Here is a 144,179-nt window from a genome sequence, read left to right as displayed (position 1 = left end):
ATTCATTATATAAACCAAGTGAATCAAATACCTCACAAAACTCTAGAAAACACCACATACACACACAGTCCCCAAACAAAGGACTGACTGGCGCATTGTGTGTCTGGGGTCTGGAAATCTCACTTCCACCTTCTGGGAAGACAATGCTGCAAGAGACTGATTTGGGGCTTGATGCCTGCAAAGCATGGACTCACTCTCTCAACTGCTGCCCTTCCACACAAACCTGGGCTGAAACATTTAAACAAAGGTCATCTTTCAGCTCCAGGAATAAAAGCCTACCTTCAGTACAAAGACACTGACTTCTTCAGCCCCAGAAAGGCCTCTTCTGCAGTCCTTTATGGCCGGAGCTTCCAGGGTCTGAGGCCGTCTCCTCAGCCGTAGAGAAGGGTTGCTGTGAGTGCGAAGGAGGAGGAGGTCCACAGGGCTGAGGGAGGGAAGGCAATGGGAAAAGGTCAGTGCCAATGGCCATGGAGGGCAGAAGGTGACAATGCCTAGGAAACTCCTCTGAGTCCCAGCCATTCTAGGAATGAGTGGCAGGAGTGAGTCCAGGGGGCTGAGGGCGTCTCCTTTCCCAAAGGGGGAGGCAAGGACGGAAGGACCCTCCCCAGCTAGGGCCCAAAGGGAGGGTCTCTTTCCCAACTCTCTCTCCCAGCCCTCAAATCCCAGCCTCCCCACTGGCCCTGAGTCCCTGCCTCTTCTTCCTCAGAGCCCCCCACAGGCCCCTTCCTTCCTTCCTTCCCCCCAAAATGGAGGGGCAGAGGCACAAAGGAACACACTTCTTTCCTTTTGGCCCAAGGAGCCTGGCCACTCTGAAACCACTAAAGTCTCCAATGTTTTTTATAGCCTTCTTAAGCTTATCTGCATTATCTAAGGGCTCCTCTAGATCTATAAACAAATCATCCGCATAGGCTTTTATTTCATATGTATGTTTGTTAATTGTTACTCCCTTCAAATCAATATCCAATTTTACCTTCCTAATTAAGATCTCAATCACAACTAAGAAGAGAAGGGGAGATAAGGGGCATCCTTGACGCGTTCCCTTTTTAATTGGAAAGGAGGGGGTTTTCTCTCCGTTTCTTAAAATATTAGCCTTTTGATCCGAATACAGTCTCTCTATCCGTCTACGAAAACTATCTCCTATATTCATCGCCTCTAAGATTTTAAACATTGTGTTCCAATTTACAGAATCGGATGCTTTTTGTAGGTCTAAAAGAAATAAACCCGGCTGCTTGCCATTATGTCTATGATAGTCCTCCAAAATATCCAAGGCATGCCATATGTCCTCTTTTAGTTGTCTTCCAGGGAGAAAACCTTTCTGATCCACATCAATAATTTGACTTAAGATCTTTTTAAATCTTTTAGCCAAAACTGCTGTGTATATTTTGTAGTCGGAGTTTAATAATGAGCGAGGCCTATAATTAGCGGGATCATCGTCTGCTTTGCTTTCTTTCACAATTAAGGTAACATTTGCTTCTTTCCATGTATCTGGTATTTTGCTAGTAAGAGCTTCTTTGGAAACTTGGTCTAAGGGGTGGCATAACTCTTCTTTAAATGCTTTATACAAATCTAAGGGAAAGCCATCTGGGGTTTTATGGGCTTTCCCTTCCTCTATTGCTTCCAAAATTTCATCCATAGTTATATCTGGCTCTAAGAAATTTCTCTGTCCTTCGTCTACTTTCACTCTTTCTTCTATGTTACGCCAATCGAGTAAGTTTTCCACCTTGAGATTTTCACTTCCGTATAAGTTTTTGAAGTTTTCAAAGAAGGTCTGTTTAATATCCTCTTGTCTTGATAATATTTTCCCGTCTTTCTTGATTTTTAAAATTTGGTTTCTATTTCTCTTCTCTTTTAATTTAAGGGCTAACCATCTCTCTACCTTCTTGGCATGATCAAAATAGTCTAATTGGGGGCTCCTTCCGTGGGGCTTCCGCAGTGATTCCAAAGTGACCCCTCATTTGGTGAAATTGGTAACAAGTGAATTCACAGAAACCACTTCCAAGCTCACTCCGAATTGGTCTGGTGTGGAATGCAGCTTTGCTTCTGCTCTGTTTCACCACCGCAAACCCCCCTGGTTGCAAATTTCCCATGATGCAGCGCTGCAATTCGCCCCATTTCCTTCCTGTGGTCCTTTCGCTTTCAGGGCAACTGAGGGGGGGAATAGGCAGCCAATGGGAGTGGAGGAAGGTCCAGGTAATGGGAAGGAGGCCACGCCCCCTCAGGAATGGGGAGCCAATGGAAAATCACATTAGTCCCCATAGATTTCGTTTTTAATCAATCAAAAACATTCCTAATAAAATCGCGCCCTCTTGTGGATACTCAGGGCACTGCAGCCTTCTTGGGCTTCTCACCAAGTTCTATCCTGGAGCGCCATCTGGTGGCCACTCTTGGCAATTCACTAATAGCAGTAAACCAAATTAAACAGGATATAAAACAAAAACATGAAACAATCTAGACAAGGAAACTGTTACATGGATTTGTAATTGGTTGACTGGCTGAACTGAAAGGGTACTCAACAATGGCTCTTTTCATCCTGGAGAGAAGTGACCAGTGGGGTGTCCAGTGGGGTTCTGTTCAACATCCTTATCAATGACTTGGATGACAGAATTGGAGGCATAATTATCAAATGTGCAGATGAGACCAAACTAGGAGGAATAGCTAACACCCAAGAGGACAGGATCAAAATTCAAAAATGACCTGAATAGACTAGAAAGCTGGGCCAAAGCTAACAAAATGAAATTCAATATGGAGAAATGTAAGGTACTGCATTAAGGGAGGAAAAATGAAATGCACAGATATAGGATGGGGACACCTGGATGAATGAAACTTTGTGTGAAAGGGATCCGGGAGTTCCAGGTAGACCACAAGTTGAACATGAGTTAACAGTGCCATGTGGCAGCTAACAAAGACAATGCGATTTTAGGCTGCATCAACAGAAGTACAGTGTCTAGATCAAGGGAATAATAATAGTGCCACTCTATTCTGCTTTGGTCATCTGGAATATTGTGGGCACCACAATTCAAAAAGGACGGTGAGAAACTGGAGCACGTCCAAAAGAGGGCGACTAAAATGATGAAGAGTTTGGAAACCAATGATCACAATGGGACAGTCTCAATGCTTCAGGCAAGGAGCATCAGCTGCCCTCGGTTCGTCTCTGACATCTTCCTCCACCGCATTTTTAACTTCGACGCCATCCACTTCATATGGTCCTTTAATTCCTTTATGTCTTCCTCCATTCAATAAACGTCTACCTGGGGTTCTTCTGTCCTGGGGCGGCTATCAAGCGACTCCCCCACTGCCAGGTCCCAGGCTGTCACTCTGCCCCCCGACGGCCTTCTTTTCCCCAGTCTGGGGCCAGAAACCCAAATCCTCCAGTGGTGGCCTGGATGGTGTGAGCTTCAGGAGGTTTCCCAGTCTTGGGCTTGGCCCCTTGTTCCTCTGAAGAAGGCACCTGCTCCTCCACCACCGGGATCTCCAGAACCAATCTTCTTGTTCCTGGGTCTCCATTGGAGTTAAAACTGTGAGACTTTGCAAACGGTGAGATCTGGAGTCAGTCCTGTGCTCAAAACATAAAACTCATTTGAAACAAAAGAAGCTTTATTGATGAATCCAGGCAGAAACATCCATTAACACCTTTTTGCAAAGTCTGAAGTCCAAAGGAACTTGCTCCCTTCTTAACCCACTCAACCTCTCCCTAAGCCAGCCCCCAATTCCCAAGCTAAAGCAACACAAGCGGAGGTTGCATAGATACCAAGGTTGTGTATACTCCCCCTTCCCTTCTCCCAGACAGCCTCACCTTGAAGAGCGGTGTCCCCAAGCCAGCTTCCCTCCTCCTTGATAACCATCTCCAGCTGCAACCCCATCGATCTCTCCAAACGCCCTCCTTCATCTAAAAGCCACTCGATCTGTCCTTCTAATTTCCCACTACATGCTTTCTATAACCCATCACTCTACACTACCTACTATGAACTACAACTATAACTCCTCTTTAATAACCAAATCCTAATATTTTTACTCTTTATGACAGAACCCTTATATACTGTTTCTGACACACAATGGACCTGTCCCAATCCTTCAGGTATACATCACCAGTCTGAAGTGACAATTCTCCCATCTCAGTCTTTCAGGCAAGGAGCATCAGCGTGAAGTCATAATGAGCCTGAGTTCAAATTGGGCCAGTTTGAATCCTTCAGGTCAAGTCACAATAGTACCATCTCAATTCTTCAGGCAAGGAACCTCAGGCTGAGATCACAATGGTTCAGTTTCAATCCTTCAGGAAAGAAGCATCAGCATGAGGTTGCAATGGGCCAGTCTCAATCCTTTGGGTAAAGAGGACCACCCTGAAGTCACAATTGTACCATCTCAATCCTTCATCCAAGGAGCATCAGACTGAAGTCACCATGGGACCGTCTCAATGTTTCAGGAAAGAAGGATCAGCCTGAGGTCGCAATGGGCCAGTCTCATTCAGGGAAGGAGCACCAGCCTGAAATCACAATATGTCATGAATACTTTTATTCATGCATTTATTCATTTGGGATTCTAGGTTTACGTTTAGATTAGAGTTAAGATAGATGGGATTTATGGTGGGTTAAAATAATATGTTTTAATATGTGCCTTAATAGAAGATACAGCGCGCCCGCGCCATACGCGGGTGCGCTTTACGCGGCTTGAGCATACGCTATCAAGCCGCGGGGCGCGCGCAGGGCAAAAGGGGTGGCACGTCCCATTCAATTGCATGGGCGCACGCGCCTGTTGCACCCCGCGCGCCACCACGCCACCATGCACGAGCCCCATTGTTTACAATGGGGCTTGAGCATAGGTGGAATTTGCCTTACGCGGAGGGATCTGGAACGGATCCCCGCGTAAGGCGAGGGCCCACTGTACTAGAAAAAGGTAGAGAGATCATGGCTAAAGAATGTGATTGTTTGCTAGGATTGGAATGTGTGGGAATCATCCTTCTAACAGAGGCTTGAGTTTAAAAGACTGGTCTCTGTAAAAGGAGGGGGAACATAGAGAGTTACTGGTATTGTTATATTGTATTGTGTTGTTATGTGTTTATGCTTACTATATTTTTATACGGTATCATATTAGATTAGGATTGATGGGGTTTCATTATATATATATATATATATATATAGTTAAGCCATAATGTTAATTAAAACTGTTGTGTGGCTGAGTTCTGTGGTCCAAGGAGATAGGTGCAGTGGTTGGGATAAGGCACATGAGAGCTTAATAGTTTTTAGAAAGGCTGCCACAATCCCAGATGGGAGGACACTGCGCAGGGAAGGGCTATCCAATTAATTAGCTTTATTGGTTAATGGGGTGGCGTTAATTTATGGTTATAAAAGTGATATAACTATACTTTCTTTCATTCCTGACAAAAAGTCACTTCTATTGCATGTATCTTCTTCTTCAATAAAAGCTGTTCCTTTTTCAAAGTAGTGCCTTTTGTGTTGCAAGAAGGGCTGCAATTAGGCCCCTGACAGATATCTCTCTCCTCTTCCATTCCCCCTGCTATCCCAAAAGGGCTGGAGAGCATACCAAACCAACCACAGAACCTTCCCCTGCTCTTGTTTAATGCCAGGTCAGTCAAAAATAAAAGGCACATAGTCCATGATCTCCTACTGGATGAAGAGGCTGACCTGGCTTGTTTCACAGAGACCTGGATGGGTGAAGATAGCTCAGCCACCTGGGATCAGGCCTTACCAGCTGGGTTCTCCGTCAGTGAGCAGGTAAAGGGAGTGACTTTGGTCCATGAAGACAATCTTGCTTTGGCCAGGATACCTATCCGTAAAATGGACCACATCGAATTTATTTACCTCAGCTTAAAGACTAGGGAAAGTCTAGGGATTGTGTTGGTTTACTGTCCGCCCCGTTCCTTAACAGACTCTCTAGCGGAGCTGACACAACTGGTCTTTGAGCTGTTGCTGGATTCACCTAGGCTTTTAGTCCTGGGCGACCTCAACATCCCCCTCGATGCCCCTCCTCAGCATGCGCAGGGATTGCCAGGGCCTAGATGCTGCTGCTTATTCCACTGGGGGCCTTTGCGGGAAAGGAAGGTATGCTCTGGGGGTTCAGTAGCCTCCCCTTCCTTCCTTCCTTCCTTCCTTCCTTCCTTCTTTTGAGGAGACCGCAATGGAGCCCAAGGTGCAGAGCTGGACTCAGGAGAGAAAGGCAGGAAAGGAAGGCTCTAGTTTGGAAATATAGCTCTCTGTATCCTGTATGTTTGTGTGTTTCTGTGCGTGTTTGCCTCTGTTGTTCTTATGGCTGGGAATGGAGCTGAGGACTAAGGAGAGAAGAAAGAGTCAGTTTTGTGCAAATGCAGAACTTCTGCGCATCAAAGAGTCCAGTGTGTTGAAATAGCAAAGAACTTTATTGAGAACACATAGAAATTCAGTGTTTAAGCAAGAACTTCCCACTCCAATCCAAACAATACATTAAAACCCCCAAACCTAAAACTCCTCCCTTTTCCAAACCTAGCCCCCACCTCCAATTCCCACAGGTAACAAGCCCCCCTTTGCCATTCCCAGAAACTAACCCTTTCTGTCAATACCTGCCCCCAACTTTCTTCAGCCAACACCCCACACATTGCAAAAGCTATCATTCCCATAACTATTCTAGACATCTATAACAAATCCCAGCCCCCGAACTACCGAACCTATACCATGACCCACAATCTCCAGCCAAATTTACAACCCAAAGTAATTATGTATACTATTAGCTATTAAAACCTTAAAATAACAAAATACAACTTTAGAACACAAACAGACATATCGACACACAAAGCTTACAAACAAAATCACAAGGGCCTTTTCTTAGCACCACTGGATTGAAAATATATTTTTTGTATTCATTATTGAGAAAATAATGTTAATTCATTACTGGGATTTGTATGGCTTCTCTCCAGTGTGGACTCTCTGATGCTTGACAAGGACTGACTTGTAGGCAAATCTTTTTCCACAATGCTGACATTTATGTGACTTCTTTCCTGTGTGGACTCTCCCATGACTGACAAGTTCTTCTGTAAACAAGGACAATGACAGACAAGACAATCTCAGCATTAAGAGAAGATGTTACCCCACGATTTAGCCCCACGTTCACCCCTCCCTATTTCAGATTAGATTAATAAAGTTGGTGTGAGAGACCTGAGCATGACCCTGTTCTGGATGCCCCCAAATCTATATAATGATTGTATCCTTACTCATAGGAGCTAGCAAAGAAGAGACTGAGGGAACTTTGATGAGGGAATCAGTGGAAGCAGATAGTCAAAGGACTGCTGAAAAACATATTCCATTAAACATGGTATGCAGTAAACTCCTGCGGCTGTGAGAGTGTCTCTCTGGTCCTTTTTCCAGGCAAAGCATTCTCTGAAGATGCCAGCCACAGATGCTGGCGAAACGTCAGAAAGAAACTCTGCCAGAACATGGCCACAGAGCCCAAAAACCCCACAAAAAACTGTGTATGCCGGCCATGAAAGCCTTCGACTTTACATATCATAAAAACATCACAAAGTATAAACATTCCAGTTACAGTAATCGCAGGGCAGTTATGCTGTTATGACTGGAAGTAAACATATATGCAATTATAATTATATATACACACTGATGTTGAACAAAACGTGGGCGGTGTATACATGTGCAGGTGCGTCCATGTGCATGCTTATGTACCCGCATATTTCTCCATGCGTTTGCTTAAGTTTAAATTGTACGCAAGTAGAAGAGTATATATAAATGTGTGTGTGTGTGTGTGTATACGTGTGTGTGTGTGTGTGTGTTTAAATACGTGCGCATACACATGCACATGTTCAGACAGGTATCTATGGATATGTATAGGTGTATCTATGGATGTTGTATGCAAGATCTATAGACTTGAAACATTATATGGGCATGGACAGGGGGAGCGTGTCCCTGTTAGTGCTCTTGGACATCTCAGCGGCCTTCGATACCATCGACCATGGTATCATTCTGGGACGCCTGAGGGAGTTGGGAATTGGGGGCACTGCTTTGCAGTGGTTCCATTCCTACCTCTCGGGTAGGTCCCAGATGGTGGAGCTGGGGGACTGTCGCTCCGATTGGAGGGCCCTGGCATCTGGTGTCCCTCAGGGAGCGATTCTGTCCCCTATGCTATTCAACATTTACATGAAGCCGCTGGGAGAGATCATCCGGAGACATGGGGCGCGGTGTTATCAGTACGCTGATGACACCCAGATAATTTTCTCTATGTCTCCGACTGATGCAGTAACTAAGGATGGCATCTCTCTGTAACAGAAATTTCAGGAAACTTAAATTTCTAGGATTTGCAGAGCAATAGGATTGGCAAGGATTGGCAAGAGGACCTAGTAATTGAAAATCCATAAGTTTATTTCCAATTGTCGACAAAGGAAAACAATGAACTCAGTGGAATTCAAGTTCCAAAAGCTGAGACCCCGAACAAGACAAAATGGCTCTTTTTATATTATTCAAGACAAAGAAGCTTCTTCAATACACCTGATTGGCTAATTACAATTTAAACATACAGAATTCTTACAATCAGAACAGAAATACATGCATATATTAAAACTGCATCATCACTCCTTACCCCCTCCTGTAGCCTTCCTCCTAACCTTGCTTCTGAATGTCCTTATCTCAGTACATTATGTTATGTCTTTCTACTGGTGCCAGCTTCCATCCAGGTCAAGATGCACTCATTATTCCTTTGCTCTAGTTTCTCTAAACTCCAAGCCTTTATTTCAAAAACCATCTCTCTGGCTGACAAAGGTGACTCCATCTTTCTATAGTTTTTTATTTCAACAAGGAATATTTCCACCACATTCCCCCCTTTTGATGTTTCATCAATATTCATATTGCATGATACTATCAACTATTAACTATGTTTATATGACACTCTAAACTCAGAAAAAAACAAACTTGTCTAGCAGTTACCAAAATATTAATATTCTTACCATCACCAGGCAATAACATCTTCCAGTCGGTCCAATTTCAGAAAGACAGTGTATAGCATTAGTTAAACACACATATTCTCATTGCTTTTAACCCTTTGACACTTTTGTTGGATCTTGTTGGAGTTTACTCTTGCCACCAAGCTAATCTTCTAATAGTGATGTATTGTGTATTTGTTTCATGATTCAATAGGAAAACTCCACTATAAAGAATATTGTATCTGCTGTCAGAATCACATCTCATTGAGAAACTATAATTTTTAGCCTGGTTACAGACTCTTGCCAAGCAACTGTTACTATGCTTCTCTGGACTACTCTCATAACAGAATAGGAATGCCCAGGGTGCCACCATGTTTCAGATGTTCCTCCACTCCAGGGGCATCTTCCATCTCACGTTTCCTCAGGGAGATCACTATGGAATAGCTCTTGTTGTGTAATGCCATTTAATCAGAATAGATCTGGCCTTCACACTTTAAGACTATCTCCAGATGTATAAAGGTCTCCCTCCTTTCAAAGAGCGTCCTGAGAAAAAACTTACCATGCTTGACTTGAATTTCATGCCAATTCCACAGTTAACAATAGGAATCCTGACGACAAACACAATTATGTCTTTGATCATGGAGCTTGATGAGCTTATTTCTTCTTTTCAATAGGATTGCTTTATTAACTTTATTGTGAAAATCATATGTTATTGCTTATGTCAGGAACATATGTGCATGTATATGTAGGCTTATGTCTTGGGATGTGATTTGATTTGAGAATATGTATGATTGAACTTTATCACTTTTAGCATTAATTACTTATAAAAACCTCAGACAACAAACAGAAACATAAATAAAGAACACAAACAAGGAATATAGACAAGAAAAAGAGGCAATGTCTCTGAAAAAAATAATATTTTGATGGAGCTTCAGCTCAAACTTGATTGAAGTCCAAGGTGGTGCCCATTTCAGCTTCCGGGGTGTGAAAATGGGACATGCACCTGTATGTGTATTCTTTTTATTATTTTTGTGCATCACTTATAACAGACATATAGGAAATCATAAAAGAGAAAAGGGGTGATAGAGAGCATTTGAAATCTCTCTTTCAGAGGAGCTGGCGTAGAGCACCTGAAGTCCTGGAAAGGTGCAGCCTAGCTTTTCTTGATTGATGGCGAAGTAGAGCCCACTCAGCTTCCGGTTGTAAGTGGGGCTTAAACTTCGTTCCTCTTGTCTGTGCCCCCCCTTTTCCCAGGCAAAGGAAAAGCAAAAACACTGAAAAATACTAATTGACAAGTTATTAGAATGTTATGAATACATTAAAGGTATACTTTAGCCACATTTCATTAACTCCCCTCTTATAGGCTTTGCTAAGATATTTCTCTTCTAGAATTTATGTCTCACTGCTAACTCTAACTAACAACAGATCCCTTGGATCATTCTTGGGTCATCCTGAGCTCTTTATGCTTTAGGTTTTTATCTATGCCTGCATCTTTGGACCTTTTGAATGCTTTTTTTTAAATACATATGTAACCTTAATTTTACAGACTGCATTTACATGTACATACTGAATATGAAACTTTAACTCTGACCCAATGTACTCACAGCTTTATCTCATTTGAATCCACAACAGTTTGAAAACAGAACAGGGAACAGGAAAAAACAAAACTATTATAGAATGACTTCTTTGCTTTTTACTCAGGACTCAAAAAATCAGTTCATACTCTTTTTAGTCACTCCTCTCAGGCCAAAATGATATATTCTAGCTTGGAATTAGGATACAATTTCACACATGCTGGCTTGAGTTTAACTTGATTAATTTTGATTACGTCTGGCAGTGGAAACCAGAATTTAAATTTGTAAAGTGTTTCCAAATTTTCTCTTGCTACAATATAGTAGAATACCAATCTCTTTAATACTTTCATATCATTCCTTATTCCATTCCAGAACCACATAATAATTCAACATAGGATCAACTGGCTCGCCATGTTCTTTTTTCAAAAGAACAAAAATTATAAATTTCAATGAGTGTAAATCAAATTGACAATCACTAATTAACCAGAATATAACAATTATATTCTGGATCTCTGGGTTCCAAAATCACAAAAAGAAACTTCGGGTGCTTTCAAAAATACATTTAGATATTATAAAAAATAAAAATAAAAATTCAAGCTAAAACAATATACAAAAACCTCTTGGATGGGCCATTCTCAAAACTTAAAAATATAAAAATAGTTCTCAGCGTCTGTTATAACAAAAAATCATTTCAAAAACTTTAGGCCAGGCATTTAAAACAAAAAAACAATTATTGCAGTCAATAAGCAAGAATCAAAACAAATCAAAATATTCAAGAGCAAAATTAAAAATTAAAACCAGGAACAAAAAATGATTTAAAACAAGCCAATTTAACATGACATTGGCAAGACTTTGCAGGCATCTTTGAGCTCAAAAATACAAAAGCTATGGCCTCAAAAATTAGCAGTTGAAATAAGTACAAAACAAGCACACAATATTCAGAAAAAGCGAAAATTCAATAGGCCAAGGAATAGGCCAGGAAACTCATGGATCACAACTTAAAACTCAAAAAATAAAAAAATAAACCAATTCTAACCAAAACTTTGCATGACCTCAGGCGAACGCTCATGATGCAACAGCTGTTTCAGCCTAGCACAGCTATAGCCTTACAAAACCAAAACATCCTAACTTTTCCCCAGGCTTCAAAAGAATTCAGGCCTAACACACTCATCTTATCAACTTTAATTGGAAAAATAATTTAGCTGGATTGCCAATCAGAAGATTGCAGGTTTATAATTTAAAACCCAAAAAGGACAATGGAAAGACTTCTGCAGAATTCAAAAACAGAAAGTCTCTTTGGTCTTCACTTAAAAACAATTGCATTTAAAAAACATATACAAATTTCCAAAGGCACAACTTAAACTTTATTTTAAAAACCCATGAGAGCATCTTGATCTTCTAAGCCTCCCTCCTCCTCTTCCTCCTCCTCCTCCTCTGGCCCTTCCTCTAAGCCTTCCTTCTCGTTTTTCTCCCAGACTTTGGGGGAGTGTTGTGTGCCTTCAATTCCTTTCTGGTGACCCCAAGGCAACACTGTCACAGGAGTTTCTTTGTAGGTTTTGTTGAAGGGGCTTTGCCATTGCCATCCTTTGAGGCTGAGAGAGTGTGCCTTGGGGGCTGGGGGTGTGCTGTGTGCCTTGAACTCTTGCCTAGTGACCCTATTCCCAGGGTTTCCTTGCCTTCAAGTTTGCCTTCCACTTTGCCCTTTGTCTTCCTCTGAGGCTGAGAGAGTGTCTGTTGCCCAAGGTTCCCCCGCAGTGGGTTTCATGGCCCAGAATGGATTGCATTTCCATCATGTAGGTGTGTGTGTGTGTGTGTGTGTGTGTTGTGTGCCTTCCAGCTGGCCACTGGTCTTCCTATGAGGCTGAGAGAGTGTGACTTACCCAAGGTCACCCATTTTATATAATGGGTCTTGAGCACCCATGGATTTTGCTATCCAAACCAAATCCTAAAGGATACCAAGGGCCTATTGTTTTTCCATCTTTTTTTGCAAACAGCAAAGCAGATCTTGCTTGCCTGATCTTTGCATGTTCAAGAGCAGTGTTGGGCAAATGCTAAGAGATGCCTTGTGAGGTTAGGAAGAGGGTCCTGGAAAACAGTTCCTCTGGACCCACAGACTCAGAAAGACATGGGCCCCCCATTCAATGGGACCCCTTTCTTTGAGGCTGCCCTAGGCCCAGGAGGGTCTCTCAGGAGAGATTGGGAAAGTCAGCCTTTGAGACGTTCTGGTCCTTAAAGGTTAATATCTCCAGGCTTTGCTGAGAGGGCAATATTTGGGATTTGGGCTGATCCAGGCCGCAGGGCTCTCTCAGACATGGTTCAAAAACACTGCAGAAATTATGATGATGATGATGATGATGATGAATCTTCCCTTCAAACCCACAGAGCCTTGTGGACGCTCAAATAGTAACAGTGGTCAAAAACACATTGCAGAAATAATCCAGTTTGTAGAAATAAACCACTTTAACTGCCCTAGTTCAGTACTTGGGAATCCTAGGAATTTCAGTTTATTATGGCATCTGAGTTGTCTGACAGAGAAGACTAAATATCTCACAAAACTACAGTTCCCAGAATTCCCTAGCATTCAGCCAGACAGTTAAAGCAGCCCTGAACTTGGACCATTGTTAGTGGTTGGCTTGGAGCCTGAATAGGGTTCTAGAAGGCTGGTGGCTTTGGTCGTTGGCTGCTTAGGAAGAAGGGCTCCTTCTGGGTTTCCTTGCCAGGAAAGGAAAGGTGGGTGCCTCAAGATGCCGATGGGAGACCCCTAAATCTGGTTCCTTTGTGAGAATGCTGACTGAGGGGGAAGAGAAGGGTGATGGATTTGGTCCCCAGGGAGGCCCCAGGGCAGGCAAGGCAGGCCACACAACATTCGCTAACTCCCAAGTCAAATCCTGGTTTCACTTCTTTTGAACAGGACCTAAACCTTGACCAGAAAGGATCAGGTTTTATTTGCTTTCTTCTCCTGTAACAGGTGTTTTTCCTTGCCCTTTTTACACATGGCAGTAAAGATACGATACAGCAGGGCCTGGCATTGAGCTTCCAGTTTTCATGCATGATCTTCAGACAGGAGATGAGGCTGCCTCTTCTCCATTTTGGAAGGAGCCCAATTCCAGGAAAGGGGAAAGGGCTCTGTGCAAACATCCAGATCAGATGTGAGAGCAGTAGCTTATTATAATTTGCGAGGCTTAGTTCATTGGTTTCTTCAACTAGAAAAATTGCAGGGGTCTATGGATTGGTTTAGTTTCTTGCTTTCTCTCAGTTGTGGTGGTACAAGGGCTCACTACTATACTCTGCATTCGCCATCTGGCTAGAAAGAAGGAGGCTAAATTAAATGCTTTTTATCCTTAGTTGTTTGTGGATTTTTTGGGCTATGTGGCCATGTTCTAGAAGAGTTTCTTCCTGACGTTTCGTCAGCATCTGTGGCTGGAATCTCTGAAGATGCTAGACTCAGATGCTGGCCAAACATTAGAAGAAACTCTTCTAGAATGGGGCCACATAGGCTGAAAAACCCACAAAAAGCTATGGAAGCAGGCCATGAAAGCCTTCGACTTCACGCTTTTTATCCTGTCTCTCAAAGCAAGTGAGAAAGAATAGTTGTCTCATTTCCCCTTGATCTGGGAACAGACCTTTAAAAATTTCTCTCTTCATTTCTACACAGGAAAGTATATTGAGTAGATTTGAATGACAAACTGTGAGCGACTGTGTTTTGTAATTTATGTATTGGGCTGAATGAAATCGCTAGAGGTCCACAAACCTCAGAACCTGGCACAATCCTGAATTCACAACCCTACAAGAGAGATGGAGGGACACCAGAAAGGATGCAACCAAAGTCCTATACATATTACCCAACTGTAGCAGTTTGGTGCCATCTTAACAGCTGTGGATCCATCCTACAGAAACCTGGGAATGGGCTGCTTAGAATTGGCTGCTAGAAGAGCCCCAGTGCAATCATTCATGAAAGTTGCTATATAATTCTAAGTACCTGAAAGATGAAATGCCAGGATTCTGTTGGACAGAGTCCTAGAAGTTTCATGGTATCAAAGTGCTAGGTATGGGCAATGGAGACACAACCCAGGTGCCAAAAATGACCCATAGCAATTCTGGACAGACTTGTTCAGTCTCTGTCTCTATGGGTGGAGGGGTATTTACACCAAGAAACCCATGGATCCTCAAGGGATCTCCAGTTAATTTATTTTATTTATATACATCCATCCTTTCTCCCAATATAGGGACTCAGGGTGGCTAACAGCAAATTTAATACAGTACAAATTCAAAACAATGCAAAGGCATTAAAATTATAAGTTGGACCTTGAAAATAGTAAATTGCATCAGAAACCACATACAAACCTTGACCTCTGAATTGCAGTTCAAACCGCATCTCTATTTTGCTTAGGATCCAGCCCTTGAGGCATCAACATTTCCAAAAAGGAGAGAAAGTGGAAGTGCGAAATACTTTTTGTTTGGAGGAAGTGTCTTTCCAGATTCTGTCCTGTAAAACTATTAGAGCCTCTTTGATGCTGTCTTTGATTCGGATCATATGATTTTAAGGCATCTTACACTTCTATCTCCATCCAATAAACCTTTGAATTCTTGGAAGCATTCTGTTTTCCTGGCTGCCCATCATAAGAGTATGAAACTTAGCACAAGTCATGGAGATTCAGTCTTTTTCTTAATGGGATACAGAGCGAGAGCCCCAGGATCCCCACTCCTGACGCAAGACCTGGCCCAGTTCATTGCAGATATTTGACATACTTAATGCTAGAACCAGACTAGGAGGATTTGGGAGTCCCTGTATCTCCAAAATTAACTTTCCCAAGAGAAGTCTAGGTCTCCCTTCCAAAGACCAGAGGTGGATGGAGAAGGAGGCCTTGGGGAAGCAGAGGAGAGCTTGGCTTGACCCCCAAGGACTCTCCCTTGAAGGTTTCCATCTCTTTAGGAAACGGTGGAGCCTGGGAGGGAGACTGAGGACTAGGGCATGCTGGGAAAAGCTTCAGGGGGAGCTTATGGGAGCAAATGTGGGACTTTGCTTTCTCCCCCCGATTACTTTCTTGCTCTATTTTGACAAAGTAAGCTCAATGGTGGAAAAGACTGCAAAAGCCACCTTCCCTGTACGTTCCATGCTCACCTCCATGGCACCTTAGGAGTAAGCAAGTCTCCACTGAGGGCAACACAGTCAAAAGACAAAATCCAAAATGGGGAGTGGTCTTTGAGGTCTTGATGGTCCTCTGAGAGGAAAATGCCAGCCCCTGAAACCAATCCTGGCCAGCTTTTAGGAAAGTGCCCTCAAGGTTTGGTCCAAGCGGCTCTCAGCCCATTACAGACTGTCCCTTCCCTGAGTCTTGCTCTCCTGGAGGCTCAGAGGAGATTCTGGGGGGCCTGGGCACCTCCCCTTCTTAGGGACCTTGAGCCTCAAGTTCAACTGACAAACGGCCATTTGCCCATGAGGAGCCCCCCGTTCCCCGCTCTGTCCTGGCACATGCCTTAGGAAACCTCTTCATGGGAATTTGGGAGTTCCTAATCTTAGTGGAAATGGGAACCTCTGGAATCCTCCTATTCTTCCCAGCAGGGAAACAAGGTATAGTTGTGAATCTCTTCCAAGGAAAAGAGGGGTTGTTGTTGTTGTTGTAATAACAGGGCTCCAGTCAATGGAGGTTTTCTTCAGGCAGTAAAGGGAGGTTTATGCAAATGCAGAATGACATCACTGCGGAAGGCTCTCTTGACCAATCAGAGACCAGGATAAAGGCCCTTCTGGAAGCTTCCGTGAGAAGGAGATATAAAGCCTGAGAGACCAAGAGACAGTTGGGGGAATTGTGTCGGTTGGAGATCGAGAGAGAGAGAGTTAAAGAGCGGATCTTGGAAGTTACTCTCAGAACTGGACGTTTAGGTCTATATATTTTTTTAATAGCTTTTATATATTGAATATTATATACTTACAAATATTGTACCTGCAAGATTCTTAATATCTTGCATGACTTATATTTTAGTTATATTTTGTTAGCTGTAATAAATACCTCCTTAGAGTATCTACTACTTGACACTCCTTTTACACGTGTTTTGGCTCGGTTGATGATTGTCAGAAACAAGTCTAACAAAGTCTTCATCAACAAAGTCAAATTTCAGAACAGGAATCTAAACTAAAAATTTTATTGAAAGTAAGAGATTGCATAAAAGGCACAGTTCATGGCGTTATAGTCAGATCTAACTAACAATAAAGATTTGACCATTTTATATCCCCAATTAACATCCCACCCCACAACAAGACCTATTGGGTATTTTATTCCTGCTAAAAATATAATTGACAAGTTAATTACCTCATCATCCAAAATCTCCCCCCAAATATGTTGTTTTGAGAACCACTGAATGGCCAGCAAGTTCCCACCAAACCTCCCCATAACAGTGAGATAATTCCCATCTGCTCCCACCATTTTGAAACCTTAAATTAAACAAAACAAGGTCCCAATAAGCCCAGTCAAGCAATCTCACCAAGTTAACATACATTAAACATATCTCCAACCAACCCTTTCACCTTCTCAGCTTTCGCATCGGGGGGTGGGGGGTGAGGAGGGGGCATGTGGGCGAGTGAGGCTTGGGTGCTTGCTATGGTTCCCATTCCTTTCCCTCCACATTATGTTCACTCCAGGAATTAACCCTTCCGTTAGCCAGCTCCACAAACTCAATGAATTAACCTTCCCACCATCCAGTTGCACTAACTTCACTCAACCCTTTTTTCCAAATATATAAGACCACTACCACTTTCTATAAACTATATAATTACATTCAGTTTGGATTCTTCCATATCTCTCCAACAACAAATATGGAAGAATCCAATTATACATCAACATGTATGGAAGAATCCAAATTTTACTGGTTCAACTGGTTCAAGTAATTGGTGTGAACCAGCTCAAGTCCTTGTTTTCCAACTTTTTAAGGAGTTCCATTTAGCAACTGTGACTAATATGAAGGAAAGGGGACACAGAAACTACTTTATCTCTCCAGTTGTTTTGCCTAGATGACCTTTGCTTAGCTCCATAGTAGATCCCAGGCGTCTCTCCTCTCTTAATGCTGATATGACTCTTCTCTGTCTTTGCCCTTCTTTATAGAAGAACTTGAAACTCGTCAGAGAATCGAAACTGAGGAGAAATCAAACAAATGCCAGCAGTGTGCGAAATGCTTTGCTTTTAAGTCAAAGCTTTTCAGGCATCAGAAAGTCCACAGTGGAGAAAAACACACAAATGTCAGCAGTGTGGGAAATGCTTTGTTCAGAAGTCAACCCTTTTGAGGCATCAGAGAGTCCACACAGGGGAGAAGCCATACAAATGCCAGGAGTATGGCAAGCCTTTTACTTTAGGTACCAACCTTACTCGCCACCATAGCATTCACACAGGAGAGAAGCATAGTAATGTAAGGCTTTGGAAAGCATTTTTTTCTCAGAATTTATACCTTTAGAGGTATCCACTAGAGAGAAAGTGTAGAAAAATGAGCAGTTGAAAGTACGTTTTTGATGGTTTATAAGTTTATTATTTGATAAGACTTAATTAACAAAAACTAAATAGGATTTTTTTTTTTTGGAGAAGCAGCCTTCACACATTTTGTTGTACAGTTGTCACTCCCTTTTTGAGGACTTGGTATCCGCAACCTCACTCCTCGTGGGAGGACAGGTGACCATTAATAAAACGGCATGCTCCTGCATACGCCTCCCCTCCCGGTGCCATGGGTGTGCAGCCCATTATTTTCTATGGGACTCGAGTATGTGAGAGTCATCATTTTCATGAGGGGTCCGGAATGGATCCCCCGTGAATTGGGAGGGGCTACTGTATTTTGTAAAGCTCTATTATAATCATCATTTATGCTACTTCTGCTACAAAGTTCTTGGTCTGAAAGTATCTTGTCCTTACAGAAACATTCAAATAAACCTCTGCCCTATTTTGAGCATCCTGTATTCTTCACTGAGAATCTGAAGGACAGTGTCAATTACGGAAGCATCACTTTTAGCATAAATGAGGTGCTGCTAGAATTCAGCTGGTTGTGACTATGAGAAAGGATGCTGAAGATGAATTTCTGTCTCCTATCTAGCCCTATATCGACACACACAACATGCACTGACTCCCGAGTCAAACTCAGATTTCCCTCTCTGTCCCCAGGATCTAAACCTGGGCTAGAAAGGATCAGGTTTTATTTGGGATCTTCTACTGTAACATGTGTTTTTCCTTGTCCTTTTTACATGGAGCAGTAGGGGTGTAGCCAAGGGTCCGTTAGGGGAATTTTATTATTGTTGTTATTAGCTCAAATATTGCAAGAGGGGACCTGCTACGACGGTCCCTCCCAGGATCGCCCTCCCGATATTTATACCAAGAGACCAGGGTATCCTAATAACTGAAGCTGAGACAGATTGCAATAACTAAATGTTTACTCTATTGAAAACAAGGGGGAACACACTCAATGCACACACTCACACACACACATTCAAGGCTCAGGAAGGTAGGTTGGAAATATGGAAAAGATGTTTTAGGCTTTGCTAATGGTATACTCACCAAGATGTAGTCTTCCTCCGAGAAGCGAATGGGATGTGGGACAGTGGGACAAGTCTGCTCCGCAACCTGGGTTTGAGCAGAAATGCCGGCTACCAGAACAGAGGTCTAACTGACGTGGAGTAAGTAGACCTTTGGGATGGCGCGCTGAGCAGCAAAAGTTGGGACTTTTTATAGGCGAAATCTCGCCTGAGGCAAAGAGGCTGGCTTGGCCGAAACAAAGGTGTTTAATTGTTTTCTTTTCACCTGGATGTCTGAATCTGATAGTATCAATGACTTAAGTTGTTCTGACAACAGACTTGAGGAGGGGGTGATAGCTTCAGGGAAGGCAAACCTTTTTACTCTTCCTTGCTTAAGATAATCCCTTCATGCGACTTCCCAGACCTTCTAAGATGTTAATGTGGCTGCTCTCCTCAGGGGAGGTGTACATGTCCTCTCGCTTTGCCAGTAATGGCGGACAGGCTTGGAGTCTGGCCAGGGGTCATCCAAGGGTTATCATTGATTCCAAAATTTATATAAAGCAGCATGGGTAACAGGGGGGCTGTACATCAGGGCTTGGCATTGAACTTCCAGTTTTCTGGGATCATTTTCAGGAAGGTGACGATTGTGCCTCTTTTCCATTTTGGGGGGGGGGGGGGGGAGGGGCAACTCAAGAGGAAAGGACTCTGCACTAATATCCAGCTCATATGGAAGAGCAGTAGCTTATTGGAATAGGGAAGGCTTAATTCATTGGTTGCTTCAACTGGCAAAGATTCTACACTACCTACTATGAACTACAACTATAACTCCTACTTTAATAACCAAACCCAAATATTTTTACTCGTTATGACAGAACCCTTATACACTGTTTCTGACACGCAATGGGCCAGTCCCAATACTTCAGGTATACAGCACCAGTCTGAAGTCACAATTCTCCCAACTCAATCTTTCAGGCAAGGAGCATCAGCCTGAGGTTGCAATGGGCCAGTCTCAGTTTTTGAGGCAAGGAGCATCAGCGTGAAGTCATAATGAGCCTGAGTTCAAATTGGACCAGTCTGAATCTTTCAGGTAAAGAGCTCCATCCTGAAGTCACAATAGTACCATCTCAATTCTTCAGGCAAGGAACCTCAGGCTGAGATCACAATGGTCCAGTTTCAATCCTTCAGGAAAGGAGCATCACCCTGAGGTTGCAATGGGCCAGTCTCAATCCTTCAGGTAAAGAGCACCACCCTGAAGTCACAATCCTTCATCCAAGGAGCATCAGACTGAAGTCACAATGGGCCAGTCTCAATCTCTCAGGCAACGAGAATCAGCCTGAGGTTGCAATGGGCCAGACTCAATTTTCAGGCAAGAAGCATCAGCCTGAGGTTGCAATGGGCCAGTCTCATTCAGGTAAGGAGCACCAGCCTGAAGTCACAATATGTCATGAATACCTTTATTCATGCATTTATTCATTTAGGGATTCATGCCATAAGAATTATAGGTTTAGGTTTAGAATAGAGTTAAGATAGATAGGATTTATGGTGGGTTAAAATAATATGTTTTAATATGTGCTTTAATAGAAGATACTAGAAAGAGGTAGGGAGATCATGGCTAAAGAATGTGATTGTTTGCTAGCATTGGAATGTGTGGGAATTATCCTTCTAACAGAGGCTTGAGTTTAAAAGACTGCTCTGTAAAAGGAGGAGGAACATAGAGAGTTATTGGTATTTTTATATTGTATTATGTGGTTATGGGTCTATTATATTTTCATATGGTATCATATTAGATTGGGATTGATGGGGTTTCAATATATATATATATATATACACACACACACACACACACACACACACACACACATATACATATATATAGTTAAGCCATAATGTTAATGAAAATTGTTGTGTGGCTGAGTTCTGTGGTCCAAGGCCACAGGTGCAGTGATTGTGAGAAGGCACATGAGAGCTTAATTGTTTTTAGAAACGCTGCCACAATCCCAGATGGGAGGACACTGCGCAGGAAAGGGCTATCCAATTAATTATCTTTATAGCCTAATTGGGTGGGGTAAATTGATATGGTTATAAAAATGATATGTTTATACTTTCTTTCATTCCTGACATTAAAAAGTCACTTCTATTACATGTATCTTCTTCAATACAAGCTGTTCCTTTTTCAAAGTACTGTCTTTTGTGTTGCAAGAGGGGCTGCAATTAGGAGCCTGACAAATATTGATCTCCCCTTCCATTCACCCTGCTATCCCAAAAGGGCTGGAGAGCATACCAAACCAACCACAGAACCTTCCCTTGCTCTTGTGTAACTCCAGGTCAGTCCAAAATAAAACGCACATAGTCTATGATCTGCTACTGGATGAAGAGGCTGACCTGGGATGTTTCACGGAGACCTGGCTGGGTGATGATAGCTCAGCCACCTGGGATCAGGCCTTCCCAGCCGGGTTCTCTGTCAGTGAGCAGGTAAGAGGACGTCGCTTTGGTCCATGAAGACAATCTTGCTTTGGCCAGGATACCTATCCGTAAGATGGACCACATCTTGGAGCCCAAGATGCAGAGCTGGACTCATGAGGGAAAGGCAGGAAAGGAAGGCTCTAGTTAGTCTCTGTGTGTATGTATTTTCCTCTGCTGTTCTTATGGCTGGGAATGGAGCTTAGGACTAAGGAGAGAAGAAAGGGTCAATTTTGGGCAAATTCAGAACTTCTGTGCATCAAAGAGTCCAGTGTGTTGAAATAGCAAAGAACTTTATTGAAAATACATAGAAGGAATTCAGTGTTTAAACTAGAACTACCCTCCCGAATCCAAAGAATATATTAAAACCCCAACACCTAAAACTCCCCCCTCTTCCAAACCGAGCCCCCACCTCCAATTCCCACAGTCTATGCCCCACAGGAAACAAGGCCCCCTTTGCCATTCCCACAAACTAGTCCTTTCTGTCAATACCTGCCCCCAACTTTCTTCAGCCAACATCCAACACATTGCAAAGCTATAATTCCATAACTATTCTAGACAGCTCTAACAAATCCCAGCCCCCCCCCCATCTACCTAACCTATACTTCGACCCACAATCCCCACCCAAATTTACAAACTAAAGAAATTAACTATACTATTAGCAATTAAAACCTAAAAATAACAAAATACAACTTTAAAACACAAACAGACATATCGACAGACAAAGCTTACAAACAAAATCACAAGGGCCTTTTCTTAGCACCACTGGATTGAAAATATATTTTTTGTATTCATTATTGACAATAATAATATTAGTTCACTATTGGGATTTCTTTGGCTTCTCTCCTGTATGGCCTCTCTGATGTGACACTAGGATTGACTTCAAATAAAAACCTTTCCCACAACGCTGTCATTTGTATGGCTTCTCTCTTGTGTGGACTCTCTGATGCCTCACTAGGTTTGACTTCTGAGAGAAACATTTCCCACAATGCTGGCATTTGTATGGCTTCGCTCCTGTGTGGATTCTCTGATGTGACACTAGGATTGACCTCAAATAAAAACATTTCCCACAATGCTGGCATTTGTATGGCTTCTCTCCTGTGTGGACTCTCTGATGTCTCACTAGGTGTGACTTTGTAGAAAAACATTTCCCACAATGCTGGCATTTGTATGGCTTCTCTCCTGTGTGGACTCTCTGATGCCTCACTAGGTGTGACTTCTGAGAAAAACCTTGCCCACAATGCTGGCATTTGTATGGCTTCTCTCCTGTGTGGATTCTCTGATGTGTCAATAGGTATGACTTCAGAGAAAAACATTTGCCACAATGCTGGCATTTGTATGGCTTCTCTCCTGTGTGGACTCTCTGATGCATCTCTAGGACTGACCTCCGAGAAAAAAATTTCCCACAATGCTGGCATCTGTATGGCTTCTCTCCTGTGTGGACTCTCTGATGCCTCACTAGGTGTGACTTTGTAGAAAAACATTTCCCACAATGCTGGCATTTGTATGGCTTCTCTCCTGTGTGGATTCTCTGATGGATCACTAGGTCTGACTTCGAAGAAAAACCTTTCCCACAATGCTGGCATTTGGATGGCTTCTCTCTTGTGTGGACTCTCTGATGCCTCACTAGGTTTGACTTCTGAGAGAAACATTTCCCACAATGCTGGCATTTGTATGGCTTCGCTCCTGTGTGGACTCTCTGATGTGTCAGAAGGCTTGACTTCTGAAAAAAACATTTCCCACAATGCTGGCATTTGTATGGCTTCTCTCCTGTGTGGACTCTTTGATGTGACCCTAGGATTGACTTCAAATAAAAAGATTTCCCACAATGCTGGCATTTGTATGGCTTCTCTCCTGTGTGGATTCTTTGATGTGACACTAGGATTGACTTCAAATAAAAACATTTCCCACAATGCTGGCATTTGTATGGCTTCTCTCCTGTGTGGACTCTTTGATGTGACCCTAGGATTGACTTCAAATAAAAAGATTTCGCACAATGGTGGCATTTGTATGGCTTCTCTCCTGTGTGGACTCTCTGATGCGTCACGAGGTTTGACTTCCGACAAAAACCTTTCCCACAATGCTGGCATTTGTATGGCTTCTCTCCTGTGTGGACTCTTTGATGTGACCCTAGGATTGACTTCAAATAAAAAGATTTCGCACAATGCTGGCATGTGTGTGGCTTCTCTCCAGTGTGGACTCTCTGACGTCTCACTAGGTGTGACTTTGTAGAAAAACATTTCCCACAATGCTGGCATTTGTATGGCTTCTCTCCTGTGTGGAGTCTCTGATGCATGACTAACATTGACTTGTAAGCAAATTTTCCCCCACAATGCTGACATTTATGTGACTTCTTTCTTGTGTGGATTCTCTCATGACTGACAAGTGATTCTGTAAACAAGGAAAATGACAGACAAGACTAATCTCAGCATTAAGAGAAGAAGATGTTACCCCAAGATTTAGCCCCACGTTCACCCCTGCCTATTTGAAATTAGATTAATAAAGTTGGTGTGAGTGACCTGGGCATGACCCTGTTCTGGATGCCCCCAAATCCATATAATGATTGTATCCTTACTCATCGGAGCTACCAAAGAAGAGACTGTATGGGGACTGCCTTGAGGGAATCAGTGGAAGCAGATAGTCAAAGGACTGTTGGAAAAAATATTCCATTAAAAACGTGCAAAAATACTTTGATTGACAGGTGGCATGATATCCTGTGAGAGTGCCATAGAGTCCTGAGTCAAAAGCTAACTGCAGGGGTCCCTCCATGGTGTTTGGCACTAGGAGATAACTCACAAACAATACAGTATACAGCTGATTGGTGTGGATTAGATTGGAGTTGTGTGTACAAGAGATGGTGAAGTTGATGGAAGTCAGAGAGGAGAGCTTGCAAATATTTGTATTATTATTTGTATGAAACCAATTGTGTTTCTGATTTATTTTTAATTGAAAAGTGGTCAGTGAATTGCCAATATCTATATCTGGATATTTGTTTCCATACTCTGCTATGTTATTCTTGAGCTGCATCTGGAAGTGTCACCCTCAGATTGCGCTGTATATTGGCTTTTGAACGCAATAGGAATTCAGAGCCAAGAAGGACCAAGAGCCAGTGTGCTAATCCTTTTTGTCTGAGATATTTCCACCAAGCACCCATTGAATTTAATTTGGATTCAAACCATTCTCTCCCCCAGGAATCTTTCTAAATTGATATAAAGGAGCCCTGGTGGCGCAGTGGTTAAATGCCTGTACTGCAGCCATTCACTCAAAACCACAAGGTTGCGAGTTCAAGACCAGCAAAAGGGCCCAAGCTCGACTCAGGCTTGCATCCTTCCGAGGTCGCTAAAATGAGTACCCAGACTGTTGGGGGCAAATTAGCTTACTTGCTAATTAGCTTACTTGCTGTTCACCGCTATGATCTTTGGAATAGCGGTATATAAATAAAACAAATTATTAATTATTATTATAAACCTTTTTGAACACTCGGTTTCTGACCCCAAGAAACAATTACAGTATAAATATCTGCCCTGACTGGCCGTTCTTCGACATCAGTCCAATTACAGACAGAGAGTCTGTCGGTTTACATGGCTAAGCACCTCAATGCACTCACCAACCCCACTTGCCATGGAACTTACTGACTTCTCTCACCATTCTGGACCCTGAACAATTCCAATCAAAATCCACCTAGGTCAAGTTTTACCATTAGCAAAGGTTCACACTGTTCACCACTCCCACCTTTGTTACTAGTCTTTGCGTGTGTGTGTGAACACCTATATCTTTATATGCGTGTATATGTGTATATATTGCTTTTCCCCTAAATAAAACATAAAAACCTATTTCAAAAGCCTTTGGAGTTCTCTGTGCTTCCGGGCCTGGTATAGTTGAACTGAATCCCAAGGTTGCTTTTGCCCCAACCAAACTATATGTCTACTTTCAGCTGAGTACCCCATTCCCCTAAAAGCGTAGCACTTGGGAGTATCCTTCCCGGACTCCAGCATTTTGGGTAACAAAGGGCCTCTGGAATCAACCAAGGAACTAAGCAAGCTCAGGTAGGAAAAGAAACATTAGAAGACAAGCAGGTTTGTGTCCCCCTTTCCTCCCTTCATAGATTTTACTCATAATTGGTAAATGGAACCCCTAAAAATATCTACAAACAAGGATTTGATCCAATTCTCAGAAGTTCTCTCAAACCAGTTCTTAAAATCTGTCAAGTTCATGGCTGCCTCCCAATCCCGAAGGCTCCTCTCCTTTGTTGTCTCTCCAATAGTGCTTCACTAAACTACAAATTCAGATATTCTACAGGATGTTGCTATCACAATTAAACTGCGCTTGAGAGGGATCTAGGACTCCTTAAGGCCAATGTGATTCTAGGCTGCATTAATACGAGTATAGTTTCTAGATCAAGGGAAGTAATAGTGCCACTCTATTCTGCTTTGGTCAGGCCTCACTTGGAATAATCCTCACTTGGAATAATTCTGAGCTCCACAATTCAGTTAGAACATGCCCAGATGAGGGCAACCAAAATGGTGAAGGATCTGGAAACCATCAAGCCCTATGAGGAGCAGCTTAGAGAGCTGGGTATGTTTACCCTGGAGAAAAGAAATTTAAGAGTGGATATAATATCCATGTTTAAATATTGGAAAGGGTTGTATTGAAGACGGAGCAAGCTTGCTTTCTGCTGCTACAGAGAAAAGGAGACATCACAATGGATGCAAGCCACAGGAAAAGAGGTTCCACCTGAACATTAGGAGGAACTTTGGGACAGTAAGAGCTCTTCCACAGTGGAATATACTCCCTTAGAGTTTGGTGCAGTCCTCTTCTTTGGAGGCCTTTAAACAGAGGCTGGATGGTGCTTGGAATGTGTATTCCTGCATGGCAGAAGGGGGTTGAACTGTATGGCCCTTGTGGTCTATTCCAACTCTATGATTCTATAATGCTAGTGGATTCTGGTTCCTTACCCACTGAGGCCACATTCTCATAAGTCTCCATCATTATATAATTGTACATAAGCCGCTGCTTCTTCGTCAAGAGTTTCCATTCGTCCTCGGTAAAATATACAGCCACATCCGCAAAGGTCACCTGCAACAGAAAATAGCCCTCATCCAGAGAGTGACTAAGCAAAAGGGGAGGAAAACACATGGTGCGTCCAAATATTATTTCATCACTTCACAATTCAGTACAGGAAATAAACTTTAAATTCTGTCAGCAAGAAAAACAAACTCCTGCCTTCGAGATCCAGTTTGTCTTGAATCCTTTCAATATAATATACAATATAATAAACAATATAATTTAGGCCATGGGTGGGATATAGACGATGGATTATGATACTCACTATCCCAACACACACAGTAAATTTGGCCACCAAAGAATTATAGTGCATTTAGACATTTCTTGCCACATTTTAGAACCAAATGTCATTATTAAAAAACATTTCTGGGGAGCACTGTGGGCTTGAGGGCCACTGGACCCACCCCATATTTAGATCCAGAGATGTTCTCCCATAGCGCCCAATATTTGACAGATTGGAAAAGCAGGGCACATGTGGACAAGGAACCCAGAAGGCGGTGAAGATGGGCAAAGTTGATTATGAGAAAGATCACACAAGCTAGGAAGGGCACAGCAGTTTACTTTTGCCTCACTCTCCTGGGAAGGGCCATATCCTGTCTCCTTCTTTCATCTCCTCTCCCCACTTTTGAGTTGATGGGGTGCAAACTGAATGACACTCAGGAATTGAAGTGAGCTGAGAAGGGGGAAAGTGGGAAGAGGAGAGAGCAACCGGGACATTTTTAAAAGCCCCTGAAAAAGTGACAGTCCTGATAGAGGATTAACCAGGACTGTCTCTGCTAAATAGGGAGAGTATGTTCTCCGCTTGCTTTCATGAACTGGCCCAGCAGTGACACAGATGGAACTAATAGTCAAGAACCTCGACTCACCAAGGAGTTCTTGTAGGTTTGCATCCTCTTTGTCTTGGAGCCCAACTCCCTCCGTTTGGCCTCTGTGTCGGCCATCAGTTGCGCAGGGGTCCTGGTGGTCTTGCACTTGGGTCACTTCCAGCAAAAGGTGCCCCAAAACTGTGTCCAAGGGGGCCGAGATGAAGTTCCTGAGAAAAGAGACCAGAGATTCATAAAAGGACGCAAATTGGATCTCCTATAAAGAATTAATCCAAATAAATAGAACTGGTTATAGAATAAAGACATGAGAAGATCCTAATGATCAGGGTTATGATCTTTCATGGTTCTTTGACAGACAATTAAGAAAGCTCTTTCTAATGGATAAAAACAATATGGTATTTGCAAATCAGACTCTGATCTAGAACAGGAAATAATGTGGAATAAAGATAACAGCATCCTCCTGGTGACACACGCAAGTGACATATGCCTCCTTTGGGCCAATGCAGAGGTGGGCATCCCCTTCCTCCCTCTGCTTCAAACAAAGCCCCCTGGACCTAGCATAGATTCACTGCAGATCCCCTACACAACAGATACTCCATGCCTTATTAGAGTGGTGAAGGATGAGGGGATGGGGAATTGGAGAGGGCCCTGGTTATGTCCCTGTAGCTAGATGTGAAATGAGGGCATCATAAATACATAAATAAATCATCTGCTGAAACCTCCAGAGTTCCCCAGTGCTTTCCCCCATCATCTGCCCCTTTCCCAAGAAGGCTGCGTCCACACTGCAGAAATAAGACACTTTGACACGACTTTAACTGCTCAGTGTTATGGAATCCTGGGCTTTTTCCTTTGGGACACTTAGCCTTCTCTGCCAGAGAGCTCTGGTGCCACAACAGACTACAAATCCCAGGATTCCACAGGATGGAGCCAGGAGAGTTAAAGTGGTTTCGAACTGGATTATTTCTGCAGTGCAGATACAGCCTGAGTCGGTTGTAAAAGGGCAGAAGCACCCAAGTCTTGTTTTCACCTTCTTAATAACGGTTTTCCTTTAAAAGAAATAAGTAGTGTGCTTTTCTGTCTAATCCTTATTTTTGTTGTTCTTGTTTGTTTCTATGTTTATTTGGTAATAATATGAGATGGTCTGGTCTGCCTCCTTCCTTCTTCCCTGAAAGTCTCTTAATAAGGAAACTGGGGAGACTTTGAAAACCTCCCAAAGGAGCCACTTTTGGCCTTTTTTGGAGGACTAGCCTCCTGTTAGAAGCCAAAGCCCAATGTTTGTGAAGAAGAAGAATAAGGCTTGTATTAAAACTATCTCCCCATTTCTGATCCCTTTTAAAACCCATGTTTCCCAGAAGGAGCAGAGCTGTGTAATAAGAAAACCCTCTCAGAAAAGACACACAAAGAGACACACTTCCTTCCTTTTGGCCCAAGGAACCTGGCCTCCTTCTCTCTCTGGAGCCTCAGGAGAGAAAGAGAAGCCTCTGTTCAACTGAGGCCTCAGAGAAGGTTCCGGAACATTATTCCCCACAGTCACAAGCAGCACAAAATGGCCGCCAGAACACAAAATGGCCGCCAGAACACAAAATGGCCACCACCTCAGCGCTTGGCAGTTAGAGGCCTCAGCACAGCAGTGAAGCCTACCTCTTCCAGGCCTTGTCCCTCCCCTTTCCTTTCCTTTCCTTTCCTCTCCTCTCCTCTCCCCTCCTTCCTTCCCTCCTTGTCTTTATCTCTCTCCTTCCTTTCCTCTCTCTGTCCCCTTCTCACTCTCTGCTCCTCACTCTCTCTTCCGCGCACAGAGCTAAATAGAGAGGCAGAAGCTCCTCCCCTTCTTCAGTCTGGCCAATGAGGGCAAAGGAGCTGGAAGACCCCGCCCTCTGCCCCACCCTCACAGGCTCCTCCTGCAGTTAATATGGAACAAGGCAGGAAGGGACTGAGGGACCCTGGAGCCCCAGCCACACGGACACTGGCCAAAGGCACACATTCCCAGAGCCTAAGATCCATGAGATGGCAACATTGTGCAGGGCAGGGCCCTCCTCTCTCTGGCCCTGTGGATGCTGGGAGATCCAGTCCAGGGAATACACTCTAAATCCCATTGGCAAGAGAAAAGGCTACTACTACTCTCTGATGTCTCACTAAGGTGTCAGAACCTGTTATTAAGATCAGTTTTAAGGTTATATCTTTTCAGTTCATGTACATTCACTTCATTTTAAAACCTCCCAAAGGATCTACTTTTGGCGTAGTTTGGGGGACAATCGTCGTCTCAGTGGCCCTCCTATTAGAGACCCCTCCTCTTTTGACTCAAATCCTTATGAGGCCAAAAACCCCTTTGTTAGGAAGCGAACACCGAATATCTCAGGAAGGCTCTATATCTGTGAGGTTTGGAATCCTCTGATCAATGGTCCACAACCAAACGTATACCAAAAGTAGAAAGTCTATTGTAAGAGCATTGCAGTAGTGATCTGTAACCCTTTTTTGCGGAGTCTGAGGCTTCAGAGAAAAATGTACACTTTTAAAATTATTATTATTCTTATGATTAACCTTTATTTATAAGGCACTGTAAATTTACACAGCGTTGTACATACAAAAATGCCCCCTCTGCTAGTTCCCCACCCCACACACACTTAGCCAGGTCCCCATCACAACCCAGCCTCACTCAAGACATTTGCAACATTGCCAGCTAGTTGTCTAAGACAACACTCCAAAGCAGTTAATGGGACCCTACTTAGAAACTAACACCAACTTTAATATTCTACCCATATACTCTCCACCCCCCCCACCCCCCAACATCTTAACTAACAGAACAATATAGATCAGATATCTCAAGACATACATGAAGTGATTATATAGGAACTGAATATATACAGCATTATAACTGATCTCAATAACAGGTTCTGACAATATCTCCCAAGGCCTCCTCCCTCCAGGACCCCCTTCCACTCTTCTCTCAGTCTCTCTCTCTCCTCTGAAGGCCTCCAACTGCCAAGCACTCAGACAGAGGCAGCCATTTTGTGTTCTGGGGGCCATTTTGTGTTCTGGGGGCCATTTTGTGCTGTTTGTGACTATGGAGAATGTTCCAGAACCTTCTCTGAGGCCCCAGTTGAACAGAGGTATCGCTTTCTCTCCCTGAGGCTCCAGAAAGAGAAGGAGGCCTGGCTCCTTGGGCCAAAAAGAAGGAAGTGTGTCTCTTCGTGTGTCTAGTCCTCTCCTTTCTTGGGAGACTCTGTGGGGCCATGAGATTTTTTTTGGGGGGGGGGGATCCCAGAGAATCAAAGGGACGCTGGGACCATGGAACCTCAGAGTATGATCAAGATTACAAGGTTATTTCTGAGGAAGGAGAGGCAAACTAGGAGAGGCTGCAGCTGTTTGCTTTTGCCTGAGCCTCTGGGAAGGGCCCCTCTTCTCCTTTCTCCTCTGCTGTCTTCATGGAGGGCAGACTCCTTTTGCCCTTTGGACTCAGTTTGCAGCAATGGCAGTGAGCTCAAGAGAAGGGGAGAAATGGCAGGAGGAGGAGGAAACTGTGGCATTTGAAGAGCATCTGAAAAGGTGGGAGGGCAGAGGATGAACCAGGGGAGGGTCCCTGCCAAACTGGGAGAGTTGGGGGGCATTCAGAAGGAGCTGGGCCTGGAAATGGAGGAGGAGAAGGGGGGTTGCAAAATGATTTCCATGGATGAGAAAGCTGGGCCTAGTCCATGAAATGAAATGGCCCAGTGAAATGGTGTCCATAATATAGGAGCCAGTGTGTGGTTTGAGCATAGCTGAACTATGACTCTGCAGATCAGATTGGGAATCCCATGGAAGCCCATTGGAGGACACTCTCTCAGCCTCAGGGAAAGGCAATGGGAAAGCTATTCTGAAGACATTTGCCAAGGAAACCCTGTGATAGGTCTGCCTTAGGGTCACCATAAATTCAAAATGACTTGTAGACACGCAATAACAACAACAACAACAAAAGCAACGTCTGTTATATAAAATGGCAAAAACAAGAGTTGCTCTTGGAATTTACATTGTGTTTCTATGTTTTCAAGCTTTGGATGGTTCAATCCATGGGTAAAGAAATCTGTAGATAGAGAGGTCCATCATCATCATCATGAAAAAATAGAGGGTCTTCTTTATCAGATTTTTATCAGGAGGGCGACTAAAATGGTGAAGGGTCTGGAAACCATGAAACCCTATGAGGAAGGCCTTAGGGAGCTTGGGATGTTTAGCCTGGGGAAGAGAAAGTTAAGAGGTGATATGATAGCCCTGTTTAAATACTTGAAGGGATGTCATATTGAGGAGGGAGCAAGCTTGTTTTCTGCTGCTCCAGAGACTAGGACCCGGAGCAATGGATGAATGCAAAAGAAAAGAGATTCCAGTTCAACATTAGGAGGGACTTTCTGACAGTAAGGGCTGTTTGACAGTGGAGCAAACTCCCTCAGAGATTTTGGTGGAGTCTTCCTCCTTGGAGGTCTTTAAACAGAGGTTGGATGGCCATCTGTCAGGGATGCTTTGATTGAAAGTTCCTGCATGGCAGAATGGGGTTGGACTGGATGGCCCCTGCGGTCTCTTCCAACTCTACAATTCTATGATCAAAAGTGTTAAAAATCAAACAGGAGAAAGGCACCACTGTTTTGTGCATTTTGGATGTTATTGTTTACAGTGTGGCCAAAACACCTTCTCCTGGATATGCTTTCTAGATTCTAGGATACTACATTTTTTTTAACTTTGGTGCTAAAAGGAAAAAAACCATATAGGACCAACAACAATAACACAGATACAATTAAGAGACCTGACAAAATACAAATATTCACAAGCAACAAAATTTGTGAAACATACTAAGGCAGGGTACAGGCCACCAGAAAGAGGCGCGTCCCTGGCCCTACTCTTTTCTCCGCAGAAGCGCCGCAACAAACAAATTGAGCAGTGCTGTTGCGGAGCAAAAAAGGAGCACGTGGAAGTGGCTCCTTTTTGCGTTGCACTTCTGCCGCCCCGAAGCGCCAGCGATGGCGAGGGTACATTGCAGTTGCGCCTCCCTGTTTGGAGGTGGCACATCTGCAATGTCACCATTATGCACCACGTATGGTGGGTGTGCTGCAGCTGCGGCGCCCTCGTCACTTGCGAGGGTTGCCAGCTGTGTGGGCACTCCGCCTACCAGGCAACTCTCACACGTGACGAGGGTGCCTCAAAGGCTTCTAAAGGCTTCTAAAAACAGATCAAAGCGACTAAGAGTAAAAGCACTGGTAAAACACAATAACAACTTGTCATTGTTGTGTCCCAAACCCTCCCAATTCCTCCCATCCACAATAAAATATAATTAAATTCTTAAACAATTATTAAAACAATTATTAAAAATAAAGCAGAAGCAGTTAGAGCAGTTGCTGAGCAATTCAATTAATAAGAGATTGCTGGAATGCTAATCTGGAAAGAGATATGTCTTAAAGGCCTTTTTAAAGCCTTAAAGACTGGTGATATATCGGTACTCTTCTGGATGTTGTTCCATAACTTGGGAGAAGGTCCTCTGTGTAACTGCAGAGAGCCTTGTTATTGATGACTGCAGTAAGTTTTTACTAGAGGACCTCAATGTGTGGAGCAGATTACATGGGAGAAGGAGATCCCGTAAGTAAGCTAGACCCAATCCATGAAAGGCTTTAAATGTTATAACCAACACCTTGTACTGTCCCCGGAAATTAATGGGCAGCCATTATAGGTGTGATATGGACACCTCTAGATATTCCATTGACCACTCTGGCTGCTATATTTTGGATTAGTTGAAGTTTCCGGACTAAGTGCAAGGGTAGCCCTATGTAGAGCTCATTGCAGAAGTCAAGACATGAGGTTACCAGCACATGCATCATAGTTTTCATGTCCTCAGGTTCCAGGAAGAGGCGCAGTTGGCGTATCAACCAAAGCTAACAACAGGCACTCCTTGCTGTCACATCTATCTGAGCTGACATCTGGAGTGACAGATTCAGGAGCACCCCCAAACTGCAAACATAGTACTTTAGGGGAAGTGCGACCGCTTCCAGGACCGGTTGTCAAACCTCCATACCTGGATTAGAACCTCCAACAATCAGCACCTCCGTTTTATCTGGATTCAGTTTCAGTCTGTTTTTCCTCATCCAGCCCATTACTGCCCCAAGACATTCATTCAGAGGGGAGATGCCTTCCTTAGTTGACGCTGAGATATATCTTAGTGTCATGAGGATACTGATAGCATCCCGCCCCATGCCTCTGGATGATCTCTCACAGCGGTTTCATGTAGATATTAAACAGCATTGAAAGAAAGCATCCTTAAAGTTGTGCATAGATGGTACCTGACACCATGACAACTTGCAGGCCTTACTAAGAGCCCCATCTGATGCTGTTGGAGAGGATGTAATAATAGAGGTACCTTCCTGCACAGGTGGTACGATTGTCTAAGTGTATTTGCATTTTGGCATTCAGTAGTTAACTTAGTTTCAGAAATCAATGATCAAAAGATTGTCCCTTCTCCAGAACTTTTATTGCTTTCAGTGTTTATTAATGAAAACAAGACATTACACAATAAAGATATTGTGGCACTTTTGTTGGCATTGGCCAGGATTGAAATTGCCAGGGCTTGGAAAACTGGAAAGGTCAATATGACTGATTGGTGGTCTCGATTTTGGGATTTTTGGTTTATGGAAAAGTTCACTGATCAATCTAGAAGGTTGCGGGGTGACTCTTCCTCTGCCTTTTGAAGAACGATGGTCCCCATTTATATCTGATCTCAACAACGTTGGAGCAGAAGTGGGCCTTCCTTTGTAATAGGATTCCCTTTCGATGACTGAACTGCTGCAAAGAAGGTATCTCTGTCTTCTGAGTCCATCCCTGTTTTTATGTCATGTTGCCCTTTTATATCCCATGTGACCTTGAATTTTTGAAGTTGGTTTTTAAGGCTTAAGAAAAAACAGCATTAGTGACAGGACGAAGCCCTGAGGAACGCCAGATTTAAGCTCCCTTTTAGAGGAGCAACTGTCCCCAAGCATCTCCATCTGGAATCTGCCTGAGAGATAGGACCAGAACCACCGCAACGCATTGCCCTTGATCCCCAATTCCCTCAGGCTTTCCATAAGGATGCCATGGTCGATGGTATCGAAGGCCTCTGTGAGATCCAAAAGCATCAACAGGGTCACAATTCACATGTCGATGCTCAAGCAAAGATCATCTACTAAGGCGGCCATAACAGTTTCGACTCCATATCCCACCCTGAAGATAATCCATTTCATCAGAAGCCTCAGCCAATCACCATCCACATGCAAATTTCCTTCCTACCTCAGTAGTCTACAGTCAATCTGAATAGACTTACAGAGCCCTACAAAGGCTCCTCCTTCCTCTTTGTCTCTCAGCCAATCACCATCCACATGCAAATTTCCTTCCTACCTCATAATGCCCTCCCTGACAGCTTGGCCAATGATCTGAGATTCTGGGAGCTGAAGTCCAAAACATCTGGAGGGCCGGAGTTTGAGGACCCCTGCTTTAAATGATAAGACCTGACTTGGATGCCAGCATTATTGCAGAGGCCATAGGTCAGGTGTCCAGTGACTCTGTGAATGAAATCATACTGGATCAGTTTGAATCTGTGAGTACTAAGGATGTGGTCAAGCTCCTTGGAAATGAGAAGAAGACAACTTGCCCTCTGGACCTTTGCCCTTCATGGCTGGTCATCCAAAGAGAAGATGCACTTAGGACTCACCTGAGATATATCATAGATGCATCTCTTAGGGAGGGCTATTTTCCATCTTGCTTCAAAGAAGCGGTGTTACTGCTGTTTATGGAAAAGCCCTTCTTAGATCCCTTGGAGATGAACAATTACAGACCGGTCTCCCATCTTCCATTTCTACCCAACATAATTTTGAGGGCAGTTGCTCTTCATCTCCAAGCGGTCTTTTTCAAACTGGTCTCAGGATGGGATACGGAGTTGAAACTGTTATGGTTGCCTTAGTAAATGATCTTTGCTTCAAGGGGGGATGTAACTTACCAAAATTTAAGCTGTATTATTATGCAGCTTGTCTCAAATGACTACAAGAATGATTCAAATTAGAAAACAAGAATTTATTGAATATAGAAAAAGCTAACCTGAATCTTGGTATACATGCATATATGTGGTATACAAAACCAAAATATAATAATGCTTTTAACCATCATGTTATAAGAAGATCATTGCTTAAAGTATGGTATAAAATAAGACATCAATTTTGGGTGTCATTGCAAGAAGCCTATTACAATAGAACAAAGGACAAAGATACTTCATGGCTAAGATACGGAGATTTAATAAAGAAAACACCAGAAGGAAAATACAAAATGAAATCTATGGAAGAACTTAATGAAAAAGGAAACATGAAGGATTGGTTTTTATACAACCAATTAAACAATCGTTTTAAGGCAGACAATAAAGCTCCTGGGTTAAGGATGGATAACAATGAAATAGATAAAATTATGATGGACAAAAAAGGTAAACACATATCCAAATGTTATAAACTATTAAAAGAAAGAGATCTAGAAGATAAAATTATTAAACACAGAATGGTAAGATGGGCACGTGATATAAATAAAACTATAACTATAGAGGAATGGGGAAAATCGTGGAAAGGAACAAATAAATTCACTCTGTGCCAAAATTATAAAGAAAATGATATCAAAATGTTATACAGGTGGTATCTAACATCCCAAAAAACCCACCAGATACACAAAACTGGCAATACTAAGTGCTGGAAATGCGGGGAACCCGAGGGAAGCTCCTTTCATATTGGTGGACATGCATTAAAGCTAAAGGATTCTGGCAAAGGATTCATGGAACCATCCAAAACATTCTTGATATAAATATTCCCTTTGAACCACATTTATTTTTACTAAACATGACACACAACATAAAGTCAGTAAAATACAATAGAATTGTTTTATATATGGTCTCATGTGCAAGGATCTTATTTGCTCAAATTTGGAAATCTACAATTAATCCTTCCATCGAAGATTGGTTGATTAAGATACATAAAGCTATAAATATGGGTATAGTATCTGCCTTACTAAGAGGGAAATCAAAATAATATTTAGAAATGGAATGGAGTTGTCTTAAAACATTTGAAGAAAAGGGTGATAACATTCCATTAAATCAATAGGTAATATTTGGTCGATATTTGGTAATTTAAATACTATCATGGGAATATCTCAGTGTAATAAAAATTTTTGAAAATAGAAAAAAGGAAGACCCACATCATTGTTGTTGGAAACGCCACACACGGAGTTGTATAGCCACATTCTTTGCTGCTCCTGGCCTTGCTGCAGGTGAGCCATTGACAGTTCGAGGGTGGCGACACGCTCCAACGCTGCAATGGTCAAAGGAAGTGTTTAGACTTTGCTTGTTGTTTCTTGCTCCCTTCACCCTTAAATATAGGGGCCATTCAGACTACATTTTACCCTGGTTCCCAAACCGGTTTAAAAGTTCGAAGTTCACACTCGCAGCGATTTTAACACAACTCGATCAGGGGCTTGCGCAAGAGATCCAGGGCAAATCCCCTTCGTGTGGTTTTCTGGACGCGGACTATTGACCCTTTCCTTTTGAAAACAACCGGCTCTTCCCTGCTGCCGGCAAATATGAACTCAGCCCCGGTCATGATCAGATCAAGTTCAGGGGGTAGATGACCCCGATTGAGGTAAAGGGTAGTAGGAACTTGTTTCCGGGGAGATTCGATATGGGGCACCTGGATCTGCCCAGTTCTATCCAGGGCAAATGAGGGAGTGGGAATGGGGCCTTTGTGAAGGTGTGGGGACTGACCTTCCTGTGCTGGCCCTCCAGGTGAGCCATGCATTGGGCAAGGAGTCCCTCTCCTCATCGCCTGCAGCCTCTGCTTCCGCTGGAGGCAGGGCGTCTTCTCCAGCATCACCTGGAACAACGGACCAGAACAATGGACAGCAACAGATGGATGTGTGCATGTGTGTTTCTGCATATACATCTGTACGTGTGTGTGTGTGCAGGCATCTCTATCTAAGTGCATTCATACCTTTATGAGCCTATATATGTGTGTGTATGGAATGTTTCAAGTCTATAGATCTTGCATACAATGCCCATAGATACATCTATACATACCCATAGATATCTGTCTGAACGTCTGCATGGGTACGCAAACGTATTTATATATATATATATATATATATATATATATATATATAAAGAGAGAGAGAGAGAGACAGACAGACAGACAGACAGAGACAAAGAGAGAGAGACAGAGAGATATGCCAGCACATGTTGGATCATATATATATATATATATATATATATAAACACATTTATATATACTCTTCTACTTGCATACAATGTAAACATAAGCAAATGCATGGAGAAATATGTGCATGTATATATCCCCCAGGTTCTGGTCAATATCAGCATGTGTATATAATTATAATTGCGTATATGTTTACTTCCGGTCATAAAAGCATAACTGCCCTGCAATTACTGTAATTGGAATGTTTATACTTTGTGATGTTTTTATGATGTGTATTTTACACATGATTGCCTCCTCAGGGCTGCCATTGGCTGGAATCCCAGTCCCTCCCACCATCCCTGGCCCTGATTGGCTGGAATCCCAGTCCCTCCCACCATCCCAGGCCCTGATTGGCTGGAATCCCAGTCCCTCCCACCATCCCTGGCCCTGATTGGCTGGAATCCCAGTTCCCGGCCTCCTTGTGTTCCAGCAGCCATTTTGTGTTCTTCCAGCCATTTTGTGTTCCAGTGGCCATTCTGTGTTTTGGCACAGAGCGGTTAAAGCCTTATTTCTATAGTGCGGATGCAGCCTTCTTTGGAAAGGGGATGGTGCTGGGGATAAGCACTGGGGACCTCTGGAGGTTTCAGCAGATGATTTATTTATGATGTAGTCATTTCACATCTAGCTGCAGGGACATAACCCGGCCCTCTCCAATTCCCCATCCCCTCATCCTTCACCACTCTAATAGGGCATGGAGTAACTGTTGTGTAGGGGAGCTGCAGTGAATCTAGGCTAGGTCCAGGGGGCTTTGTTTGATGCAGAGAGAGGAAGGGATGCCCTCCTCTGCATTGACCCAAAGGAGGCATGTGTCACCTGCGTATGTCACCAGCAGGATGCTGTTCTCTGTGTCTTGGAGTGCTGCAAGGTTTCTTGCCAAGTTAATCCTAACCCTGCTCCCTTTTCTCAGGACTTTCATCTCTGCTTCCTTGTACACGGCTTTGGGGCCTCTCTTGCTGGAAGTGACTCAAGTGCAAGACCACCAGGACCCCTGCCCACCTGATGGCCGACACAGAGGCCAAGCGGAGGGAGTTGGGCTCCAAAAGAAACAGTCTGCGGAGGTACAAGAATTCTTTGGTGAGCTGAAGTTCTTGACTATTAATTTTCATCTGTGTCACTGCTGGGCCAGTTCATGAAAGCAAGCGGAGAACATATTCTCCCAATATGGCAGAGACAGTCCTGGTTAACCCTCTGTCACCCCACTTTTTCAGAGGCTTTTAAAAATGTCCTGGTTGCTCTCTCATCCTCCCATTTTCCCCCTTCTCAGCTCACTTCAGTTCCTGAGTGCCATTCAGTTTGCACCCCATCAACTCAAAAGTGGGGAGAGGAGAGGAAAGAATGAAGCAGGTTATTGCCCTTCCCAGGAGACTGAAGCTAAAGCAAAGTGCTGTGCCCTTCCCCATACGTGTGACCTTCCTCATAAACAACTTTGGCCATCCTCACCGCCTTCTGGATTGCTTGTCCACATGTGTCTTGCTTTTCCCATCTCTGCAATGTTGGAGGATATGGGGGAACATCTCTGGATCTAAATATGGGGCAGCCCCAGTAGCCCTCAATCCCAGCGTGCTCCCCGAAATTGTTATTAAAAATGACATTTGCCTCTGAAATGTGGCAAGAAATTTCTAAATGCACTATAATTCTTTGGTGGCTAAATGTTCTGTATGTGTTGGGATAGTGAGTATCCTAATACATCTTCAATATCCCAGCCATGGCCTAAATTATATTGTTTATTATATTAGAATCATAGAGTCATAGAGTTGGAAGAGACCACAAGGGCCATCCAGTCCAACCCCCTGCCATGCAGGAACTCTCAATCAAAGCATACACGTCAGATGACCATCCAGCCTCATCTTAAAGACCTCCAAGGAAGGAGACGCCACTGCATTCCGAGGAAGGAGTGTGTTCCACTGTCAAACAGCCCTTACTGTCAGGACGTTCCTCCTAATGTTCAGGTGGAATCTCTTTTCCTGGAGCTTACATCCATTGTTCTGGAACCTGTTTTCTGGAGAAGCAGAAAACAAGCTTGCTCCCTCCTCAATATGACATCCCTTCAAATATTTAAACAGGGCTATCATATCACCTCTTAACCTTGCCTTCTCCAGGCTAAACATGTCCAGCTCCCTAAGTATATTATATTGAAAGGATCTGAGACAAACTAGATTTAAAGGCATCAGGTTTTTGCTTGCTAACATAATTTAAACTTTATTTCCTGCACTGAATTCTGAAGTGATGAAATAATATTTGGATGCATTATGTGATTTCCTCCCCTTTTCCTTAGTCACTCTCTGGATGAGGGCTGTTTTCTGTTGCAGATGACCTTTGCAGATGTGGCAGTCTATTTCACCGAGGACGAATGGAAACTGTTGACGAAGAAACAGAGACTTTTGTACAATTATGTCATGATGGAGAATTATGAAAATGTGGCTTCTGTGGGTAAGGAACCTGAATCCATTGTCCTTTCTATGAAGGCTGAGGTCCCTTTTGTACTAAATTATCATGGTGCTGATTCCACTAGAATTATAGAATCATAGAGTTGGAATAGACCACAAGGGCCATCCACTTCAACCCCCTTCTGCCATGCAGGAATACATTTCCAAACACCATCCATCCTCTGTTTAAAGACCTCCAAGGAAGTGGACTCCACGAAACTAAGGGAGTTTCACTTTCAAAGAGCTCTTACTGTTGCTTCTCAAAGGGCTTGATGGTTTCAAGATCCTTCACCACTTTGGCTGCCTTCCTCTGCGCATGTTCCAACTTGACAACATCCTTTTTAAATTGTGGGGCCCTGAACTGGACACAGGATTATTCTGACTAAAGCAGAATAGAGTAGCACTATTACATCCCTTGATCTAGAAACTTTACTTGTATTGATGCAACCTAGAATGACATTGGCCCTTTTAGCTGTCTACTGTGTTGGTTGTGAGTCATTTAGTGCCACACAGCATTAAGCATCCTCTGCAGTTAGCTTGCATCATGCCATGTGCTCTGACTCAAGACTCTATGGCAGTCTCACAGGAAATGATGCCACTTTTCAATCAAAATATTTTTACACATATTTAATTGAATATTGTTCAACCGCCTGATTATCTGCTTCCACTGATTTCCTCATGGCAGTTCCCCTACAATCTCTTCTTTGCTAGCTCCTATGAGTAAGGATACAATCGTTATATGGATTTGGGGGCATCCAGAACAGTTTCATGCTCGGGTCACTCACACCAACTTTATTAATTTAACCTGAAGTAGGAAGGGGTGAACGTAGGGCTAAATCTTGGAGTAACACCTTCCTCTCTTAACGCTGAGATTCAGTCTTCTCTGTCATTGTCCTTGTTTACAGAAGAACTTGTCAGTCATGAAAGTGTCCACAGAGGAAAGAAGTCACATAAATGTCAGCATTGTGGGAAAAGATTTGCCTACAAGTCAGATCTTGTCAAGCATCAGAGAGTCCACACAGGAGAGAAGCCATTCAAATGCCAGCATTGTGAGAAATGTTTTTCGTCAAAGTCATACCTAGTGATACATCAGAGATCTCACACAGGAGCAAAGCCCTACAAATGCCAGCATTGTGGGAAATGTTTTTCTTTGAAGGTACACTTAGTGAGACATCAGAGAGTCCACACTGGAGAGAAGCCATACAAATGTCAGCATTGTGGGAAGTGTTTTTCTTCTAAGTCAGACCTAGTGAAACATCAGAGAATCAGGGCTAGTTTGTGGGAATGGCAAAGGGGGCCTTGTTACCTGTGGGGCATAGACTGTGGGAATTGGGGGTGAGGCTAGGTTTGGAAGAGGGTGATGTTGAACGTTTGGGGTTTTAGTGTATTGTTTGGATTGGAGTGGGCAGTTCTGGCTTAAACACTGGGTTTCTGTGTGTTCTCAATAAAGTTCTTTGCTATTTCAACACCCTGGACTCTTTGATGCACAGAAGTTCTGAATTTTCCCAAAACTGACCCTTTCTTCTATCCTCAGTCCTCAGCTGCATTCCCAGCCATAAGAACAGAAGGGGCACACACACACATATGTGCACAGAAACACACAAACATACAGGATACACAGAGAGAGCTATATTTCAAAACTAGAGCCTTCCTTTACTGGCTTTCCCTCCTGAGTCCAGCTCTGCACCTTGGCCTCCATTGCGGTCTCCTTAAAGGAAGAAAAGAGGGAAGGAAGAAAGGGGAGGCTGCTGAGCTCCCGGCGCATACCTTCCTTTCCTGTAAAGGCCGCCAGCGGAATAAGCAGCAGCATCTAGGCTCTGGCAATTCCTGCGCATGCTGAAGAGGGCCCTTTGGGGGCATCTGTGAATGCACAGTCTCAGCCCCTGAAGCCATGACTGCCCTCACAGGGAAGGAGGGAGGGAAGTGGGGAGAGCCCTGGTCCTTTCCATTATACAAGCTATACAAATGCCAGCATTGTGGGAAATGTTTTTCTTGGAAGTTAAGCCTAGTTACACATCAGGGAGTCCACACAGGAGAAAAGCCACACAAATGCCAGCATTGTGGGAAATGTTTTTCTTTGAGGTCAAATCTAGTGAGACATCAGAGAGACCACACAGGAGAGAAGCCACACAAATCCCAGAAGTGAACTAACATTATTTTTGTCAAGAATGAATACAGAAAATATATTTTCAATCCAGCAGTGAAAAGACCCTTATGCTTATGTTTGTAAGGGTTGTCTATCCATATGTCTGTGGTTTGTCTGTGGCTAAGTCTGTTTATGTTTAAAGTTATATTTTGTTAAGTTTAGGTTTTCATTGCTGTTAGTATAGATCATAGTTTATAAATTTTACTGGAGACTGTAGTATAGGTTAGCGAAATAGAGGGGTGGGATTTGTTGCATCTGGCTCAAATAGTTATGGGAATGTTAGTTTTTGCAATGGGTGAGATGTTGGCTGAAGAAAGTTGGGGGCCGATATTAACAGAAAGGGGGTTAGTTTCTGGGGGTGGCAAAGGGGGCCTTGTTACCTGTGGAGCATAGATTGTAGGAATTGGAGATGGGGGCTAGGTTGGGAAGAGGGTGGTGTTTTAGGTTTTGGGGTTTTAATGTATAGTTTGGCTTGGAGTGGGCAGTTCTGGCTTAAACACTGAATTCCTTCTATGTGTTCTCAATAAAGTTTTTTGCTATTTCAACACACTGGACTCTTTGATGCACAGAAGTTCTGCATTTGCACAAAATTGACACGTTCTTCTTTCCTCAGCCCTCAGCTCCATTCCCAGCCATAAGAACTGAGGCAAACACACACGCACTGAGAGAGAAAGAGATATATGTACAAAGCAGAGTCTTCCCAGCCTTTCTCTCCTGAGTCCAGCTCTGCAGCCTGGGCTCCATTCCGGAAGGAAGGAAGGAAGGAAGGAAGGAAGGAAGGAAGGGCGTACTCCTTCCCTTCTTCCAGAGGCCGACATTATTATAGAGGCTATAGGTGAGGTGTCCAGTAACTCAGTGAATAAGATCATACTGGATCAATTTGAACCTGTGAGTACTGAGGACATGGAGAAGCTCCTTGGAAGTGTGAAGAAGACAACTTGCCCTCTCAACCCTTGCCCTTCGTGTCTAGTCCTCCAAGGAGGAGATGCACTTAGGACTCATCTGAGATGTATCATAGATGCATCTCTTAGGGAGGGCTATTTTCCATCTTGCTTAAAAGAAGCAGTGCTTCAGCATCTTCTGAAAAAGCCCTCCCTAGATCCCTTGGACATGAACAATTACAGCTCCATCTTCCATTTCTAAGCAAGGTAATTGAGAAGGAAGTTGCTCTTCAACTCCAAGCATTCTTGGAAGAATCAGATTATCTAGATCCATTTCAAACTGGCTTCAAGACGGGAATATGGAGTTGAGAATGCTATAGTCGCCTTAGTAGATAATCTTTACTTGAGCACCGACAGATGAAGTGTGACCCTGTTGAAACTTTTGGATCTCTCAGTGGCTTTCAATACCATCAACCATGGTATCGTTCTGGAAAGCCTGAGGGAATTGGGGATTGGGGGCAATGCATTGCAATGGGTCCGGTCCTATCTCTCAAGCAGATTCCAGACAGAGATGCTTGGGGACAGTTGTTCCTTTAAAAGGGGGTTTAAATTTGGCGTTCCTCAGGGCATCATCCTGTCACTAATGCTGTTTAACATGAAACCACTGGGAGAGATCATCTGGAGACATGGAGTGCTATCAGTACGCTGATGACACCCAACTATATCTCTTCATGCCCCAGACCTCTGCATCAACTAAGGATGCCCTCTGAATGAATGTCTTGGGGCAGTAATGTGCTGAATGAGGAGAAACAGATTACAACTGAATCCAGATAAGACCGAGGTACTTGATGGAGATCCTAATCCAGGTATGGAGGTTTGTCAACCGGTCCTGGATGGGGTCACACTCCCCCTAAAGGACTGTGTTTGCAGTTTTGGGGGTGCTCCTGAATCCGTTGCTCTAGATGTCAGTTCAGATAAATGTGATGGCCAGGAGTGCCTGTTATCAGCTTTGGTTGATATGCCAACTGCGCCCCTTCCTGGAACCTGTAGCCCCGAAAACTATCATGCATGCTCTGGTAACCTCACGTCTTGACTTCTGTAATGCGCTTTACCTAAGCTACCCTTGTACCAAGTCTGGAAAATTCATCTAATCCAAAATATGGCTGTCAGAGTGGCCACTGGAAGATCTAGAGGTAACCATATCACACCTATATTAAAATCTCTTAATTGGCTGCCTATTAATTTCAGGGCACAGTACAAGGTCTTGGTTATAACCTTACTTACGGGATCACCTTCTCCCATACAATCCACCCCACACATTGAGGTCCTCTGGTAAAAGCCTTGCTACCACTGCCTTCTTCTGAGACTGAGAAAGTGTAACTTGCCCAAGGGCAGCCAGTGAGTTTCTTTCTTTCTTTTTATAATTTTATTGGTAGAATGAAATTAATACATGTTATTATAATAAATTGATAAAATATTGATTAAATTCACCTTACAATAATATATAAAAAAGACTTTTACCTTATATTCCCCATACATATAATATATCCCTTTATATTCCATTCTTTACTACTTTATCTAACTTTAATTCATATTTCTTTTCATCGTATATGTTTCATAATTCCCCCCTTCCCCCAAGTGCTCCCCATCCCCTGAGCCTAATGTCTTCTTATTACTCTATCTCCAGAATTGTAACTCTTCCTCTGCTGGTAAAACACCTCCTTCTTTTCCTAAAACCTTTTGTACAAATGTTTTCCATATTGCTTCAAAATCATTTCTCTTGATTATTCCTCTTCTAAACTTAATTTCACTAGTTAACTTATCATTAATTGCTATTTGCCAAATCTCTCTATACCAATCTTGTATTTGTAAATCTCCCTGGTCTTTCCACTTTTTTGCTATCATTAATCTCGCCGCTGTTAATAAATTTGTAATTAGATCCTTTATAACTTGGGTGCAGTTAATTTTATCATATAAAGATAATAACGCTATCTTTGGACTAAATTCTAAATCAATTTTTGTTATTTCTTTTATCTCCTCAAATACCATTTGCCAGAATTCCCTTACGGTTCTGCAACCCCACCACATATGCATATAAGTGCCTATCTCTTGACACCCTCTCCAACATAACCTTGAATAATTCTTATTTATATGACTTAACCTTACAGGCGTTAAATACCATTTCCAAATTATTTTGTAATAGTTCTCTTTTATTCGTATAGAATAAAATTTTAAATGGCGTTGATTCCAAATTTTCCCCCATTCGTGGTCATTTATTTTTTGTACTAAATCATCCTCCCATGTTGTCTTTAGATAATCTTCTTTCTCATTATATTTTAATGATAATTTATATATTTCACTTGTGACCCCTTTCAAAGTTTCATTCGCCTCTATACTTTCTCTTTGCCTAATCAACTGTTCAAATTTGGTGTATTCTCTAATCTCTCCTATATTTTTCTCGTACTTCTTTGTCCATTGTTCCAATTGAATACAATTACACCAAGTTAATTTTGATCCTTGCAATTTCTCCTTTATTTTCCCTTTCTCCCTCATAGTCTTCATCCATTCTTTTATCCTATATATTTCTTGACCTTTTACTAATTTCCCTACTTCTTCCTTTAAATTTACTGGAAAATTTTTTAGCATTATAACTGGTGTTAAAGGTGAAATAGCTGGCATTAGTTTTTCTTTATTTTTTTTCCAAATTTCTAATATATTCTTCAAAAAGGGGTTTTCTATTTCCTTCATTTCTTTCATAGTAAGTTCTTTAAAAAATATATTTTCCAATTTTTCCTCTATTCCTGTTGTTTCCATCTCTAACCAATCTAATTCCCCTTTCTCTATGATTCCATCTATAATATATCTTGTTTGGTTTGCATTATAGTACAATTTTAAATTTGGGAGACCCAAACCTCCTTCTTTTTGGGGTTTATACCAATATCTTTTATTAATCCTTGCTTTTTTATTCCCATTACAATAATTATTCACTAATACTTGCCAATTTTTAATTTCAACCTCTGATATTTGTATTGGCAACATCCTAAACAAAAAATTAATCTTAGGCAGAATTTTCATTTTTATTAATGCGATTCTACCGAACCATGATAATTTAATATTTTTATATTCTTCTAATTTCCTTTTAATTTCTATTCTTAATTTTTTATAGTTCTGATCCTCTAATTTGTGTAGATTTTTTGTAATTTTTATTCCTAGATATTTAATTGTATCTTTTACCTTTATATCTATCTTTCCATCCTTTACAAATTCCTGTTCTTCCGTTTTTGGATAATTGAACAACATTAGCTCTGATTTATTCCAATTGACTCTTAGTCCTGTCATTTGTCCAAACTCCTTTAAATGGTTTTTCACATTATTCATTTTTTCCAAGGGGTCTCTAATTGTTAATAGAGTATCATCTGCAAATAAACTTATCTTATTCAATTTTCTCATCCCAATTCCTTCCAAATTTTTATCCTCCCTAATAATATTTGCTAATATTTCAATAATTATTGCAAATAAAACCGGGGAAAGAGGGCATCCTTGCCTTGTTCCTCTAGAAATTGAAATTTGTTCTGTTATTCCATCATTTATTGTTACTACTGCTGTATTATTTAAATATAACTGATCTATCAATCCTCTAAACTTTTCTCCCATACCTAATTTCTTTAACGTTATTTTTAATGCTGGCCATTCCACACAATCAAAAGCTTTATAAATATCTAATGCCATTATTCCTGCTTTCTGCTTTCTTTTCTCTATTATGTTTATTTTATTCAGTACTCTTCCTATTAAATTTGACATTTGTTTTCCTTGCACAAATCCACATTGATCATTTTGAATATATTTATATATAAACTTATTCATTCTTTTTGCCATTATGGCTGTTAATATTTTAGCATCCTGATTGATAAGGGATATAGGTCTGTATGAGCCTGGATCTGACAAATCTTTATCCGGTTTTGGAATCAATATTATCATTGAGTGGTCCCATGATGGTGGGATCCTTTCTCCATTTAAAAGTTTATTGTATAACACTTCTAATTTAGGTATTAAAACCTTTTTAAAAGTTTTATAATATTCTGGTCCTAATCCATCCATTCCTGGTGATTTCCCTCCTTTTAATTTATTTATCACTTCTTCAATTTCTTTTTTCGAAACTGGTTGTTCCATTATTTCTTTATCCTCTTCTTCTATCTTTGTTCTCCAATTTTTCTCTATATATTTCTCAGTTTTGTCAATTGAACTATCCCCTGCTGTATATAAATCTTTGTAGTATTCTTCAAATATCTTTATCTTTTCTTTCATCAGCATACATTTTCCCTGTTTTGTCCTTTATAACCCCTATCAGATTTTTCTCTTTCTTTTTTTGTGTTAATCTTGCTAACATTTTTGAATTTTTGTTACTATATTCAAAAAACTCCCTCCGTAAATATATCAAATTTTTCTGGATCTGATCTATTTCTATCTTCTCTAATTCCTTTCTTTTCGCTTGCAGCTATATATATATATATATATATATATATATACTTCTATTCTTTATATAATCCTTATTTAATTTTTCAATTTCAATTTCCGTTTCCAATTTGATTTTTCTCTCTTCCTTTTGTCTCCTTACCTTGCATGTTTCCCTAATACAAATCCCTCTTGCCACTGCTTTCATAGTATCCCATAATAAAGCTTGAGAAATCTCTTTGTTATTAATATCCCATATAACCTGCCATTCTTCCTCTATTTTATTCACTATTTCTTTATTATTAAGTATGCTAGTGTCTAACCTCCATCTTTTTGCTTCTCTATAATCTTTTTTAATTATGAAATCCATGTTTGCTATTCCATGATCTGTAACTTTTATTCCTTCTATTTCACTATTTAATACCCTTGACATCATATTTTTGGATACAAAAATGAAATCTATTCTAGAATAATTTTTATGAACCGCTGAATAGTAAGTATAGTTCTTTTCATCTCCTTTAATCAATCTCCATACATCTTTTAATTCTTTCCTATTCATTATCTTGTTCAAAGGTGTAATCTTATTAAGTCTGTCCCTTATTGTTGGGTGTGATTTATCTTTAACCTTATCCATGACCATATTGAAATCTCCTGTCATAATTGTATAATCTCCCGGCATATCCTCCATTTCCTTAAATACTTTTTCATAAAATTCCATTTGATTTTCATTTGGAGCATACACATTTACCAACAAGTATTTTTCTCCCCCCATCGTTCCTTGCACCAATACAAATCTTCCTTTTTCATCTGACTTAACTTTTAGTATATCAAACCCACATTTCTTAGATATTAAGGTTGCTACTCCTCTTGCTTTAGAAGTACCATATGCTTTTTCATATGTGGCAACCCAGTTCATCTTCAATTCCGACGATCCTGATTTCGCTTGGTGCGTTTCCTGAATAAAAAAAATATCCGCTTTCTGTTTTTTCATTAATGATTCAATCCTTTTCCTTTTAATTACAGACCCCAGTCCTTTCACATTTAATGTTGCTATCCTTATTTTGTTATCCATGTTGATATTCTACATCTTCTATCTAGGCTCTTCAATGCACTACCCCTACAAACATTTCCCCCCACCCTCCCTCCCTCCCTCCCTCCCTCCCGTCCCTCCCCCCTTCCCCATTTAACCCACCTATCCCTTCTTCCCCTCCTCCATCCCCAAGGTCTTAGACCTCGCCCATGGCTTCTATTAGCCCTCCAGGAAGGGGGAGAGAAAGAAGCCATCTCTCCGATGTGTGGTCCATTTCTTCCTCCTGGTTGTTTATTATTAATCTCTCCTGTCATGTCCTTTAAAAAAAAAGAAGAAAGTGAAGAAAAAGAAGAAAAAGAGAAGATTATAGAATAGCAAAAAAGTCAACGTCCTTGTCCTTGTTTTCTATCATTCCTTGGCTCCTCCAGCTGCACCCTTGTCGCTCTCTCCTCCTTGCTTGGCCAGATCCAATTGCTCCAACAGCTGCAATCCTTGCTCCATGGAGAAAATCTTGTGCTGCTTTCCTTTCCATTGAAATTTCAAAAATACAGGATAGCCCCAACTGTATCTTATTCCACTTTTTTGCAGAACTGCAATACAAGGCTTAATGCTTCTTCTCCAAGTAATAGTCTCTGGACATAAATCATTGTAAATTTCAATTGTGGTGGTTCCATATTTCAGTCCTCCTGAGAGTTTCCTGATTTCTTTCATTAACTGATCTTTCTTGTAAAAACTTGTTATTTTCATGATTACATCTCTAGGGGTCAAGCCCCTTTTAACTGTTGATGCTCTGTGTAGTCGTTCCACTTCCTCCTCTGCCCAAGTCATCTGAGGGACAATGCTTTGTAGCCATTTAAGGATTTCTGTTTTTAATGATCTGGATGTTTCATTTGGCAACTCAGGAAAGCCTCGGATGCGGATATTATTCCTTCTGTTACGATCCTGCAAGTCAATAATTTTCCTTTCCAGCTGGTCCAATCTGGTTGAATGTTCCAAAGTTATTTTTTGTTGATCTTTCTGTTGACTTTGTATTAATTGGACTTTTTTATCCACTTGTTCAATTTCTTTTGTAATCATCTGAAAAGCTTTGTTCATTTCACCCATAATTGTCTTAGTTATAGTTTCTGTTAAAATAGCATTATTTTTAATTATCAACTCGTTCATGGTCTCAAAACCTGTATTTTGGTTTTCAGTGAGAGTTTTTTCTAACCATATCTTTATTTCTTCTTGTTTTGGCTCTGTTCCCGGAACTTCGCCATGTTCTTTAGGTCTAGCTCCATTTTTTCCCACCTCCTCCTTAGACGTTGTCTTTTTCATTTCTTTATTACAAGTTCCAAGCTTCTCTTGTGAACTTATTCTTTGCAAACGACTATAAGCCTTATCAGAAGGGTGTTGTTTAGACTCTCTTCCCCAGTTTATCACTGTTTGTTTGAGTTCCTTATTTTTCTTTTGGCTTTTAGACATCTACCAGCAATCCAAGCGTCCGCTCGGCTGACAAACCTCTAGCCGGCAATGCCGTATGTAAGATTGCTGTTTATTTCTCTTCCTTCCCTTTAAACTTTAATTAAACAGTTCCAATCTGCTCTCTTCCCTTTCCAATATATTTATTTGCAGTTACTCACAGTTTTTTTTCTCATTAGGAGAGATTTTTTTAGCTTTTTAGGCTTTGCTTTCAGGAGCGGTCGATCTTAGCTGCTCACACCATCGCTCGTGGCTCCTCCCCCTTGCTAATCTCATATACAGCCCTTAAAAAGGAAAAAAACCAAAAGAAACAATTTGTGTTGCATCGTCTTTTATATATTCTCCCATCATATTTAACTATCTGTAGCCTTGTTAAAAAAAGCAAAAAAAGCTTTAATTTTCCCTGGTCATAGATATTTCATTTTACACTTCACATACAAATATTTCTTTAAAAGTGGTCTACATTCATTTATATTAACCATTCGACCAGTCTTTCCTCCAAACCCCATCTTTTTTGTAAAAATAACATTAATTTTTCCCATTCCAGTTGCATTTTCTCTTTTTTATCCTCGTCAAGTCTATATGAGATCAAATCTAACTGCTTAATATTATTTAATTTTGCCAACCATTCCTCTATTTGTAGCTCTTCAGAGTCTTTCCAATGTTTAGTTATGATTAATCTTGCTGACCATGGTATCCTTCTGGGTCGCCTGAGGGAGTTGGGTATCGGGGGCTCTGCTTTGCAGTGGTTCAGTTCCTACCTCTCGGGCAGATTCCAGATGGTGGAGCTGGGGGACTGTCGCTCCGATAGGAAGGCCCTGACATCTGGGGTCCCTCAGGGAGCGATTTTGTCCCCTATGCTTTTTAACATTTACATGAAGCCGCTGGGAGAGATCATCCGGAGACACGGGGTGCGGTGTTATCAGTACGCTGATGACACCCAAATAGTTTTCTCTATGTCTCCGTCTGATGCAGTAACTAAGGATGGCATCTCTCCTCTTAATGCTTGCTTGGAGTCGGTAATGGGTTGGATGAGGGAAAACAGACTCAGCCTGAATCCAGAGAAAACGGAAGTACTGGTGATTGGCTCTCCTGGTCTGGGTAAGGAAATTTTTCCACCTGTCCTAAATGGGGTCACGCTTCCTGTGAAGGACTCTGTTCGCAGTTTGGGGGTGCTTCTGGACTCATCGCTTCACCTTACTGCTCAGGTGGATGCGGCGGTCAGGAGCACCTGTTATCAGCTTCGGCTGATACGCCAACTGCGACCCTTCCTTGGCCGGGGGGACCTTGAAACCATTATACATGCTCTGGTAACCTCTCGATTAGATTTCTGTAATGCGCTTTACATGGGGCAACCCTTGTACCAAACCCGGAAGCTTCAATTAGTGCAGAATATGGCTGCTCGGCTGGTTACTGGATGTTCCAGGGCCAACCATATAACATCAGTCCTAAAAGATCTCCACTGGCTGCCTATTCGCTTCCGGGCCGAATACAAGGTGTTGGTTATCACCTATAAAGCCCTAAATGGCTTGGGCCCAGGGTACTTGGAGGACCGCCTCTCCCCATACAATCCGCCCCGCACTCTCAGGTCGGGTGAAAGACATCTTTTAAGAGTTCCAGACGCTCGATATGTATCAGCTCAGAGGACTTTCTCTATTTCAGCCCCTCAGCTCTGGAACTCCCTCCCCAATGAGCTCCGTACTTCCACCTCCCTCGATGCTTTCAAGAAGAACTTGAAGACTTTTTTGTTCCGCCAGGCTTTCCCCCCGTGAGCCTTGTGGTCATTCTTTTCCCCGTGGCAATGTTTTTGTGTATTCCATTCTACACAGCCACTTGTATAGGGTGTTGTTAGGGTTTTTTTTTTAACTTTTTTTTTAACTGTTCTTAATTATTAACTTTGTATTATTTCATGCTAATGTTTCAATTGTCTTACTCTTTGATGTACACCGCTGTGATCGCTGGAATAGCGGTATAGAAATAAATTATTATTATTATTATTATTATTATTATTATTATTATTATATATAAAATTATTTTCCAATACCTTCTTTCATCTTCTCTTTTCACAAAATAGGTCATATTTAGTAAATATATCTCTGATTTCTTTTTATAACTAATATTGAATGCCTGTTGGATTATATCATGTACATTGTTCCAAAACGGTTTTATCTTTTCACATCCCCACCACATGTGCACCATTGATCCCTTTTCCTTTTGACATCGCCAACATTTATCATTCTCTAATTTAAACATTTTTTTTCAATCTTGCCGGGGTATAATACCATCTGTGGCTAATCTTAATGAAATTCTCCTTATAATCCAAACATTTTGTGAAACCATTTGTCCTTTTCCACGCCATTTTCCACTCCTCCAAAGGGATTTCTCTTCCAAAGTCCCTAGCCCAATCCAACATGTATTGCTTAATCGGTTCTGTCTCTGAGTCTCTTTGCCTTAAAATATTATAATATTTAGTTATCTTTTTTCCCCTCATTTTCCAAAAGAAGTTTATCTAATTCTGATAATTTTGTCTCAATTCCAATTACTTTCTTATCATTATCAAATCTCATTTTTATTTGGTAATAACTAAATCAATTTAGATATTTCCCTTCTGAAAGCACATCCCTAGTTTTAATACATATTTCCTTACCATCCTTTACATCAAACAGGTCCTTATATGTTATCCATTCATTTTGCTTATCCCATCTGTTAGCGAAGGCTTCCTGAGTTGAAACCCATGCCGGCATTTTTATATAAAACTTATTTTGGATTAGTTTCCATGTATTCATGAGAGCCCTCCTTATCGGGGTATTATAGAAGTCTTTATTAATACCATCCTTACCATACCAAAGATATCCGTGCCAGCCATACCTAAGATCCACACCTTCCCAGTTTAATATATCTTTATCTTTTAGTCTAATCCACTCCTCTAACCAACTCAGATTACAAGCTTGTTTATATAGTTTAAGATCAGGGAGCGCACATCCTCCATTTTCTTTGCTTTCCTTCAAACAGTTCCATTAAATTCTAGCTTTATCACCCTTCCAGATGAAGTTCTTTAAATCTTTATTCCATTGATCTAATGTTTTATTATTAATATTAATTGGTAAATTTGAAAAGAGATACAGAATCTTAGGTAAGACTGACATTTTAATAGCGTTAATTCTTCCCAGTAACGATAGATTTAGATATTTCCATTTATTTAGTTTTTCCTTGATGTTACTCCACACTTCTTTATAATTATTATCATATAGATTCATATTATTATCCGAAATATATATTCCCAAATATCTGACCTTTTTAGTTACTTCCCATCCCGTTTTTTATGCAATATTTCTTCCTCAATGTTAGTCATATTTTTAACGATTATTTTAGACTTTTCTCTATTTATATTAATGCCAGATAACCTGCCAAACACATTTATTTCCTTCATCAATCTTTCTACATGCTGGAGGGGTTCCTCCACTATAACCAACAGGTCTTCTAATCTCTATAGCTCCCTCTTTTCTGCCCTCGCTTCTCCATATCTTCAATCTCTCTGTCTCTACAGGCTCCTTCCCGTCGGACTTCAAACATGCTCTCATTTCCCCAATTCTGAAAAAACCTTCCCTTGACCCCTCCTCTTTGTCTAGCTATCGAACGATTTCTCTTCTCCCCTTTCTTTCTAAGGTTTTGGAACGGGTTGTTTATTCGCGCTGTCTTGCGTTTCTTGAAGCCAACTCCATCCTCGATCCCTTTCAGTCTGGTTTCCGCCAAGGCATTCTACAGAGACAGCTCTCACTAAGATCTCGAATGACCTTTTACAGGCCAAGGCTAATGGCCTTTACTCTGTTCTCATCCTTCTCGATTTGTCTGCAGCCTTCGACACTGTTGATCACTGTCTCCTAATTGACATACTCTCTGACCTTGGGTTCTCAGACTCTGTTCTCGACTGGTTTAGATCTTACTGGTCTGGCAGATCTTTTGCAGTAGTTGCAGGGGGTCAGACTTCTTCTCCTGTTCCCTTATCTGTTGGAGTTCCCCAGGGCTCTGTTCTGGGTCCCCTCCTGTTTTCTCTCTACACACTGTCCTTAGGAAAACTCATCAGCTCTTTTGGCTTTTCCTACCATCTGTATGCCGATGACACCCAGTTGTATCTTTCCACCCCTGACCTTTCTCTAAGGCTTGAACAGCAAGTCTCGTCCTGCCTCACAGCTGTCTTGCAGTGGATGCGCCATCGACGTTTGAAGCTCAACATGTCCAAGACGGAGCTTCTTGTCTTTCCCCCTAAGCCCACCCTTCATCACTCTTTTTCTGTCTCTGTGGACAACATTTCTATTCAACCAGTCCAGCAAGCCCGCAGTCTTGGCTTTATCTTTGACTCTTCTCTGTCGTGTATCCCTCAGATCCAGACCACAGCCAAGGCTTGTAGATTCTTTTTGTACAATATTGGCAAAATACGACCATATCTCTCCGCCTCTACTGCCAAGATCCTGGTCCATGCCCTAGTGATCTCACAACTTGATTACTGTAACATCCTCCTGGCTGGGCTTCCTCTTTCTCACCTCCGTCCTTTAATCTCTGTCCAGCATTCAGCTGCATGCACTATCACTTCCACCCACAGCTCCGACCACATCTCTCCTGTGTTGGCATCCCTTCACTGGCTCCCTCTCCCTTTCCGCATTCAGTATAACCTCCTGCTGTCGACATTCAAAGCCCTCCATGGCTGCCCCCCCTTACTTATCAGACCTTCTTTCTCCTCACCTTCCCACTAGGGCCCTCCATTCTGGTAGTCAAGGTCTGCTGTCCCAGCCCAGGATTTCCTCTGCCCCATCCCGGATTCACCCCTTTTCACTTGCTGCCCCTCACTCCTGGAACCTTCTTCCTCCACAAGCAAGAGCCATCACTTCTTTAACTAGCTTCAAAATGGAGCTGAAAACCATCCTGTTCAGAGAAGCCTTCACAGGCATTGCATAAGATTACCTTCCATTTTGAAGCCAAGCCCTCCCTCCAGTCCATCTGCCTTGGTCCAAGCCTCGGAGGTAGAGAGGAACTGCTGGACCTCTTACCCTCTCCCTCCACCACTCCCTTCTCCTTCTGTGTCATGTCTTTTTAGATTGTAAGCCCGAGGGCAGGGAACCATCTAATTAAAAAGATTCCATGTACAGTGCTGTGTAAATTTACAGCGCTTCATAAATAAAGGTTAATAATAATAATAATAATAATAAGGTTGTCTGCAAACGCTTGTATTTTAAGTTCTCTTCCTTTTACTCTAATTCCCCTGATTTCTCTATTTCTCCTAATATTGTTTAACAAATATTACAATATTATAATAAACAGGAGGGGGGAGAGGGGGCAGCCTTGCCTTGTTCCTCTCTTAATATCAAACTGTTCTGATTGTTCCCCATTTATTATTAATCTTGCCGTTTGTTTACAATATATTTCCTCCACATTCCTAACAAAGTCATTTCCCATATTCATAGTTTTTAGTAAGCAAAACATAAAATCCCATCTAACAGAATCAAACGCTTTTTCCACATCCACAAACATAAAAGCCGCTTTCCTCTCATTATGTGTGTTATAGTAGTCCAATACATTAATAGTATTCCTTATATTATTTCTGATCTTCCTTCCTGGCAAAAAACCATTTTGGTCTTTATTAATTAACTCATTTAAGGGTTCCTTCAGCCTTTCGGCTAAAATAAAAGCAAATATTTTATAATCGTTATTCATAAGTGCTATTGGTCTATAATTACTAATCAACATTTCATCTTTACCCTCCTTTGGTATAAGGGTTATCATTGTTTTCCCCCATGAGTCCGGTTTCCCTTCTATTTTAACTAAGTTACATACCTCTTTCAACGGGTTTTCTAGTTCGGATTCAAATATTTTATAATATTTGGCGGTTAGTCCATCCATTCCCAGTGCTTTAGCATTTTTTTAACCTGGCTATAGCCTTTTTTATTTCCTCCAAAGTAATTTCCATATTTAATTTTTCTCTCTGCTGTTCCTTTAATATTATCTGATTATTTTCGAGCACTTCTTTTATCTGATATTTATCAAGCTTTTTTCCTTTTTCCGCAAAGAGGTTTTCAAAAAAGGAAACAAATGCTTTTCTAATTTTTTCTCTGTTATTTCTATCTTATTTTGTTTAATTTTGGTTATTATTTTCTTTTCTTTTTCTCTCCTTAATCTATAAGCCATCCACTTACTTATTTTATTTGCATTTTCAAAATAATTTTGTCTTAATTTGTTAAGTTTAAATATAAGTTTAATTGTAATTTCTTTGGTTATTTTATTTTCCAGCTGCTCCTTTAGAATTCAGGTTCACTCAACCTGAGCCAAAGGTGGCTTTAGGCCATCCCTCTCTGTCTGCATCATCCTCCGCCTGAAGCCTCACAGGAGTCATATTTATTTTAAAGAAGAAATGCAAACTCTAATACAGTGGTACCCCGGGATACGAATGCGCCGCCTTACGAAATTCCCGGGTTACGAAAAAAATTTATTTAAAAAAACTGTTCCGCGTTACGAAAGTTTTTTCGGGTTACGAAAAAACTTTTGGTGCTTTTCGGCGCTATTTCGCACGAAATCGCGGCTTTTCCCCATTAGCGCCTATGGCAATTCGGCTTGCGAAAGCCTTCCGGGTTACGAAAGCGGCAGCGGAACGAATTAATTTCGTAACCCGGGGGACCACTGTAGATGGGAAATACCATGATTAGTGAAATGCCAAGAGTGGCCACCAGATGGCGCTCCAGGATAGAAGTTGGTGAGAACTTCTATCCAAAGAGGCTGCAGTGCCCTGAGTATCCACCAGATACTTAGCAATCTTATTTATTGATAAAACCGAAGTCTATGGGGACTAATGTGACTTTTCCATTGGCTCCCCATTCCTCAGGGGGCGTGGCCTCCTTCCCTTTACCTGGAGCTTCCTCTGCTCCTATTGGTTGCCTGTTCCTGAGGGGTGTGGCCTCCCTCTTTGTACGTGGCACATCATCATAATCATTTAAACGGTGAATGATTTATTATTATTATTATTATTATTATTAGGAAAACATTAAAGAGCAAGGCTACCCAAAACTGGTGGACTTCTGCCTCTGGGTTCCCAGGAGAAATAAAAAGCAGTGGTCAGTGGGCTTTACAAAAGGAGGCTCCTAGAAGGTCCATTGCTTTGGACAGTGACTCTTTCCCAGTGTCCCTCCATCCTCCATCGATGCCTCTGCTGCTGGAAGGCCTTGCAGCTGGATGGAGGGCGAGGAGGGAATGGTCCTTGGCTTTGCCAGGCGGGGAATGCCTCTACGCTTGGACCTCAGCTCCCAGGAGCCTCGGCTATATTAGCCAAGAGCCTAGGATTCTGGAAGGTGAAGTCCAGGATCCCTTCTTAAAGAGCACCGTTTGGGGACCTAAATGCCCTCAATGCTCCCTGCATTTCCCAAATCCCAAAGCAATTGCCAAAAGTGGCCACTAGAGGGCGCCAGGATAGAAGTTGGGACGAAGCCCAAAGAACCCAAAGAAAGTTGTTGTGAATCCCAAAGGGGCTGCTGTGCTCTAGAGTCGCCACAAGTGGGCGCCCTTGTATCAGGAATATAGTTTATTAGCCACTTCTTGTTACACTGAAGTCTATTGGTAAAGCCTTTGAGCCTCACTACAGAGAGAAGTTGGCAGCAGGAGCTGTAGTAGGGACCCAATCTACTCCTGTCAGTCCCATAGATATTGATCTGTTCATTTTATTTTGATTCTGTGCTGCCTAGGTGTTGAAGGGAGTGTTTTGAATGGGAGAAAACATCAATATTTTCCACTATTGATTGTGTCTACTTTCAATAGAAGCATCAGGAAAACCTTTCTGTGTTGTTAAGGTTTGGAAATGCTGTTTGGGGTCCCTTCTGACTTTGGAGCCCTTTGATCCTCCATTTTGGGTTACCTGAAGGCCTCAAACTGCCAACTGCCAAATGCTGAGGCAGAGGCGGCCATTTTATGTTCTGGCGGCCATTTTGTGGTGCTTGTGATTGTGGGGAATAATGTTCCAGAACCTTCTCTGAGTCTCAGTTGAACAGAGATACCTCTTTCTCTCCTGAGGCTCCAGAGAGAGAAGGAGGCCAGGCTCCATGGGCCAAAAGGAAGGAAGTGTGTGTCTCTTTGTGTGTCTTTTGTGTGTCTTTTCTGAGAGGGTTTTCTTATTACACAGCTCTGCTCCTTCTGGGGAACGTGGGTTTTAAAAGGGATCAGAAATGGGGAGGAGAATTTTAATACAAGCCTTATTATTCTTCTTCACAAACATTGAACTTTGGCTTCTAAGAGGAGGCTTCTCCCCCGAAAAAGGCCAAAAGTGGCTCCTTTGGGAGGTTTTAAAAGTCTCCCCAGTTTCCTTATTAAAAGATTTTCAGGCAAGAAGGAAGGAGACAGACCAGAATAACTCATATTACCAAGAATGAAACAAACAAACATAAAAACAAACAACAACAAGAAGAAAAATAATGATTAGACAGAAAAACAAACTGCTTATATTTTAAAAAAGCAAAACCATTTTTTACAGGATAAAAATTTGACTTGGGTGCCTCTATTTTTTTACAACCAACTTAGGCTCTATCTGCACTGCAGAAATAATCTGTTTCGAAACTGCTTTAACTCTCCTGGTTCCATCCTATAGAATCCTGGGATTTGTAGTTTGTTGTGGCATGAGAGCTCTCTGGCAGAGAAGCTAAGTGTCCAAAGGTAAAATTCCAGGATTCCATAACACTGAGCGGTTAAAGCGGTGTCAAAGTGCCTTATTTCTAAGTGCGGATGCAGCCTTCTTGGGAAAGGGGCTGATGCTGGGGAAAAGAGGAGGAATGCAGAAGGAAAGGAGGACGGACAGATGGACGGACGGAGGGCCACCTGCAGCTGGACTGGCCTCCCTGAGCGGTCAAGACCTGAGCTGGGTTGTGGATGATGGGAACTCTTAATATCAATATTAATATCTTTCACTATTGATTGTAGTTAAGGAGATTCCTTAACAGATTCCTCCTTTCAATAGCATCAGGAAAATGTTTAGGTGTTGTTAAGTTTGCAAATCCTGTTTGGGGTCACTTTCGACTTTGGGGACCTTTCATCCTCCATTTTGGGTTCCCTGAAGGCCTCAAACTGCCAACTGCCAAGCACTGAGGCAGAGGGAGCCATTTTGTGTCCTGGTGGCCATTTTGTGTCCCGGTGGACTTTTTCGTTTCTGTCAGCCATTTTGTGTTCTGGTGGACATTTTGTGCTGCTTGTGACTGTCGGGAAAAATGTTCCGGAACATTCTCTGAAGCCTCAGTTGAACATGTCAGGAAATGACATGGATGTGGCCACTAGGTGGAGCTGTTTTGCAAGTTATATATATACAGCTCTAGTGGCAGTTATATGTGTCAGCATTCGAACAGTGCATCATCACAATGTTGATGCAACTGTCAACTGTCCTTCCTAACTGTCACTGAGAGACAGAGTGAGACAGTTGGTGTGTGAGAGCAACTGCCTCTCTGTGGAGGGTGTTACTGTGGCTGCATCACAGGTTGTGTTATTGTTGTTGGTTGGTGTAAATAGTGTGTATTAGAGACAGTTGTCCAATACACTGTGTATATATATTTTGTAAATATTGCAAACGAAGATTAAAGTGAAGACTGAAGGCTTGTTCTGTAGTTATTTCTGAAGCCTGGAGCTCAAGGCCGTTTGCAGTGGTGAAGGAATATTTCCTTCTTGACCAGAATACCTTTGCAGACATCTCCACAGATTCCTTCTCCCTGGCGTCCTGTCAACGTGGTTCAACTCTGCAGGTGGTCGTGGTGGACACAGTGCGTCTTTCCACATGCCCCAACAGAACAGAGGTTCCTCTTTCTCTCTCTGAGGCTCCAGAGCGAGAAGGAGGCCAGGCTCCTTGGGGCCAAAAAGAGGACTGTGTGTTCCTTTGTGCCTCTGAGCCTCCATTTTGGGGGGAGGGAGGGAGGGAGGGGCCTGTGGGAGTCTGAGGAAGGGAGGCAGGGACTCTGGGCTTTGGGGGCTGGGAGAGAGAGGTGGGAAAGAGACCCTCCCTTTGGGCCCTAGCTGGGGAGGGTCCACCGGTGCTTGCCTCCCCCTTTGGGAAAGGAGACCCCCTCAGCCCCTGGACTCACTCCTGCCACTCATTTCTAAGGCTGAGACTCAGAGGAGTTTCCTAGGCATTGTCACCTTCTGCCCTCCATGGCCATTGGCACTGACCTTTTCCCATTGCCTTCCCTCCCTCAGCCCTGTGGACCTCCTCCTTCTTCGCACTCAGAGCAACCCTTCTCTACGGCTGAGGAGACGGACTCTGACCCGGGGAAGCTCCAGCCATAAAGGACTGCAGAAGGGCCCTTTAAGGGGCTGTAGGAATCAGGGCCTTTGTACTGAAGGTAGGCCTTTATTCCTGGAGCTGATAAAGGACCTTTGTTTAAATATTTCAGTCCAGGATTGTGTGGAAGGGTTGCAGCTGAGAGCCCCAAATTCATTCTCTGGCAGAATTGTCTTCCCAGAAAGTGAAAGTGAGATTTCCAGCCCCAGACACACAGTGCACCAGTGAGTTCTTTGTGTGGGGACCGTGTGTGTACGTGTTGTTTACTAGAGCTTTGTGAGATATTTGTTTCATTGGGTTTATAAAATGAATGTACATAGGTATTCACTTCCCAAAAATGAGCATAATCCAGGTTGCAATCTTCACTATACATTTATAGATTTTTTTTTGTATAAGTGCAAAATATTCAGCAGTGTGCATCTTTTTAAAAAATGTACAAGGAAAAGTGAAGAAATTGTGATTTTGACAATAGATCCATTCAGAAATAATGCACACAAATGTACATGCCTCAATTTCTGTATGGCTTTAGCAAGCAGGGGGAGGAGGTGCACACCTCTTGCTCCTGCTATGACTGACATAGACAAACACAGCAGTTAAGCTTAGATAAATAGTCTCATTTGGAAAAATGAAACAATTATTTTGTCCAGCGTCTAAACGGGGAGGGGATGCTTTGATTGAGATTTCCTGCATAGCAGAGGGTTGGACTGGGTGGCCCTTGTGGTCTCTTCCAACTCTACGATTCTATGATTCTATGTGGAGAGTGCCTATTTTCCACACTGTTACCTGTCCATCTTTGCTTGGAAATTTCTTGTTCTAATAATAATAATAATAATATGTTTTATTTACATACCGCTATTCCGCGATGATCATAGCGGTGTACAGTAAAATCATAATACAATAAAAAACACAGTTAAAGGAGGGAGAAGTCTCATCCTTCAGGCAGTGCAAGATGTTGCTGGTCTGCCTGATGGCTCCCTCTGAGGCCGAGATGACAGTTGAGGAGGGAGGGGCCTCTTCCTTCAGGCAGTCCCTGATGTTGCTGGGTCTGCCTGATGGCTCCCTCTGAGGCCGAGATGACAGTTGAGGAGGGAGGGGCCTCTTCCTTCAGGCAGTCCCTGATGTTGCTGGGTCTGCCTGATGGCTCCCTCTGAGGCCGAGATGACAGTTGAGGAGGGAGGGGCCTCTTCCTTCAGGCAGTCCCTGATGTTGCTGGGTCTGCCTGATGGCTCCCTCTGAGGCCGAGATGACAGTTGAGGAGGGAGGGGCCTCTTCCTTCAGGCAGTCCAAGATGTTGCTGGGTCTGCCTGATGGCTCCCTCTGAGGCCGAGATGACAGTTGAGGAGGGAGGGGCCTCTTCCTTCAGGCAGTGCAAGATGTTGCTGGTCTGCCTGATGGCTCCCTCTGAGGCCGAGATGACAGTTGAGGAGGGAGGGGCCTCTTCCTTCAGGCAGTCCCTGATGTTGCTGGGTCTGCCTGATGGCTCCCTCTGAGGCCGAGATGACAGTTGAGGAGGGAGGGGCCTCTTCCTTCAGGCAGTCCCTGATGTTGCTGGGTCTGCCTGATGGCTCCCTCTGAGGCCGAGATGACAGTTGAGGAGGGAGGGGCCTCTTCCTTCAGGCAGTCCCTGATGTTGCTGGGTCTGCCTGATGGCTCCCTCTGAGGCCGAGATGACAGTTGAGGAGGGAGGGGCCTCTTCCTTCAGGCAGTCCCTGATGTTGCTGGGTCTGCCTGATGGCTCCCTCTGAGGCCGAGATGACAGTTGAGGAGGGAGGGGCCTCTTCCTTCAGGCAGTCCCTGATGTTGCTGGGTCTGCCTGATGGCTCCCTCTGAGGCCGAGATGACAGTTGAGGAGGGAGGGGCCTCTTCCTTCAGGCAGTCCGAGATGTTGCTGGGTCTGCCTGATGGCTCCCTCTGAGGCCGAGATGACAGTTGAGGAGGGAGGGGCCTCTTCCTTCAGGCAGTCCGAGATGTTGCTGGGTCTGCCTGATGGCTCCCTCTGAGGCCGAGATGACAGTTGAGGAGGGAGGGGCCTCTTCCTTCAGGCAGTCCAAGATGTTGCTGGGTCTGCCTGATGGCTCCCTCTGAGGCCGAGATGACAGTTGAGGAGGGAGGGGCCTCTTCCTTCAGGCAGTCCAAGATGTTGCTGGGTCTGCCTGATGGCTCCCTCTGAGGCCGAGATGACAGTTGCGGAGGGAGGGGCCTCTTCCTTCAGGCAGTCCCTGATGTTGCTGGGTCTGCCTGATGGCTCCCTCTGAGGCCGAGATGACAGTTGAGGAGGGAGGGGCCTCTTCCTTCAGGCAGTCCCTGGTGTTGCTGGGTCTGCCTGATGGCTCCCTCTGAGGCCGAGATGACAGTTGAGGACGGAGGGGCCTCTTCCTTCAGGCAGTCCAAGATGTTGCTGGGTCTGCCTGATGGCTCCCTCTGAGGCCGAGATGACAGTTGAGGAGGGAGGGGCCTCTTCCTTCAGGCAGTCCCTGATGTTGCTGGGTCTGCCTGATGGCTCCCTCTGAGGCCGAGATGACAGTTCTAGCCACATGCAGTCTATATCCTATCCTATTCTTAGTCCTGATCAGAAGAGAATCACTGAATCAGTTGGATGTACCTATAGATTCACTTACCAATCACTTATGGTCACATGGACAGAGGCACTCTCAGAATAATGACTTCTCTGCATGCAGAAGGCTGCCATAGCAATTGGGTGCTCTCTTCCCATCAGCTCAATCCTCTGGTGCTCCCTGATCCTGGGAGGAGGGCTGGATCCCATGGAAGGGGGGCAAACAGAGAAGAGAATGCTCCTTTCCTGCTCCCTGGCAGATAGAGGGCAACTGGTTTGGCCACTGGAAGAATGAGAGGCCACCAGGCCAGAAAGCCTGACTCAACAGAACGTTCTATGCTTCACTGTTGCTCCAGGTGGAATATGGACTACAACTGGCCATTCACTAACACAAGCCCTTCCATAGAGTTGTGGAAGCTATCCCACATGGCCATTCCATGTCTGGTGAGAGTATTGGGTGCAAGGTATTGGAGAAGCATCCAGCTGTGTTTATGTAGCCCGAATCAAAATAAATTCATCTTCCTCTGAGGGCCACTGTGGAGGTCAGGAAGTTTCAGCCAATGATGCACTCATTTCACATCTAGCTACGGGGACATAACCAGGACCCTCTCCAATTCCCCATCCCCTAATCCCCCACCACTCTAAGAAGGCATGGAGTATCTGTTGTGTAGGGGAGCTGCAGTGAATCTATGCTAGGTCTGGGGAGCTTTGTTTAGTGCAGAGGGGTGAAGGGGATATCCACCTCTGAATTGGCCCAAAGGAGGCAAATGTCACCTGCGTATGTCACCAGCAGGATGCTGTTCTCTGTGTCTTTGAGTGCTGCAGGGTTTCTTGCCAAACCAATCCTAACTCTGATCCCTTTTCTCAGGAACTTCATCTCCGCCTCCTTGTAAACGGCTTTGGGCCTCTCTTTCTGGAAGTGACCCAAGTGCAGGGCCACCAGGACCTCCCCGCCCACCTGATGGCCAACACAGAGGCCAAGCTGAGGGAGTTGGGCTCCCACAGAAAGAGGATGCAGAGGTACAACAACTCTTTGGTGAGTCACTATTCTATTAGCTTCATCTGTGTCACTGCTGGGCCAGTTTATGAAAGGAAGCAAATAAAATAGTTTTTTGTGGGTTTTTCAGGCTATGTGGCCATGTTCCAGAAAAGTTTCTTCCTGACGTTTCGCCAGCATCTGTGGCTGACATCTTTAGAGAATGCTTTGCCTAGAAAAAATTGGGTGTATATATACTGTGTGAGCCTGGGAATCAAGAAGTGATTTGCATGTGTATTGTTCTGTGCTGATTGCATGCCTCAGGCTGGGAGGCTAATGCAAACTAGGATTAATGTCTGAGTTTGGCAGAGACAGTCCTGGTTAATCCTCTGTCACCCCATTATTTCAGGGGCTTTTAAAAATGTCCCGGTTGCTCTCTCCTCCTCCCACTTTCCCCCCTTCTCAGCTCTCTTCAGTTCCTGAGGGCAATTGAGTTTGGTGCACATCAACTCAAAAGTTTGGAGAGGAGAGGAAAGAAGGAGAATATGGCCCTTCCCAGGAGGCTGAAGCAAAAGCAAACTGCTGTGCCCTTCCTAGCTTGTGTGATCTTCCTCATAAACAACTTTAGCCATCTTCACTGCCTTTTGGGTTGTTTATCCACATGTGTCTTGCTTTTTCCACCTATGAAATGTTGGGGGCTATGGGAGAACATCTCTGGATCTAAATATGGGGTGGGCCCAGTGGCCCTCAAGCCCACAGTGCTCCCCAGAACTGTTATTAATAATGACATTTGCCTCCGAAATGTGGCAAGAAATGTCTAAATACACCATAATTCTTTGGTGGCTGAATGTACTGTTTGTGTTGGGATAGTCAGTATCCTAATCCATCATCAATATCCCAGCCATGGCTTCAATTATATTGTGTATTATATTGTATATTATATTTAAAAGATTCGGGACAGGCAGTAGCTTTTATCTTGTTTACAGCATTTAAAGTTTATTTCCTGGATTGAATTTTAAAGTGATCAGATAATATTTGGATGCACCGTGTGCTTTCCTCCCCTTTTGCTTAGTCACTCTGTGGATCAGGGCTATTTTCTGTTGCAGGTGACCTTTGCGGATGTGGCGATATATTTCACTGAGGACGAATGGAAACTGTTGACGAAGAAACAGAGACTTATGTACAATTATATAATGATGGAGAATTATGAGAATGTAGCCTCTGTGGGTAAGGAACCGGAATCCACTAGCATTATAGAATCACAGAGTTCGAATAGACCACAAGGGCCATCCAGTTCAACCCTCTCCTGCCATGCAGGAATACACATTCCAAGCACCATCCAGCCTCTGTTTAAAGACCTCCAAAGAAGAGGGCTCCACAAAACTCTAAGGTAGTATATTTCACTGTGGAAGAGCTCTTACTGTCCCAAAATTCCTCCTAATGTTTATATGGAACCTGTTTCTCTCTGGCTTGCATCCACTGCGGTGTCTTTTTTTCTCTGTAGCAGCAGAAAGTAAGCTTGCTCCATCCTCAATACGATCCTTTCTAAGATTTAAACATGGATATCATATCCGCTGTTAATTTTCTTTTCTCCAGGGTAAACATACTCAGCTCCCTAAACCACTCCTCATAGGGCTTGATGGTTTCCAGATTCTTCACCATTCTGGTTGCCCTCCTCTGGGCATGTTCAAACTTGTCAACATCCTTTTTGAATTGTGGGGCCCAGAACTGGACATAGGATTATTCCAAGTGAGGCCTGACCAAAGCTGAATAAAGTGGCACTATTACTTCCCTTGATCTAGATACTCGTATTGATGCAGCCTAGAATCACATTGGCCTTTTTAGCTGCCGCATCACACTGTTGGCCCATGTTCAGCTTGTAGTCTACTAAGAGTCCTAGATCCCTTTCAAGCGTAGTTTAATTGTGATAGCAACATCCTGTAGACTATTTGAATTTGTAGTTTAGTGAGGCACTATTGCTTTCCACTTTATAAGGATTCTAAATACCCCATTGTAAACTGCCAGTTGTCAGAAGCAGCTTCTGTGGTTCATCCAGAATGGTATTGCGGTTTAGGAGGGGATTGTTAGTAGTTTAAATGCTAGTAGTTTTAAGTAGTTGGTAAGGATAGTGGGGCCTAGAATGGCTTGGGGAAAGGAAGCAGTTGTGGAAGCTCTTAACTGACTGGTTTGTGAGATTTGGGTGGCATACATGCCCCGGGGGAGAATGGCATATGGGAACAGTGGAAGAAGAAGGCAAGAGGTACCTTGGCAGCCGGGCTGGTTAGGGACTGAAGGGGAAGCAAAAGAGAGGAGTGTGAAGGTAGTTAATGATGGAGGGAAAAGGTTTAGATGTTTCAGACTGCTTAGACGTGTTAATGGACACTTCTGCCCGAGTTTCTCAATAAACCTTTTGGTGCAAACAAAGGACCTTTTGGCGGGATACATACCGCCATTTAGTACGTATAGGATACGTACTAGGGTTAGGAAGGGGAGGTGCTTCCGCACCCCCCTAACCCTAGTACGTATTCAATACGTACAAGATGGCGGCGCCCCTTCTACATGGGCGCCGCCATCTTGATGTATCGGACGCTGAGCGTCCGTACGCGTCGCGGGCATTGTGACGTAGCGAGTGCGCCCCTGGCGCCTCGCTACGTCGCAAACGCGACTCAAGAAGAAGCTCCATTTTGGAGCTTCTTTTTCAGTCTGCACGGGAGCCGCGCCGTGTGGAGGCTCCGGCTCCCCCGCAGACTAACCGGCGGCGGCGGCAGACCGCCGCAAAGCGGCGGTTTGTATCCCGCCTTTAATTCTGAAACTTCGTTCCGTCACCAGATATCATACCAGTTCTAGGATCTTGTGGGAAGACAGCATGGAGATTAATGCATTTCTCCCTGAAATGGTACTCAGGACATCTCTGAGTATGTTTCCTACCTTTTTTGGCCCTCTTCCAGCCTTTTGAGGCTCTAGAGAGGCTTCTTGGGGAAAAGACCTCCCTTGGCCCTTCAATGGCTCAGAGAGGGCCCAACAGTTTCAAAATGGCATCCATTTCCCCAAAGGGATGCAATGGGATATGGAGGGGCAAAACATTATTCCTATTTTAAGGCAATACAATGTGCGGTTGCCCCTGAGATCCCCTGGGGGCCGATGTGATGCGTCCCAATCCCCAACAGTAGCCCATCCCTGTCTTAGAGATGTCTTAAGGCTGTTTTAAGGCTGCTCCCTGGTGCTTGATCCTCACCAGAATTTGAGTCCAGGTCTCAGGTCCCTTGCTCTGCCTTTCCCAATGAGTTATTTCTATATTGATTATCCTGCCTTTCTCAACAAATGAGCCTCAAAGTGTCCCTTTTATGCATCACATAAATGGGTTTTTGTCTGTGATAGAGAGATGGAGGAAATGTGAAAAACAGAAAGGTAGGAAAGAGATGGTGAAGTTGAAATGCTGAAGCAGTGCAGATGGGCAAGAGGAAAGATTGGAGAGTGGAGGGAGAAACGGAAGGGGATCAGGCTTGCGGGGGGATGAAAGGCACAGATATAGGATGGGGGACACCTGGCTGAATGAAAATATGTGTCAGAGGGTTCTAGGAGTCCAAGTAGACCACAAGTTGAACATGAGTCAACAGTGCAATGCAGCAGCTAACAAGGCTAATGCATCAATAGAAATATAGTGTTCAGATCAGGGGAAGTAATAATGCCACTCTATTCTGCTTTGGTCAGACCTCACCTGGAATACTGGGCACCACAATTCAAAAAGGATGTGGAGAAACTGGAGCGTGTCCAAAGGAGGGCAACTAAAATGGGGAACAGTCTGGAAACCATACCCTATGAGGAGCACCTAAACGAGCTGGGTATGTTTAGCCTGGAGAAGAGAAGGTTAAGAGGTGATATGATAGCCCTGTTTAAATACTTGAAGGGATGTCATATTGAGGATGGAACAAGCTTGTTTTCTGCTGCTCCAGAGACTAGAAAATGGAACAATGGATGCAAACTGCAGGAAAAGAGATCCCACCTCAACAATAGGAGGAATGTCCTGACAGTAAGGGCTGTTTGATAATGGAATATGCTGCTTCAGATTGTTATGGAGTCTCCGTCCTTAGAGGTCTTCAAACAGAGGCTGGATGGCCATCTGTTGGGGATGCTTTGATTCCTGCGTGGCAGAATGGGGTTGGACTGGATGGCCCTTGCGGTCTCTTCCAACTCTATGATTCTAGGCCTCTGGGAGCCAGGAAGGGAAGACAGGAGCAAAGCCAGGATCGCCTAGCTCTGTGAGGAGAGGAAGGGACCTCTGGGAAGGGTCAGGAGAGGGGGCTTGGAGATTGGGAGGCAGCCACCAACCTAACAGATTTTAACAATAACAATAATAATATTAATAAGTTTTATTTGTATTTTCCCCCTTCTCCCAATGGATCGAGGTGGTATTACAACCACAAAATAGCCACAAAACAACAATAGCATTCATTTTACACATAGTAAAACAACAAGTTGCTTAAACTCAATTCGGAAAAAATAAAAACATTGTTTAAAATGTACAATTGCGATCAGAAGTAGGATTTTTCTTTAAATACTTTAGAAGAGGTCTAAAGTGGGGTGGGTAAGCCTGCCGGACGAGATCCGTCTTAAGTGCTTTCTTGAAAGCATCCAAGGTGGTGATAAGACGGATCTCCTCCCGCATGTTGTTCCATAACTTGGGGGCCATGGCTGTGTACACTCTGTGGGAAGTTGTTGTTAGCCTGACCTTTGGGTAATCTAATAGAGTCTTCCCAGATGTTCTGAGAGTGTGGGACGGATTGTGTAGGGAGAGGCGTTCCCTCAAGTAGCTCGGGCCCAAGCCATGTAGGGCTTTAAAGGTAATAACCAACACTTTGTATTGCACCCGGAAGCTAATTGGCAGCCAATGTAGAGATACTGGTGTTATATGCTCTGACCTAGATGTTCCGGTGACCAATCTGGCTGGTGTGTTTTGAACTAACTGAAGCTTCCGAACTTGGTACAAAGGTAGCCCCATGTAGAGCACTGAACTTAAGAACTGAACTTGAAATCAGGCCCTTGGTTTCATACATATTAAGGGTTCTATTTAGCAATTATGAGCAATGTCTATGAAGAGAGGAAAGGGCAACACAAAAATTCCTTTTTCTCTAATGCTTCTTCTCCAACCTGAGCTTGCTTAGCTCCGTGGTTGATTCCAGAGGCCCTTTGTCACTCGAAATGCTGGAGTCTGGGGAGGACCCTCACAAGTGCTATGCTTTTAGGGGAATTTCATCCTTAGCTCAAAGGAGAGATTGAGGCAACAGTGACCTCGGGATTCATCCCAACTATACCAGGCCTGAAAGCACACAGAACTCCAGAGTCCTCTCCTGGTGCCACACAGCATGAAGCATCCTCTACAGTTAGCTTGCATCATGCCATGTGCTCTGACTCAACACTCTATGGCAGTCTCACAGGAAATGATGCCACTTTTCAATTAAAATAGTTTTAGATATATTTAATGGAATATTTTTCAACAGCCTGACTATCTGCTTCTACTGATTTCCTCATGGCAGTTCCCCTTCAATCTCTTCTTTGGTAGCTCCGATGAGTAAGGATACAATCATTATATGGATTTGGGGGCATCCAGAACAGGGTCATGCTCAGGTCACTCACACCAATTTTATTAATTTAATCTCAAATAGGGAGGGGTGAACTTGGGGTTAAATCTTGGGGTAACACTTTCCTCTCTTAACACTGAGATTCAGTCTTGTCTGTCATTGTCCTCCTTTACAGAAGAATTTGTCAGTCACGAGAGAGTCCACACAAGAAAGAAGTCACATAAATGCCAAAATTGTTGGAAATATTTTGCTTACAAGTCAGGCCTAGTTAGGCATCAGAGAGTCCACACAGGGGAGAAGCCATACAAATGCCAGCATTGTGGGAAATGTTTTTCTTTGAAGTCACACCTAGTGACACATCAGAGAGTCCACACAGGGGAGAAGCCATACAAATGCCAGCATTGTGGGAAATGTTTTTCTTTGAAATCACACCTAGTGACACATCAGAGAGTCCACACAGGAGAGAAGCCATACAAATGCCATCATTGTGGGAAATGTTTTTCTGCAAAGTCAGACCTAGTGACACATCAGAGAGTCCACACAGGAGAGAAGCCATACAAATGCCATCATTGTGGGAAATGTTTTTCTGACAAGTCAGCCCAAGTGAAACATCAGAGAGTCCACACAGGAGAGAAGCCATACAAATGCCAGCATTGTGGGAAATGTTTTCCTCAGAGGTCAAGCCTAGTGACACATCAGAGAGTCCACACAGGAGAGAAGCCATACAAATGACAGCATTGTGGGAAATGTTTTTCTTCAAAGGCACACCTAGTGACACATCAGAGAGTCCACACAAGAGAGAAACCATACAAATGCCAGCATTGTGGGAAAGGTTTTTCTTTAAATTCAGACCTATTGACACATCAGAGAGTCCACACAGGAGAGAAGACCGACAAATCCCAGAAATAAACTAACATTATATTAGTCAAGCAGCAATACAAAGAATATATTTTAAATCCTGTGGTAAGCCTAGAAGAATGGGAAAAAGCATGGATAAAAACTAATAAGTTTACCCTGGCACAGAACTTAAAGGAGAATTATTATAAAATGTTTTATTTGTGGTATATAACACCAGTTAAGCTCTCAAAAATATATAAAAATGTAAATAAAACATATTGGAAGTGCAGAAAAACAGAAGGATCCTTTTACCACATGTGGTGGTCCTGTAAAAAGGCAAAGCAATTCTGGAATAAGATACATCTAGCAATAAGAGAGATACTAGGGCGAAAGTTCCAAAAAAATCCAGAATTATATTTACTGAAAATGACATTCAAGATAGAAAGGGAAATAGAGAGAAAACACTGGAAAATAATATTATACATGGTTACTACAGCCAGATTGCTATAAGCACAAAAGTGGAAATCAACCCAGATCCCAACGGTAGAGGAATGGTTCAACAAAGTACTGGACATGAGAGAGGCTGATAGATTGTCTAGAAAAATAAAAGGAGAGAAGGAGGAAGGGAGGGATGATGATGAAGAAGATTGGAATATAGTAATACAGTATTGGGACAGGAATACGTAAGAACCAGAGTGAAAGACTGGTTTATGGAATTTAAGAAAAATTGAGATAGGGAAGGAAAAGGTGTAAAGAGATATAGAGATAGACGCAGATAAGAAGTAAAGAGAGAAAAATAGGTTGGGGAATGTAGAAGGGGATAGATTGGGAGGGGGGAAGGAGAGATAAGGGTTGGGGGTATAGGTAAGGGGGAGGAAGAGAGGGAGGGAGGTAGAACATATAGAGATATCTATGTACATATTGTGAATGTAATGGAAGGATGGATGTAAACAGAAGAAATGGGTTCAATGAATAAAAAGAACAAAAAAAAAATCCTGTGGTGATAAGAAAAGACCCTTGTGATTTTGTGTGTTAGGTTTGTGTGTCCATATATCTGTTTATGTTTTTCAGTTATATTTTGTTAAGTTGAGCTTTTAATTGCTATTAGTATAGATTATTGCTTTAGTTTATAAATTTGAGTGGGGACTATGGGTGGTGGAATAGGTTAGCTAGACAGAGGGTGGGATTTACTGCAGCTGGCTAGAATAGGTATGGGAATGATAGCTTTTGCAATGTGTGGGATGTTGGCTGAAGAAAGTTGGGCCCAGGTATTAACAGAAAGGCTAGTTTCTGGGAATGGCAAAGGGGGCCTTGTTACTTGTGGCACACAGACTGTGGGAATTGCAGGTGGGGGCTAGGTTTGGAAGAGCGTGGAGTTCTAGGTTTTGGGGTTTTAATGTGTTGTTTGGATTGGAGTGGGCAGTTCTGGCTTAAACACTGAATTTCTATGTGTTCTCAATAAAGTTCTTTGCTGTTTCAACACATTGGACTCTTTGATGCACAGAAGTTCTGAGTTTGCCCAAACTGACCCTTTCTGCTCTCTTCAGTCCTCAGCTCCATTCCCAGCCATAAAAACAGAGGCAAACACACACACACACACACACACAAAGAGACAGAGCTATATGTACAAAGCAGAAGCTTCCCAGTCTTTCCCTCCTGAGGCCACATCTGCAGCTTGGGCTCCATTCTGGAAGGAAAGATAAAAGGCCGTAGTCCTTCTTCCAAAGGCCGCCAGCAGAATAAGCAGCAGCAGCAAGGGCCTTACGATCCCTGCGCATGCTCAGAAGGGGCCTTTGGGGTATCCATGCATGCACACTCTCAGCCCCTGAAGCTGCTGCCCTTGCAGCCTGCTCTGAGGGAGGGAAGTGGGGAGAGTCCTCATTCATTTGGGGGAATGGCTGGGGGTGGGTCTTCTGGGGGGTTTGGGTTGTTGTAAGAAGGAAGGAAACCCAGATCTCTCCCTCCCGCAAGAACGGCAAGGTGCCTGCCAGGCCTCCTCTCCCTCTTTCCTTCCCTTCCCCCTCCTCAGGGGATTCCTTGGGGCCCAGGTACTTGGGGGATTATTATGAGAAAAGAGGGCAGGGGGGACCCTTGAAGAGAGGCATGGCCATGGAGGGGAGGGGGATCCAAAGGTAAAAAGGGCTTTGAGGAGCCCCCTCCCTCCTGTCAGTGTAGTGGGGCAGAGGAGAGACCCTCCCTTCTGATGCCTCATTTGGAGAAGAGTTTTGTGCTAAATAGCATCACACAGCATAGGCTTCAATAGCATTGGAAATAACATTATTCGGGGGGGGGGGGTCCTCGGGGGAGGGGGCTCTGTCTGGGGGGCAGAGAAGAGCCCAAATTTAGGACAAAGCCACAAGGAGGGAGATGGAGGGACCCCAAAGCCCCTTCTGGGGAGAATGACACCCCTGGCAACCTGGGAACTAGGCTTAAAGGCCCACAGGATCCGGATTAAGCAACCCCCTCCCCATATATATATATATATATTCACAACAACCCTGCAGAGGAGGACCAACAGATAGACCCACAGCTCCAGAAAAAATGCACTCCTCCCGGTTCTGGGAACATGTTGAAAGGGTCTTGGACCCCCTTGAAGGGATATTAGGTTAATAATAATAGTTAAAAGAGGAGAAGGAAGGAATGAAGGAGTGAAAGTGCCAAGGGAAGAGAAGCATAAAGAGACTGCTGAAGTCGGGGGAGAGGGGGATCTGGGACCTGACTCAGGCACCTTCCCCCCGGAACCCGTTATTAGAGCCTTCCACAGCTCACTATGATGCTTTAATTGACTATTTCACAGATAATATCTCTCAGATAAGAGCCAATTGGACGTCAGCATTATTGCAGAGGCTGTAAGTGAGGTGTCCATGACTAAGATCATACTGGATCAATTTGAATCTGTGAGTACTAAGGATGTGGATAAGCTCTTTGGAAGTGTGAAGAGGAGAACATGCCCTGTCGACCCTTGCCTTTCATATATCACCTGAGATATATCATAGATGCATCTCTTAGTTAGGGCTATTTTCCATCTTACTGAAAAGAAGCGGTGGTATGGCCGCTTCTGAAAAAGCCCTCCCTAGATCCCTTGGAGATGAACAAATACAGACCGGTCTCCCATCTCCCATTTCTAAACAACATGATTGAGAGGGCAGTTGCTCTTCAACTCCAAGCGGTCTTGGATGAAATGGATTATCTGGACCCATTTCAAACTGGCTTCAGGATGGGATACGGAGTCGAAACTGTTATGGTTGCCTTAGTAAATGATCTTTGCTTCAAGGGGGGGGGGGGATGTAACTTACCAAACTTCAAGCTGTATTATTATTATGCAGCTTGTCTCAAATTGTTAGAAGAATGGTTCAAATTAGAAAATAAGAATTTATTGAATATAGAAAAAGCTAACCTGAATCTTGCTATACATGCATATATGTGGTATACAAAACCAAAGGATAATAATACTTTTAAACATCATGTTATAAGAAGATCATTGCTTAAAGTATGGTATAAAATGAGACATCAATTTTGGGCGTCATTGCAAGAGGACTATTACAATCGAACAAAGGACAAAAATACTCCATGGCTAAGATATGGAGATTTAATAAACCAAACACCAGAAGGAAAATACAATATGAAATCTATGGAAGAACTTAATGAAAAAGGAAACATGAAGGATTGGTTTTTATACAACCAATTAAACAATCGTTTTAAGGCAGACAATAAAGCTCCTGAGTTAACGATGGATAACAATTAAATAGATAAAATTATGATGGACAAAAAAGGTAAACACATATCCATATATTATAAACTATTAAAAGAAAGAGATCTAGAAGATGAAATTATTAAACACAGCATGGTAAGATGGGCACGTGATATAGATAAAACTATAACTATAGAGGAATGGGTTATTCAGGTGGTATCTAACCCCCCCAAAAACCCACCAGATATACAAAACTTGCAATACTAAGTGCTGGAAATGTGGGGAACCCGAGGGAAGCTTCTTTCATATTGGTAGACATGCATTAAAGCTAAAGGATTCTGGCAAAGGATTCATGGAAGCATCCAAAACATTCTTGATATAAATATTCGCTTTGAACCAAATTTATTTTTACTAAACATGACACACAACATAAAGTCAGTAAAATACAATAGAAGTATTTTATATATGGTCTCATGTGCAAGGATCTTATTTGCTCAAGTTTGGGAATCTACAATTAATCCTTCTATGGAAGATTGGTTGATTAAGATATATGAAGCTAGACATATGGATATAGTATCTGCCTTACTAAGAGGGAAACCAAAAGAAGATTTAGAAATGGAATGGAGTTGTCTTAAAACATTTGAAGAAAAGGGTGATAACATTCCGTTAAATTAACAGTTAATATTTGGTCATTTAAATACTATCATGGGAATGTCTCAGTGTAATAAAAAAATGAAAATAAAAAAAGGAAGACCCACATCATTGTTGTGGGGAGCGCCACACACCGAGTTGTATAGCCACGTTCTGTGCTGCTCCTGGCCTTGCTGCAGGTGAGCCATTGACAGTACGAGGGTGGCGACACGCTCCAACGCTGCAATGGTCAAAGGAAGTGTTTAGACTTTGCTTGTTGTTTCTTGCTCCCTTCACCCTTAAATGTAGGGAGCATTCAGACTACATTTTACCCCGATTCCCAAACCGGTTTAAAAGCTGGAAGCTCACACTTGCACTGACTTTAACACAACTCCATCAGTGGCTTGCACAAGAGATCCAGGGCAAATCCCCCTTAGCACGGTTTTTCTAAAAGCGGACTATTGACCCTTTCTTTTTGCTGCCGGCAAATATGAACTCAGCCCCGGTCATGATCGGGTCAAGTTCAGGGGGTAGATGACCCCGATTGAGGTAAAGGGTAGTAGGAACTTGTTTCCGGGGAGATTCGATATGGGGGCACTCAGATCTGCCCAGTTCTATCCAGGGCAAATGAGGGAGTCGGAATGGGGCCTTTGTGACCTTCCTGGTGCTGGCCCTCCAGGTGAGCAATGCATTGGGCAAGGAGTCCCTCTCCTCATCGCCTGCAGCCTCTGGTTCCACTGGAGGGGGGCCTCTTCTCCAGCATCACCTGGAACAACGAACCAGAAGAATGGACAACAACAGATGGATGTGTGCATGTGTGTTTGTGCATATACATATATGTATATATGTGGAGGCATCTCTATCTATCTATCTATCTATCTATCTATCTATCTATCTATCAGTGCACTCAGTCTTATACCTTTATGAGCCTATATATATATATATATGGAATGTTTCAAGTCTATAGATCTTGCATACAACACCCATAGATACATCTATATATACCCATAGATATCTGTCTGAACGTCTGTATGTGTACACGAACGTATTTAAATATATGTGTGTGTGTGTGTTTGTGTGTATATATATATATATATATATATATATAGAGAGAGAGAGAGAGAGAGAGAGAGAGAGAGAGATACAAACAGGAGGAAGGGAAGGAAGGAAGGAAGGAAGGAAGACAGGAAAGAAAGAAGGAAAAAAGGAAGGAACAATGATAGACAAGGAGGGAGGGAGGGAGGGAGGGAGGGAGGGAAGGATGGGACTCTTTCCTTCCACCCCATACCCACCCACCCTTCCTGTGCAGTCCACACTTTCCCTCCCTCTGGGGGAGATAAAGGGTGCCTTTTTTGAGGGAGGGAGGGTCAGGAGGGAGGGCAGGTAATGTTGTTGTTCCCTCTGCCTTTCTCGTTCCTCGCTGGATGGGCTCCTGGTGCCTCCAAAGCCAGGGATCATGGGGAAGGATGGCTGCAGGGTGAAGGCCCAGAGTAGACCAAACAGGTTGCCAACATTTTGCGGGTTTTAGGGGGTTGGTGGGAAAAGAGCACACAGACCCCTTTTTCAAGGCAGGACTGGGGGAAAGAGGGTCACTTGAAGGCAGGAAGGGGGCAGGTTTTCCTAGTAAGAGGGCTCCAACCCAGGCAGAAATATAACAACAACAACAATAAGAATAATTGGTAGTAGTAATGTTTGTATCCCACCTTTCTGCTCAGATTGGGACCCAAAACAGCTTTGGGTTATTTATTATTATCATTATGGCTCTTGATCCTATCAGTCATGTTAACTGTGTGGTTATTATTATTGCTGCTGCTGCTGTGTGTGTTCTGTGCCTTCAAGTCATTTTCTTAATTATGGTGACCATATCAAGGGTTTTCTTGGCAAGGTTTCTTCAGAGGGAGGTCTGCCACTGCCTTCCCCTGAGGAAGCTGAGAGAGTGTGACTTCTTCTTGCCCAAGGGACTCCATGGCTGCAGAGGAGGTTACATCCAATCCGCCTCCATTCATTTAGAGCTGGAAGGAACCCTCAAAGGCCATCTAATCCAGCCAGAATCTGTTATGTAATGACAGGGTCATTGTTGTAAACCAAATGGGGTCCTGCCATTGCCATCCTCAGAGGCTGAGAGCATAGGACTTGCTGTTATTTTGCAAGCCCTGAGACTTTGTGACCTTGTTGTGTGTTTAGACTTATACACCTCAAATCAATAAAACCATAACAAAGCATTGAGGCACTGAGACAAGTTTGTAAAGGTTCCCTGTTTTTAGGTCTCTTCCTTGTGAATAGGACTAATATTTAAATGATTTTTCATATTGTTCTCCATTTATCATGTTTTGTGCCTTTATATTGTTATTATTTTGTCAAGTTTTAGGCCTAACTTATAAAAATATGCTGTTAATATTGAAGGAGTATTAACCTTATAAGAGGAATAAAGTGCCTGTATGTACATTCTGGGGGATGTCTCTGAGGCTTGTTGGCGACACTCAGCCAGATTGGGAAAGGAGTCAGGGCAGTAGAGCTCCTGAGAAGAGGAAGCCAGGGAGCAAGCCCTCTCTTCTCTCTTCCTCCTTCACTCCAAGGGCAAACTTCTCCACTGACTCAAAGGCTTCCCTGCAGCCCTGGCTTCCTTTATGTCCCTTCCCCAAAAGACAGCTCTCCTGGCTCTCCTTCCCTGAATGAACCTGAGGGCCCTTTGCAATGTGGCTGGAATGGAGCAGCTCTCCCCTCCTCTTTCTCTTTCCTCAGGTAAACGCTGACCCTCTTTTTGTGTCTGGGGGGCTCTTAGCCTCTCAAAATGGAGGCACTTAGTCTGGACCCCCACCTTCCCAAAATCCTGGCTACCTCCCTGTTTCTGATGCTTTTATGATATGTATTTTACATATGATTGCCTCCTGAGGACACTCTGAGGGCTGCCATTGGCTGGAATCCCAGTCCCTGGCCATTTTGTGTTCTAGCAGCCATCTTGTGCTTCTTGTGACTGTGGGCAATAATGTTCCGGAACCTTCTCTGAGGCCTCAGTTGAACATAGGCTCCTCTTTCCCTCCTGAGGCTCCAGAGCGAGAAGGAAGCCAGGCTCCTTGGGCCAAAAGGAAGGAAGTGTGTCTCTTTTCAGAGAGGGTTTTCTTATTACACAGCTCTGCTCTTTCTGGGGAACAAGGGTTTTAAAAGGGATCAGAAATAGGAAGATAGTTTTAATACAATCCTTATTTTACTTCTTCACAAACATTGGGCTTTGGTTCCTAAGAGGAGGCTAGTCCCCCCAAAAAGGCCAAAAGGAGCTCCTTTGGGAGGTTTTAAAAGTCTCCCCAGTTTTCTAATTAAGAGATTTTTATGCATGGAGGAAGTTGACAAACCAGACCATCTCACATTACCAAGAATAAATCAAACAAACAACAACAAAAATAAGGATTAGACAGAAAAACAAAGTGCTTATTTTTTTAAAGTAAAACCATTATTAAGAGGGGAAAAACCAGACTTGGGTGCTTCTGCCCTTTTACATCCATCTCAGGCTGTATCTGCACTGCAGAGATATTCCAGTTCGAAACTGCTTTAACTCTCCTGGCTCCTTCCTGTGGAATCCTGGGATTGGTAGTTTTTTGCGGCACCAGAGATCCAGAGCCACTCCAAGGCAAGGCTCTCCAGGGCTCTCTTGGCCCTCCTTTGCTTGCGAATACAGTGGGCCCCTGGTATACACGGGGGATCCCTTATGGACCCCCCCCCCACGTATTCCAAAATCCGCGTATGCTCAAGTCCATGCGCACCGACACTGGGGACAAAAGTCCCTCTCCTCTCCTCCCCTCCCCAACTTTTTCCCTCCTCGCTGCCACGGTCGGGGGAAAGATCACGTGGGAGTGTTGGAGGCCAGTGGAGGTAGCAGTAATTGTGGCAGTGGCAGCGAAGAGGAGGCGGAGGAGCAGCGCCAGAGGCCTCCTCTCCACCTCAGCCTGCATGCTCTTGGCCTCCAATAGCCCCACACGGCCCTTGCGCCGTGGCGGCGGTGGAGAGGAGGCCGAGGAGGCCTCTGTCACTGCTCCTCGGCCTCCTCTCCACTGCCAGCACACTTCCGGGGGAAAGGCCTCTTGGCCTCCAGCAGCAACACCTGGCCTTTCCCCTGGCCTTGGCAACGAGGAGGCCAAGGTGGCGGAGCAGCAACATAAGAGGCCTCCTCAGCCTCCTCGCCGCCACCGCTGGCACAAAAGGGCCAGGTTCGTGTGTTGGAGACCAAGAAGCCCCCAGCCCAGTCACCCGGCCCTCACTCAGAGGCAGAGGCGGCAGCAGAGAGGAGTCTGAGGCTTGGCCTCCTTGCAGCCACAGCTCCATTGCTGCCGCCAACGCGAAAGGGCCAGGCGCAGCCGGGAGGCCTCTTGTCTAGCTTGTTTCATGTTTTTGTTTTATATACTATTTAATTTGGTTAACTGCTATTAAGGGACATATCTATGAGATCCTATGATATGGGGTGCACTATAAACCTTTTAATAAATGAGCATGTAATGCAATCCTATATATACATATTATCAGACATAACTCCAGAGAATGTTAGCCTTTTGGATGCCAGAAGGTTCCTCTCATTCTTCAGAGCAAGAAGCAACACTTCAGCTGCCTTCTAGAAGATAAAGCAAAGAGGCTTCCAAAATAACTGAAGCCTTGGTCAAGTCACACTCTCTCAGCCTCAGAGGATGGCCATGGGAAACCCACTCTGAAGGAACCTGCCAATAAAACCCCTTCAGAGACTCCCTTAAGGTCACCATAAGACCTGGAAACAACTGGAAGGCAGACCCCAAGAACAACATTGGGAAATAGGGGCAAGCCTTGCCTTGGGAAAGTGTAATGACTGGGCTCCAGTCAATGGAGGTGTTCTTCAGGCAGAAAAGGGAGGTATATGCAAATGCAGAGTGACATCACTGCTATGGAAGGCTCTCTTGACCAATCAGAGAGCAAGATAAAGGTCCTTCTGGAAGCTTCCGTGAGAAGGAGATATAAGGCCTGAGAGACCAAGAGACAGTTGGGGGAATTGTGTCGGTTGGAGATCGAGAGAGAGAGAGTTAAAGAGCGGATCTTGGAAGTTAGTCTCAGAATTAGACACTTGGGTTTATTTATTTGTTTTAACAGCTTGTATGAATTGAATATTATATACTTACAAATATTGTACCTGCAATATCTTGTATGACTTATATTTCAGTTATACATTTTGTTATTCATAATACATACCTCCTTAGAGTATCTACTACTCAACGCTCCTTTTACACGTGTCTTGGACTGGTTGATGCTTGGGAAGATCAGTAAAGAAGGAGAAATAAGGTTCCTTAACTGGTCCCAGTGTAGATTAAGGGAAATCCTTTTATAAATCACTGGATGATGGCAGTGTGATTTAAGGAATTTAAGGATCTGGTGGGCTAAGAGCCATAATGTCTAAATGTCTAATGAGCACTTTGTAAGCCGCTCTGATAGCCTTTTGGCTGAAGAGAGGGGTATAAAATTATTATTATTATTATTATTATTATTATTATTATTACAGGGCCGCAGTTTGGCTGCTTGGACCACCTGAGATCATCACAGTGAGTCAGTTGGAAAAGCCCATCTCACTCCAGAAAATAAAGGTACTTCAGGAGTTTGCACTCTATCTCTTTCTGTAATAATAGCTACAAAACTGATAATAGCATTTGGGACATTTAGTCTTTTAATAAAATATGGCAGATTTAAATGCTGCTTTAAAACGTCTTTCCATCTGCCAGCTTTATGCTGGTTTTGGGGGAAAGGCTAAAGTGTTGGGAGGGAGGGACTGCCAACAGAATTAGGAGATGCATTGCAGGCTATGGACAATTTGCGGCAAAGAAAGGTCCAAAATACACTGCAGCAATAGTCCAGTTTGAGAGCGCTGGTAGAGTGCTAGGGAATCCTGGGAACTGGAGTTTATTATGGCACCAGAGCTCTCTGGCAGAGAAAGCTCAATGTCTCACAAAACTACATTTCCCAGAATTCCCTAGCACTGAGCCAGGGCAGTTAAAGTGGTCTCAGATTGGATAATTGCTGCAGTGTCTTCTGGACTTAGGTGACCCTTGGTAAGTCACTCTCTCTCAACCTCAGAGGATGGCAATGGCAATCCCTCTCTGAAGAAACCTGCCAAGGAAACCCCATGATAAGGTTGCCTTAGGGTCGCCATAAGTTGAAAACTACTTGAAGACACAAATGAAGAACCGAAGAAAGTCTGCAATAGTTTCTCAGGTTGTACATGGAAACGGGAGGCAGTGTGGTGCAGTGGTTTGAGTGTTGGGTTACAAGTCTGGAGGCCTGTGCCCCACTCCACCATGAAACCAGTTGGGTCCCTTGGGCAAGAAGTCACACTCTCCAAGCCTCAGGGAAGGCAATGGCAAACCTCCTCTGAACAACTCTTGCCAAGAAAACCCCAGGAGAGGCTCCCCAGAAGTCAACAATGACTTGGAGCCACTGCACAAAAAACAACAAAGCCTCAAGAAAGAGACAGCGTGGTTTAGTGGCTGGAGAGCTGGACTTTGACCCTGGAGACCAGGGTTCGAATGCCCTCTTGGCCATGGAAACCCACTGAGTGACCTTAGGCAAGTCACACTCTCTCAGCCTCAGAAGGAGGCACTTGCAAAACCACTTCAGGACAAATCTTGCCAAGAAAAGCCTGCAAAGGGCTTCCCTTAGGGTCGCCATAAGTCAGAAACAACTTGGAGGCACACAACAACAACAAGAGAAGTAACACCACTAACACATTGCAGCTAAGGAGAAAGAAAGAAAAGAAAAGAAAGAAAGAAAGAAAGAAAGAAAGAAAATAGACGTGGGAGTTGTAGTCCTTGTTTCAGAGGGATTGAAGGGGCCTTACTGCAGGGCTGGACCCCTCTTCTTTCTGGCCCTGTGGATGCTGGGAGATCCGGTCCAGGAATTACACTTTAAATCCCATTGGCAAGAGACAAGGCTACTACTGCCTTTCAGATCCAGTTTGCCCCAAATCCTTTATGAGGCCAGAAACCCCTTTGTTAGGAAGCAAACACCAAATATCTCAGGAAGGCCCTATATCTCCCAAGGCCCCCTCCCTCCAGGACCCCCCTCCACTCTTCCCCTCTGTCTCTCTCTCTCCCCTGAAGGCCTCAAATGTCAACTGCTGAGCACTCAGGCAGAGGAAGCCATTTTGTGTTTCAGCTGCCAATTTTGTATTCTGGCAGCCATTTTGTGTTCCAGTGGCCATTTTGTGTTCTGGCAGCCATTTTGTGTTCTGGTGGCCATTTTGTGTTCTGGCAGCCATTTTGTGTTCCAGTGGCCATTTTGTGTTCTGGCAGCCATTTTGTGTTCCAGTGGCCATTTTGTGTTCTGGCGGCCATTTTGTGTTCTGGCGGCCATTTTGTGTTCTGGTGGCCATTTTCTGTTTTGGTGGCCATTTTGTGTTCCAGTGGCCATTTTGTGTTCTGGCGGCCATTTTGTGCTGCTTGTGACTGTGGAGAATAATGTTCCGGAACATTCTCTGAGGCCTCACTTGAACAGAGGCTTCTCTTTCTTTCCTGAGGCTCCAGAGAGAGAAGGAGGCCAGGCTCCTGGGGCCAAAAGGAAGGAAGTGTGTCCCTTTGTGTGTCTTTTGTGTCTCTTTTCTGAGAGGGTTTTCTTATTACACAGCTCTACTCCTTCTGGGGAACATGGGTTTTAAAAGGGATCAGAAATGGGAAGATAGTTTTAACACAAGCCTTATTCTTCTTCTTCACAAACATTGGGCTTTGGCTTTTAAGAGGAAGCTAGTCCCCCAAAAAAGGCTAAAAGTGGCTTCTTTGGGAGGTTTTAAAAGCCTCCCCAGTTTCCTTATTAATAGATTTTCAGGCAAGAAGGAAGGAGGCAGACCAGAATAACTCATATTACCAAGAATGAAACAAACAAACATACAAACAATGAACAGCAAGAAGAATAAGGATTAGACTGGAAAAAAAACTGCTTATATTTTTAAAAAGCAAAACCATTTTTAAAAGGACAAAAATTTGACTTGGGTGCTTCTATCCTTTTATAACCAATTTAGGCTTTATCTGCATTATAGAAATAATCCAGATTGAAACCCTTTTAACTCTCCTTGTTCCATCCTATGGAATCCTGGGTTTTGTAGTTTGTTGTGGCATGAGAGCTCTCTGGCAGAGAAGGCTAAGTGTCCAAAGGTAAAATCCCAGGATTCCATAGCACTGAGAGGTTAAAGCGGTGTCAAAGTGCCTTATTATTATAGTGCAGATGCAGCCTTCTTGGGAAAGGGGCTGATGCTGGGGAAAAGAGAAGGAATGCAGAAGGAAAGGAGGACGGACGGACGGACGGACGGAGGGCCACCTGCAGCTGGACTGGCCTCCCTGAGCAGTCAAGACCTGAACTGGGTTGTGGATGGTGGGCACTCTTAATATTAACATCAACATCTTTCACTATTGATTGTAATTGAGGAGGGGATCAGGTTCCTCCTTTCAATAGCATCAGGGAAATGTTTAAGTGATGTTAAGGTTTGGAAATCCTGTTTGGGGACTTTTTGTGTTCTCACAGCCATCGGGTGCCATCAGGAAAACCTTTCAGTGTTGTTTAGGATCAGAAATCCTGTTTGGGGTCCCTTCCGACTTTGGGGCCCTTTCATCCTCCATTTTGGGTTCCCTGAAGGCCTCAAACTGCCAACTGCCAAGCGTTGACACTTAGGAGGCCATTTTGTGTTCCGGTGGCCATTTTGTGCTGCTTGTGCCTGTGGGGAATGTTCCGGAACCTTCTCTGAGGCCTGAGTTGAACCGAGAGGCTTCAGAGAGAGAAGGAGGCCAGGCTCCTTGGGCCAAAAGGGAGGAAGTGTGTCCCTTTGTGCCTCTGGCCCTCCATTGTGGGGCAAAGGAAGGAAAGAAGAATGGAAGGAAGGAAGGAAGGAAGGAAGGAAGGAAGGAAGGAAGGAGGGAAGGAAGGGGAGGCAGGGATTCAGGGCCAGTGGGGAGGCTGGGCTTTGGGGGCTGGAAGAGAAAGGTGGGGAAAGACACCCTCCCTTTGGGCCCTAGGTGGGGAGGGTCCACTGGTCCTTGCCTCCCCCTTTGGGAAAGGAGACCCCCTCAGCCCCCTGGACTAACTCCTGCCACTCATTCCTAGGGCTGGGACTCAGATGAGTTTCCTAGGCATTGTCATCTTCTGCCCTCCATGGCCATTGGCACTGACCTTTTCCCCATTGCCTTCCCTCCCTCAGCCCTTGGACCTCCTCCTCCTTCGCACTCAGAGCAACCCTTCTCTACGGCTGAGGAGACGGCCTCTGACCCAGGGAAGCTCCGGCCATAAAGGACTGCAGAAGAGCCCTTTCTAGGGCTGCAGGAATCAGGGTCCTTGTATTGAAGGTAGGTCTTTATTCCTGGAGCTGGAAGAGGACCTTTGTTTAAATGTTTCAGTCCAGGATTGTGTGGAAAGGTTGCAGCTGAGAGACTGAGCCATTGGGAGAATGAGGAACCACCAGGCCAGACAGCCTGACCCAGCAGAACCCTCTATTCTCCAGTGTTGCTCCAGGTGGAATCAGGCTAAAACTGGCCATTCACTGACACCCTACCAAAGAATTGTGGAAGCAATCCCACATCGCCATTCCATGCTTAGTGAGAGTGTTGGGTGTGAGGTTTAAGGGAAGCATCCAGCTGTGTTTATGTAGTGAGAAGCAAAATGAAGACATCTTCCTCTGAGGGCCACTGGGGAGGTCAGGAGGTGTCAACAAATGATACACTCATTTCACACCTAGCTACGGGGACATAACCAGGGCCCTCTCCAATTCCCCATCCCCTAATCCCCCACCACTCTAAGAAGGCATGGAGTATCTGTTGTGTAGGGGACCTGGAGTGAATCTATGCTAGCTCCAGGGGGCTTTGTTTGAAGCAGAGGGAGGAAGGGGATACCCAGCTCTGCATCGGCCCAAAGGAGGCATATGTCACCTGTGTATGTCACCAGCAGGATGCTGTTCTCTGTATCTTTGAGTGCTGCAGGGTTTCTTGCCAATCCAATCCTAACCCTGGTCCCTTTTCTCAGGAACTTCATCTCGGCCTCCTTGGACACGGCTTTGGGGCCTCTCTTGCTGGAAGTGACCAAGTGCAGGGCCACCAGGACCCCTGCCCACCTGATGGCTGACACAGAGGCCAAGTGGAGGGAGTTGGGCTCCAACAGAAAGGGGATGCCGAGGTACAACAACTCTTTGGTGAGTCACTATCCTAATAGCTTCATCTGTGCCACTGCTGGGCCAATTTATGAAAGGAAGTACAGTGGAACCTCGGGATACGAAAGACCCAGGTTACGAATTTTTCGGGATCCGAAAAAAACCCATAGGAAATAATTGTTCCGGGTTACGAAAGTTTTTTCGGGTTCCGAAAAAACTTTTGGTGCTTTTCGGCGCGATTTCGCACCAAAAAGCGGCTTTTCCCCATTAGCGCCTATGGGGATTCGGCTTGCGAAAGCCTTTCGGGTTACGAAATTGACAGCGGAACGAATTAATTTCGTAACCCGAGGCTCCACTGTAAATTAAATACTGTCCAAGTTTGACAGAGACAGTCCTGGTTAATCCTCTGTCAAACTTCTTTTTCGGGGATTTTAAAAATGTCCCGGTTGCTTTCTCCTCCTCCCACTTTTCCCCTCTCAGTTCACTTCAGTTCCTGAGTGCAACTGAGTTTGTAGCCCATCAACTCAAAAGTGGGGAGAGAAAAGGAAAGGAGGAGACAGGATATGGCCCTTTGCAGGAGGCTGAAGCAAAAGGAAACTCCTTTGCCCTTCCTAGCTTGTGTGATCTTCCTCATAAACAACTTTGGCCATCTTTACTGCCTTCTGGGTTGCTTGTCCACATGTGTCTTGCTTTTCCAATCTGTGAAATGTTGGGGGGCTATGGGAGAATGTCTCTGGATATAAATTGGGGGTGGGCCCAGTGACCCTTAAGCCCAGAGTGCTCCCCAGAACTGTTATTAAAAATGATGTTTGACTCTGAAATGTGGCAAGAAATGTCTAAATGCACCAGAATTCTTTGGTGGCTAAATGTACTGTATGTGTTGGGATAGTCAGTATCCTAATCCATCTTCAGTATCCCAGCTATGGCCTAAATTATATTGTGTATTATATTGAAAAGATTCGAGACAAACTGGATCTCAAAGGCAGTAGCTTTTTTCTTGCTGACAGAATTTAAAGTTTATTTCCTGGACTGAATTCTAAAGTGATCAAATAATATTTGGAGGCACCATGTGCTTTCCTCCCCCTTTGCTTAATCATTCTCTGGATGAGGGCTATTTTCTGTTGCAGGTAACCTTTGCGGATGTGGCAGTATATTTCACTGAGGACGAATGGAAACTGTTGACGAAGAAGCAGCGACTTATGTACAATTATGTGATGATGGAGAATTACGAGAATGTGGCCTCTGTGGGTAAGGAAGCTGACTTCATTGCCTTTCCTATGAAGACTGAGGTCCCTTTCATACTACATTATCATGGCACTATGATTCAACTTTAGAATCATTGAATCATAGAGCTGGAATAGACCACAAGGACCATCTGGTTCAACCCCTTGCTATGCAGGAATACACATTGAAAGCATCTCTGCCAGATACCACCCAGCCTTTGTTTATAGACCTTCAAAGACCTTTAAAACCCTTCAAGGAAGGAGTGATTTAGAAATTAATAATAAGAATAAGAATAACCATAATGAGATTCCACCATGCTCTGAGGGAGAATATTCCATTGTTGAATAGCTCTTACTGTCAGGAAGTTCCTCCTAATGTTTAGGTTGAACCTCTTTTCCTGTGCCTTGCTTCCATTGTTCTGTCCTTTTTGAATTGTGGTGCCCAGACCTGGACACAATATTCCAGGTGGGCTCTGACCAACGCAAAATAGAGTGGTACTATTACTTCCCTTGTTCTAGACACTATACTTCTATTAATGCAGCCAAAAATTGCATTTGCCTTTTTAGCTGCCACATCACACTGTTGACTCATGTTCAACTTGTGGTCTACTTGGACTCCCTTTCACATGTAGTCTTGTTCACCCAGGTGTTACCCATCCTATATCTGTGCATTTCATTTTTCCGCCCTTAGTACAGTACCCTACATTTCTCTGTGTTGAAATTCATTCTTTTAGCTTTCACCCAGCTTTCTAGTCTATTCAGGTCATTCTGAAGTTTGATCCAGTCCTCTGGAGTATTAGCTGTTCCTCCTAATTTGGTGTCATCTGCAAATTTGATAAGTATACCCTCAATTCTGTCATCCAAGTCATTGATAAAAATGTTGAATAGCACTGGGCCCAGGACAAAACTCTGTGGCACCCCACAAGTCACTTCTCTCCAGGATTAAAAGGAGCCATTATTGAGCACCCATTGGGTTCAGCAGTCAACCAGTTACAAATCCATGTAACTGAGTGTTCAAAAAGGTTTAAGTCACTTTAGAATATTTCCTGTGGGGGGGAAATGCTCTGAAACCAAATTGAATGCAATGGGTGCTTGATGCAAATATCTCAGACAAAAAGGATTATCGCACTGGCTCTCAGGTCCTTCTTGGCTCTGAATTTCGATTACGTTCAAAAGTCAGTGTACACTACAATCTGAGGGTGACACTTTCAGATGCAGCTCAGCAATAACATAGCAGAGTAATGAAGTAAATAGCCAGATATAGATATTGGCAATGCACTGACCACTTTTCACACTTATAAAAAAGTCACAAACAGTTGATTTTATCGTAATCCTTGGAGGTTCTCTATCTTGAGTTGCAAAATAATACAAATATTTGCAAGCTATGCTCTCCAACTTCCATCATGTTCAACATCCCTTGTACACACAACTACGATCCAATCCACACGAATCCACATGTGAGCTGCATACTGTATTGTTGTGAGTCATCTCCTGGTGCCAAACAGCATTAAGTGGCATCTGCAGTTAGCTTGCATCATGTCTTGTGCTCTGACTCAGGACTCCATGGCAGTCTCACAGGATATGATGCCGCCTGTCAATCAAAGTATTTTTGCACATGTTTAATTGAATATTTTTTCAACAGTCCTTTCTCTGAATATCTCCTTCCAGTGATTGCCCTAAGGTAGGCCCCCTCCAATCTCTTCTTTGTTAACGCCTATAAGTAAATATACAATCGTTCCATGGATTTAGGGGCATAAGCAGCAGGATCTTGCTTGGGTTACTCACAGAATTTTTCTTAATTTAATCTCTAATAAGGAGGGGTTAATGTGGGCTAAATCATGGGGTAACACTCTCTTCCCTTAACTCTGATTTTTAGTCTCATCTGTCATTGTTCTTCTTTACAGAAGAACACTTGAGTCATGAGAGAGTCCACACAGGAGAAAAGCCATACAAATGCCAGCATTGTGGGAAAAGTTTTTCTTGGAAGTCACACCTAGTGACACATCAGAGAGTCCACACAGGAGAGAAGCCATACAAATGCCAGCATTGTGGGAAATGTTTTCCTCGGAAGGCACACCTAGTGATACATCAGAGAGTCCACACAGGAGAGAAGCCATACAAATGCCAGCATTGTGGGAAATGTTTTTATTCAAAGTCAGACCTAGTGAAACATCAGAGAGTCCACACAGGAGAGAAGCCATACAAATGCGAGCATTGTGAGAAAGGTTTTCCTCGGAAGCCACACCTAGTGAGACATCAGAGAGTCCATACAGGAGAAAAGCCATACAAATGCCAGCATTGTGGGAAATGTTTTTCTTGGAAGTCAGACCTAGTGAAACATCAGAGAGTCCACACAGGAGAGAAGCCATACAAATGCCAGCATTGTGGGAACTGTTTTTCTCAGCAGTCCCACCTACTGACACACCAGAGAATCCACTCAGGAGAGAAGCCATACAAATGCCAGCATTGTGGGAAATGTTTTTCTTGGAAGTCAGACCTAGTGAAACATCAGAGAGTCCACACAGGAGAGAAGCCATACAAATGCCAGCATTGTGGGAACTGTTTTTCTCGGCAGTCCCACCTACTGACACACCAGAGAATCCACTCAGGAGAGAAGCCATACAAATGCCAGCATTGTGGGAACTGTTTTTCTCGGCAGTCCCACCTACTGACACACCAGAGAATCCACTCAGGAGAGAAGCCTTACAAATGCCAGCATCGTGGGAACTGTTTTTCTCAGCAGTCAGACCTACTGACACACCAGAAAATCCACACAGGAGAGAAGCCACACAAATCCAAGCAGTGAACGAACTTTATTTTTGTAAAGAAGGAATACAAAAATCTTTTTTCAATCCAGCAGTGCTAAGAAAAGGCCCTCATGATTTTATTTGTACGGTTTTTATGTCCATATGTCTGTTTATGTTATATTTTGTTAAGTTTAGGTTTTCATTGCTACTAGTATAGATAATCACTTTGGGTTATAAATTTGGCTGGGGATTATGGGCCGTGGTTTAGGTTAGTTAGACGGGGGGCTGGGATTTATTGCAGCTAGCTAGAATAGCAATGATAGCATTCAGAATTTGTGGGATGTTGGCTGAAGAAAGTTGGGGACCAGTAGTAACAGAAAGGGAGCTAGCTTCTTCGAATGTCTGGGGTGGGGAGAGATTGTGCGTGTGAGAAGGATAGCAAAGTGGGGCTGGTTAATAGTGGGGGATAGATGATGGTAATTGTAGGTGGGGGCTAGGTTTGGTAGAAGGTGGAGTTTTAGGTTTTGGAGTTTCAGTATATTCTTTGGCTTGGGGAGGGCAGTTCTGGCTTAAACACTGAATTTCTGGCTGTGTTTTCAATAAAGGTCTTTGTTATTTCAACACATTGGACTCTGATGCACAGAAGTTGTGAATTTGCACAAAACTGACCCTTTCTTCTCCCCTCAGTCCTCAGCAACATTCCCAGCCATAAGAACAGCAGAGGCAAACACACATACATCTATATATATCTATATCTATATACATACAGTATACACAGAGAAGCTATTTCCAAAGCAGAGTCTTCCTTTCCTGCCTTTCCTGGGCACCACTGTGGCCTCTTCAAAATCTCCTCAAAAGAAGGAAAGGAGGGAGGAATAAGGAAGGAAGGAAGGAAGGGGAGGCTGCTGAACCCCCGGCGCGCTCCTTCCCTTCCCTCAAAGGCCGCCAGTGGAATAAACAGCAGCAGTAAGGCCCTGGTGATCCCTGCACATGATCAGAAGGGGCTTTTGGAAGTATATGCACATGCGCAGTTTCAGATTTTAAGGCAACTATTGACAGTGCTGAATCATATCCCTCAAACTCAGCATCTTAGAGGGTATTAAAACTGAGAACAGGTCGACATGGAAGCCAAGACCCATGATTGCTCCTGCATTCAACTATGTTCCAGACTGCAATCTGCCGTGTCCATTGGACCTCAAGGGGAGCCACCGAGAGCCAAACAAGCTCCCTTTCTATAGCCCTGTCCTGGGTTTTCCGTCGGGGTCATTGGATTCCATGGTAAAAGGCCTGGCAGGAAAGTAGCTGAGGCTTACCTTCGCCAAAGTATAGTTTCCTGCTTGTTGGAATAAGCTTTCAAGCACTCGCCGATGTGGTCGCCTATCTCAACAGACAGCTGAGCATAAGATTCTCCAGTTCTTCCACCAAGTGCCCCTTGCCTGGGTTGTCCAGATCTTGTATGGCCTTCCTGACTGGCTGCATCTTCCTCTTCGCACTGAAGAGGGGAACAAACAGAGAGGAGCCATGTGAAAGTGAAGGGTGGGAGGGAAGGTGGGAGGAATTTTTTTAACTTGCCTATTGCTTTGGACAGCTAAGTAAAGAGGAAAATCAGCTCATCTAAAATGTGATGCAGGAGAAGAGTTCAATGGATACTCTTTTCTGCATGTTTTCAGCATGATAAGAGTGGCAGAAAACATACAATGTCAAATGTTTCCTGGTTATATACTCTTCCTCTTCTTCCTCCTGTTCCGCAATGGCTATGGGCTCACTCCCATCTGCAACGTAGACAGGGCCCTGTGGTAGGTTCCCTTTATCTCCAACTTTGGCCTCACTGTCTTTGGCCAGTGAAAGAAGAAAATTGGGCAGGTTAGTCCTAAAGCAAAATTAGGGATGTGACAAAATCAGGGATCTGACCATTGAAAGAAAGGAGGGGAAGAAGGTGTGACAGTGCTTTGTTGTGGTGCTGCTGCTGGTGGTGCTGGTGTGTCTCCAACTCATTTTGGACTAATGGAGACCCAAAGATGCTTTTGTTCATTCTACATTTTGTATTCTAAGCTACCTTGAGACCCACCCATGGGAGAAAGATGGGATGAAATGTAATAAATAATACAACCATACAGTTAAAAGAAGGTACAATAGGAATGAATGAATAAGAATCATAGAATCATAGAATCGTAGAGTTGGAAGAGACCACTAGGGCCATCCAGTCCAACCCCCTACGATGCAGGAAATCCAAATCAAAGCATCCCTGACAGATGGCCATCCAGCCTCTGCTTAAAGACCTCCAGAAGGATGCTTTCAGGTGAGATCAACCAGTCCAACTTGTGATGCCTTCACAAAGCAGGAGTAGGTTCCACTGTAAGAAAGACAGTACTCAAAATACTAACATAAAATAGGAAACAGGCAAACTAACCCAGAGAAATGCTCTTGTCCTGAGGTCTCTCCTCCTTCTCTCAGCCTCAACTGAATCAACTCCCACCTTGGCCAAGATTCCCAATTCTTTCCAGGGAAAGCAACCAGAGAAACACATTCTCCTTGGTTCCATCTGACCACTTCTCCATGAGTCCAGTTACGTGGGTTACATTTCTCTTAATAGGATGATTTCAACTGCTTTTTAACCTTTCACAGTCAGCTCTCAGTATCCACAGATTCTGCATTTCAATATATCCCCAAAAAGGCAACCTTGATTTTGCCATTTTATGTAAGGCACATCATACTAGAATCCCATTGTTTGTAACAGGACTTGAACATCCACGGATTTGGTTACTAAGTGGGCTCCTGAAACCAAACCTCAGCAGATACTGAGGTCAAACTATAAATAATGTTCAAATTCTTTTTATTTTCAGAATAAACAACCATACAATCAATAAAATTACAATTCAAACATACATCACACTTGTTCTTGTTTTCTTATTATTACCATCTACTTCTTCCATCCACATCTTTCTCCTTCCTACCTCCTCCATTCTTTAAACCGCATGTCATCCTACCTTCCTACTACCTTCTTTCTCATTCTTTCCAAATCTCTCCTCCTTTCTCTCTCTCTCCTTCATAACTGTACCACTCTCTTTCTCATCATTACACTCTACCCAACTGTATCCTCTACTTTCTACACTTACAACTACTTTCAACTACATACCTCTCTTTTTACCACCTCTATCTTCTTACTCCCTTTCTTTCTCACTTCTAGAATAGGAAAGATCTTATTTCAGCTTCCTCACTTCTAATTATTCTATACCTTTCCATGTATCATAAGTTTCCTTTCTCTATTTCATACTTACTTTACTACTACACTTCTATCCTGTTACTCAATTTACATTCTTCTACTCTATCCAAAGTTCAGTTAATACACAGAAAAGAATCTACAATGTCATCTCCTTCTATCTCCTTTGAAGGCTGACTGATGCATTTCTGCATCATTATATACAACAGTGATGACTCCACTCCACTCTTATGCCCTCTAACTCTGGGTGAATATAATAATAATAATAATAATAATAATAATAATAATAATAATAATATATTTGGATCTCCCCTTTTCCTGAAGGAATAAAGGCAGGTTACAAGAAAGAGTAATAAAATACAATATGTGTAAACTATACATTTAAAATAATAGCCAAACCCTAATCCTCCCTCCCGGACCCAAGTCCCAATTGTAGAAGTAAATTATGGGCCTGAACAGACAGGCCAAAATAAAGCTGCTTCGGGTCACTTTGGAGGTATGCTGTTCAGGTGACACATGCATCTTAAGAGGCCAGAAGCTGCACCAAAGCTGCGCTCCAGTCCTTACGATTGTAGCATGGCTTTGGCATGGCTTCTGGCCTCATAGGACACATGCATCATTTAAATAGCATACCTCCAAAGTGACCTGAAGCAGCTTTATTTTGGCCTGTCTCTCTGGGCTCTAAGTAAGATAAATTACAATATAGATAAGAAAAAGATAAAATGGTCAAACATTAGGGTGGAGAGGATGAGGGGAGAACTTCTATCTATGCAGGGTAGCCGGGGTATCAGTATCAATAACAGTGTCAGTGACAGTGAAAAGCCCTAATCTGGAAAGGCCTGCCGAAAGAGATCTGTCTTAACAGCCTTTTTAAAGGCTTCTAAGGTGGTGATGTGATGGATCTCTTCCGGAAGGTCAAACCAAAGCCTAGGAGAGGCAGAAGAAAAGGTCCTCTGGGTTGTTGTAGCCAATCTAGTCCTCTTAGGCTTTAGGAGACTTTTTCCAGTGCAGGGAGGATTGTGTGGAAGAAGGCACTCCTGAAAGTAGTCTGGACCCAAGCCATGTAGGGCTTTAAAGGTTACAACCAACACCTTGTATCTTGCCCAGACACTAATGGGCAGCCAGTGGAGGGATTTAAAAGCCTCCCTTTGATTCTCTTGGATCCCTCTCCAAAATCTCAGGGTCCCACAAAAACTCCCAAGAGAGGAGAGGAGGCCTGGCAGCCAGAGAAGAGGGGAGGAGGAGGCGGCCTTCCTTGCTTCCAGCCCCCAAAGCTGCCTCCCTACAGAAGACCCTCCAGACCCCATCCTTGACTCCAAAATGGGTTCTCTTCCCCCTCAGCCACCCTTCTCACAGAGGAACCAAATTTGGGGGTCCCCCATCGCCCTGGTGGCGCAGTGGTTAAATGCCTGTACTGCAGCCATTCACTCAAAACCACAAGGTTGCAAGTTCAAGACCAGCAAAAGGGCCCAAGCTCGACTCAGGCTTGCATCCTTCCGAGGTCGCTAAAATGAGTACCCAGACTGTTGGGGGCAAATTAGCTTACTTGCTAATTACTTGCTTTGGAATAGCGGTATATAAATAAATAAATTAAAAATAAACAAAACAAAAAAACAAAACAAAACAAAACAAATCTCAAAGCACCCACCTTCCCTTTCCTGCCAAGGAAACCCAGAAGGAGCCCTTCTTCTTCCTAAGCAGCCAATGGTCAAAGCCACCAGCCTTCTAGAACCCTATTCAGGCTCCAGGCCAACCGCCAGCCTTTCCCAGAATTCCACGCTCTCCCTCCTCCCAGCGGAGGAGACCGGGAGACGGAGCAATGGGTGCAAACTCCAGGGTAAGAGAGTTTATTGTCTTAAACTTGTAATTCCAGTTGTGTCCCTTTATGAGGGAGAATGGGATATAATAATTATTATTATTATCAACAACAATTATGGTAATTAGCTTCTTGTTCCCAAAACCACAGAGCCTTGTGAAATCTCAAAGATGGTGTTTATCACACGGAGGTTTTTGCAGCTCTTTGCAGCTCAGATCCGAAGCCACTGCGGGTCCAATGATGCAAATTCAGGCGACAACGTTTTGTGTTATCACACGCGATTCCTTTCTTCTTCTTTTTAAATAAAGTTTATTGAGTTTAAAATAAAACATACATACATCTTTCTAAAAAACAACCTACAGTTACATTGACAAGGTATATGACGTATCACTATTTGTATGTAGCCTTTTATCCTCAGAGGTTCAACAGTCAGTTCTTCGGCTTCTCCCATCTCATTCCTTCTTCAGATCAGCTCCTCGCTCCTTTTATCTTTCTTACCTCTCTCATCCAACTAATCACACTTTCCGTGTCTCTTCCTCCTCGTTCATACATACTCTAACCTTCTTCACTTACTTAATCTTCTCTCTTCTCTTTACGAATCTGCCTCTGAATCTACATCTTCTACACACCTTGCTAATCTATCAACTACTTCTTCTAACGTTCTCATCTTCCTCACTAAAAGACTTCCGCCGCCATTGATTTATAAAGCTTAGTCCTCTCTTGCAATCCACTTCTCTTCTGTCGGTTCAGTTGTCCATTTGAAGTATAAGTTCTAGAAGATGGTCTGTTTACTTATATGAAATGATGCAAATGGATAAACTCTCCTTTAGGATTAAAGAAGGCTCCTGGGAGACTGTTTCTCAGGACTGGTGCAAAGTCTTAGACCACATTAAGAAGAAATGGGGTGATATAATTATATGCTATTATCAGCTAGATCTTGAGATACTATCTTAGAGGTTAAAGAGATTTTTACTTTTCTCTCTCTGAAAGCATGCTGGAAGAAATCTATTGGTTTACTTTGTTGTTGAACGGTTTACCCTTTACTATAATTCTGAATTTGGTGGAAATAGTTATCCTTCAAGACTGGGCCGCTCTTTCGATCTCCATTTCTTTGCATACAGGATCCTGGCGATAGAAACCATATACATTAAGGTTTTCCCATGTTTCTTATCCAGATTATCTTCAAACATCCCTAATAACAGCTTCAGGGGTTAATGGAAGTAGGAACCTATAGCTTTGTGACATTTCCAGCATATATTATGTGTATTTTTATGTATTTTAGCCAATTTTGCTGGTGCTAGATGCCATCTGAAATACATCTTCTACCAATGTTCCCTAAGGATTTGGGCCACTGTCAATTTAATGCTTTGATTCCATGCTTTTCCCCATTGATTTAAATGGATAGTGTGACCACAATCTTTGGCCCGTTTTATCATTGATTCCTTGATTATTTCTTGCTCTGAGTCCCAGTTTAGCAACACCTTTTATATTTTACCCATCAGACCTTTTTGATATCCTTTGATCAATAAAAGCTTTTCTAGCTCTGAACTATAATCTTTTTTCTCCCATGATTTTAGGTCTTGCTGCGTTTTGGAGTATATTTGTTGATATTCAAACCAATTCAGATTAAAATCTTGTAAGTTTAAATCTTTTTGTGTTTTAATTTCTATTTCTTCACCCTTAAACTTTAAGAGATCATCATAAATAATCCAATTCCCTTCTCTCTCCATTTTCGTTCTGTAAATGGCTTCTAAAGGCGAGGCCCATTTTGGGAATCCTATAACTATCCGACCTTTATACTTGTTCCAAATCCTAAACAACGCATGTCTAATACAATGATTGTTAATCGAGGGATCTGCTTTTTCTTTGTCATATAAGAGAAAAGCATGCCTTCCAAATTTAAGGCCTTCTCCTTCCAATTCTCATGATTCTTTATCCTGCAAATTAATCCAGTTTTTAATTAGCCTCATCATATAATTTAATATTTGGAACCATTAACCCTCCTCTTTCCTTTGTGTCTTGTAAGACCTTTAGTTTTGCTCAAGGGTTTTCCCTCCCAAATGAAGTCTGTTAAATCCCTTAAGCATTTTCTCTGGGATTATAATAGGAAGAGTTTGAAATAAAAAGAGGGTTTTAGGTAATATCTTCATTTTAATGGCAGCTATCTTACCTAAGAAGGATAAGTGCAGTTTATTCCAATTATTAATTTCATTGTAATTGTTTTTCCACAGAGAGCCATAGTTATTCCCGAAGAGTTCATTTGTTTTATTTTAAATAATTAATCCTAAATATCTAATTTTCCCTTTAACTTCAATTCCAGTGAATCCGGTTACTTTGGACATTTGTTCTTTATTCATATTTTTCGTTAAAATCGTGGATTTTGGTAAATTCACTCTGAAACCACTAAAGTCTCCAATGTTTTTTAGAGCCTTGATAAGCTTATCTGCATTATCTAAGGGCTCCTCTAGATCTATAAACAAATCATCCGCATAGGCTTTTATTTCATATGTATGTGTTTTAATTGTTACTCCCTTCAAATCAGTATCCAATTTTACCTTCCTAATTAAGATCTCAATCACAACTAAGAAGAGAAGGGGAGATAAGGGGCATCCTTGACGCGTTCCCTTTTTAATTGGAAAGGAGGGGGTTTTCTCTCCGTTTCTTAAAATATTAGCCTTTTGATCCGAATACAATCTCTCTATCCGTCTACGAAAATTGTCTCCTATATTCATCGCCTCTAAGATTTTAAACATTGTGTTCCAATTTACAGAATCAAATGCTTTTTGTAGGTCTAAAAGAAATAAACCTGGCTGCTTGCCATTATGTCTATGATTGTCCTCCAAAATATTCAAGGCATGCCGTGTGTCCTCTTTTAGTTGTCTTCCAGGGAGAAAACCTTTCTGATCTACATCAATAATTTTACTTAAGATCTTTTTAAATCTTTTAGCCAAAATCACTGTGTATATTTTGTAGTCCGAGAGAGGCCTATAATTAGCGGGGTCATCGTCTGCTTTGCTTTCTTTCACAATTAAGGTCACATTCGCTTCTTTCCATGTATCTGGTCTTTTACCAGTAAGAGCTTCTTTGGAAACTTGGTCTAAGGGGTGGCATAACTCTTCCTTAAATGTTTTATAGACATATAAGGGAAAGCCATCAGGGGTTTTATGGGCTTTCCCTTCCTCTATCTTTCTAAAATTTCATCCATAGTTATATCTGGCTCTAAGAAATTTCTTTGTCCTTCGTCTAGTTTCACTCTTTCTTCTATGTTACACCAATCGAGTAAGTTTTCCACCTTGAGATTTTCACTTTCGTATAAGTTTTTGAAGTATTCAAAGAAGGTCTGTTTAATATCCTCTTGTCTTGATAATATTTTCCCGTCTTTCTTGATTTTTAAGATTTGGTTTCTATTTCTCTTCTCTTTTAATTTAAGGGCTAACCATCTTCCCTTCCTTCTTGGCATGATCGAAATAGTCTAATTGGGGGCTCCTTCCGTGGGGCTTCCGCAGTGATTCCAAAGTGACCCCTCATTTTGGTGAAATCGGTAACAAGTGAATTCACAGAAACCGCTTCCAAGCTCACTCCGATTCCACTCCGAATTGGTCTGGTGTGGAATGTAGCTTCACTTCTGCTCTGTTTCACCACCGCAACCCCCCCGGTTGCAAATTTCCCATGATGCAGCGCTGCAATTCCCCCCATTTCCTTCTGGTGGTCCTTTCGCTTTCAGGGCAACCGAGGGGGGGGAATAGGCAGCCAATGGGAGCGGAGGAAGGTCCAGGTAAAGGGAAGGAGGCCACGCCCTTCAGGAATGGGGAGCCAATAGGAAAATCACATTAGTCCCCATAGACTTTGGTTTTATCAATCAAGAACATTCCTAATACAATGCCGCCCTCTTGTGGCTACTCAGGGCATTGCAGCCTCCTTGGGCTTCTCCCCAACTTCTATCCTGGAGCGCCATCTGGTGGCCACTCTTGGCAATTCACTAATAGCAGTTAACCAAATTTAACAGTATATAAAACAAAAACATGAAACAAGCTAGACAAGGAAACTGTTACATGGATTTGTAATTAGCTGACCTGCGAAAACCTAAAGGGCACTCAACAATGACTCCTTTTCATCCTGGAGAGAAGTGACCAGTGGGGTGTCCAGCGGGGTTCTGTCCTGAGCCCAGTGCGGTTCAACATCTTTATCAATGACTTGGATGACAGAATTGGAGGCATACTTATCAAATTTGCAGATGACACCAAATTAGGAGGAGTAACTAATACCCCAGAGGACAGGATCAAAATTCAAAATGACCTGAATAGACTAGAAAGCTGGGCCAAAGCTAACAAAATGAAATTCAATATGGAGAAATGTAAGGTACTGCATTAAGGGCAGAAAAATGAAATGCACAGATATAGACTTATGGGGGACACCTGGCTGAATGAAACTAGGTGTGAAAGTGATCTGAGAGTCCCAGGTAGACCACAAGTTGAACATGAGTCAACAGTGCGATGTGGCAGCTAACAAGGCCATTGCGTTGTTAGGCTGCATCAATATAAGTATAGTGTCTAGATCAAGGGAAATAATAGTGCCACTATTCTGCTCTGGTCAGCCCCCACCTGGAATACTGTGTCCAGTTCTGGGCACCAAAACTGAAAAAGGATGTTGAGAAACTGGAACACGTCCAAAGGAGGGCGACTAAAATGGTGAAGGATTTGGAAACCTAAGATCACAATGGGACAGTCTCAATGCTTCAGGCAAGGAGCATCAGCTGCCCTCGGTTCGCCTCTGACATCTTCCTCCTCCGCATCTTTAACTTGGGCACTATCCACTTCATAAGGTCCTTTAATTCCTTTATGTCTTCCTCCATTCAATAAACGTCTACCTGGGGTTCTTCTGTCCTGGGGCAGCTATCAAGGGACTCCCCCACTGCCAGGTCCCAGGCTGTCACTCTGCCCCCCGACGGCCTTCCTTTCCCCATTCTGGTGCCAGAAACCCAAATCCTCCAGTGGTGGCCTGGATGGTGTGAGCTTCAGGAGGTTTCCCAGTCTTGGGCTTGGCCCTAGTTCCTCTGAAGAAGGCACCTGCTCCTCCACCACCGGACTCTCCAGAACCACCGGGTTCCCCAAGAACTCTTCTTGTTCCTGGGTCTCCATTGGAGTTAAAACTGTGAGACTTTACAAACGGTGAGATCTTAAGTCAGTCCTCTGTTCAAAAAATAAAACCCATTTGAAACAAAAGAAGCTTTATTGATGAATCCAGGCAGAAACATCCATTCACACCTTTTTGCAAAGTCTGAAGTCCAAAGGAACTTGCTCCCTTCTTAACCCACTCAACCCCTCCCTAAGCCAGCCCCCAATTCCCAAGCTAAAGCAACACAAGCGGAGGTTGCATAGATACCAAGGTTGTGTTTACTTCCCCTTCCCTTCTCCCAGACAGCCTCACCTTGAAGAGCAGTGTTCCCAAGCCAGCTTCACTCCTCCTTGATAACCAGTCTCCAGCTGCAACCCCATCCCTCTCTCCAAACGCCCTCCTTCATCTAAAAGCCACTCGATCTGTCCTTCTAATTTCCCACTACATGCTTTCTATAACCCATCACTCTACACTACCTACTATGAACTACAACTATAACTCCTCTTTAATAACCAAATCCTAATATTTTTACTCTTTAGGACAGAACCCTTATATACTGTTTCTGACACACAATGGACCAGTCCCAATCCTTCAGGTATACATCACCAGTCTGAAGTGACAATTCTCCCATCTCAGTCTTTCAGGCAAGGAGCATCAGCGTGAAGTCATAATGAGCCTGAGTTCAAATTGGGCCAGTCTGAATCCTTCAGGTGAAGTCACAATAGTACCATCTCAATTCTTCAGGCAAGGAACCTCAGGCTGAGATCACAATGGTTCCGTTTCAATCCTTCAGGAAAGAAGCATCAGCATGAGGTTGCAATGGGCCAGTCTCAATCCTTCAGGTAAAGAGCACCACCTTGAAGTCACAATAGTACCATGTCAATCCTTCATCCAAGGAACATCAGACTGAAGTCACCATGGGGCAGTCTCAATGTTTCAGGCAAGAAGCATCAGCCTGAGGTCGCAATGAGCCAGTCTCATTCAGGGAAGGAGCACCAGCCTGAAATCACAATATGTCATGAATACTTTTATTCATGCATTTATTCATTTGGGATTCTAGGTTTACGTTTAGATTAGAGTTAAGATAGATGGGATTTATGGTAGGTTAAAATAATATGTTTTAATATGTGCATTAATAGAAGATACAGCGCGCCCGCGCCATACGCGGGTGCGCTTTACGCGGTTTGAGCATACGCTATCAAGCCGCGGGGTGCGTGCAGGGCAAAAGGGGTGGCACGTCCCATTCAATTGCATGGGCGCACGCGCCTGTTGCACCCCGCGCGCCACCGCGCCACCATGCACGAGCCCCATTCTTTACAATGGGGCTTGAGCATAGGCGGAATTCGCCTTACGCGGAGGGATCCGGAACGGATCCCCGCGTAAGGCGAGGGCCCACTGTACTAGAAAAAGGTAGAGAGATCATGGCTAAAGAATGTGATTGTTTGCTAGGATTGGAATGTGTGGGAATCATCCTTCTAACAGAGGCTTGAGTTTAAAAGACTGGTCTCTGTAAAAGGAGGGGGAACATAGAGAGTTATTGGTATTGTTATATTGTATTGTGTTGTTATGTGTTTATGCTTACTATATTTTTATACGGTATCATATTAGATTAGGATTGATGGGGTTTCATTATACATATATATATATATATATATATAGTTAAGCCATAATGTTAATTAAAACTGTTGTGTGGCTGAGTTCTGTGGTCCAAGGAGATAGGTGCAGTGGTTGGGATAAGGCACATGAGAGCTTAATAGTTTTTAGAAACGCTGCCACAATCCCAGATGGGAGGACACTGCGCAGGGAAGTGCTATCCAATTAATTAGCTTTATTGGTTAATGGGGTGGCGTTAATTTATGGTTATAAAAGTGATATAACTAACACTTTCTTTCATTCCTGACAAAAAGTCACTTCTATTGCATGTATCTTCTTCTTCAATAAAAGCTGTTCCTTTTTCAAAGTAGTGCCTTTTGTGTTGCAAGAAGGGCTGCAATTAGGACCCTGACAGATATCTCTCTCCTCTTCCATTTCCCCTGCTATCCCAAAAGGGCTGGAGAGCATACCAAACCAGCCACAGACCCTTTCCCTGCTCTTGTGTAATGCCAGGTCAGTCAAAAATAAAACGCACATAGTCCATGATCTCCTACTGGATGAAGAGGCTGACCTGGCTTGTTTCACAGAGACCCGGCTGGGTGATGATAGCTCCGCCACCTGGGATCAGGCCTTACCAGCCGGGTTCTCTGTCAGTGAGCAGGTAAGAGGACGTCACTTTGGTCCATGAAGACAATCTTGCTTTGGCCAGGATACCTATCTGTAAGATGGACCACATCGAATTTATTTACCTCAGCTTAAAGACTAGGGAAAGTCTAGGGATTGTGTTGGTTTACCGTCCGCTCCGTTCCTTAACAGACTCTCTAGCGGAGCTGACACAACTGGTCTTTGAGCTGCTGCTGGATTCGCCTAGGCTTTTAGTCCTGGGCGACCTCAACATCCCCCTCGATGCCCCTCCTCAGCATGCGCAGGGATTGCCAGGGCCTAGCTGCTGCTGCTTATTCCACTGGGGGCCTTTGTGGGAAAGGAAGGTATGCTCTGGGGGTTCAGTAGCCTCCCCTCCCTTCCTTCCTTCCTTCCTTCCTTCCTTCCTTCCTTCCTTCCTTCTTTTGAGGAGACCGCAATGGAGCCCAAGGTGCAGAGCTGGACTCAGGAGAGAAAGGCAGGAAAGGAAGGCTCTGCTTTGGAAATATAGCTGTCTCTGTGTATCCTGTATGTTTGTTTGTGAGTGTGTGTGTTTGCCTCTGCTGTTCTTATGGCTGGGAATGGAGCTGAGGACTGAGGAGAGAAGAAAGGGTCAGTTTTGTGCAAATGCAGAACTTCTGCACATCAAAGAGTCCAATGTGTTGAAATAGCAAAGAACTTTATTGAGAACACAGAGAAATTCAGTGTTTAAGCCAGAACTGCCCACTCCAATCCAAACAATACATTAAAACCCCAAAACCTAAAACTCCACCCTCTTCCAAACCTAGCCCCCACCTCCAATTCTCACAGGTAACAAGCCCCCCTTTGCCATTCCCAGAAACTAACCCTTTCTGTCAATACCTGCCCCCAACTTTCTTCAGCCAACACCCCACACATTGCAAAAGCTATCATTCCCATAACTATTCTAGACATCTATAACAAATCCCAGCCCCCGAACTACCTAACCTATACCATGACCCACAATCTCCAGCCAAATTTACAACCCAAAGTAATTATGTATGCTATTAGCTATTAAAACCTTAAAATAACAAAATACAACTTTAGAACACAAACAGACATAACGACACACAAAGCTTACAAACAAAACCACAAGGGCCTTTTCTTAGCACCACTGGACTGAAAATATATTTTTTGTATTCATTATTGAGAAAAATAATGTTAATTCATTACTGGGATTTGTATGGCTTCTCTCCAGTGTGGACTCTCTGATGCTTGACAAGGACTGACTTGTAAGCAAATTTTCCCCACAATGCTGACATTTATGTGACTTCTTTCCTGTGTGGACTCTCCCATGACTGACAGGTTCTTCTGTAAACAAGGAAAATGACAGACAAGACAATCTCAGCATTAAGAGAAGAAGATGTTACCCCACGATTTAGCCCCACGTTCACCCCTCCCTATTTCAGATTAGATTAATAAAGTTGGTGTGAGAGACCTGAGCATGACCCTGTTCTGGATGCCCCCAAATCTATATAATGTTTGTATTCTTACTCATAGGATCTAGCAAAGAAGAGACTGAGGCAACTTTGATGAGGGAATCATTGGAAGCAGATAGACAAAGGACTGCTGAAAAACATATTCCATTAAACATGGTTTGCAGTAAACTCCTGCGGCTGTGAGAGGGTCTCTCTGGTCCTTTTTCCAGGCAAAGCATTTTTCGAGGCAAAGCATTCCCTGAAGATGCCAGCCACAGATGCTGGCGAAACGTCAGAAAGAAACTCTGCCAGAACATGGCCACAGAGCCCAGAAAACCCACAAAAAACTGTGTATGCCAGCCATGAAAGCCTTCGACTTTACAGATCATAAAAACATCACAAAGTATAAACATTCCAGTTACAGTAATCGCAGGGCAGTTATGCTGTTATGACTGGAAGTAAACATATATGCAATTATAATTATATATACACACTGATGTTGAACAGAACGTGGGCGGTGTATACATGTGCAGGTGCATCCATGTGCATGCTTATGTACCCGCATATTTCTCCATGCGTTTGCTTAAGTTTAAATTGTACGCAAGTAGAAGAGTATATATAAATGTGTGTGTGTGTGTATATACGTGTGTGTGTGTGTGTGTGTGTGTGTGTATATATAATCCAACATATATGTGTACATGTGCTTGCATCTCTCTCTCTCTCTCTCTGTGTATATATATATATATATGTGTGTGTGTGTGTGTGTGTGTGTGTGTGTGTATAATCCAACATATATGTGTACATGTGCTTGCATCTCTCTCTCTCTCTCTCTCTCTCTGTGTGCGTATATATATATGTGTGTGTGTGTGTGTGTGTGTGTGTTTAAATACGTGCGCATACACATGCACATGTTCAGACAGGTATCTATGGATATGTATAGGTGTATCTATGGATGTTGTATGCAAGATCTATAGACTTGAAACATTATATGGGCATGGACAGGGGGAGCGTGTCCCTGTTAGTGCTCTTGGACATCTCAGCGGCCTTCGATACCATCGACCATGGTATCCTTCTGGGATGCCTGAGGGAGTTGGGAATTGGGGGCACTGCTTTGCAGTGGTTCCGTTCCTACCTCTCGGGCAGATCCCAGATGGTGGAGCTGGGGGACTGTTGCTCCGATAGGAAGGCCCTGACATCTGGGGTCCCTCAGGGAGCGATTTTGTCCCCTATGCTATTCAACATTTACATGAAGCCGCTGGGAGAGATCATCCGGAGACATGGGGCGCGGTGTTATCAGTACGCTGATGACACCCAGATAATTTTCTCTATGTCTCCGACTGATGCAGTAACTAAGGATGGCATCTCTCCTCTAGATGCCTGCTTGGCGTCAGTAATGGGCTGGATGAGGGAGAACAAACTCAGTGTGAATCCAGGGAAAACGGAAGTACTGGTGATAGGTTCCCCGGTTTCTGGTGGTGAGATCTGTCACCCGGTCTTGAATGGGGTCACGCTCCCCCTGAAGGACTCGGTGCGCAGCTTGGGAGTACTCCTTGATTCGTCGCTCCAGCTGACTTCTCAGGTGGATGCGACGGTCAGGAGTGCCTGTTATCAGCTTCGGCTGATACGCCAGCTGCGTCCCTACCTGGACCGAAAGGACCTTGAGTCTGTTGTACATGCTTTGGTAACCTCTCGATTGGATTTCTGCAGTGCGCTCTACATGGGGCAACCCTTGTACCAAACTCGGAAGCTGCAATTGGTGCAGAACATGGCAGCCAGATTGGTCGCTGGTAGCTCCAGGTCGGACCATATAACACCTATTTTAAAAGACCTTCACTGGCTGCCTATTCGCTTCCGAGCTCAATACAAGGTGTTGGTTTTGACCTATAAAGCCCTAAATGGATTGGGCCCAGGGTACTTGGAGGACCGCCTCTCCCCATATAATCCACCCCGCACACTCAGAACATCCGGGACTAAATTGTTGGAGGTCCCTAGGTCTAACCTTACACGGACCTCACAGAGGGCTTTTACTACTGCTGCCCCTTTACTTTGGAATAAGCTCCCTGCAGAGCTTCGCTCCGCCGCCTCATTAGCTGTCTTTAAAAAACAGCTGAAAACATATCTATTCCGGCTGGCCTTCCCACCTTAATTTGTTTGTCTATTCTTCCTGCCCCTTCTTTCCCTTCTGACCCTGGATCGATGGAACTTTTTTGCATTTTTCTTCTGCCCCTGATATGTGTATTTTCTTATTTTACTGTTTCCTGTTCCTGTTTTTTGTAGTAATGGTTTTAACTGTTATATTGAATTTTTAATCTTGTACTGTAATGTTTTTATAAATTTTGTAAGCCGCCCTGATCATTTCCATGGAAGGGCGGGGTAGAAATAAAATTTATTATTAATATATATATATATATATATATATATATATATATACACACACACACACACACACACACACATATATATATAGGTTCATAAAGGTATAAGTCTGAGTGGTCTTAGATAGAGATGCCTCCACATATATACATATATGAATATGCACAAACACACATGCACACATCCATCTGTTGTTGTCCATTGTTCTGGTCCGTTGTTCCAGGTGATGCTGGAGAAGAGGCCCTGCCTCCAGCGGAACCAGAGGCTGCAGGCGATGAGGAGAGGGACTCCTTGCCCAATGCATCGCTCACCTGGAGGGCCAGCACCAGGAAGGTCACAAAGGCCCCATTCCCACTCCCTCATTTGCCCTGGATAGAACTGGGCAGATCCGGGTGCCCCATAACGAATCTCCCCAGAAACAAGTTCCTACTACCCTTGACCTCAATCAGGGTAATCTACCCCCTGAACTTGACCCAATCATGACCGGGGCTGAGTTCATATTTGTCGGCAACAGGGAAGAGCTGGTTGTTTTCAAAAGGAAAGGGTCCATAGTCCGCTTTCAGAAAAAACGCACTAAGGGGGATTTGCCCTGGATCTCTTGTGCAAGCCCCTGACAGAGTTGTGTTAAAATTGGTGTGAGTGTGAACTTCCAACTTTTAAACCGGTTTGGGAAGTGGGGTAAAACATAGTCTGAATTGCCCTTACATGTAAGGGTGAAGGGAGCAAGAAACAACAAGCAAAGTCTAAACACTTCCTTTGACCATTGCAGCGTTGGAGCGTGTCGCCACCCTCGAACTGTCAATGGCTCACCTGCAGCAAGGCCAGGAGCAGCCAGAATGTGGCTATACAACTCGGTGTGTGGCGTTTCCAACAACAACGATGTGGGTCTTCCTTTTTTATTTTCAAAAATGTTTATTACACTGAGATATTCCCATGATAGTATTTAAATTACCAAATATCGACCAGATATTAACTATTAATTTAACGGAATGTTATCACCCTTTTCTTCAAATGTTTTAAGACAACTCCATTCCATTTCTAAATCTTCTTTTGGTTTCCCTCTTAGTAAGGCAGATACTACATCCATATTTCTAGCTTCATATTTCTTAATCAACCAATCTTCGATAGAAGGATTAATTGTAGATTTCCAAACTTGAACAAATAAGATCCTTGCACATGAGACCATATATAAAACAATTCTATTGTATTTTACTGACTTTATGTTGTGTGTCATGTTTAGTAAAAATAAATTGGGTTCAAAGGGTTTATATCAAGAATGTTTTGCATGCTTCCATGAATCCTTTGCCAGAATCCTTTAGCTTTAATGCATGTCCACGAATATGAAAGAAGCTTCCCTCGGGTTCCCTGCATTTCCAGCACTTAGTATTACCAGCTTTGTATATCTGGTGGGTTTTTGGGGGGTTAGATACCACCTGTATAACATTTTGATATAATTTCATTTATAGTTTTGGCACAGAGTGAATTTATTTGTTCCTTTCCAAGATTTTCCCCATTCCTCTATACTTATAGTTTTATTTATATCACTTGCCCATCTTACCATGCTGTGTTTAATAATTTCATCTTCTAGATCTCTTTCTTTGAATAGTTTATAATATTTGGATATGTGTTTACCTTTTTTGTCATCATAATTTTATCTATTTCATTGTTATCCATCGTTAACCCAGGAGATTTATTGTCTGCCTTAAAACAATTGTTTAATTGGTTGTATAAAAACCAATCCTTCATGTTTCCTCTTTCATTAAGTTCTTCCATAGATTTCATATTGTATTTTCCTTCTGGTGTTTGGTTTATTAAATCTCCATATCTTAGCCATGGAGTATCTTTGTTCTTTGTTCTATTGTAATAGGCTTCTTGCAATGACCCCCAAAATTGATGTCTCATTTTATACCATACTTTAAGCAATGATCTTCTTATAACATGATGGTTAAAAGTATTATCATCTTTTGGTTTTGTATACCACATATATGCATGTATACCAAGATTCAGGTTAGCTTTTTCTATATTCAATAAAGTCTTGTTTTCTAATTTGAATCATTCTTCTAGTCATTTGAGACAAGCTGCATAATAATACAGCTTAAAGTTTGGTAAGTTACATCCCCCCCCCCCCCCTTGAAGCAAAGATCATTTACTAAGGCAACCATAACAGTTTCGACTCCGTATCCCATCCTGAAGCCAGTTTGAAATGGGTCCAGATAATCTGTCTCATCCAAGACCGCTTGGAGATGAAGAGCAGCTATCCTCAAAATTATGTTGCTTAGAAATTGAAGACAGGAGACCGGTCTGTAATTGTTCATGTCCAAGGGATCTAGGGAGGGCTTTTCCATAAACGGCCGTAACACTGCTTCTTTTAAATATGATGGAAAATAGCCCTAACTAAGAGATGTATCTATGATATATTTCAGGTGATATAAAAAGGGCAAGGGTTGGGAGGGCAAGTTCTCCTCTTCACACTTACAAGGAGCTTGTCCACTTCCTCAGTACTCAGATTCAAACTGATAGAGTATGATCTTACTCATGGACACCTCACTTATAGCCTCCGCAATAATGCTGACGTCCAATTTGGCTCTTATCTGAGAGACATTATCTGTGAAATAGTCATTTAAAGCATCATAGTTAGTTATGGAAGGCTCTAGTAATGGGTTCCGGGGGGAAGGTGCCTGAAACAGGTCCCAAATCCCCCCCCCCCCGACTTCAGCAGTCCCTTTATGCTTCTCTTCCCTTGGCGCTTTCATTCCTTTCAGATGCCCCAAAGACCCCTTGTCAGCATGCGCAGGGATTGCAAGACCTTTGCTGCTGCTGCTGTTTATTCCATTGTCGGCCTTTGGAAGAAGGGAAGGACTATGGCCTTTTTTCCTTCCTTCCAGAATGGAGCCCAAGCTGCAGAGCTGGACTCAGGAGGGAAAGGCTGGGAAGGCTCTGCTTTGTACATATAGCTCTGTCTCTCTGAGTATATATGTGTGTTTGCCTCTGTTTTTATGTCTGGGAATGGAGCTGAGGGCTGAGGAGAGAAGAAAGGGTACATTTTGTGCAAATGCAGAATTTCTGTACATCAATGAGTCCAGTGTGTTGAAACAACAAAAACTTTATTTCAAACACATAATCAGAAATTCAGTGTTTAAGTCAGAGCTGCCATCCCCAAAGCAAACATTAAAACCCCAAAACCTAAAACATCACACTCGTCCAAACCTGGCCCCCACCTCCAATTCCCACAGTCTATGTCCCACAGATAACAAGGCCCCCTTTGCTATTCCCACAAAAGCCCTTTCTGTTAATACCTGTCCCCAACTTTCTTCAGCCAACATCGAACAAATTCCAAATGCTATCATTCCCATAACTGTTCTAACCAGCTGCAGCCAATCCCACCCCTCTGTTTAACTAACCTATTCCACCACCATGATCCCCACTCAAATTTATAAACGAAAGCAATAAGCTATAATAAAGGCAATTAAAACCTCAAAATAACAAAATATAATTGAAAAACATAAACAGGCATATGGACACACAAACCTAACACACGGAATCACAAGGGCTTTTTCTTATCACCACAAGATTTAAAATACATTCTTTGTTTTGCTTCTTGATAAATATAATGTTAGTTCATTTCTGGAATTTGTGTGGCTTCTCTCCTGTGAGGACTCTCTGATGTCTCACTAGGTTTGACTTGGAAGAAAAACATTTCCCACAATCCTGGCATTTGTTTGGGTTCTCTCCTGTGTGGACTCTCTGATGTGCCAATAGGTATGACTTTGAAGAAAAACATTTCCCACAATGCTGGCATTTGTATGGCTTCTCTCCTGTGTGGACTCTCTGATGTGCCAATAGGTATGACTTGGAAGAAAAACATTTCCCACAATGCTGGCATTTGTGAGGCTTCTCTCCTGTGTGGACTCTCTGATGTCTCATTAGGTGTGCCTTCCAAGAAAAATATCTCCCACGATGTTGGCATTTGTGTGGCTTCTCTCCGGTGTGGACTCTTTGATGCATAACAAGAATTGACTTGTAAGCAAAATGTTTCCAACAATGCTGGCATTTATGGAACTTTTTTCCCGTGTGGACTCTCTCATGACTCAAATGTTTTTCTGTAAAGAAGGAAAATGACAGATAAGACTGAAAATCAGAGTTAAGAGAGGAGGGTGTTACCCCATGATTTAGCCCTCATTAACCCCTCCTTATTAGAGATTAAATTAAGAAAGATTCTGTGAGTAACCCAAGCATGACCCTGCTGCTTATACCCCTAAATCTATGGAACCATTGTATCCTTACTCATAGGATCTAGCAAAGAAGAGACCGTATGGGGACTGCTTTGAAGGAATCAGTGGCAGCAGATAGCCAAAGGACTGTTGAAAAAAATATTACATCAAACATGTGCAAAAATGATTTGATTGACAGGTGGCATCATATCCTGAGAGACTGCCATAGAGTCCTGAGTCAGAGCCCAAGTCATGATGGAAGCTAACTGCAGAGGTCCCTTCATGCTGTTTCGCACCAGGAGATGACTCACAACCAATACAATATACAGCTCACATGCGGATTGGTGAGGATTGGGTTGGAGTTGTGTGTACAAGAGATGGTGAAGTTGATGGAAGTCAAAGAGGAGTGCTTGCAAATATTTGTTTTATTTTGCAATTCAAGAGAGAGAATCTCCAAGGATTTCATGAAATCAACTGTGTTTGTGACTTATTTTTAACTGTGGAAAGTGGTCAGTGCATTGCCAATATCTATATCTGGTATTTGCTTCTGTACTCTGCTATGTTATTATTGCGCTGCATCTTGGAGCGTCACCCTCAGATTATGCTGTATATTGGCTTTTCAACGCTACTGGAATTCAGAGCCAAGAAAGACTGAGAGCCAGTGTGCTAATCCTTTTTGTCTGAGATATTTGCCCCAAGCACCCATTGCATTCAATTTGGTTTCAGACCATTCTTCCCCCCAGGACACATTCTAACGCGCTTAAAACCTTTTTGAACACTCGGTTTCTGCCTCCAAGCAACAATTCCAGTATAAATATCTGCCCTCACTGGTTGTTCTTTAATGTCAGTCCAATTACAGACAGACAGTCTGTCGGTTTACATGGCTAAGCACCTCAATGCACTTGCCAACCCCACTTGTCACAGGAGCTCCTGACTTCTCTTCCCATTTCAGACCCTCAGCAATTGGAATCCAGATCCGCCTAGGTAAAGTATTACCATTATGAAAATCTTACATCTCTTGACCACTTCCACCTGTTATCTAGTTCTTGTGCATGTGTGTGAACGCTTACATGTGTGTGTGTATTCTGCTTTTCCCCTAAATAAAACATTAAAACCTATTTCAAATGCCTCTGCAGTTCTGTGTGCTTCCGGGCCTAGCACAATTGGGCTGAATCCCGAGGTCGGTCTTGCCCCAAGCAAATTATATCTCTCTCTTTTCAGCTAAGTACCAAATTCCCCTAAAAGCATCGCACTTGTGGGTGTCCTTCCCAAACTCCAGCATTTTCGATAACAAAGGGCCTCTGGATTCAACCATGGAGCTAAACAGTTTGGACAAAAATATTAAGAGAAAAAGGAATTTTTATGTCACCTTTCCTCTCTTCATAGACATTGCTGATAATTGCTAATAGAACCCCTTAATATGTCTGAAACCAAAAGCCTGATCCGTGTTCTCACCAGTTCACTCAATCCAGTTCTTAAAATCTGTCTGGTTGGTGGCTGCCTCCCAATCCCCAAGGCCTCCCTCCTGGCCCTTCCCAGAGGTCCCTTCCTCTCCACACAGAGCTAGGCGATCCTGGCTTTGCTCCTGCCTTCCTCTCTTGGCTCCCAGAGGCCTTCCCTTTCTCCCTCGACTCTCCAACCTTCCCTCTTGCCATTCTGTACTGCTTTACCATTTCACCTTCAGCATCTCTTCCCTCCCTTTCTATTTTTCACAATCCCTCCATCTCTCTATCACAGATACAAACACTATGAAGATTATCGCACTGCGTTCTGAGAACGTTCTCATCACGTGATGAGAACGGAACGCATTTGAGTATACCGCACGTATGTGTTCCAATCGGGTTCTCAGAACGTTTAAATGTGTTCCAAATGTGTTCCAGGAGGGTACAGATATGAATGTGTTCCCAGAGAGCTGAAACGTGATGAGAACGTTCCAACAGAGGTGTGTGCGGTATTCTTATCTGTTCTCAAATCCGTTCTCTCATTCCTCCGTCTCCTGATTGGCTGAAAGAATGACAGGCAGGGAGGGAGGCAGGCAGGCGAGCGACTGCAGTGAGGGAAGGTGTGTGTGTGTGAGGGAGGGAAGGGAGGAAAGTTGGGACAAGTGAGAGAAGAGGAAAGAAGGGAAAGAGAGAGAAAGAGAGAGGGAAACAGGGGGGCCAGAGCAGAGAGCAAGAGGGAGAGGGTCTGGCTGCTTCTGCAGGGGCCTCTAGTGTCATGTACAGCGGGGCTCCTGTGCTGGCAGCCTGCAGGAGGCAAGGATGGCAGGGATGCCCAGGACCTTCTCCTCCTTCCCTCCAGGAAGGAACCCACAAAAGCTCCTCTGTTTGGAGCAACACACAAAAGCAAGCAAACAACTCCCAGAATTCCATAGCAAAGAGCCAGACAAGAATTAAAGCAGGGAGGGAAGCTCACAGGCCCCACCTGGAATATTGTGTCCAGTTCTGGGCACCACAATTCAAAAAGGAGCGTGTCCAAAGGAGGGCGACTAAAATGGTGAAAGGTCTGGAAACCATGCCCTACAAGGAACGACTTAAGGAGCTGGGGATGTTTAGCCTGGAGAAGAGAAGATTAAGAGGTGATATGATAGCCCTGTTTAAATATTTGAAGGGAGGTCACATTGATGAGGGAGCAAGCTTGTTTTCTGCTGCTCCAGAGACTAGGACCCGGAGCAATGGATGCAAGCTCCAGGTAAAGAGATCCCACTTCAATATTAGGAGGAACTTCCTGAGAGTAAGGGCTGTTCGACAGTGGAACACACTCTTTCCTCAGAGTGTAGTGGAGTCTCCTTCCTTGGAGGTCTTTAAGCAGAGGCTGGATGGCCATCTGTTGGGGATGCTTTGATTGTGATTTCCTGCATGGCAGAATGGGGTTGGACTGGATGGCCCTAGTGGTCTCTTCCAACTCTATGATTCTATGATTCTATGAAGGCACACATTACATGCGCACACACACAGGAGGCAAAAGGCTGACAAGCAGCCAAAATGGGGAATTGGGATGACAGCAGAGGACTCTTCTTTTCTAACCGGTTTAAAGAGCTGCTATGGCTGCCGGGGCTCTGCCCTTGGCCCAGTCCCCTCCCTGGCAACTTGCTTTTCTTCGGCTTGAAGAGACCTGCATGGAGCTCCTCCTTCTTCCCAGCCTTGCAAAGGAGGTTTGGGATGTAACTTGCAAGGCTCATCTCTCCTCATTTCTCTTTCTCCCTGCCTTCCTCCCGATCCCTCCTTCTTCCCTCCCTTCCCTCCCTCCTCCTTTCCCCCCTCTCTCTCTCACACACACCCCTTCCCTCACTGCAGCCGCTCGCCTGCCTGCTTCACTGCCTCCCTGCCTGTCATTCTTTCAGCCAATCAGGAGACGGAGGCGGCCTTGGTGGAATATGTTCTCGGAACGGTTTCAGGAATCGCTGTGCGGTAAAATGCAGTTCTGATCACGGTCTGATCACGTTCTAGTTTACTAATGCAGTAATATCTGTTCCAGGAACGTTCTCATCACGTGATGATAGGAACGTTCTCAGAACACAGTGCGATAATCTCCTGGGTCACTGCTGGGCCGGCTCATGAAAGTAAGCAGAGAACATACTGTAGCAGTTTGGCAGAGAGAGTCCTGGTGTAATCCTCTATCACCTCATTTTTTGAGGGGGCTTTGAAAATGTCCTATTTCACTCTCCTCCTCCCACTTTCCCCCTTCTCCTCAGGTCAGTTCAGTTGCTGCAAAATGTATTTCATGTTCAAAAGAGTGTGCATCCTATCTACTCAAAAGAGGGAAGAGGGGAGGAGAAAGGGGGGCAGGGTCTTGCCCTTGCCAGGAGTTGGAGGCAAAAGCAAAATGTTGTACCCTTCCTCGCTTGTGTGATCTTTATCATTAACAACTTTGGCCATCTTGACACCCTTCTGGTGTTGCTTGTACACATGTGTCTTGCTTTCCCCATCTGTGAAATGCTGGGGGATACTGAAGAATATCTCTGGACCTAAACTGAGGGTGGTCCCAGTGGCCTTCAAGCTCAGAGTACTCCCCAGAACTGTTTTTTAAAAATAAAATTTGCCTCTGAAATTAGGTGAGATATGCCTAAATGCACTATAATTCATCGGTGACTAAATGTACTATACATGTTGGGATAGTCAGTATGTTAATCAATCAATAATATCCCAGAAATGGCCTAAATTATATTTTTTATCATATTGTATATTATATTGAAAGGATTTGAGACAAACTGGATCTCAAAGACTGTAGCTTTTTGTTTGCTTGCAGAATTTAAAGTTTCTTTCCTGGACTGAATTCTGAAGTGTTGAAATAATATTTGCAATGCACCATGTGCTTTCCTCCCCTTTTGTTTAGTCATTCTCTGGACGAGGGCTATTTTCTGTTGCAGGTGACCTTTGCGGATGTGGCAGTTTATTTCACCGAAGACGAATGGAAACTGTTGACGAAGAAGCAAAAACTTATGTACAGTTCTGTGATGGTGGAGAATTATGACAATGTGGCCTCTGTGGGTAAGGAACCTGAATCCATTGCCCTTCCTGTGAAGACTGAGGGCCCTTTCATAATTTAGTGTCAGAGCGATATAATTCCACTTTAGAATTATAGAATCAAAGAGTTGAAATAGACCACAAGGAGCATCCGGTTCAATCCTCTGCCTTGCAGGAATAGACATTCAAAGCACCCTTGAGAGATGACGATCCAGCCTCTGTTTAAAGACCTCCAAAGAAAGAGACTCCACCAAATTCTGAGGGAGTATATTCCACTATTGAAGAGATCTTACTGTCAGGAAGATCCTCCTAAAGTTTAAGTGGAGTCCCTTGTTCCTGTGGCTTGCATCCATTCTTCCATGTCCTTTTCTCTGGAGTAGCAGAAAGCAAGCCTGCTTCATCCTGAATATGAAATCTCTTCAAACATTTGAACAGGGCTGTCATATCCACTCTTAACCTTCTCTTCTCCAAGCTAAACATACCCAGTTCCCTAAGTCATTCCTCAGAGAGCATGGTTTCCAGACCGTTCACCATTTTGGGTTCACTCTATACATGCTCCAGCTTCTCAACATTTGTTCGAATTGTGGTGCCCAGAACTGGACACAGGATTATTGCAAGTGAGCCCTGACTGAAACAGAATAGAGTGGCACTATTACTTCCCTTGATCTTGACACTATACTCCTATTGATACAGCCTAGGATCACATTGGCCTTTTTAGCTACTGCATCACACTGTTGACACATGTTCAACTTGTGCTCTGTTACCATTCCTAGTTCCCTTTCACACATAATTTAATTGTCATAATCACTTCCTGTGGAATCTTGGAATTTCTAGTTTTAGTGAGGCACTATTGTCCTCCACTTTGTAAGGATTCTAAATATCCAATCCTAAACTGCCAATTCTGGGGAAAGGGAAGGGGATCAGGACTCTGGGAGCCAGGAGGGGAAGGCAGGAGCAAAGCTAGGATCGCCTAGCTCTAAGCGGAGAGGAAGGGACCTCTGGGAAGGGCCAGGAGAGAGGCAGCCACAAACTTAACAGATTTTAAAAACTGGTTTGAATGAATTTCTGAAAACCAGCTCAAATCACTGTTTTCAGACATATTTAGGGGTTCCATTTAGGAATTATGTGTAACAACTATGAAGGGAGGAATGGGAGACACAAAACCTGCTTTTGTCTAATGTTGTTTGTCTTTTCCTACCTGAGCTTGTATAGCTCCATGGTTGATTCAAGAGGTCCTTTGTTACCCAAAATGCTGGAGTCTGGGGAGGATACCTGCAAGTGCTATGCTTTTAGGGGAATTTGGTACTTAGCTCAGTAGAAAGAAATAGGTTTACTGGGGCAATAGTGACCTCTGGACTCAGCCAAGCTGTAGCAGGTCCAGAATCAAACAGATCTTCAGAGGCATTTGAAATATGTTTTTGTGTTTTATTTAAGGGGAAAGCAAAACACACAGACACATACATATAAGTGTTCACACACACACGCAAGAACTAGGTAACAAAGGCGGAAGTGATGAATAGATGTAAGGCTTTGTTATCCAGATCTTTACATTTGCTGAGGATTTGGAATGGGAAGAGGTCAGTAATTCCCGCAACAATTGGGGTTGATGAGTGCATTGAGGTGCTTAGCCATGAAAACAGAGTGTCTGTCTGTAACTGGACTGACACCAAAGAACAACAAGTCGGGGCTGATATTTATACTGAAATTGGTGCTTGGGGGTAGAAACTGAGGGTTCTGCAAGGTTTATATCACTTTAGAATATTTCTTGTGCTGGGGAAGTTTGGCGTGAAACAAATTGAATGCAATGGGTGTTTGATGCAAATACCTCAGACAAAAGGGATTAGCACACCGCGTCTCAGGTCCTTGTTGGCTCTGAATTTCTATCGTGTTCACAAGCCAATGTACACTAAAATCTGAGGGTGACTCTCCCACATGCAACTCAGAAATATCTTAGCAGAGTACGAAAGCAAATATCCAGATATAGGTATTGGCAATGACTGACCACTTTTCACACTAAAAATTAGTCATAAACACAGTTGATTTCCTCGAAATCCTTGGAGGTTCTCTATTTTGAGTTGCAAAACAATACAAATATTTGCAAGCTCTCCTCTCTGACTTCCATTAATTTCACCATCCTGCTCTGTCCACATTGAATGTGGGTGCCTGCGCGCCGCCATGCCGCCATGCACAAGCCCCATTGTTTCCAATGGGGCTTGAGCATAGGTGGAATTCACCTGACGCAGTGGGATCCGGAATGGATCCCTCACGTAAGGATAGGGCCGACTGTATATATATATTCGGTTTTAATAGATATTTTAATTGTAACATGTTTAATCCTGTTTAAGGGGGGCGGAATTTGGGACACAATTTTGTAAATGTGGATTTTAATGTCTTGTCAGCCACTTTGATTGTCTTGTCACAGAAAAGTGGGATACAAATAAGTTTTATTATTATTATTATTATTATTATTACATGCAACTCCAATCCAATCCACACCAATCCAAATGTGAGCTGTATACTGTATTGGTTGTGAGTCATATCATGGTGCTAAATAGCAGGAAGGGGCCTCTGCAGTTAGCTTCCATCATACCTTGGGCTCTGACTTAGCACTCTATAGCAGTCTCACAAGATATGATGCCACCTGTCAATCAAAGTATTTTTGCACATGTTTAATGGAATATTTTTTTCAACACTCCTTTGACTATCTGCTCCCACTCATTCCCTCAAAGCAGATACCATTCTTTGCTAGCTCCTATAAGCGAGGATACAATCGTACCATGGATTTAGGGGCATAAGCAGCAGGGTCGTGCTTCGGTTACTCACAGAAACTTTCTTAATTTCATCTCTAATAAGAAGGGGTTGATGAGGGCTAAATCATGGGGTAACACCCTCCTCTCTTAACTCTGATTTTCAGTCTCATCTGTCATTGTCCTTCTTTACAGAAGAACATTTGAGTCATGAGAGAGTCCACACAGAAAAGAAGTCACATAAATGCCAGCATTGTAGGAAACGTTTTGCTTACAAGTCAGTCCTTGTCATGCATCAAAGAGGCCACACAGGAGAGAAGCCATACAAATGCCAGCATTGTGGGAAATGTTTTTCTCAGAAGTCACGCCTAGTGAGACATAAGAGAGTCCACACAGGACAGAAGCCATACAAATGCCAGCATTGTGGGAAAGGTTTTCCATGGAAAACAAGCCTAGTGACACATCAGAGAGGACACACAGGAGAGAAGCCATACAAATGCCAGCATTGTGGGAAAGGTTTTTCTTGGAAGTCACAACTAGTGAGACATCAGAGAGTCCACACAGGAGAGAAGCCATACAAATGCCAGCATTGTGGGAAATCTTTTTCTTCGAAGTCACACCTAGTGACACATCAGAGAGTCCACACAGGAGAGAAGCCACACAAATTCCAGAAATGAACTAACATTATAGTTATCAAGAAGCAAAACAAATAATATATTTCAAATCTATTAAATATTAAATATATTTTAAATTTAAATATTTTAAATTTTAAAATCCTTTCTTCTGTCCTCAGTCCTCAGCTCCATTCCCAGCCATAGGAACAGCAGAGGCAAACACACACACACACTAGATCCTTCCTTTCCTGACTTTCCAGCTCTGCAGCTTGGGCTCCATTGTGGTTTCCTCAAAGGAAGAAATGAGGGAAGGAAGGGGAGGCTCCTGAACCCCCGGCGCATCCAGAAGAACAGTATAGGCGGAGGCTCTGGATACCTCTCCTGTCGCCTCTGTTGTAAAGCCAGAGTCCAAATTGATTCTTATCTGAGAGATTTTGTCTGCGAAGTTGTTATTAAAAGCATCAGAGCAGACTTTTGTAGGTTCCAATAAAGAGTTCAGGGTGGGGGCATTTGAGTCAAGTCCCTTACCACCCTGAATAGCTCTGCTGGATGAGACTTTGCAGATGCAATAGATGCAGAGTAGAAGGACTTCTTAGCTGCATCTATTGCTACTCCATAGGATTTAAGAAAAAACCCTTATCAGGTATCAGTCCATATTTCTGCCAGCGGCACTCTAGCCGTTGTCCCACCCCTTCATTAATTTGAGATCTTTAGTATACCACAAATTGCGATTTGAAGCGGGTTGAAAAAGGGCACTTGGGAGCAATAGTGTCTATAGCTCTGGTAAGACCATTGTTCCAAGTATTGATCAGAGCTTCAACTGAATCGTAGGCATTACCAGCCATCATACCCTCTGCCTCTGGCAACCTAGTGGGTTGCATCAACCTTCGAGGGCGGACCATTTTAATAGGTCCTCCACCCCTGACGGGGGGGAATAGTGGCCTTCAGCCCAACCTTGACCAGGAAATGATCCATGGTCCATGACAATGTGGAGATATTGACTACCTCCACCCACGGATGTGCCTGTTTCCTTCAGAAGACAACATCGAGAGTACGACCTGCACAGTGTGTGGGCTCAGAGACTATCTGGGAAAGGCCCATGTTTGTCAAGCTGACCATGGACTCCCAATCTGCACCAGATATGTTCGTTAAACTGGCCTTGAGAGGGATGTTGAGCTCGCCCAGGACTAAAAGCCTAGGCGACTCCAGCAGCAGCACAAAGACCAGTTGTGTCAGCTCCGCTAGGGAGTCTGTTAAGCAACGGGGTGGACATTAAACCAACAGAATCCCCAGACTCCCTAGTCTTTAAGCTGAGGCAAATACATTAGATGTGGTCCATCTTACGGATAGGTATCCTGGCCAAAGCAAGATTGTCTTCATGGACCAAAGCGACGTCATCTTACCTGCTCACTGACGGAGAACCCGGCTGGTAAGGCCTGATCCCAGGTGGCTGAGCTATCATCACCCAGCCAGGTCTCCATGAAACAAGCCAGGTCAGCTTCTTCGTCCAGTAGGAGATCATGGACTATCTACGTTTTATGTTTGACTGACCTGGTATTACACAAGAGCAGGCAAAGGTTCTGTGGTTGTTTTGGTATGCTTTCCTTCTCTTTTGGGATAGCAGGGTGAATAGAAGGGAAGATAGATATCAAACATCAATCTCTTCTTCCGCTGTAACGACATTTCACCCCGTTAGCGCACCATGCACATCTTGTATAGCCGTTCCACAGTCAATATCTCTCCCCCCCCCCCCAATTCGCCATCTGAATGATATTCTCCTTGCCCATGCTCATCTCCCTCCAAGTGTCCCACCACAGATCTGTCCAAGTAGATATGAAATGAAAGTACACAAGGAAAAAGGTACCAGTCAGTTGGCATCGTCTGTCCTCGGACGGGTGAGGGTTGTTCCCAGGGCAGACTGAAGGGCCCTTTAAAGTGGCACCCACAGCCTCACCCACCATTCACCACTGCGTCCCTGCCACTGGGAGCCAGGGATGTTAAGGGCGAAGACTGTCTCCTGGCTGGCGTCCTCTGGCCTTGGGGGGATCTACAGTCCTGGCCATGCCCCTCTCACTGCTGCCTTGCCTCTGCTGCCTTCCTTGGCCCCTGGAGGAATTGGGGGAGAGAAAGGTTGCTTCTGGCTTGGCTCAGCTCTCTGCCTGGCTGGCTGGAGGTGAAAGGAAGGAAGGAAGGAAGGAAGGAAGGAAGGAAGGAAGGAAGGGAAGGAAGGGAAGAAGGAGTGAAAGGGCCAAGGGAAGAGAAGCATAGTGGGATTATTGGAGCGAGGTGGGGGTATCTTGGACCAGACTAATGTACCCACCCCCCAGGACCCATTGTAAGAGCTATCACAGCTCACTGTCATGCTTTAAATCGGGGATCCTCAAACTCCAGCCCTCCAGGTGTTTTGGACTTCATCTCCCAGAAGCCTCAGCCAATCACCATCCACATGCCCAAATTTCCTTCCTACCTCAGTAGTCTACAGTCAATCTGAATAGACTTACAGAGCCCCACAAAGGCTCCTCCTTCCTCTTTGTCCCTCAGCCAATCATCATCCACATGCAAATTTCCTTCCTACCTCATAATGCCCTCCCTGACAGCTTGGCCAATGATCTGAGATTCTGGGAGCTGAAGTCCAAAACATCTGGAGGGCCGGAGTTTGAGGGCCCCTGCTTTAAATGATAAGAGCTGACTTGGATGCCAGCATTATTGCAGAGGCCATGGGTCAGGTGTCCAGTGACTCTGTGAATAAGATCATACTGGATCAATTTGAATCTGTGAGTACTAAGGAGGTGGTCAAGCTGCTTGGAAATGAGAAGAAGACAACTTGCCCTCTGGATCCTTGCCCTTCATGGCTGGTCCTCCAAGGAGGAGATGCACTTAGGACTCACCTGAGATATATCATAGATGCATCTCTTAAGGAGGGCTATTTTCCATCTTGCTTAAAAGAATCGATGTTACGGCTGTTTATGGAAAAGCCCTCCCTAGATCCCTTGGACATGAACAGTTGCAGACCGGTCTCCCAGCTTCTATTTCTAAACAACATGATTGAGAGGGCAGTTGCTCTTCAACTCCAAGCAGTCTTGGATGAAATGGATTATCTGGACCCATTTCAAACTGGCTTCAGGGTGGGATACGGAGTCGAAACTGTTATGGCCGCCTTAGTAGATGATCTTTGCTTGAGCATCGACATGTGAAGTGTGACCCTGTTGATGCTTTTGGACCTCTCAGCGGCCTTCGATACCATCAACCATGGAATCCTTATGGAAAGCCTGAGAGAATTGGGGATTGGGGGCAATGCGTTGCGGTGGTTCTGGTCCTATCTCTCAGGCAGATTCCAGATGGAGATGCTTGGGGACAGTTGCTCCTCTAAAAGGGAGCATAAATCTGGCGTTCCTCGGGGCGTCGTCCTGTACTAATGCTGTTTTTTCTTAAACCTTAAAAACCAACTTCAAAAATTCAAGGTCACATGGGATGTAAAAGGGCAACATTACATAAAAACAGGGATGGACTCAGAAGACAGAGATACCTTCTTTGCACCAGTTCAGTCATCAAAAGGGAATCCTATTACAAAGGAAGACCCACTTCTGCTCCAATGTTGTTGAGATCAGATATAAGTGGAGACCATCGTTCTTCAAAAGGCAGAGGAAGATTCCCCCCCGCAACCTTCTAGATTGATCAGTGAGTTTTTCCATAAACCAAAAATCCCAAAATCAAGACCACCAATTAGTCATATTGACCTTTCCAGTTTTCCAAGCCCTGGCAATTTCAATCCTGGCCAATGCCAACAAAAGTGCCACAATATCTTTATTGTGTAATGTCTTGTTTTCATTAATAAACATTGAAAGCAATAAAAGTTCTGGAGAAGGGACAATCTTTTGATCATTGATTTCTGAAACTAAGTTAACTACTGAATCCCAAAATGCAAATACACTTGGACAACCATACCACATGCGCAGGAAGGTACCTCTAGTATTACATCCTCTCCAACAGCATACGTGGGGCTCTTAGTAAGGCATGCAAGTTGTATGGTGTGAGGTACCTTCTATGCACAACTTTAAGAATGCTTTCTTTCAGTGCTGTTTAACATCTACATGAAACCGCTGCGAGAGATCATCCAGAGGAATGGGGCAGGTGCTATCAGTATCCTCATGACACCCAGAGATATCTCAGCGTCAACTAAGGAAGGCATCTCCCCTCTGAATGAATGTCTTGGGGCAGTAATGGGCTGGATGAGGAAAAACAGACTGAAACTGAATTCAGATAAAACGGAGGTGCTGATTGTTGGAGGTCCTAATCCAGTTACGGAGGTTTGTCAACCGGTCCTGGAAGCGGTCGCACTTCCCCTAAAGGACTATGTTTGCAGTTTGTGGGTGCTCTTGAATCTGTCGCTCTAGATGTCAGCTCAGATAGACGCAAAAACAAGGAGTGCCTGTTATCAGCTTTGGTTGATACGTTAACAGCGCCTCTTCCTGGAACCTGAGGACATCAAAAGTATGATGCATGCGCTGGTAACCTCATGTCTTGACTTCTGCAATGAGCTCTACATAGGGCTATCCTTGCACTTAGTCCGGAAACTTCAACTAATCCAAAATATGGCAGCCAGAGTGGTCAATGGAATATCTAGAGGTGTCCATATCACACCTATAATGGCTGCCCATTAATTTCCGGGGACAGTACAAGGTCTTGGTTATAACATTTAAAGCCTTTCATGGATTGGGTCTAGCTTACTTACGGGATCTCCTTCTCCCATGTAATCTGCTCCACACATTGAGGTCCTCTAGTAAAAACTTACTGCAGTCAGCAATAACAAGGCTGTCTGCAGTTACACAGAGGACCTTCTCCCAAGTTATGGAACAACATCCAGAAGAGTTCCGATATATCACCAGTCTTGGAGATGAAGAGCAACTGCCCTCTCAATCATATTGCTTAGAAATGGGAGACTGGTCTGTAATTGTTCATTTCCAAGGGATCTAGGGAGGACTTTTCCATAAAGGGCCGTAGCACCGCTTCTTTTAAGCATGATGGAAAATAGCCCTAACTAAGAGATGCATCTATGATATATCTCAGGTGATATAAAAAGGGCAAAGGTCGGGAGGACGAGTTCTCCTCTTCACACTTCCAAGGAGCTTGTCCATATCCTCAGTACTCAGATTCAAATTGATCTAGTATGATCTTACTCATGGACACCTCACTTACAACCTCCGCAATAATGCTGACGTCCAATTTGGCTCTTATCTGAGAGATATTATCTGTGAAATAGTCATTTAAAGTATCATAGTGAGCTGTGGAAGGCTCTAATAATGGGTTCCAGGAGGAAGGTGCCTAATCAGGTCCCAGATCTCCACCCCCCCCCCCCCCCCGACTTCAGCAGTCCCTTTATGCTTCTCTTCCCTTGGCGCTTTCATTCCTTTCAGATGCCCCAAAGACCCCTTCTCAGCATGCGCAGGGATCGTAAGGCCTTTGCTGCTGCCGCTGCTTATTCCGCTGGCGGCCTTTGGAAGAAGGGAAGGACTACGGCCTTTTTTCCTTCCGGAATGGAGCCCAAGCTCTGCAGCTCGACTCAGGAGGGAAAGGCTGGGAAGTCTCTGCTTTGTACATATAGTTCTGTCTCTCTGAGTATATATGTGTGTTTGCCTCTGTTTTTATGACTGGGAAAGGAGCTGAGGGCTGAGGAGAGAAGAAAGGGTACATTTTGTGCAAATGCAGAATTTCTGTACCCCAATGAGTCCAGTGTGTTGAAACAACAAAAACTTTATTTCAAACACATAATCAGAAATTCAGTGTTTAAGTCAGAGCTGCCATCCCCAAAGCAAACATTAAAACCCCAAAACCTAAAACATCACACTCGTCCAAACCTGGCCCCCACCTCCAAATCCCACAGTCTATGTCCCACAGATAACAAGGCCCCCTTTGCCATTCCCATAAAATAGCCCTTTCTGTTAATACCTGTCCCCAACTTTCTTCAGCCAACATCGAACAAATTCCAAATGCTATCATTCCCATAACTGTTCTAACCAGCTGCAGCCAATCCCACCCCTCTGTTTAACTAACCTATTCCACCACCATGACCCCCACTCAAATTTATAAATGAAAGCAATAATCTATAATAAAGGCAAATAAAACCTCAAAATAACAAAATATAAATGAAAAACATAAACAGGCATATGGACACACAAACCTAACACACGAAATCACAAGGGCTTTTTCTTATCACCACAAGATTTAAAATACATTCTTTGTTTTGCTTCTTGATAAATATAATGTTAGTTCATTTCTGGAATTTGTGTGGCTTCTCTCCTGTGTGGACTCTCTGATGTCTTTCTAGGTTTGACTTCAAAGAAAAACATTTCCCACAATGCTGGCATTTGTATGGCTTCTCTCCTGTGTGGACTCTCTGATGTACCAATAGGTATGACTTGGAAGAAAAACATTTCCCACAATGCTGGCATTTGAATGGTTTCTCTCCTGTGTGGACTCTCTGATGTACCAATAGGTGTGACTTCCAAGAAAAACATTTCCCACAATGCTGGCATTTGTATGGCTTCTCTCCTGTGTGGACTCTCTGATGTGCCAATAGGTATGACTTGGAAGAAAAACATTTCCCACAATGCTGGCATTTGTTTGAGTTCTCTCCTGTGTGGACTCTCTGATGTGCCAATAGGTATGACTTGGAAGAAAAACATTTCCCACAATGCTGGCATTTGTTTGGGTTCTCTCCTGTGTGGATTCTCTGATGTTTCACTAGGTTTGACTTGGAAGAAAAACATTTCCCACAATGCTGGCATTTGTGTGGCTTCTCTCCTGTGTGGACTCTCTGATGTGTCACTAGGTTTGACTTCTGAGAAAAACATTTCCCACAATGCTGGCATTTGTATGGCTTCTCTCCTTTATGGACTCTCTGATGTGCCAATAGGTATGACTTTGAAGAAAAACGTTTCCAACAACGCTGGCATTTGTATGGCTTCTCTCCTGTGTGGACTCTCTGATGTGCCAATAGTTGTGACTTCTGAGAAAAACCTTTCCCACAATGCTGGCATTTGTATGGCTTCTCTCCTGTGTGGACTCTTCGATGCATGACAAGGACTGACTTGTAGGCAAAACACTTCCCACAATGTTGGCATTTGTATGGCTTCTCTCCTGTGTGGACTCTCTCATGAGTGACAAATGCTTCTGTAAAGGAGGACAATGACAGACAAGACTGAATGTCAGTGTTAAGAGAGGAAAGGGTTACGCCAAGATTTAGCCCCACGTTTATCCCTCCCTATTTGAGATTAAATTAATAATGTTGGTGTGAGTGAGCTGAGCATGACCCTGTTCTGGATGCCCCAAATCCATATAATGACTGTATCCTTACTCAGAGCTACCAAAGAAGAAATTGAAAGGGAACTGTCATGAGGAAATCAGTAGAAGCAGATAGTCAGGCATTTGAAAAATATTCCAATATATATATGTAAAAATACTTTGATTGAAAAGTGGCATCATTTCCTGTGAGACTGCCATAGAGTCTTGAGTCAGAGCACATGGCATGATGCAAGCTAACTGCAGAGGAAGCTTCATGCTGTGTGGCACCAGGAGATGACTCACAACCAATACAGTATACAGCTCACATGTGGATTGATGTGGGTTGGAGTTGTGTGTACAAGAGATTGTGAAGTTGATGAAAGTCAGAAAGGAGAGTTGGTACATATTTGTTTTCTATTGCAACTCAAGCTAAAGAACCTCCAAGGACTTGGAGGAAATCAACTGGGTCTGTGAGTTATTTTTAAGTGTGGAAAGTGGTTAATGCATTGCCAATGCCTATATCTGGAGATTTGCTACTGTACTCTGCTATGTTATTATTGAACTCTGGGAGTGTCGCCTTCAGACTGTGCTATACATTGGCTTTGAATGGGACCAGAATTCAGACCAGAATTCAGAGCCAAGAAGGACCTGAGAGCCGGTGTGATAATCCTTTTTGGCTGAAGTATTTCCACCAAGCACCCATTTCATTTAATTCAGTTTCAGACAATTCTTTCCCCACCCAGGAAACATGCTAAAGCAATTCCAAGTTATGGAACAACTTGCCGGAGGAGATCCGTCTTAACACCACCTTGGATGCTTTCAAGAAAGGACTTAAGACGGATCCCTTCCGGCAGGCTTACCCAGCTGACCTCTTGTAAAGAACTTAAGGAAAAATTCCACTTCTGATCACAACGGTGCATTTTAAATGATGTTTTTATTTGTCCCAAATTGAGTTTTAAGCGTTTTGTTGTTTTACTGTGTGTAAATTGGATGCTATTGTTGTTTTGTGGCTATTTTACGGTTGTAATACCGCCTCGCTCCATTGAGAGAGCCGGGTAAATACAAATAAAACTTATTCTTATTATCAGTATAATCTGTGAGGTTGGTGGCTGCCTCCCAATCCCCAAGGCCCCTCTCCTGGTCCTTCCCAGAGGTCCCTTTCTCTCCGCACAGAGCTAGGCGATCCTGGCTTTGCTCCTGCCTCCCCCTCCTGGCTCCCATAGGCCTAGAATCATAGAGATGGAAGAGACTACAAGGGCTATTCAGTCCAACCACATTCTGCCATGTAGGAATCAAAGCATCCCTGACAGATGGCCATCCAGCCTCTGTTGGAAGATCTCTAAGAAAGGAGACTCCACCAAAATCTCAGAGGGAGTTTGTTCCATTGTCGAACAGACCTTACTGTCAGGAAGTTCCTTCTAATGTTGAAGTGGAATCTCTTTTACTGCACTTTGCATCCATTGTTCAGTGTTCTAGTCTCTGGAGCAGCAGAAAACAAGCTTGACATTCCTTCAAATATTTAAACAGGGCTATCATATAACCTCTTAACCTTCTCTTCTCCAGGCTAAACCTCCCTAGTTACCCAAGTCATTCCTCATAGTTTCCAAATCCTGCACCATTTCAGTCGCCCTCCTTTGGACATGCTCCAGTTTCTCCACATCCTTTTTGAATTGTGGTGCCCAAAACTGGACACAATATTCCAGGTGAGGCCTGACCAAAGCAGAATACCATGGCACTTTTACTTTCCTTGATCCTGGCACTATACTTCTATTGATGCAACCTAAAATTGCATTGGCCTTGTTAGCTGCCGCATCACACTGTTGACTCATGTTCAACTTGTGGTTTACTTGGACTACCAGATCCCTTTCACACGTAGTTTCATTCAGCCAGGTGTCCTCCATCAGTATTTCACCTTCACCATCTCTTTCCTGCCTTTCTGTTTTTCACATTCGCTCTTTCTCTCTATCACAGACACACACCAACAGAGTGTGATGCATAAAAGGGACACTTTGAGGTTCATTTGTTGAGAAAGGCAGGATAATCCATATACAAATTACTCATTGGGAAAGGCAAAGCAAGGGGGCTGGGACCTGGACTTCTGTTTTGGTGAGGATCAAGCACCAGGGAGCAGTATTAAGACATCTCTAAGACAGGGATGGGCTACTGTTGGGGATTGGGGGCGTCACATTGGCCCCCTGGGGATCTCAGGGGCAACTGCACATTGTATTGCCTTAAAATAGGAATAAAGTTTTGTGCCTCAGTATCCCATTGCATCCCTTTTGGGAAGTGAAGCAGAACCTCAAAAGGCTGGAAGAGGGCCAAAAAAGGAAACATACTCAGAGATGTGCTACCATTTCAATGAGAAATGCATTACTGGTAATCTCCATGCTGTCTTCCTACAAAATCCTAGGATTGGTGAGATATCTGGGGGCGGAACTTAGTTTCAGAATTAAAAAGTCCTTTGCTTCCACCAAAAGGTTTATTGAGAAACTCAGGCAGAAGGGTCCATTAATAAGTCTAAGATGTCTCTGAAGTGTCTAAACCTTTTCCCTCCGTCATTAACTACCTTCACACTCCTCCCTTTTCCTCCCCTTCAGCTCCTAACCAGCCCGGCTGCCAAGGTACCTCTTGCCTTCTTCTTCCACCGTTCACATGCGCCTCTCCCCCCTGGGGCATGTCTGCCACCCAGAGTTCACAGACCAGGCAGTTAACAGCCTCCACAACTGCTTCCCTTCCCCGAAGCCACTCTAGGCCCCAATATCCTTACCAACTACTTAAAACTACTAGCATTTAAACTACTAACAATCCCTCCTAGACCCCAATACCATTCTGGATGAACCACAGAACTTGCTTCTGACAATTGGCAGTTTACAATGCAGTATTTAGAATCCTTATAAAGTGGAGAGCAATAGTGCCTCACTAAACTACAAATTCAAATATTCTACAGGATGTTGCTATCACAATTAAACTATGCTTGAAAGAGATCTAGGACTCCTAGTAGACCACAAGTTGAACTTGGACCAACAGTGTGATGCGGCAGCTAAAAAGGCCAATGTGATTCTAGGCTGCATCAATACGAGTATAGTTTCTAGATCAAGGGAAGTAATAGTGCTACTCTATTCAGCTTTGGTCAGGCCTTACTTGGAATAATCCTGTGTCCAGTTCTGGCCTCCAAAATTCAAAAAGGATGTTGACAGGTTGCAACATGCCCAGAGGAGGGCAACCAAAATGGTGAAGGATCTGGAAACCATCAAGCCCTATGAGGAGCGGCTTAGAGAGCTGGGTATGTTTACCCTGGAGAAAAGAAAATTAACAGCGGATATGATATCCATGTTTAAATATTGGAAAGGGTTGTATTGAGGATGGAGCAAGCTTGCTTTTTGCTGCTACAGAGAAAAAGAGACACCACAATGGATGCAAACGACAGAGAAAGAGGTTCCACCTAAACATTAGGAGGAACTTTGGGACAGTAAGAGCTCTTCGACAGTGGAATATACTTCCTTAGAGTTTGGTGGAGTTCTCTTCTTTGGAGGTCTTTAAACCAAGGCTGGATGGGGCTTAGAATGTGTATTCCTGCATGGCAGAAGAGGGTTGAACTGGATGGCCCTTGTGGTCTATTCCAACCCTATGATTCTATAATGCTAGTGGATTCCGGTTCCTTACCCACAGAGGCCACATTCTCATAATTTTCCATCATTACAGAACTGTACATAAGTCTCTGCTTCTTCGTCAAAAGTTTCCATTCGTCCTCGGTGAAATATACTGCCACATCCACAAAGGTCACCTGCAACAGAAAATAGCCCCCATCCAGAGAGTGACTAAGCCAAAGGGGAGGAAAGCACATGGTGCATCCAAATATTATTTGATCCCTTTAGAATTCAGTCTAGGAAATAAACTTTAAATGCTGTCAGCAAGAAAAAAGCTACTGCCTTTGAGATCCAGTTTGTCTCGAATCTTTTCAATATAATATACAATATAATAAACAATATAATTTAGGCCATGGCTGGGATATTGATGATGGATTAGGATACTGACTATCCCAACACATACAGTACATTTAGCCACCAAAGAATTATGGTGCATTTAGACATTTCTTGCCAGATTTCGGAGGCAAATGTCATTTTTATAAAGCAGTTCTGCGGAGCACTCTGGGCTTAAGGGTCACTGGGCCCACCCCCAATTTATATCCAGAGACATTCTCCCATAGCCCCCAACACTTGACTGATGGGAAAAGCAAGACACATGTGGACAAGCAACCCAGAAGGTAGTGAAGATGGCCAAAGTTGTTTATGAGGAAGATCACACATGCTAGGAAAGGCACAGCAGTTTGCTTTTCCTTCAACCTCCTGGGAAGGGCCATATCCAGTCCCCCTCTTTCCTCTCCTCTCCCCACTTTTGAGTTGATAGGCTGTAAACTCAGTTGCACTCAGGAACTGAAGTGAGCTGAGAAAGGGGAAAGTGGGAGGAGGATAGACCAACTGGGACATGTTTAAAAGCCCCTGAATAAGTGGGGTGACAGAGGATTAACCTGGACTGTCTCTGCCAAACTCGGACAGTATATTATTTGCTTCCTTTCATAAATTGGCCCAGAAGTGACACAGATGAAGCTAATAGGATAGTGACTTACCAAAGAGCTGTTGTACTTCGGCAGCCTCTTTCTGTTGGAGCCCAACTCCCTCCGCTTGGCCTCTGTGTTGGCCATCAGGTGGTCAAGGGGTCCTGGTGGCCCTGCACTTGGTCACTTCCAGCAAGAGAGGCCCAAAGCCGTGTCCAAACAGGCCGAGATGGAGTTCCTGAGAAAAAGGACAAGGGTTAGGATTGGCTTGGCAAGAAACCCTGCAGCACTCAAAGACGCAGAGAACAGCATCCTGCTGGTGACACACGCAGATGACATATGCCTCCTTTGGGCCGATGCAGAGGTGGGCATCCCCTTCCTCCCTCTGCTTCAAACAAAGCTTCCCAGACCTAGGATAGATTCACTGCAGCTCCCCTACACAACAGATACGCCATGCCTTATTAGAGTGGTGGGGAATTTGAGAGGGCCCTGGTTATGTCCCCGTAGTTAGATGTGAAATGAGTGCATCATAAATAAATAAATCATCTGCTGAAACCTCCAGTGCTTTTCCCCATCATCAGCCCTTTTCCCAAGAAGGCTGCATCCGCACTATATAAATAAGGCACTTTGACACCGGTTTAACCACTGAGTGCTATGGAATCCTGGGATTTTACATTCTCTGCCAGAGAGCTCTAGTGTCACAACAAACTACAAATCCCAGGATTCCACAAAATGGAGCCAGGAGAGTTAAAGCGGTTTCAAACTGGATTATTTCTCCAGTGCAGATACAGCCTGAGTCGGTTGTAAAAGGATAGAAGTGCCCAAGTCTTGTTTAATTCTTGGTAATATGTGTTATTCTGGTCTTTCTTCTTCCTTCTTGCCTGAAAATCTCTCAATAAGAAAACTGGGGAGACTTTTAAAACCTCCCAAAGGAGCCACTTTTGGCTTTTTTTGGGGGACTAGCCTCCTCTTAGAAGCCAAAGCCCAATGTTTGTGAATAATACTAATAAGGCTTGTATTAAAACTCTCCTCCCCATTTCTGATCCCTTTAAAACCCATCTTCCCCAGAAGGAGCAGAGCTCTGAAATAAGAAAACCCTCTCAGAAAAGAGACACAAAAGACACAAAGAGACACACTTCCTTCCTTTTGGCCCAAGGAGCCTGGCCTCCTTCTGACTCTGGAGCCTCAGGAGAGAAAGAGAGGCCTCTGTTCAACTGAGACTCAGAGAAGGTTCCGGAACATTATTCCCCACAGTCACAAGCAGCACAAAATGGCCGCCAGAACACAAAATGGCCACCAAGACACAAAATGGCCACCTCCACCTCAGCGCTTGGCAGTTGGAGGCCTCAGCACAGCAGTGAAGCCTACCGCTTCCAGGCCTTGGCCCTCTCCTCTCCTCTCCTCTCCTCCTTGTCTCTATCTCTCTCTGCTCCTCGCTCTCTCTTCTGCGCACAGAGCTAAATAGAGAGGCAGAAGCTCCTCCTCTTCTTCAGTCTGGCCAATGGGGGCGGAGGAGCTGGAAGACCCCTCCCCCTGCCCCACCCTCACAGGCTCCTCCTGCAGTTAATATGGAAGAAGGCAGGAGGGACTGAGGGACCCTGGAGCCCCAGCCACAGGGACACTGGCCAAAGGCACACATCCCCAAAGCCTAAGACCCATGAAATGGCAGCCCTATGCAGGGCAGGACCCTCCTCTCTCTGGCCCTGTGGATGCTGGGAGATCCAGTCCAGGGAATACACTCTAAATCCCATTGGCAAGAGGAAAGGCTACTACTACTCTCTGATGTCTCACTAGGTGTCAGAACCTGTTATTAAGATCAGTTATAAGGTTATATCTTTTCAGTTCATATACATTCACTTGATTTTAAAACCTCCCAAAGGAGCTACTTTTGGCGTCGTTTGGGGGACAATCGTCGTTTCAGTGGCCCTCCTATTAGAGACCCCTCCTCTTTTGACCCAAATCCTTTATGAGGCCCAAAACCCCTTTGTTAGGAAGCGAACACCAAATATCTCAGGAAGGCTCTATATCTGTGAGGTTGGAATCCTCTGATCAATGGCCCACAACCAAACGTATACCAAAAGTAGAAAGTCTATTGTGAGAGCATTGCAGTAGTGATCTGTAACACTTTTTTTGCAGAGTCTGAGGCTTCAGAGAAAAATGTACACTTTTAAAATTATTATTATTACTATTAACCTTTATTTATAAAGTGCTGTAAATTTACACAGCGTTGTACATACAAAAATGCCCCCTCTGCTAGTTCCCCACCCCACACACACTTAGCCAGGTCCCCATCACAACCTAGCCTCACTCAAGACATTTGCAACATTGCCAGCTAGTTGTCTAAAACAACACCCCAAAGGAGTTAATAGGGCCCCACTTAGAAACTAACACCACTTTAATATTCTACCCATATACTCTCCACCCCCCCCCCAACATCTTAGCTAACAGAACAATATAGGTCAGATATCTCAAAACATACATGAAGTGATTATATAGCAATTGAATATATACAGCATTATAACTGATCTCAATAACAGGTTCTGACAATATCTCCCAAGGCCCCCTCCCTCCAGGACCCCCTTCCACTCTTTCCCTCAGTCTCTCTCTCTCTCCTCTGAAGGCCTCAAACTGCCAACTGTCAAGTGCTCAGACAGAGGCAGCCATTTTGTGTTCTGGAGGCCATTTTGTGCTGTTTGTGACTATGGAGAATGTTCCAGAACCTTCTCTTAGGCCCCAGTTGAACAGAGGTATCGCTTTCTCTCCTGAGGCTCCAGAAAGAGAAGGAGGCCTGGCTCCTTGGGCCAAAAGGAAGGAAGTGTGTCTCTTTGTGTGTCTAGTCCTCTCCTTTCTTGGGAGACTCTGTGGGGCCATAAGATTTTTTTTTGGGGGGGGGGGGAATCCCAGAGAATCAAAGGGACGCTGGGACCATGGAACCTCAGAGTATGATCAAGATTACAGGGTTATTTCTGAGGAAGGAGAGGCAAACTAGGAGAGGCTACAGCTGTTTGCTTTTGCCTGAGCCTCTGGGAAGGGCCCCTCTTCTCCTTTCTCCTTGGCTGTCTTCATGGAGGGCAGACTCCTTTTGCCCTTTGGACTCAGTTTGCAGCAATGGCAGTGAGCTCAAGAGAAGGGGAGAAATGGCAGGAGGAGGAGGAAACTGTGGCCTTTGAAGAGCAGCTGAAAAGGTGGGAGGGCAGAGGATGAACCAAGGGAGGGTACCTGCCAAACTGGGAAAGTTGGACAGTATTCAGAAGGAGCTGGGCCTGTAAATGGAGGAGGAGAAGGGGGCTTATAAAATGACCTCCATGGATGAGGAAGCTGGGCCAAGTCCATGGCATACAATGGCCCATTGAAACCATGTCCATGTTGTAGGAGCCAGTATGGCCTAGTGGTTTGAGCATAGTGGAACTACGACTCTGGAGTTCAGATTTGGAATCCTAGCTCTGCCATGGAAGCCCATTGGGGGACTTTGGGCAAGTCACACTCTCTCAGCCTCAGGGAAAGGCAATGGGAAAACTATTCTGGAGACATTTGCCAAGGAAACCCTGTGATAGGTCTGCCTTAGAGTCACCATAAATTCAAAACAACTTGGAGACACACAATAACAACAAGAAAAGCAACGTCTATTATATAAAATGGCAAAAACAAGAGTTGCCCTTGGAATTTACATTGTTTTTCTATGTTTTCAAGCTTTGGGTGGTTCAATCCATGGGTAAAGAAATCTGTAGATAGAGAGGTCCATCATCATCATCATGAAAAAATAGAGGGTTTTCTTTATCAGATTTTTATCAGGAGGGCGACTAAAATCGTGAAGGGTCTGGAAACCATGAAACCCTATGAGGAACGCCTTAGGAAGCTGGGGATGTTTAGCCTGGCGAAGAGAAAGTTAAGAGGTGATATGATAGCCCTGTTTAAATACTTGAAGGGATGTCATATTGAGGAGGGAGCAAGCTTGTTTTCTGCTGCTCCAGAGACTAGGACCCGGAGCAATGGATGAATGCAAAGGAAAAGAGATTCCAGTTCAACATTAGGAGGAACTTCCTGACAGTAAGGGCTGTTCGACAGTGGAACAAACTCCCTCAGAGATTTTGGTGAGTCTTCCTCCTTGGAGGTCTTTAAGCAGAGGCTGGATGGCCATCTGTCAGGGATGCTTTGATTTAAAGTTCCTGCATGGCAGAATGGGGTTGGACTGGATGGCCCTTGCGGTGTCTTCCAACTCTACAATTCTATGATCAAAAGTGTTAAAAATCAAACAGGAGAAAGGCATTACTGTTGTGCATTTTGGATGTTATTGTTTACAGTGTGGCCAAAACACCTTCTCCTGGATATGCTTTCTAGATTCCAGGATACTACATTTTTTTAAACTTTGGTGCTAAAAGGAAAAAAACCATATAGGACCAACAACAATAACACAGATACAATTAAGAGACCTGACAAAATACAAATATTCACAAGCAACAAAATTTGTGAAACATACTAAGGCAGGGTACAGGCCGCCAGAAAGAGGCGCGTCCCTGGCCCTACTCTTTTCTCCGCAGAAGCGCCGCAACAAACAAATTCAGCAGTGCTGTTGCGGAGCAAAAAAGGAGCACGTGGAAGTGGCTCCTTTTTGCGCTGCACTTCTGCCGCCCCGAAGCGCCAGCGATGGCGAGGGTACATTGCAGTTGCGCCTTCCTGTTTGGAGGTGGCACATCTGCAATGTCACCATTATGCGCCGCGTATGGTGGGTGTGCTGCAGCTGCGGCGCCCTCCTCACTTGCGAGGGTTGCCAGCTGTGTGGGCACTCCGCCTACCAGGCAACCCTCGCACATGACAAGGGTGCCTCAAAGGCTTCTAAAGGCTTCTAAAAACAGATCAAAGTGGCTAACAGTAAAAGCACTGGTAAAACACAATAACAACTTGTCATTGTTGTGTCCCAAACCCTCCCAATTCCTCCCATCCACAATAAAATACAATTAAATTCTTAAACAATTATGAAAACAATTATTAAAAATAGGGCAGAAGCACTTAGAGCAGTTGCTGAACAATTCAGTTAATAAGAGATTGCTGGAATGCTAATCTGGAAAGAGATATGTCTTGATGAGCTTTTTAAAGCCTTAAAGACTGGTGATATATCGGATTTCTTCTGGAGGCTGTTCCATAACTTGGGAGAAGGTCTTTTGTGTAACTGCAGAGAGCCTTGTTATTGCTGGCTGCAGTAAGTTTTTACTAGAGGACCTCAAAGTGTGGGGCAGATTGTATGGGAGAAGGGTATCCCGTAAGTAAGATGGACCCAAGCCATGGAGGGCTTTAAAGGTTATAACCAAGACCTTGTACTGTCCCAGGAAATTAATGAGCAGCCATTATAGGTGTGATATGGACACCTCTAGATATTCCAGTGACCACTCTGGCTGCCATATTTTGGATTAGTTGAAGTTTCTGGACTAAGTGCAAGGGTAGCCCTATGTAGAGCTCATTGTGGAAGTCAAGACGTGAGGTTAGCAGCACATGCATCATAGATTTCATGTCCTCAGGTTCCAGAAAGAGGCGCAGTTAACGTATCAACCAAAGCTGATAGCAGGCACTCCTTGTTTTTGCATCTATCTGAGCTGACATCTGGAGACACAGATTCGGAAGCACCCCCAAACTGCAAACATAGTCCTTTAGGGGAAGTGCGACCGCTTCCAGGACCGGTTGACAAACCTCCGTAACTGGATTAGGACCTCCAACAATCAGCACCTCCGTTTTATCTGGATTCAGTTTCAGTCTGTTTTTCCTCATCCAGCCCATTACTGCCCCAAGACATTCATTCAGAGGGGAGATGCCTTCCTTAGTTGACGCTGAGATATCTCTGGGTGTCATGAGGATACTGATAGCACCTGCCCCATGCCTCTGGATGATCTCTCGCAGCGGTTTCATGTAGATGTTAAACAGCACTGAAAGAAAGCATTCTTAAAGTTGTGCATAGATGGTACCTCACACCATACAACTTGCAGGCCTTACTAAGAGCCCCATCTCATGCTGTTGGAGAGGATGTAATACTAGAGGTACCTTCCTGCGCATGTGGTCCGATTGTCCAAGTGTATATGCATTTTGGCATTCAGTAGTTAACTTAGTTTCAGAAATCAGTGATCAAAAGATTGTCCCTTCTCCAGAACTTTTATTGCTTTCAATGTTTATTAATGAAAACAAGACATTACCCAATAAAGATAGTGTGGCATTTTTGTTGGCATTGGCCAGGATTGAAATTGCCAGGGCTGGGAAAACTGGAAAGGTCAATATGACTGATTGGTGGTCTCGATTATGGGATTTTTGGTTTATGGAAAAGCTGACTGATCAATCTAGAAGGTTGCGGGGGGGAATCTTCCTCTGCCTTTTGAAGAACGATGGTCTCCACTTATATCTGATCTCAACAACATTGGAGCAGAAGTGGGTCTTCCTTTGTAATAGGATTCCCTTTCGAGGACTGAACTGGTGCAAAGAAGGTATCTCTGTCTTCTGAGTCCATCCCTGTTTTTATGTAATGTTGCCCTTTTACATCCCATGTGACCTTGAATTTTTGAAGTTGGTTTTTAAGGTTTAAGAAAAAACAGCATTAGTGACAGGACGACGCCCCGAGGAACGCCAGATTTAAGCTCCCTTTTAGAGGAGCAACTGCCCCCAAGCATCTCCATCTGGAATCTGCCTGAGAGATAGGACCAGAACCACCGCAATGCATTGCCCTTGATCCCCAATTCCCTCTGGCTTTCCATAAGGATGCCATGGTCGATGGTATCGAAAGCCTCTGTGAGATCCAAAAGCATCAACAGGGTCACACTTCACATGTCGATGCTCAAGCAAAGATTATCTACTAAGGCGGCCATAACAGTTTCAACTCCGTATCCCACCCTGAAGCCAGTTTGAAATGGGTCCAGATAATCCATTTCATCCAAGACCGCTTGGAGTTGAAGAGCAACTACCCTCTCAATCATGTTGTTTAGAAATAGAAGATGGGAGACCGGTCTGTAATTGTTCATCTCCAAGGGATCTAGGGAGGGCTTTTCCATAAACAGCTGTAACACCGCTTCTTTTAAGCAAGATGGAAAATAGCCCTCCCTAAGAGATGCATCTGTGATATATCTCAGGTGAGTCCTAAGTGCATCTCCTCCTTGGAGGACCAGCCATGAAGGGCAAGGATCCAGAGGGCAAGTTGTCTTCTTCTCATTTCCTTAGTACTCACAGATTCAAATTGATCCAGTATGATCTCATTCACAGAGTCACTGGGCACCTACCCATGGCCTCTGCAATAATGCTGGCATCCAAGTCAGGTCTTATCATTTAAAGCAGGGGTCCTCAAACTCCAGCCCTCCAGATGTTTTGGACTTCAGCTCCCAGAATCTCAGATCATTGGCCAAGCTGTCAGGGAGGGCATTATGAGGTAGGAAGGAAATTTGCATGTGGATGGTGATTGGCTGAGGGACAAAGAGGGAGGAGGAGCCTTTGTGGGGCTCTGTAAGTCTATTCAGATTGACTGTAGACTACAGAGGTAGGAAGGAAATTTGCATGTGGATGGTGATTGGCTGAGGGACAAAGAGGGAAGAGGAGCCTTTGTGGGGCTCTGTAAGTCTATTCAGATTGACTGTAGACTACTGAGGTAGGAAGGAAATTTGCATGTGGATGGTGATTGGCTGAGGGACAAAGAAGGAGGAGGAGACTTTGTGGGGCTCTGGAAGTCTGTTCAGATTGACTGTAGACTACTGAGGTAGGAAGGAAATTTGCATATGGATGGTGATTGGCTGAGGCTTCTGGGAGATGAAGTCCAAAACACCTGGAGGGCTGGAGTTTGAGGACTCCTGATTTAAAGCATCACAGTGAGCTGTGATAGCTCTTACAATGGGTCCTGGGGGGTGAGTACATTAGTCTGGTCCAAGATACCCCCACCTCGCTCCAATAGTCCCACTATGCTTCTCTTCCCTTGGCCCTTTCACTCCTTCTTCCCTTCCTTCCCTTCCTTCCTTCTCTTCCTTTCACCTCCAGCCAGCCAGGCAGAGAGCTGAGCCAAGCCAGAAGCGACCTTTCTCTCCCCCAATTCCTCCAGGGGCCAAGGAAGGCAGCAGAGGCAAGGCAGCAGTGAGAGGGGCATGGCCAGGACTGTAGATCCCCCCAAGGCCAGAGGACGCCAGCCAGAAGACAGTCTTCGCCCTTAACATCCCTGGCTCCCAGTGGCAGGGACGAAGTGGTGAATGGTGAGTGAGGCTGTGGGTGCCACTTTAAAGGGCCCTTCAGTCTGCCCTGGGAACAACCCTCACCGTCCGAGGACAGACGATGCCAACTGGCTGGTACCTTTTTCCTTGTGTACTTTCATTTCATATCTACTTGGACAGATCTGTGGTGGGACACTTGGAGGGAGATGAGCATGGGCAAGGAGAATATCATTCAGATGGCGAATTGGGGGGGGGGAGAGAGATATTGACTGTGGAACGGCTATACAAGATGTGCATGGTGCGCTAACGGGGTGAAATGTCGTTACAGCGGAAGAAGAGATTGATGTTTGATATCTATCTTCCCTTCTATTCACCCTGCTATCCCAAAAGAGAAGGAAAGCATACCAAAACAACCACAGAACCTTTCTCTGCTCTTGTGTAATACCAGGTCAGTCAAACATAAAACGTAGATAGTCCATGATCTCCTACTGGACGAAGAGGCTGACCTGGCTTGTTTCATGGAGACCTGGCTGGGTGATGATAGCTCACCCACCTGGGATCAGGCCTTACCAGCTGGGTTCTCCGTCAGTGAGCAGGTAAGATGACGTCGCTTTGGTCCATGAAGACAATCTTGCTTTGGCCATGATACCTATCCGTAAGATGGACCACATCTAATGTATTTGCCTCAGCTTAAAGACTAGGGAGTCTGGGGATTCTGTTGGTTTAATGTCCACCCCGTTGCTTAACAGACTCCCTAGCGGAGCTGACACAACTGGTCTTTGTGCTGCTGTTGGAGTCGCCTAGGCTTTTAGTCCTGGGCGACCTCAACATCCCTCTCAAGGCCAGTTTAACGAACGTATCTGGTGCAGATTGGGAGTCCATGGTCAGCTTGACAAACATGGGCCTTTCCCAGATAGTCTCTGAGCCCACACACTGTGCAGGTCGTACTCTCGATGTTGTCTTCTGAAGGAAACAGGCACATCCGTGGGTGGAGGTAGCCAATATCTCCACATTGTCATGGACCATGGATCATTTCCTGGTCAAGGTTGGGCTGAAGGCCACTATTCCCCCCGTCGGGGTTGGAGGACCTATTAAAATGGTCCGCCCTCGAAGGTTGATGCAACCCACTAGGTTGCCAGAGGCAGAGGGTATGATGGCTGGTAATGCCTGCGATTCTGTTGAAGCTCTGATCAATACTTGGAACAATGGTCTTACCAGAGCTATAGACACTATTGCTCCCAAGTGCCCTTTTTCAACCTGCTTCAAATCGCAATTTGTGGTATACTAAAGATCTCAAAATAATGAAGGGGTTGGACAATGGCTAGAGTGCCGCTGGCAGAAATATGGACTGATACCTGATAAGGGTTTTTTCTTAAATCCTATGGAGTAGCAATAGATGCAGCTAAGAAGTCCTTCTACTCTGCATCTATTGCATCTGCAAAGTCTCATCCAGCAGAGCTATTCAGGGTGGTAAGGGACTTGACTCAAATGCCTCCACCCTGAACTCTTTATTGGAACCTACAAAAGTCTGCTCTGATGCTTTTAATAACAACTTCGCAGACAAAATCTCTCAGATAAGAATCAATTTGGACTCTGGCTTTACGACAGAGGTGACAGGAGAAGTATCCGGACCCTCTGCTTATACAGTTCTTCTGGATGCGCTGGGGGTTCAGGAGCCTCCCCTTCCTTCCCTCATTTCTTCCTTTGAGGAAACCACAATGGAGCCCAAGGTGCAGAGCTGGAAAGTAAGGAAAGGAAGGATCTAGTTTGGAAATATAGCTGTCCCTGTGTATCCTGTATATTTGTGTGTGTGTGTGTGTTTGCCTCTGCTGTTCCTATGGCTGGGAATGGAGCTGAGGACGGAGGACTGAAGAAAGGGTCAGTTTTGGGCAAATTCAGAACTTCTGTGCAACAAAGAGTCCAATGTGTTGAAATAGCAAAGAACGTTATGGTGAACACATAGAAATTCCGTGTTTAAGCCAGAACTGCCCACTCCAATCCAAACAATACATTAAAACCCCAAAACCTAAAACATCACCCTCTTCCAAACCTAGCCCCAACCTCCAATTCCCACAGTCTATGCTCTGCAGGTATCAAGGACCCTTTGCCATTCCCACAAACTAACCCTTTCTGTTAATACTGGCCTCCAACCTTCTTAGGCCAAAATCCCACAAATTGCAAAAGCTATCATTCCCATAACTAATAAAGCCAGCTGTAACAAATCCCAACCCCCCATCTACTTAACCTATACCATGACCCACAATCCCCAGCCAAACATACAACCCAAAGTAATTTTCTATACAATTAGCAATGAAAACCTAATCTTAACAAAGTATAACTTTAAAACATAAACAGACATATGGACAGACAAACCTTACAAACAATATCACAAGGGCCTGTTTTGGACTGTTGGATTGAAAATATATTTTTTGTATTCGTTATTGACAAATATAATGTTAGTTCACTACTGAGATTTTTGTGGCTTCTCTCCTGTGTGGATTCTCTGATGTGTCACTAGGTCTGACTTCTGAGAAAAACATTTCCCACAATGCTGGCATTTGTATGGCTTCTCTCCTGTGTGGACTCTCCGATGTTTCACTAGGTTTGAATTCATTGAAAAACATTTCCCACAATGCTGGCATTTGTATGGTTTCTCTCCTGTGTGGACTCTCTGATGTGTCACTAGGTTTAACTTCACTGAAAAACATTTCCCACAATGCTGGCATTTGCATGGCTTCTCTCCTGAGTGGACTCTTTGATGCATCACTAGGAGTGACTTCCTAGTAAAACATTTCACACAATGCTGGCATTTGTATGGCTTCTCTCCAGTGTGGACTCTGCGATGCATGACAAGGATTGACTTGTAAGCAAAGTATTTCCCACAATGCTGGCATTTATGTGACTTCTTTCCTGTGTGAATTCTCTCATGACTCAAATGTTTTTCTGTAAAGAAGGACAATGACCGATGAGACTGAAAATCACAGTTAAGAGGGGAGGGTGTTACCCCATGATTTAGCCCTCATTAACCTCTCCTTATTTGCGATTAACTTAATAAAGTTGCTGTGAGTAACTTAAGCATGGCCCTGCTGCTTATGCCCCTAAACCCATTGAATAGTTGTATCCTTACTCATAGGAGCTAGGAAAGAATGGGGACTGCCTTTAGGGAATCAGTGGAAGCAGATAGTCAAAGGACTGTTGAAAAAAAATATTCCATTAAACATGTGCAAAAATACTTTGATAGGTCGCATCATATCCTGTGAGACTGCCATAGAGTGCTGAGTCAGAGCCCAAGGCATGATGCAAGCTAACTGCAGAGGTCCTTCATGCTGTTTGGCACCAGGAGATGACTCCCAACCAAAAAAGTATACAGCTCACATGCGGATTGGTGTGGATTGGATTGGAGTTGTGTGTACAAGGGATGGTGAAGTTGATGGAAGTCGGAGAGGATTATTTTGTATTATTTTGCAACTTAACATAAAGAATCACCAAGGACCTGAATGAAATCTACTGTGTCTGTGACTTATTTTTAAGTGTGGAAAGTGGTCAGTGTATTGCCACTACCTATATCTAGATATTTGCTTCTGTACTCTCCTATGCTATTTTTGAGTTGCATCTGGGAGTGTCACCCTCAGATTGTAGTGTACATTGGCTTGTGAACACGGTCAAAATACAGAGCCAACAAGGACCTGAGAGGCGGTGTGCTAATCCCTTTTGTCTGAGGTATTTGCATCAAACAGCCACTGCATTCAGTTCAGTTTCATGCCATTCTTTCCCCACACATGAAATATTCTAAAGTGATATAAACCTTTCTGAACCCTCAGTTTCTGCCCCCAAACAACAATTTCAATCTAAATGTCAGCCCCAACTTGCTGTTCTTTGGTGTCAGTCTAGTTACAGACAGACACTCTGTTTGCTTTCATGGCTAAGCACCTCAATGCATTCACCAACTCCAATTGTCATGGGAACTATTGACCTCTTCCCATTCCAAATCCTCAACAATTGGAATAATGATCTGTATACGTAACGTATCACCATTAACAAAGCCTTACATCTATTCACCACTCCCACCTTTGTTACCTAGTTCTTGCATGTGTCTGTGAACACTTATATGTACGTGTCTATGTGTTTTGCTTTCCCCCTAAATAAAACACAAAAACCTATTTCAAATGCCTCTGAAGATCTGTTTGATTCAGGAATTGCTATAGCTGGGCTGAATCTAGAGGTCACTATTGCCCCAGTAAACCTAATTCGTTCTATTGAGCTAAGTACCAAATTCCCCTAAAAGCATAGCACTTGTGGGTGTCCACCCAGACTCCAGCATTTTGGGTAACAAAGGCCCGTTACACACGGGCCTTAAAGTATGGACTTCCGGACACCCCTAACCCTAATACAGACCCAGTCCGTACAAAATGGCGGCACTCTATGTAGACTGCGCCACCATTACAGCGTCATGAGCACGCTGCCTCAATACGGGGCGGTGCGGACGTGACGTCGTCATGCTACGCCAGGGCGCATAGTGTGCCCTTTCCCCAGCCTCAGAATGATCTCCAAAACGGAGCTCCTTTTGCCGTTTGTGTCGCTGGGCGCAGCATTTAGATGGCTGCGCAAGCGACGCAAAGGTGAAAGGGGCCAAGCGGCCCCTTTCTCCTCCTCCCCGTCGCCGCCGGGTGTCCTGGGGGCTTGAAGCCTCAACGACACCCTTTCCAGGCCGCAGGGAATTGGCCTTTTGCCACTTCCCCGCAGCCTGAAAAGCGGCGGATCGGGGCCTCGGAGGCTGCCGTTCTGTAACCCGCCAAAGGATGTCTTGAATCAACCATGGAGCTAAGCAAAAGAAACATTAGAGAAAAAGGAGTTTTTGTGTCCCCCTTTCCTCCCTTCATAGATGTTACACATAATTGCTAAATGGAACCCCTAAATATGTCTAAAAAGAATCATAGAATCGTAGAGTTGGAAGAGACCACTAGGGCCATCCAGTCCAACCCCCTGCCATGCAGGAAATCCAAATCAAAGCATCCCTGACAGATGGCCATCCAGCCTCTGTTTAAAGACCTCCAAGGAAGGAGACTCTATCACCCTCCGAGGGAGTGCATTCCACTGTCGAACAGCCCTTACTGTCAGGAAGTTCCTCCTAATGTTCAGGTGGAATCTCTTTTCCTGTAGCTTGCATCCATTGTTCCGGGTCGTGTTCTCTGGAGCAGCAGAAAACAAGCTTGCTCCCTCTTCAATATGACATCCTTTCAAATATTTAAACAGGGCGATCATATCACCTCTTAACCTTCTTTTCTCCAGGCTAAACATCCCCAGCTCCCTAAGTCCTTCCTCATAGGGCATGGTTTCCAGACACTTCACCATTTTTGTCGCCCTCCTTTGGACACGCTCCAGTTTCTCAATGTCCTTTCTAAATTGTGGCGCCCAGAACTGGACACAATATTCTAGGTGGGGCCTGACCAAAGCAGAATACAGTGGCACTATTACTTCTCTTGATCTAGACACTATACTTCTATTGATGCAGCCTAAAATAGCATTGGCCTTTTTAGCTGCCGCATCACACTGTTCACTCATGTTCAACTTGTGGTCTACTTGGACTCCTAGATCCCTTTCACACGTAGTTTCATTCAGCCAGGTGTCACCCATCCTATATCTGTCCATTTTATTTTTCCGCCCTAAGTGCAATACCTTACATTTCTCTGTGTTGAATTTCATTTTATTAGCTTTGGCCCAGCTTTCTAGTCTATTCAGGTCATTTTGAATCTTGATCCTGTCCTCTGGGGTATTAGCTATTCCCCCTAATTTGGTATCATCTGCAAATTTGATAAGTATGCTCCCAATTCTGTCATCCAGGTCATTGATAAAGATGTTGAATAGCACTGGGCCCAGGACAGAGCCCTGTGGGACCCCACTGGTCACTTCTCTCCAGGATGAAAAGGAGCCATTGTTGAGCCCCCTTTGGGTTCGGCCGGTCAACCAATTACAGATCCATTTAACAGTTCCTTTGTCTAGCCCACATTTTACAAGCTTGTTTGCAAGAATATCATGGGAAACCTTGTCAAAGAAGGATTTGAGCTGGTTCTCAGAAGTTCACTCAAACCAAAATTTAAAATCTGTGAAGTTGGTGGCTGCCTCCCAATCCCCAAGGACCCTCTCCTGGCCTTTCCCAGAGGTCCCTTCTTGTCTGCACGGAGCTAGGTGATCCTGGCTTTGCTCCTGCCTTCCCCTCCTGGCTCCCAGAGGCCTGATCCCCTTCCCTTTCTCCCTCCGCTCTCCAACCTTCCCTCTTGCCCATCTGCACTGCTTCAGCATTTCACCTTCAGCATCTCTTCCCTGCCTTTATGTTTTTCACATTGCCACCATCTCTCTATCAGAGACACACACCCACAGAGTGTGATGCACAAAAGGGACACTTTGAGGTCATTTCTTGGCAAGACTAAAACTAATGCATTAGGGAAGGCAGAACAAGGGCTCCGGGACCTCGTTTTTGATATTAGTGAGGGTCAAGTGCAAGGGAGAAGCCTTAAAACAACCTTAGGGCATCTCTAAGAAAGGGATGGACTACTCTTGGGAAGTGGGGTGGTCACATTGGACCCCAGGAGATCTCAGAGGCAACCCCACATTGTGTCGCCTAAAAATTTGGCATAATAGTTTGCCCCTCAATATCCCACAGCATCCCTTTCGGGAATGGAGGCTTTTTTGCCACTGTTGGGCCCTCTCTGAGCCATTGCAGGGCCAAGGGAGGCCTTTTTCCCACAAAGCCTCTCCAGCGCCTCAAAAGCCAGGAAACTTGATCAGGAATGGGCTGAGGACCATTTAGGGGCAAGAAGCATTAATCTCCATGGGTCCTGCCCACAAAATTCCAGAACTGGCAGTTTAGGATTGGATATTTAGAATCCTTACAAAGTGGAGAACAATATTGCCTCACTAAAACTAGAAATTCCAAGATTCCACAGGAAGTTGTTATGACAATTAAATTACGTGTGAAAGGGAACTAGGAATGGTAGTAGAACACAAGGTGAACATGTGTCAACAGTGTGATGCAGCAGCTAAAAAGGCCAATGTGATCCTAGGCTGTATCAATAGGAGTATAGTGTCAAGACCAAGGGAAGTAATAATGCCACTCTATTCTGTTTTGGTCAGGGCTCACTTGCAATAATCCTGTGTCTAGTTCTGGGCACCACAATTCAAACAGATGTTGAGAAGCTGGACCATGTCCACAGGAGGGAAACCAAAATGGTGAACAGTCTGGAAACCATGCTCTCTGAGGAATGACTTAGTGAGCTGTGTATGTTTAGCTTGGAGAAGAGAAGGTTAAGAGGTAATA

The 144,179-nt window shown here is 43.8% G+C and overlaps 1 protein-coding gene and 2 pseudogenes across 2 annotated transcripts; 2 read left to right on the top strand and 1 right to left on the bottom strand.

Annotated features, from left to right (window-relative positions):
* Positions 1-22,253: 22,253 nt before the first annotated feature.
* On the bottom strand, positions 22,254-27,506 carry LOC149301673 (uncharacterized; annotated as a pseudogene).
* An 11,073-nt stretch (positions 27,507-38,579) lies between these two features.
* LOC149301672 (uncharacterized) lies at positions 38,580-71,036 on the top strand (annotated as a pseudogene). The gene is made up of 5 exons (XR_016272243.1): positions 38,580-38,654; positions 39,890-40,010; positions 40,912-41,245; positions 43,213-43,217; positions 69,639-71,036. The product of XR_016272243.1 is annotated as an uncharacterized LOC149301672 (transcript).
* Positions 71,037-86,056: 15,020 nt separating this feature from the next.
* On the top strand, positions 86,057-91,825 carry LOC149301671 (uncharacterized). Its single transcript, XM_089484349.1, has 3 exons — positions 86,057-86,077; positions 87,763-88,606; positions 91,821-91,825. The coding sequence occupies exons 1-3, from the start codon at positions 86,057-86,059 to the stop codon at positions 91,823-91,825; spliced, it is 870 nt and encodes a 289-aa protein (XP_089340475.1).
* The last annotated feature ends 52,354 nt before the right edge of the window (positions 91,826-144,179 follow it).

Source organism: Sceloporus occidentalis, unplaced genomic scaffold (assembly GCF_023333645.1).
Source record: "Sceloporus occidentalis isolate IW3139 unplaced genomic scaffold, rSceOcc1.0.p SCAF_21, whole genome shotgun sequence".
Classification (NCBI taxonomy): domain Eukaryota; kingdom Metazoa; phylum Chordata; class Lepidosauria; order Squamata; family Phrynosomatidae; genus Sceloporus; species Sceloporus occidentalis.
Note: the sequence above shows the minus strand (reverse complement) of the source record. Positions and strands in the feature narration are given on the sequence as shown.

What these genes read in the sequence shown, in the direction of transcription:
- LOC149301671 (XM_089484349.1), top strand. Translation starts at nt 86,057, where the DNA reads ATGCAGGAATACACATTGAAA. An exon ending in TGCAGGAATACACATTGAAA is followed by an intron (nt 86,078 to 87,762) that starts GCATCTCTGCCA and finishes TCTGATTTTTAG; the next exon opens with TCTCATCTGTCATTGTTCTT.